At 44.6% G+C, this 144,179-nt stretch overlaps 1 long non-coding RNA gene across 1 annotated transcript; it reads right to left on the reverse strand.

The window, feature by feature from the left end:
* Positions 1-2,864: 2,864 nt before the first annotated feature.
* LOC143840500 (uncharacterized) lies at positions 2,865-106,521 on the reverse strand. Its single transcript, XR_013232228.1, has 3 exons — positions 106,344-106,521; positions 15,535-15,656; positions 2,865-5,088 (listed from the first exon to the last, which is right to left on the reverse strand). It is a non-coding gene; the product is annotated as an uncharacterized LOC143840500 (long non-coding RNA).
* Between the last annotated feature and the right edge of the window lie 37,658 nt (positions 106,522-144,179).

Genomic DNA, 144,179 nt, shown 5'->3' on the forward strand with positions numbered 1-144,179 from the left:
AGCTCCCCCTCACTGGCAGTCTTCAAGCAAAGGCTGGATACACACTTTTCTGGGATGCTTTAGGATGCTTTGGGCTGATCCTGTGTTGAGCAGGGGGTTGGACTAGATGGCTTGTATGGCCCCTTCCAACTCTATGATTCTATGATTCTATGATCAACAAATAGTGTGCTCTGAAATACTTGGGTGAGTAGCTGCCTTGGTCTGAAGCAACAGGTAGGACCAGGTATAAGAAGTGTACAAGTAAACTTTGTTAGTCATGAAGGTGCCGTTCAACTCAAACTTTGACCAGAAATACTCCAGCACTTTATTTCTCTTGCATGTTGCATGGGAAACAGTCCAGCCTCTCTTGAGGAGGACCTTGTTGACTTCTGTTTCTTTCACAGACAAGCCCCTGGTAAAACTGAAGAGAAGCCCTGGAAGTGTTCTCCTACAGATCCCTCGAGCATCTTATTCTGCCTGCTGCGGAGATTTCACACCCGTGCTGGATATAGGACCTGATCTTTCCCACTCAAGACACGACTGTCAGACCGCGGTTTTATGCAGGTACAGCAGTGTTGGTTCTTGACAATCTTAAAACTTCAGGAACGGGCAAGCCCATTGTATGGGGGACTCCATCTATAGAACACCGCAGGGACACATAAGCTTTAATAGAATGAATGTTCTCAGCAAGGGGAAAAAGCGGAGGGAATATTGCATGTGAAATCAGCTTCCTGTAGCTTAAAGGTATATGTTGAGAATTAGTGGGCAGCACCTTGAATACTTAAGGATCTAATCCATTGACAATGTCAAATTAAGAGTACTAATTTCAGCCGTTTAAGTGCTTCGACCACATACCTAACAGGCATTTTTGAATCCCTATTATAAAACCCCCAGCCTGTCAGCAGGTAACGTAATTCCATATTGGCCTATCATTAATAGCAGAACTCACAAAAGGAGTCTGAAATTATAATAAGACCAAAGCACTGGCAGGAATTAACAAAGGCAAAAGGAATTTGGAGCTATAACCAATACAAACCTCTCACTTATTATATTAGGTTCGGTTACGGTGTTTGAAGAACCCCCCCCCCCTAGTCGTCTCAGAAACTTCCTGCAATGAGACAAGAGAAGATTATGGAGGCAGCTTTTGACATTTTCTGAGTTTCTCCACCTTGCTTTTGTGCACTCTCCTTATCATAGAAGGTGAACATGCAAACAAAATTATAATGCTGAAAGAACGTTCCCCAGAGAGATTTTTAGCCTACCGTGAGGATAGCGTTCCTTCAATTTCTTAACTATCCTGTCTGAGTAATAATAGAAATGAGCGGTAACCACTACATTTGAAAATACCTCAGTGGCCCTAGTTGTGAACAATTATCCCGGACAATGGCTTCTTTCCTTCCCCTGATGTAGGCTGGTCTTCCCTTTCCCTTTCAGATTGCAGAAGTCTTCCCAGGCAGCCAGATAAGCTGTTTTCCTCAGTTGCTCTCTCCAAGAATCCCTCTTTCCCCTTTAGCTGGCCCAGCCTGGCTTTACAAGAGCTTTTCAGCTTATATTCAAACTAGGGGCAAAGCCCGTTGTCTCCAAGAATACAACGGGCGCTAGAGCTTGGCAGTGGGAAGAGGAAGGGGAGGAGTTGTCCAGTCTGTAAGGGCATGGGGTTGTCATGTGTGTTGTGTGGGAGGTTGTGGTGGCACGGTGGCAAATGAGGCCATGGGTGTGGAGATATGGGTGTAAAGAACCTGTGGTGTGGAATGTTCGTTGATTGTGGGAGAGGACTGACCTTTGGGAATTTTGGCATAGTGGTTACAGATGAGCTTTCCAGAGCCATGTCCTCAGATATGTGAAGGGAAAATCAGACTGGAGACTCTTCTTAGGGGAAGATTACATGGCAACCAATTCCCCCCAGTCCTGCGTCATTTCCCTTCTTGTGTGAATTAGGCCACAGACATCAAAATGCCCCTCTGCCCTAATACACATGGGGTAGTCACAGTACACAGGCGTCCACCCTGTTCCTTCTTCTCCATTTTTTCCCTGTTGATAAAATGTTATGTGCCCACATGCTTCTTTCATGGTTGCTCCTTAGAAGAACGGATTTTTGTACCCTATTGCTTACTACCTAAAAGCTGTAAATATTCATTTAGACCTTCCTGCACTTTCCAGACTCACAGGACTGATGTTGGTCTGCCTGTCTGTGCCCCAGAATATAAACAGTTGCTGGTAAGGGCTGGCCATAGCCCATGGGCCAGGAGGGACACTCCTGCACCACTCCCTACCAACTGCAGGCAAAAATGGCTCATTTGAAGGCTGGTCTCTGAGGCATTGTACGATTTTGAAGTCCCACCTCCAAACCTCCAGGAATATTTCCAACCCAGGAATAGCCAACCTACAGGTGGGGCCTGGAGAGCTCCTGGAATTACAGCTCACCTGCAGAGTATAAAGATCAGCTCCCCAGGCAGAAAGGGCTACTTTGGACAGGGTTGTGGTAGAGAAGAAACATTTAAGGCTTCCCACACAGGTTGTTGCTGAATTGAAAAACTTGAGGCCTACTGCACAGGGTTGTTGTGCAGATGAAACAGGAGACAAAAGAGCCAGTTTCCTCTGCAGAATAACGCTGTTCAGTGGGCTCAAATCTGCAGAGAGTTGCAAAGAAGAAAGACATATGGCTTGGCTGTGTCTAATCTCCGGCCAGAGCAGTATTTTAAGTGAGAAGGGGCTTTTCTGTGGCCTCCCTGTCAGGCAACTGTTTGGCAGAAGGGGAAAGTCCCCCCCCCCCAAAGGAAGGCCCTCAGGCTCCCCTGTGTTGCTCTTGGAAAGGCCTCCCTCCCCTCAGTCAGGGCCTGTCAGAGGCTCCTTCGCAGCAGGCTTGAAGGGAGGGAGGGGAGGGGGGGCACTCTCCAGCCTCCTGCCAGCTCTGTCAGGGTTCTGAGGCAATTTGCAGTTGGACATGACAGTTAGGACAGCCTTGGGGCGAAAAGGGCTGGCGCAGCCTCTGTTCTCATCCCCCTTGGCAGCCCTACTGACCTCCTCTCCCTGCGGTGGTCAGGAGCAGACTGGCAGCCAGACTGGGCTGGGTGAATGGAATTTTGGTCTGTCCTGGTGAGGGGCCAATAGGAAGGCACTTTGCGCGCCTCCCCATTGGCTGCTTGGCCCTGGATGGACACTCAGAGGGCCCAATCAGGAGCCGCTTTGCGGCTCCTGATTGGGCCCTCTGAGTTTTTATCCTGGACAGGGACCGCCCTAACTCCTCCCCAGGTGGCCTTACTCTTTTATTTAATAGGACCCTGTCCTATTTAAAGATGGGTAGCCATGTTGGTCTGAAGTAATACAATAGAATCAGAGAATCAGAATAACACCTTTAAGACCAACCAAGATTTATTCAGGGTGTGAGCTTTTGAGTGTAAGCACTCAGACTATGATCTCCTTACATGACAGGGAATCTCCTGTCAGGTTATAGTGAGTCTTTTCCAAAGCCAACCCATGAGCCTTTGCTCAACATGCAAATTTACCCCAGCTTATTTACATATCAGCATTCTCTCATCCTCATCCAACCTGAGGGTCTCTCTGAGTATCTGTGGTCAGCTCATCTTGCCTAGGCCCAGAATCGGTCCGAGGCCCCCCCCCCCCAAGGCCTTTTTCCGGGGCAGGCTTCTGTTTTCTGAGGAACAGCACAAACAGTGGGGGGTTTTGTGCCTGTCAACCAGATACCCACTCTTTTCTCTTTGCACCCACAGCATGTGGAGAGAAGTGGCCATTGTCACCTCCCTGCTTCCAGGCTTTAAGCATCACAACAAGCATTCAATCGATCTCTGAACCATGCACTGTTCTTTGTATGGATCTGGTAAAACAACACTGAATATTGACTATATGGATATTGACAATTTCACACAAAATGTGTCAAATGGATTTGGTAGCAATATCCAAATAATGGAACTCTAGTCTGGAAAAGGACAACTATACTGATATGTCTTGGGGCTGTTCATAATATTGGGGCTGTATTTGTTAATATTTAGTATTTTAGCGGCTGAATTATGCCAATAAAGGTATCTGATGGATTGACTGTATCAATGTCTAAAAAGTAAGAGATTAAAATAGATTAATCCATGTTTGGCATCCCGGTTGGCATGGTGGACTTTGGAAACTCAGCAGGATTGGTACTTGGATGGAAGTCATCAAGGAAGATCCTTCAGAGGAAAGAGATGACAAATCAGCTCTGCTTCTCACTGGCCTTGACATCCCCTTGCTGGGATTGCCATAAATTGGTTGTGACTTGATGGCACCAGTTTGGCGTTCACAAAATTCGCTTGAGATGGTCAGTGTTCATTTGTGGACCATTTATGGACCTCCACTAGAGTTACAGCTCTCCCCACACTCTGGCTGCCTAACTTTTATATCAAGGAGAAGGAAAGAAGAAGAGAATACACCATGTCAGCTGATCTGGAAAGTCTGCTAATGGATTTGCAGAGGAAAGTGAACCTTGTGGGAAATAGTTGATACAGAACTGGCGCTGGGCTCAGCTGGAGCAGCGGCCTAACCAGTGGAAGTCCAGCTTCTCACACAGCAGGTAGAGCTCAGGGCAAAATGTCTGAGTTATGTATTCATGAGATGCTGTTCATGGAAGCACAATCAAAAGCAGGACCCAGTTGTATGGTCTTACTCTATTTTTTATATTGTGAAATTGTATCTAAGCGGTGGATCACATGAAAAGTTAAGATTGAGAAATGCAGAGCATTAGACACATATTGTCAAACGCTGACGGTAACTTTGGGGAGGATCCAGGCAAGATTAAGTGTTTTTAACAGTGTGATCCTGTCCTTGAGTTAGGATCGGATTATTGCATCTTTTCAATGTTGAACCAACACCAATGTTGAACTTCGAATGGTGTAGGAAAATTATAATAATGTAACATGACAGCAGCTAAGTAGGAACAACCTCAAGGCCATTCTGGAGTTGTTTAGGGTCAGCTCAGATGTTGCCCACAAGTACAGGCGATCCCTGGAGCTTCATTGGAAGAGCTCAGATGTATCCGATAGTGGGGGGAGATGACTTGGGGGAAGATGACACAGGTTCCTTTTGCAGCTGTCTTCTCACCACCACATCTTGCATGACCACCTATAATTGTTAAAGAACACATTGTTAAAGGTGGGGAGGGATTTGACATTTTGAGATTAGATTTACAGGATGTTTTCAAATTGCCCGCTGTATGATACTATCAGCGCAGCTGATACTATTAGACCTGTCAGCAGTGTTTGACACAGTCGATCATGAGCTCCTAGCTCACCGCCTTGCAGACGTTGGGATACGGGGACAGCCCTAAAATGGCTGATCTCCTTCCTCCAGGGTTGCAGACAGAGGGTAGCAATAGGAGAGAGAGTATCTGGCCATCGCCAGCTCACATGTGGAGTCCCACAAGGAGCAGTCCTTTCTCCTATCCTATTAAATATCTTCAGTCCTGGCCCCCACCTGGTGGAATGAGCTCCCCGAAGAGATCAGAGCCCTGCCGGAACTTCCACAATTCCTCAGGGCCTGCAAAAAGGAGTTCTTCCACCAGGCATTTTGTGGGGCCGACTAACCCATAACATCTACAGCAGTGGTCCCCAACCTTTTTATCACTGGGGACCAGTCAACGCTTGACAATTTTACTGAGGCCCGGCAGGGGGGTAGTCTTTTGCCAAGGGACGTCTGCTGCCGCATGAGCCCCTACTCCACTTGCTTTCCCCCCGGCGCCCCTGACTTCCCGATGCCCGCTGGGGGGCGCTGCCAGCAGTAGCTGCGCAGTGCCGTGCTGAGGGGGACCCCCAGTCATGGCAGCCACTGGAGAGCACTAAAGGTGAGCCAGCAGCAGAGTGGCACTGCAGCCCCCAAGGCAGCAGCCAGGAAGGAGAACAAGGAGGAGCCGCGGCCCGATACCGATTGATCCACGGACCGGCACCGGTCCCTGGACCGGGGGGTTGGGGACCACTGATCTACAGGTCCCCCCCCAGACTGAGAGACTGAACCTGCTGAGAGAGTGTCAAAGTTATTGTTAAAATACTGTTCTAGTTGGTATGTTATTGTTACTGTTATATTGTTATATTGATTGATTTTGAGAATGTTCTATGTAAATCCTGAGCGTTCGGGGAGGGCGGTATATAAATCTAAATAAATAAATAAAAATAAATAAATAAAATGTTTCAAAATGTTTTATGTAAACCTCCCAGAGCTGTAAGGAAAGGCGGTATAAAATATAAATAAAATAAAAACAAAAATAAAATTACAAGTTAAATAAAAAAAAAACATAAAATTCCACAATAAGATGCAGTGGCATCAGAGATTACTCTGGTTCCATAGCCTCCCCTCCCAAACAGGCCCTGTGCTTTAACAGGACGATGGAGATGTATAGTGTTTGATAAGATTCAGACAGCAAGGGGAAAGGGGGGGGAGGGGACCCAAGATCTTCCAGCCTCAACCAAATGCCTGGCGGAAGAGCTCCATCTTGCAGGCCCTGTGGAACTGCAAGAGCACTGCCAGGGCCCTCGGCACTTCTGGGAGCTCATTCGACCAGGCTGGGTTGAGGCCAAGTATGCTTCACGTGGGATGGGGATTGCCAGCTGATTTGTACCTGCAGACTGAAGTGCCTTGCAGGGGGCATAGGGAGAAGAGCAACCCCTCAGGTATGCTGGGCCCAGACCGTGAAGGGCCTTAAAGATCCCGAACACCAGCACCAGCCAGTGCAGCTGCTTCAGCACTGGCTGAATGTGGGCCCTCCAGGATGTCTCAAAGAGGACTCTGGCAGCCTCATTTTGCACCAGTTTTAACTTCTGTGTCAGGGCCAAGGGTAGGCCCATGTAGAGCACGTTAGCCTAAGGTGACCAGATTTAACATTGGTAAAGGGGGACACCATTGACCGGTCGGGGTTCTTGATTAAAAATTTTGGTCTATATAGATCAACAAAAAGTTTCATAGAATGCAAAAATAGTATTGTAATATATATGAGTACCCAGCTTGCTGCGGGGAAAATGGTAATGACTGGGGAAGGCACAGGCAAACCACCCCGTATTGAGTCTGCCATGAAAACGCCGGAGGGCGTCACCCCAAGGGTCAGACATGACCCAGTGCTTGCACAGGGGATACCTTTACCTTTATATATATTTTTAAATTTCAACATAAGTACAATTTTCCAGGTACCCCCAGATGTCCCTTAATCTAGCTGGAAGGTGACCCTCACATGGATCAGTGTCTTCAAATGTTCCAGAGTCAGATAGGGTGCTAGTAACCTTGCTTAGCACAGATTGAAAAATGACGGTTGGTCTACTTTAGTGATCTGAGCCTCCATTGAGAGTGGCATCAAAGATCACCTCCAGATTTCTGGCTGAGGGTGAGAGCTTCAGTTGTATCCCGTCCAGGCAGGGGAAAAACACACTTCCTAATTGGGCCCCTTCCAGCCCAGCCACAGGCTCTCTGTCTTGGAGCGGTTGAGTATCCCCTCTAAACCCTCATCCAAATCATTTGTAAATGTGTTGTTGAACATATTTATAAATGATTTAGATGAGGGTTTAGAGGGGATAATTATTAAATCTGCATACGATACTAAACTGGGAGGGGTACCAAACACAACTGAAGACAGCAAAAGAATACAGGATGATCTTGATAGGCTCAAGAAGTGGGCTAAACTGAATAAAATGAAGTTCAATAGGGACAAATGTAAAGTTCTGCATTTAGGTAGGAAAAACCAAATGCACCAATATAAGATGGGGGAGACTTGTCTTAGCAGTAGGATGTGCGAAAAGGATCTAGGTGTCTTAGTAGACCATCCATTGAACATGAGTCAGCAGTGTGACTCAGTGGCTAAAAAGACAAATGGGATTTTGGGCTGTATCAAATGGAGTATCATGTCCAGATCACGGGATGTGATGGTACTGTTTTACTTTGGTCTAGTTCAGCCTCACTTGGAGTACTGTGTTCAGATTTGGGCACCCCAGTTGAAGAGGGATGTAGACAAACTGGAGCGTGTCCAGAGGACAGCAACAAAGATGGTGAGGGGTTTAAAGACCAAGACCTATGAAGAAAGGTTGGGGGAGCTTGGTCTGTTTAGCCTGGAGAGGATACGACTGAGAGGGGATTTGATAAACATCTTCAAATATTTAAAAGGGTGCGATATAGAGGATGGAGCAGAGTTGTTCTCTCTTGCCCTGGAGGGACGGACCAGAACCAATGGGATGAAATTAATTCAAAAGAAATTCTGTCAAAGAAGTTCCTGACAGAGCATTTTCTCAGTGGAATAGGCTTCCTCGGGAGGTGGTATGATTTCCATCTTTGGACATTTTTAAACAGAGGTTGGATAGCCATCTGACGGAGAGGCTGATTCTGTGGAGGCAAAGGAGTGGCAGGTGACAGTGGATGAGCGAGAGGGTTGTGAGTGTCCTGCATAGTGCAGGGGGTAGGACTAGATGACCCAGGAGGTCCCTTGCAACTCTATGATTCTATGATTCTATGATTCACTGCCTCCTTCAGTCCCCCAGGGAACTCTACAGAGGACAAGAAGCCAAGTTGGCTCCATGCGCAGTTGTCAAAAGATTTGAAAAATAAAAAAGAGTCATTTAGGAAATGGAAGGAAGGCCTTATTACCAAGGATGAGTATAAACAAATAACCAATAATTTTAGGAGGAGTGTTAGAAAAGCTAAAGCTCAATATGAGCTTAGGCTAACAAGAAATGCTAAACATAACAAAAAAGGCTTCTTATATTTCAAGCAAGAAAAAGAATAGGGACACCATAGGACCACTGCGAGAACAACAAAGTGAAATTATAACGATACGATATGATAACATTTATTGTATGTAGCCAAAGGCCGTTACCAAACACAATTAAAACAATATGGCTCAAATATAAATAAATAAAACAATATTTCTCCAATATTGTGTACCTAAAAATGTAAACATGGACTACTAAGTTACAATAAAAGGGATAAAAGGGTGTATCAAGGTGGAGGCTCCTGTTAAAATGCATTAGCTCGAATCTTCCTGGCAACCAGAGCAAAAAGTGCCACCCTATATGAGATGCCCCTGGGTTTGGAGTACAGGGGACAAGCCAAAACATAGTGGGGCAGGTCCTCCTCAGATGGATTTCCACATATACACAGGTGTTCAGCTGTGGGTATTTGGAGATATCGCCCAGAGAGCATGGCTGATGGCATCATTTCAAACTGCAAAGATGTTAGGGCCATTCTAAGATTGCGTGTTGTTATGTTTACTAAATATGATGCTCTAGAGTGGTCTTTTTAAATTGTTTTATACCATGGGGCTGATTGTGATAGCAGAATTGAAGAGTGATCAATCAATGAATCAGCTTTGAGCACCCAATCATGTAAATCAGAAATATTGGCTGATATATGCAGTAAGTCATCTGGTATGGTATAGCGTGAAAGAATGGAGCTAAAAAAATCAGACCGAGTCCTATCTTTGACTTTAAGAGCTTTAAACTTTGATGACTTAAAGAATCTAATTTAGTTGTGATGTCTTTCTTCCAAGATTTCAGAATAGCTAAGTGGGCACGGGCTTTGAGTGGGGGAAAACCAAGCTCTGCTCTCATCAGGGCTGCAGGAGACCCTTTTGGAAGAGCCAGGATACGTCTGAAGAAAAAGTTCTGAATGGGCTCCAAGCTATTGATTATTTGTTCTTTCCAGCCCCAGATGTCAATGCCATATAGTAGGTGAGGAATGACCTTGGCTGCAAAGAGCTTTAGAGCTGGGTTAACTAGAAACTCTCCCCTGGTGTAATAAAATCTCAGAATGGCTCCAATGATTTTTAGACCAGAGGGAAATTATAACAGATGATGAAGAGATGGTTGAACTGCTTAACTCCTATTTCTCCTCAGTCTTCTCTTGTGAGGGAAATAGTGAACAATTTGCAGCCTAGAAAAGACCCAGGCTAAATTTTTAAGATCCCTGCTCCATGTACCAACCAGCATTTCCAACGCTGCAATCTGGGTGGAAACAGGAATGTATTCTGTCCAGACCAGAATATGGATATGTACGTCCATGTACTGGTTAAAATTGCTTTTTACCACAAAGGGTTTGCTTTACCTAATGATGTCTGAATCATTGGTTGTGCCGTGGATATCCACTCTTGAGAAAAAACTATCCAAACAATTAATACTGTCTCTGGGTTTCAACCGAGCAAAGGAAACAATAAAACAAAGAATCCTAGATATCCATCGCCAACATGATTTCAATCAAGTAAAAAATCCACTTTTTCCAATGCCTCCACTTAATAATTTGAGGCCAGTACCTTATTTATCTAATCTTGTCTTCCCAGAACATAGGAGATCATTTACTCTCTTACGATATAACATGCTGCCATCCGCTTTTAGGGAAGGCTTATTAAAAAAAAAAATACCCATCTGTGATCGTTTATGCATCTGCCAGGATGGGAGCATTGAGACATCTGAACATGTATGACTCCAATGTAGGCTATACGATCAATTCAGGGGAGAACTTATATCTTCCCTAAAGAATAAGCCCAACTCAGAGGCAATCACAGACATGTTGTCAGACAAAAGCACAGAAATAACTTCTGTTGTGGCCAGATTTGCTTGGAGAGCAATCAAAACAAGGAATAGCTGGATAGATTCGGAGCAACTTAGGTAGAGATAGTCTCAATTGCTTGAGATAATGCTTTTGAGTTTTAAAACCAGAATGATTCTTATAGCTGGAATGTTTTTATATTTTATAATATTTTAGTTATCAATGATTCTTTTACCTTGTTAATGCCAGATGTTTTTATGTATCTTGTAATTTGACTACTGGTCTAGTACCATAATAATAAAGACTTGGACTTGGTGAACAATGTGGCAAAAACGTAACACAACACGGGGGACAGGAATGATGGCATCGGATCACTGTTGGAGCAGTCTACAAACACCTAGTTTTTTAAATGAAACAGTCTTCTGGGCCAGATGAACTGCATCCAAGGGTACTAAAAGAACTTGTAGATGTCATCTCTGAACCTCTGTCCATTATTTTTGACACTTCTTGGAGAACAGGTGAGGTGCCAGGTGATTGGAGGTGGACAAATGTTGCCCCCATCTTCAAGAAAGGGAAAAAGGAGGATCCGGGTAATTATCGACCCAGCAGCTTGTCATCTGTAGCTTGCAAAGTTTTGGAACAAATAATCAAACACTCGGTCCTTGAGCAGCTGGAACTGAGAGCTGTGATTTCTGAGACACAGCACGGGTTTCGCAAGAACAAGTCATGTCAGAGCAACCTTATCTCTTTTTTCAAGAAAGTGACTACCTTGCTGGATCAGGGGAATGCCGTGGACATAGTTTATCTGGATTTCAGTAAAGCTTTTGATAAGGTTCCACATGATATTCTTGTTCACAAGTTGGTAAAATGCGGTATGGATCCTAATTCTGTCAGGTGGATCAATAACTGGTTGACAGATCACACCCAGAGGGTACTTGTTAATGGTTCAGCATCTTCTTGGAACAGAGTGACAAGTGGAGTACCCCAAGGATCTGTCCTGGGGCCTGTGTTGTTCAACATATTTATAAGTGATTTGGATGAGGGATTAGGGGGGATACTTATTAAATTTGCATATGATACTAAACTGGGAGGGGTAGCAAACACAACCGAAGACAGCAACAGAATACAGGATGATCTTGATAGGCTCTAGAAGTTGGCTAAACTGAATAAAATGAAGTTCAATGCAGGGGGGTTGGACTAGATGACCCATGAGGCCCCTTTCAAATCTATTATTCTATGATTCTATGATTCTAAGAGGTTGACGTTCTCTCTAAGGGGGTCTTCTATCCAGTGGTCACCTAATCTAAGCAACCAAGACAGACAGGGATCCAAGGGGCAAGTGGTTGCCCTTACTGACCTAGCAACTTGTCCACTTTGGTTTTAGAGAGCCACCTGAAGCCATTAAGTGCTACCTTCCAAGATGGCCTCTTCTTTCTGTATCAACCGTAGCAGGGAGGTCATCGCAGAGAGTTGAGATTTTATCAGCAATAAAGTTCACTAATGCCTGATAGCTCAGATCCAATTGGCTAACATTTTGGTGCCCTTCTTCAAGGGTGGTAAGAGATCTCACTACCCTAAATAATTATGCCAGGCGAGAACTCACATACGCGATGGAGGATGTGAAAAACTCATGTCATCTCATGTGAAAACCACAATCTCATACACCCTCAAAAGTGTGCAATAAGATGTTCTTTAGGCTTCATTGTGAGTGTGTCTCCACACTCACTATAGCCTTCTCACTTCACTTGGAAGATGAGGAGATAATTGATCTCTACAGACTCTTTGAATGCCCTCTCTGCCCTCTTTCACTCTGTCATCAACTTCAGGCCTGCATCACCAATTTCCAACCAAATTCTGTGCAGTTAAAAATGTCATGGAACAGCCTGCCTGTGGGGAAGCATCCCGTGGACGATTACTGGAGCCTGCATGCTGTGAGGATTCAGCCACCTGTGGTTGAGGCCAGAAATATCACCAAAATTCTGCCCCCCCCCCGCCTGAGACATCTACCAGACTTTCACCATTTGACATTCATAATCCCAAGAAAATCTCCAGCAAACACATGGAGGTTGGCAACCTTCCAAACTGTAGCCTGTCTGGACCACTAACTGATCCAGATTCTCATCTTCCAGTTCCTAGACTTCTAGGCCCACAGATACCAGGCAAGGCCTGAAGCTTTCTGCAAACCAGCTTGTCCCCTGTCCCCTTTGTTCTCACCTATCAGGGAAGCTCTCCAGACTGTGGTGGTCAGGTCCAAGAAGCAGGGGCACCACTTGACTTTCTGGCTGAAACCAGTTGCTGCTTTGGAGCTTGCCTTGATGGACTGCCCAAAGCGGCATAGTCACCAAGACCCACGCTCCTGGAAAGTAAGTCATATTGACTTTTTGAAATGTCCCAAAGATTACAAAAGGCAGCTGCCATGAAATAAAACTTGAATCTCTCTTTAAATGCATTTAAAGTCAGCATTTGTAAGTCTCTGACAATTTCCTTTGGAAACTGTGAAGATTGCAGGGAGGTTGGCTCATCTAAAATTGTATATACAATTGAATGATTGTAATTTTTTGCATATGCCCTAGCCTTTTCCCTTTTAAAAAAAGTATTCAGCAGCCCTTTCAATGCTCACCCCCCCCCCCAAAAAAAAAGAAAATAAAAGTGAGCTCCCTGCCTAGCTTTCCTGGGCAATACCACACTCTCCCTTCTAGTTGGACATGACATACTCAAAAAGACGGAGCCTTACTCCTGTCTTCCATATTCTGAAGACCTGCGGGTGCTCGGGATGCCTGTGCCAAGATAAAGCATATCCGAGTTCTTCAAACATGGGATAAACAATCTCATCGGATCTCAGAAACTAAGCAGGGATGGGCCAGGTTGGGTGGGGGATCACCAAGGCAGTCCAGAGTTGCTACACAGAAGCAAATAGTGGCAAACATCCTCTGAATGTCTCTTGCCATGACCACTCTCGGGTGTTGCTTGAAGTCAACAGCAGCTTGGCGGCATTTTCTGCCTCCAAACTTAGGGTGGGGGTTGGAACAATAATAGTCAGCTGCTAGTAAGAAATCTGTGACCACATTTTTTTTTGAGGGGGATAGTTACACACCAAAATAATGGACTTATCCATTAAGATCAGTTGTTATGGACTGATCATATCAAGAGAACGGTTTTGTAGAGGTTTCCTTAATGGGATCTAGAGAGTTCCAAAGGAAAAGTGTTGGGAGTGATTTGGGATATATGAGCCTGTGACACGTGTGTTGGGCAGCCAGTCACCTTTAGAATTTGTCCTGAGTTAGTTAGGACTGGGCCATAAGGCACTGGTCCTGGGGAAGTCTTCTTGTACCATGGGACCAAATGTGAACCCACTGGAGTTGATAAGATGCCCAGTCTGGCAGTATGAAAACCTGAGTGTTTAAGATTAACTGGGACCAAGCCCTAGGAAGATAGGTTGAAGGACTTGGGAATGTTCAGCCTGGAGAAAAGGAGGTTGAGAGGGGACATGATAGCCTTCTTTAAGTATTTGAAAGGTTGTCACTTGGAGGAGGGCAGGATGCTGTTTCCGTTGGCTGCAGAGGAAAAGACACGCAGTAATGGGTTTAAACTACAAGTACAACGATATAGGCTAGATATCAGGAAAAAAATTCACAGTCAGAGTAGTTCAGCAGTGGAATAGGGTGCCTAAGGAGGTGGTGAACTCCCCCTCACTGGCAGTCTTCAAGCAAAGGTTGGATACACACTTTTCTTGGATGCTTTGGGCTGATCCTGCTTTGGGCTGATCCTGCGTTGAGTAGGGGGTTGGACTGGATGGCCTATATGGCCCCTTCCAACTCTATGGGCCATTCCGCACTCGTTCAAAATTGCACAATGGTTGCAAATTGAAATCGCTACTGATTTGCTGTTATGCACAACGTCGTTGACAATCTGCAACACTCCTGAAACCGATCCGCAAAAAGCGCTTCGTTGTAGCTCTTTCAGGGAAATCCCAAAAAGTGGATTCACCCTCCGGAAAGAGCTACACTCTTGCAACCAATCTGCAACACTAGCGGGAAAGTTCTGTGTGTTACCATTGTTGCAGTTTCTGCAAAGTCCCTCCCCCTGGCTCTCTCCTCTGATCTTCCGGCGAAGGAATTTTTTTTTCTCGGAGCAAGCGGAGATCAACGTACCAGCGAGCCTTCGTTTACCCAGCGAGGCTTCCCTGGTTGCAGTCCCTCCCCAGAGCTGTTTTAAGTCACCAAGCACCAAGCAACACACAGCCCCATTTGCTGGTTTATTTTCCCTTTATTTTTCACTCTATTTTCGGCCGAAAATCGCGCCCGTGTGGGGGGGGGTATTTTTTTTCCACTCGGGGGGAGCATGGCAATGATGAAACGGCAGCTCAAATACCACCTGCTAGATAGATGGGTCTCTCCGTGTTGATTCGTTGCAACGTGTGTGTGTGTTTTTTAACCTTCCTTAAAGGGAAAGGGGCTTTTTGGGAGCATGATAACGGCCGCCCATTGGCAGCTTGACGGCCAGGGGCGGGGCAAAGCTCGGCAATATCGCTTCCTGGCTAGCGATTTTTTGCCGAGACCGGAAACCTGTGGGAATCGATAGAAACGCAACTGTATTCCACTACAGGGGCAGGTATGCATAACAACAAATTCCACTATTTAAAATGGTGTTTTTTCGTTCCGCAACCAATTTGCTACATAGATCCTGGTGCGGAATGGCCCTATGACTCTATGATTCTATGATTCTAACTGCCATAATTTCCCCTAAATTTCTGAAATGAAAAAAAAATGCTGAAAAGATACGTAGAAGATGAGTGACCTTTACAATGCAGAACGAACCAGAAAGATATTTGTTTGTGTTGATTCTCAGAAAACAGTGTTTTCACTGGTATGTTGGGAGAACCAGTAAATAATCAGTATGTCACTTTTTGATTTTTGTCCCCCTTTTTTTGCCTCCGTTGCTTCAGGAAATCTCTTCAGTGACCTCCCATCTATTTCTGTGCACATTTTAATAACTTTTTTTCTTTTTAAGAAATCCATTCTTTGTAATGCAAATGGATTCCAGAACAAAAATTACCTCTCGACGTGTGCCACTGCCTCGTGTTCTCAAAGTCATTTTGACATTTCACATGCTGTTATTTATGGACAGATTCACCCATGTGAATACATCCCATCATGTCTTCTTTGTATCAAGGGTTTCTGGGGAGAAAAGACACACAAACAAGGGCATATATAAGAAAAACTGTTCCTATGCACCTGCCTGCTTGGAAAACAATAGAACGGCTTGTCTTTTTGACAAAAAAGCATCTCTATGGAGTTTCATGCACGATACATTCTTTCCCTTTCTTTCTCTCTCTCTCTGACACACATATAAAAATAACATCAGGCATTGTGTTTTAGGGAGACTTATACTCTTGAGATTCCCAAGAAAACACAGCCCTGGTGATTATGTATTTCAAATGCAGAATGCTCTATCCCATCCTGTCAGAGAATATCTGTTCTTGGAGAAAGGGTAAGCTTTGTTGGCATGTCTTTGAAAAGAAGTCCATGCAATTTTTTTTTTTTTTTGCTGGTGTCTACTTTGTGTATATATGCAGATACAGGGACTGGATCTGGTGTCCATGTGCAATTCAGTATCTGTATCCAGGCAGAATGCTGGGTTTGAATCCTCCAGTTTGAAGGTGATGCCCATTCTTGGATCAGGCATGAAGAGACAGGATTTCTGAACTTAGAAGGTCCATCCAGTCATCATGACCATATATGTATATACAAATGGGTAATAGAATTACTCACAGTCTAAACAGCACAACTTAGTCTGAGAACATCAGAGTTTGAATGCTAAGCAGGGTCAGCAATGGAAGATTGTGCTGCTCTGCAGAAGACGGCACCAGCAAATCAACTCTTATTGACACTTGCCTGGAATGCCCCATGTCACAGTAAAAAAAACAGTACAGTAAAAAAAAATATAGGATGACCAGTAGATTTGCCACCTTCCTTCCTCTTCAAATTCTCCCTTCTGAGCTTGGACTTGGGAATTTCTGAGACCATGTCACCTACCTTTGGTCTAAGGTTGCCAACCTCCAGGTGTGAGGTCGAGTTCTACCAGAATTACAACTGGCATCCAGTCTATAGCAATCTGTTCCCCTGGAGAAAATGGCTGTTTTGGATGGTGGACTCTGTGACTTCTCTTCCCTACTGAGCTCCCACCCCTGCCCAAACTCTAACAGATCAGACCAGTGACGGTCCATCTAATCCAGCATTCTATCTCACACAGTGGCCTAATAGTTCCTTTGGACAGCCAACAACAGGACACAGAGGTAGAGGCCTTCACAGGAACATCAGAAGAGCCCTGCTAGATCAGACCAATAAGGGTCCATCTGGTCCAGCATAGTGTCTCATACAGTGGCCTAATAGTTCCTCTGGACAGCCAACAACAGGGCATAGAGGCTAAGGCCTTCACAGGAACATCAGAACAGTCTTGCTGGGTCATACCAATGATGATCCATCTAGTCCAGCATCCTGCCTTACATGGTGGCCAACAAGTTCCTCTGGAAGTGGACAGCCATAATCCATGAAATGGCTTGCCAGTGGCCTCATCCCATGAACACTCAGGTTGCCAAACCCCAGCATCTTTTTCAATTATGTTAGAAAATAAACAGGCAGGGGACATCTGTCTTTTCTTCAGTAAGAGTCACTTCTGAATGACAAAACCAGAGCTCCCCGATTCCTTTCACAGACTGTTACTAAGTTTTGTTGTATCCTAGAAACAAAACATGGATTAGGAAAAACTCCAGAATTGCAGCTGCCATTTAAACAGCATACTAAAAAAAAAAATGACACAAAAGTTTATTTTAAAGTTTATTTTAAAAATTCCCAGAGCAGATTTTTTTGCAGTCTTTCCTTGGGTTTCCTAAGGCAGTGGTCCACAACCTTTTTAAGGCAGCAGACTGGCGGCGGTGGGGAGGGCAATAGCCCAGCCGTGCATGCGTGTTTGCACCATACGTGACCAAAAATGTGCATGCACTGCACTTCCGTGCATGCACGTTTTCGGCCATGCATGGCGCAAACGCGTATGCGCATTGTGCATGTGTGGCCCTGCTTCTCTCTCCCCCCTTCACACAAAAAGAAGCTTGCCAGGCCGCTTTTGCGGCCGATTTACTTGCGGCCTGGGAAGTTTCTTACTGCAGGGGGGGGCGGGGAGAGGGAGCCACAGCCCGGTGCCAGGGCCTTCGCCTCCTGGCACCAAGCCATGGCCCGGTGGCTGGGGACCACCGTCCTAAGGGACTCTTGAGTTACTCTGCAATAGCTGGTTATGTACAGGTAGTTCACAAGCTAACTGTTGGACACCCCTACTCTAAAGCATCTATAAAGAATATTGTGGATTCATACAAATAATGTTGCTCTTTTAGGGTGATTCCTATCTTTCAAAGCAGATTTTTATGGGATAACAGCAGTAGCTATTCTGGGCCTCTTCTGCATGATGGAAAAGCTGATGAAAACTCACTAAATACATCGTGGTTTTTCTGATCTCTGTGCAGGAGAGTGACTTTACTCCGCAAAACTGAGTTTGCTCTGCATGGTGAACTGCCTCTTCACTGCTTTAAGCATCTTTTAAGTGATGTTAAGTGATGTGAGGCTTTTCACCGATTATTTCTCTCCTGCCTGCTTCAGTCGTGCTATTAGTCATGCAGAGAAGCTCCTTGGATATGCAGATTAATGACTGTATTAGAGAACAAAGCATGTCACTGAGTGAGTTGGCAAAACTACAGAGGGCTGGGCTATGAATTGTTCCATGCAGAAAGCATTGGAGCATAGTTTTTCAATAGACTATATTCAATGCAGAAAAATGATTGTAGTATAATACAGCGGTCTAAATATTATGTCTACATATTTGCATCTTCTTGATGTCCCACCCCTGAGAAGAGCTTTTCTCCTGGCACGAATGAATGCTTTCCCCTCAAAGGTCTTAGAGGGAAGATTCCATCATATCCCATACCATGCAAGACTCTGTCCGTGTGGTTCGGGCTGCCCTGACTGTCTCACACATTTTGTTGGATTGCCCCTTATATGAGCAGTGCCAGGATGACAGCTTTGTTGCTTTGCTGGGAAACAAGCCTTCTGTAAGTAAATCTATGACCTTGCAATTTCTGCTCTCTGACAAAGACCCAGAGGTAACCATTTTAGTTGCCAGAGTTTTAACTAAGATGCTTTTATAGTATGCTGCCTACCTTGTATTTTATCTTTTATCATTTATTTAATCATTTTAAGATCTGTTTGGTTATATAACCCCATGGCCTATTTTATTATTTTGTTGAAATTTTAAACCCTATTTTGATATGTCTTATACATATTTTTGCCTGCCTCTGTGCCATGACTCCTAATATTCCTTAAAGTAATTACCACCCAAATCCTTGGAGGTGTCCCATTCAAACACTAGCCAGGGTTGGCCCTGCTTAGGTTCTGAAATCTGCTGGGATTGAGTTTGCCTGGGCCATCCAGATCAGGGGTGCTAGCAGCAAATATCTTGGAGAAGGACTGAGTAATGCATGGCAATAGACTGTGATACTCAGGCTGAACATTCGGTGAAACTGAATGGCCGTGATTTATCTGAATTACCTGGGCCAAAAAGGTCTGATACTTGTGGTGCTCACCAAACTTCTCTGGTGCCTTAAGTGATGGCAACCACTACCCATAAGTCCTATTGAAGTGCAAGTATATCTGATGCTCTTCCCACCCAGGGCTCAGATTGCACTGATCACATATGAGCTCCTTGCCACTCAGCCCTGCCTCCTCTGGCAGCATAATCTGGCAGCGGCAGCAACAGCGGTGTGGGTGGAGCAGGTGCAGATGTTCCCAGCGGGGCCAGCATGAGCACAGATGAGTTCTCCGGTGGTGGTGGAGGAGCTGTGTGCATGAATGAACTCCCAGGAGACCTGTGGTCTCTGCGGGAACTTTTGGCAATCTGCAGGGCCTGCAAAATTAAGCTCCTTCACCAGGTCAACGATTGAGGCTGGGGCAGTGAGGGAAGATTGATGATGGAGTCAAGCTGCTGCTCTGGTTACCTCGTCTCTCCTTCGTCATCCTTCTAGAGGTAGCGGTGGGGTGTGGATTCGAGGGTTCTGCCATGTTGTTGGGTTTATTTGGTTTACTGTACCTTATATCGTTCTATCCATTTTAATGGAGTTTAATTGGGTTTTAATGGGGCTTTTAACTGGACATCTGTAACCCACCCAAGAGGTGTGTAAATAAATTATGAAGAAGAATTAATAAATAAATAAACCTTCATGACTAACCATAACTAACCATTCCCAAACTAATCCTAACCCTACATTGTGAAATTACCATAAAATAAACCCCTGCATATTTTTTTCTGTAAAAAATGTTTAAAAATATTTATACACCCCATAGCCTTTCCCAACCAAGTCACGAAATCTTCTGCAGACATAACAGTTCAACTAAACTATAAAACTAGCCACCAAAACCATACATTGTTGAAAACTAACCCAAGGTTGAGAACGTGAAAAGATGAAAATTTTTTACATTAAAAATATTGTGGAAAAATATTTATACACCTCATGGCCTTTCCCAACAATATCACAACATCTTCTGCAGCCCTAATGGTTCAACAAAAGCAGTAAAATAGCAGCCCTGAACCGTAACTTGTGGAACCGTAACCATAAGTAGAGAATGTAAATCAATGAAAATCCCAAATTTTTTACCTTATATTTCACACGTAAAATAATACAAAAAAGTATTTATACAGGCCATGGCCTCTCCTAACTATGTCACAACATCTTCTGCAGCACTAACGGTTCAACTATGCCAAATACCAAGCCACTCTAAACCATAATTGCGTAATCCTAACCCAAAGTTAGGAGCCTCTTGTGGCGCAGAGTGGTAAGGCAGCAGTCTGAAAGCTCTGCCCATGAGGCTGGGAGTTCAATCCCAGCAGCTGGCTCAAGGTTGACTCAGCCTTCGATCCTTCCGAGGTCGGTAAAATGAGTACCCAGGTTGCTGGGGGGTAAACGGTAATGACTGGGAAAGGCACTGGCAAACCATCCCGTATTGAGTCTGCTATGAAAACGCTGGAGGGCATCACCCCAAGGGTCAGACATGACTCGGTGCTTGCACAGGGGATACCTTTACCTTTACCTTTAACCCAAAGTTGAAAACGTAAATGGATGAAAACTCAATATTTACCTTATTTTTACATGTTAAACAATGTGAAAAAATATATGAATACCTCATGACCATTCCCAACCATGTCACAACATCTTATACAAATCTTACATATAAAATTTAAACTAAACCAAAAAGACGGGCCAACCTAAACCATCATTTGCATAAACCTAACTCTAAACTGAGAAAATAAATAGAACAAAATCCCACTATTTAACTTTATTTTAAATGGAAAATAATGTGATAACATATTTATATACCCAATGGCCTTTCCCAACAGTGTCACAAATTCTGCAGCTCTGATGGTTGAAATAAACGAAAAAACTAGCCAACCTGAACCATAATTTGCATAACCCTAACCCTAAATTGAGAACATAAATAGACAAAAATCCAATTATTTTTACCTAATTATTTACAGGCAAAATAATGTGAAAAAATATTTATACCCTCCATTGCCTTTCCTAACCATGTCACAACTTCTGCAGCCCTGACAGTGGAAATAAATGCAAATACTAGCCTCCTTGAACCATAATATGTGCAACCCTAAACCTGAGTTGAAAATGAGAATGGCTGAAATCTCAATATTTCAACCTTATTTTTACAGGTAAAATAATTTGAAAAAATGTTTATATACCCCATGGCCTTACCCAACCATGGCACTGCAATTTACGCAGCTATAACTTTTCAACAAAACCAAAAAAACGAGCCTCCCTGAACCCTAACTTGCGTCACCCTAAACCAAACTTGAAAACGTAAATGGATGAAAACTCAATATTTTTACTTTATTTTTTACATGTAAAATAGCGTAAAAAATATTTCTACACCACATGGCTTTTCCCAACCAAGTCATTGCAACTTCCGCACCTCTAACATTTCAACTAAACCAAAAAAAAACTACACACCTCGTGCGACAACTTATATTATCCAAACCCTAAGTTGAAAACGTAAATGGATCAAAATACCAAAATTTTTACCTTATATTTCACATGTAAAATAATACAAAAGAAAATATTTATACAGGCCATGGACTCTCCTAACCATGTCACATCTTCTGCTGCCCAAACGGTTCAACCATTCGAAAAAACAAGTCACTATGAACCATAACTTGCGTAACCCTAACCCGAAGTTGACACTGTAAAAGGATGAAAATCTCAGTATTTTTAACTTATTTTTTACATGTAAAATAATGTAAAAAAATATCTATACACAACACGGCCTTTCCCAACAATGTCACAACATCTTCTGCAGTTCTAAACATTAAAGTAAACCAAAAACCTACCCACTCTGAAGCATAACTTGCGTAACCCTAACCCTAAATTGAGAACGAAACTTAGTGAAAAGTCCCATATTTTTGCTTTAATCTAATGTGAAAAAATATTTCTACAAATCACGGCTTTTCCCAACCATGTCACAACATCGTCGGCAGCCCCAAAAAAACCTAGCCACTCTGAAGCATACATTATGTAACCCTAACCCTAAATTGAGAACAAAAAGGATGAAAATCCCTATTTTTTGGGTTCATTTTTAACAAATAAAATAATTTGAAAAAAATATTTATATTTTTCTGCAGTTCTAAATTTTAAAGTAAACCAAAAACCTACCCACTCTGAAGCATAACTTGCGTAACCCTAACCCTAAAATATTTATACACCCCAGGGCCTTTCCCAACCATGTCACAACATCTTCTGCAAATCTAACCTTTAAAGTAAATCAAAAACCTAGCAACTCTGAAGCAAAACTTGCGTAACCCTAACCCTAGGTTGAGAACAAAAATGGATGAAAATCTCAATATTTCTGCTTTAATTTTAATATATAATATAATGTGAAAAACTATTTATATACCCCATGGCCTTTCCAACCATATCACAACATTTTTGGCAGCCCTAAACTTTAAAGTAACCCAAAAACTTAGCCACTCTGAAAGATACATTGTGTAATCCTAACCCTAAATTGAGAACAAAAAGGATGAAAATCCCTATTTTTATGCTTTATTTTTTACTAATAAAATAACATGAAAAAATATCTATCCACCCCACGGCCTTTCCCAACCATGTCACAATATCTTCTGCAGCCCTCAACTATAAACTAAACCAAAAACCTACCCTCTCTAAAACATACGTTGCATAACCCTAACCCTGAATTGAGAACAAAAATGGATGAAAATCCCAATATTGTTGCTTTAATTTTAATATACACTATAATGTGAAAAACTATTTATACACCCCATGACCTTTCCCAACCATATCGCAACATCTTCTTCAGCCCTAAACTTTAAGGTATATCAAAAACGTAGCCACTTTGAAGGATATGTTGCGTAACCCTAACCCTAAACTGAGATTTAATTTTAATAAGAAATATAATGTGAAAAAATATTTCTAATACACACGGCCTTTCCCAACAATGTGACAATATGGTCAGCAGCCCTAAACTTTACAGTAAACCAAAAACATAGCCACTCTTAAGGATACATTGCATAACCCTAACCCTAAGTTGAGAACAAAAAGGATGAATATCCCTATTTTTTTGGTTCATTTTTCACATATAAAATAATGTGAAAAAACATTTGTACACCCCATGGCCTTTCACAACCATGTCACAACATCTTAAAGGTAAAGGTATCCCCTGTGCAAATACCGGGTCATGTCTGACCTTTGGGGTGATGCCCTCTAGCGTTTTCATGGCAGACTCTATAAGGGGTGGACTCCGGGGAATGGTAGAGGACAGTGCCTTCCCCAGTCATTACCGTTTACCCCCAGCAAGCTGGGAACTCATTTTACTGACCTCGGAAGAATGGAAGGCTGAGTCAACCTTGAGCCAGCTGCTGGGATCGAACTCCCAACCTCATGGGCAGACAGCTTCAGACAGCATGTTGCTGCCTTACCACTCTGCACTACAAGAGGCTCACAACATCTTATGCATCACTAAACTTTAAGGCAGTGGTCCCCAACCTGCGGGAACGCGAAGGCCATGGCGCCGGGCCGCGGGTCCCTCTTCCCGCACCCCCGCAGTAAAAAACTTCCCGGGCCGCAAGCTTGCGGCCCGGGAAGCTTCTTACTGCGGGAGGGCGGGGAGAGGGAATCAAGGCTGGGCCGCGCATCGCGCATGCGTGGCCCGGTGCGCGGGCACGGCCCGATGTGCGGGCGCGGCCCGATGTGCGGGCGTGGCCCGATGTGTGGGCGCGGCCCGTGGGCGCTGCCCGATGGTGTGGGCGCAGCCCGATTCGTGGGCACGGCCCACGGGCACGGCCCGATGCACGGGCGCGGCCGGTCCGTGCGGGCGGGGCCCGATGCCCTGCCGGTCCCCAGCCTCGGAAAGGTTGGGGACCACTGCTTTAAAGTACATGAAGAACCTAGCCACTTTGAAACATATGTTGTGTAACCCAAACCCTAAGCTGAGATGAAATGGATGAAAATCCCTATATTTTGGCTTTAATTTTAATATATTATATAATGTGAAACAATATTTCTACAACACATGGCCTTTCCCAACCATATCACAACATCGTTGGCAGCTCTAAACTTGAAATTAAACCAAAAACCTAGCCACTCTTAAGCAAAACTTGCATAACCCTAACCCTAAATTGAGAACAAAAATGGAAGAAAATCCCAAAATTTTTCCTTTAATTTTAATGTAAAAAATAATGTTAAAAACTATTTATACACCCCATGGCCTTTCCCAACCATATCACAACATTGTCAGCAGCCCTAAACTTTAAAGTAAAGTAAAAACCTAGCCAATCTGAAGCATACATTGCGTAACCCTAACCTTAATTTGAGAACAAAAACGATGAAAATCCCTATTTGTAACAAATAACATAATTTGAAAAAATATTTATACACCCCATGGCCTTTCACAACAATGTCACAACATCTTCTGCTTTACAAAGCAGAACAAAAAGGATAAAAATCCCTATTTTTCTGCTTGATTTTTTACAAATAAAATAATGTAAAAAAATATCTATCCACCCCATGGCCTTTCCCAACCATGTCTCAACATCTTCTGGAGCCCTAAAATTTAAAGTAATCTAGCCACTCTGAAGCGTACATTATGTAACACTAACCCTAAACTGAGAACAAAAAGGATGAAAATCCGTCTTTTTTTGGGTCATTTATAACAAAAAAAATAATTTGAAAAAGTATTTATACACCCCACAGCCTTTCCCAACAATGTTAGAACATCTTCTGCAGCCCTAAACTTTAAACTAAACCAAAAACCTACCCACTCGGAAACATACGTTGCGTAACCCTAACCCTAAGTTGAGAACAAAAATGGATAAAAATAACAATATTTTTGCTTTAATATTAATATAAAAATAATGTGAAAAATTATTTATAAATCCCACGGAATTCCCAACCATATCACATGGGTAGTTGTTGTTATGTAAGCACTGACTTTTTAAGTTTGCTGTTGTTTTGTTTTTGTTTTTCTGTTTGGGCTACTCTGCAGCTTCCTTGCAAGAAAAGTAATAGGAAGATACTACAGTTGCTATAGATGTCCAATAATACGAATAGCAATATGATTAATTGTTCTGTTTCATCATTAAATTTTAGAGGTTTGGTGATCCTATAAAGAGAGCAAGAATTGGTACATATGTAAGAGAATTAAAATCATGGATTTTATTTTTACAGGAAACTCATAAAAATAAAAGCACAGATGTCTTAATACCAGGCTAGGAAATATGTGGCCCCTGGCTCCTCTAAGAGTCGGGGTGTTGCAATAGTACTTAACTCAGTAGTGGACTTTAAACCACAAAGGGTTCTAGGAGATCCTAATGGCAGATTCATCTTTGTTGAAGGTATTTTAGGGGGGTCTCAATTAGTGACACTGGTATCAGTATATGTCCCTAATAAAGGACAAATAGAGTTTGCTCATAAATTCTCTAGGAAATTGGGGAAATTTTCTTCATCTACAAGAATAATAGGGGGAGATTTAAATATTAATTTACAAAACATATCCGTAGGTTTGTTGCATAGGAGGAAAGGCTTAGATAAAAAAGCAAAGGGCAACTTTACATTTTCAGAACGTAAGGCATATACTTTGCTTAAAATAATTGAAAAATTTGGTTTATGTGATTTATGGTCTGAATTATACCCTTCAGATAAGTCATATACATTTTATTCAACAGTACATGGATCCTTCTCTAGGCTAGATGCGATTCTTATCTCAAAGGAAGCACTGCACTGGGTTGAGAAAATGTCAATTGGCATGATTAAGATACAGATCATGCTCCAATTACGGCTATTATAAATACAATCCAGACCAGCACTAACTATACCTGGAAGTTTAATCCTGTTCTTTTGACAGATAGTACAAGCAGACAAAACCTGAAAGTGACATTGGAACAGTACTTTCAAGAAAATGCAGACAGCTCAATATCAAACACATTAAGGTGGGAAGCTATGAAAGCTGTAATGAGGGGAGACTGTATTAAGAATTTATCAAGAATAAAGAAACAATAAAATAAACAAATTAAGGATATGGAAATTGAAGTTGGTAAGTTAATAGATATTTATAAAAGATCAGGATCCCCCGCAGATAAAGTTAAATTAGATAAGAAATTAGAAGAATTAAATATGTTACATATAAATAGAACAACTTTAAAATTATGGTATATGAAACAAAAATATGAATTTGAAGGAAAATGCTCGAGATTATTAGCAAACAAAGTGAAGTTAAATCAAACAAGGAAACGGATTACGGCAATAAATAACTCTGAGGGAAAATTGGTTAACAATCCTAAGAAAATATTAGAACCCTTCTTGGAATTCTATAACAATTTGTATGCAGCAAAGGAATCCCACTCTCAAAGGATTCATGAATACTGCCTTTCTGCGAAGATTCCTCAATTAGAGTTTGGAATGAGAGACATGTTAGATAGACAAATAACAGTAGAAGAAATTATAACAGCTATTATTTATTTATTTATTTATTTAATTATATTTTTTATTTTCATAAAGATAGAAATATAGAATAGAGACAATGTAAGTTATTAATACAGAAAATAGTAAAATATATTATTTGTTTGGAAATATAAGATCCCACATTAACTACACAATGGTATGAACTTTTGCCCAAAGCTTATAAACTTTTTCACGTTTCCACCACATTTAAAAAGAGAAACCCACTTTGTTACCACCTTTCCAACATTTGTTTACATAGTTTTTAACAATTTTAACAGTCATTTTTGGTGTCCCATAACACCTATAAAACAATTTATACTTAACACAATCTTAGAGCCATCCACATTTCCACCACATTTAAGAAAAGAGGCCTACTTAGTTGTACAGAAGAAAAATATATAAGTTGTTATGTAAGTATAACTTATATAAGTATAAGTTGTTAAATAGTAAAATAAAGTCTTTATTGGTTACATTTACACCTCCTCGATTAGGTGCCTCCTTTTAGTTATGCTTTAAGTTTAGACTGGGAGTCACTGCGGAGATATATTTAATAGTACAGATTCAGCTTACTTAGAAGATCTTAGACCCCACATTAACTTCTTGACCCTAGTAAACAAGAAGAGAAAGAAGGGAAAAAGCCCCACTTTTTCGTGACATTGCCTTGAAAATGTACAAGAGAATAACAAGAGGATTTCAGTCATTGCTTCTCCTTTCCCTTAATACAGATTCAGCTTACATAGGAAATCTGAGACCTTATGTTGACTACACAATGGTATAGACTTTTGCCCCAAACTTATAAGCTTTTTCACATTTCCGCCATATATAGGAAAAGAAGCCTACTTTGTTACCACATTTTGAATGTTTGTTAACATAATTTTTAGTAATTTTTACAGTCCCTTTTAGTGTCACATACATCTATAAAACCTTTCATACTTGACACATTCTAAGAGCCATCCTGACAGGTATATTTTCAGATTTGAATTAAATGCTTAACATTAAACATTTTTTGCAGAACAGCTTTGGCCCTATGGCAATACACTAATAAAGAAGAAATAAAAGGGGAGAAACCCCGTTTTATATTTCCGGCACTTACGATTATATTGCCTACGTGCCTACAGAAGAAAAGAAAAAGAAGAGAAAGAATTTCAACCACTGCTTCTCCTTTCCCTTCCCTGGTCTTCTTAAGGGGGTCTCATATCGAGGCTTGCTGCATCTTGTTGTTCCCGTAGACTTGTGTTCTGTCCAGTTGGCCTTTGGCGTAGAAAGTGCAGTTGTCCCCATTTCCATCTCCATAGTTTCACATTTCTCTTCTGCTGATGGTTTTCCACCTTGTTTAGAGCTATCATCAGCCACTGTTATTGATCCATCATTCCTGTTAGAGACTTCTTCCTTGCCGTCTTGGATCTCCTTGAAAATATTTTTAAGCAATCCTTCTGTAAATGCTTTCAAATCTTGGGTTTGTTTCTCTATTAGATGAGCCATTCTTTTTAACATAGACATGTTTTAGGCTTGCAAGTCAGCAACCAATCTCAGACAATTTTGCAAATAGCCAGTAGAGGTCCTACACAGTCCTAAACGAAACCAACAGTCTGTTTTGACCTCCGACGTTCCTGGCACTGGCATGTGACGTATTGAAGTCAGTAAGGCAGATATTCTCATAGGCCCATTATGCACGGCTGCCAAAACGCCGATTTCGGGTCATATGGAAAACGCGGAGGGGGAAGACGCGACGCACACCGGTTATGCACGGGGCGGGGCGTGACGGCGGCAAAACCCAGAGTAACTGATTATGCACGCGGCGATCCGGGCGCCGCTTCTGGTTGCGCCCCGGTCACCCGGAAACTGCGCTTTCTTCCGCGTTTCACTGACGCGGCTTTTTCGGCGGCATGCACCGAAGCTGCAGCTGGTTGCAGCTGGCTCCGTGCGTTATCGGTGATTTTAGTCGCCACCATTCCACCCCGAATGTGCGCTAAAACCCCCGTGCATAATGGGTCATACTGGAGCAGAATTCTCGCGAGATCCTCCCACCCACGGCTCTTATCTCTTATCTCCGAAAACCAAAACAATTGCAGTAAGATCTATTGCTAATTAATTTGAGTTGATTTAAGTCCTTCTTCTGCTTAGGAAAGAGAATTAGCCTGCTTCATAATGAGGTGGCTTCAGGCAGAGCAAAAGGGGGGGGGGGAAAGAGAAATGAAAAAATGGAGAAGTACTTGCCGTCTCTGTGCTTTAATTGATATCTTGATATCTTGGAATTTGGCAGATGACCTCCCCTCAGTTCACAGCGTTCATTTACAGTAGTGGAGGTTTAAAGCAGATTCTTTAGGAAAGAAAGGAAGAAAAGTCCAAGATAGAATATGGCGGTCGTCCTCTTGACCTGAAACGCTGACAGCCTGTAATCCAGGGAGATATACTCCCTAAAGGATTGGAGACGGCCCCAAGAATTCCCTAGGACTTCCTGGGTAGAAAGGTGATGTGGGGTTTGCGTACCCCTCCTCTTTTCTGCCAATTGCTTCCACAATTGACCCCTGTCAGGTTTCAGTGATTGCACTGCAATCCTCTCAGGATGACATCTTGGCCACACCCCCAAATTAAAACAGCTATTGACTCATTAAAAGTAGGAGCAGCACCTGGATTAGATGGATATACAGCAGTATTTTATAAACAATATAAAGACATTTTGATTCCCCACCTTTTTCAGCTATATAATGAAATTATGGATGGAGCTTCCTTTCCTCCTTTTTGGCTTGAAGCCATATTAATTTTAATTCCAAAAACAAATAAGGACCCTACATCTAGGGAGTCATATAGATCCATATCGTTAATGAACACAGATTACAAAAATTTTACTAAAATTTTGGTTTCTAGGTTTAAAAATTGCATTGGTAATTTAATTAGCATAGATCAATATGGCTTTGTTCCAAAATGTTACATTGCAGATGCAATTAGAAAAGTGATGGGGTTGTTAAATTTTTCAAAAAAGGAAAAAGCAGAATTCGCATTAATATCTTTAGACGTTTATAAAGCATTTGATTCAGATGATTGGAATTACAGAATTTACAGAATTACAGATTGGAATTACAGAATTACAGAAAAATTAATATGAAAAACTATTTATACACTCCATGGCCTTTCCCAACCACGTCACAACATCGTCGGCAGCCCTAACCTTTAAAGTAAACCAAAAACCTAGCCACTCTTGAGCAAAACTTGCGTAACCCGAACCCTAAACTGAGAACAAAAATTCATGAAAATCCCCAAAAATTTTGATTTAATTTTAAAATATAATATAATGTGAAAAAATATGTCTACAACCCATGGCCATTCACAACCATGCTACAATATCGTCGGCAGCCCTAAATGTCAAAGTAAACAAAAAACCTAGCCATTCTGAAGCATACATTGCATAACCCTAACCATAGGTTGAGAACAAAAAGGATGAAAATCCCATTTTTTATAAATAAAATAATGTGAAAAATTATTTATACACCCCACGGCCTTTTCCAACCATGTCACAACATCTTCTGCAGCCCGAAACTTTAAAGTAAACCTAAAACCTACCCACTCTGTAGCATACATTACGTAACCCTAACCCCAGGTTGAGAACAAAAATGCATGAATATCACAATATTTTGGCTTTAATTTTAATGTAAAAATTAATGTGAAAAAATATTTATAAACTCTACCATGTCACAACATCGTTGGCAGCCCTAACCTTTAAAGTAAACCAAAAACCTAGCCACTCTGGAGCAAAACTTGCGTAACCCTTACCCTAAGTTGAGAACAAAAATGGTTGAAAATCGCAATATTTTCGCTTAAGTTTTAATATATAATGTGAAAAAATAGTTCCACGGCATTTACCAACCAGGTCACAAAATCTTCGGCAGCCCGAAGGTTTAAAGTAAACCAAAAAACGAGCCACTCTGACCGATACATTTCATAACCCTAACCCTAAGTTGAGAAAAAAAGTATTTAAATCACTATTTTTCTGCTTTATTTTTTACAAATAAAATAATGTGGAAAAATATCCATGCACCCCACGGCCTTTTCCAACCAAGTCACAACATCTTCTGGAGCCCTAAACTTTAAAGTAAACCAAAAACCTAGCCACTCTGAAGCATACATTATGTAACCCTAACCATAAATTGAGAACAAAAAGGATGAAAATCCAATTTTTTTGGTTCATTTGTAACAAATAAAATCATTTGAAAAAATACTTATATACCCCATGGCTTGTCCCAACCATATCACAACATATTCTGCAGCCCTAAACTTTAAGGTACATGAAAAACGTAGCCACTTTGAAGCATACGTTGCATAACACTAACCTACGTTTAGAACAAAAATGTATACAAATCACAATATTTTTGCTTTAATATTAATATAAAAATAATGTGAAAAAATATTCATACAACCCACGGCATTTCCCAACCATGTCACAACATCTTCTGGAGCCCTAAACTTTAAAGTAAACCAAAAACCTAGCCACACTGATGCATACATTATGTAATCCTAACTCTAAATTGAGAACAAAAATGCATGCAAATCACAATATTTTTGCTTTAATATTAATTTAAAAATAATGTGAAAAAATATTTATACACCCCACGTCTTTCCCAACCATGTCACAACATCTTCTGCTGCCCTAAACTATAAAGTAAACCAAAAACCTTGCCACTCTGAAGCATACGTTGTGTTACACTAACCCTAAATTGAGAACAAAAATGCATGAAAATCCCAATATTTTGGCTTTAATTTTAATGTAAGAATTAAAGTGAAAAACTATTTATACACTCCTTGGCCTTTCCCAACCTTGTCAAAACATCTTCTGCAGCCCGAACTTTAAAGTAAACCAAAAACCTAGCCACTCTGAAGCAAACTTGCGTAACTCAAACCCTAAGTTGAGAACAAAAATGGATGAATACAACAATATTTTTGCTTTAATATTAATCTAAAAAATAATGTTAAAATTATTTATGAATCCCACGGAATTCCCAACCATGTCACAACATCTTCTGCAAATATAACCTTTAAAGTAAACCGAAAACCTAGGAACTCTGAAGCAAAACCTACGTAACTCTAACCCTAAGTTGAGAACATAAATGGACAAAATTCCCAATATTTTGGCTTTAATTTTAATGTAAAAATTTATGTAAAAAACTATTTCTACAACCCATGGTCTTTCACAACCACGTCACAACATAATATAATGGATGAAATAAAAAAATATAATAAATATATTGGATGGAACAAAAATGGATGAAAATCACAATATTTTTGCTTTAATTTTAAAATATACTACCCACGGCCATTCACAACCATGCCACAACATCGTTGGCAGCCCTAAATTTCAAAGTCATTGGGTCAATTATCCAATCCGCCACTGCTGTCAGTATTGCTACATGTAGATATAATTTTAAATTTGGGACGTCCTGTCCCCCTCTCTTCTTGTCATCTTGTAAGATTTTAAAGGCAATTCTTGACCTCTTATAGTTCCAGATGAACTTATTTATTTCAGACTGCCATTTATTCACCATGGAGTCATTTATATCTATTGGTAGTATATATTATATCTATTGGTAGCCGCCTCGAGCCTTCGGGGGGAGGCGGGGTATACATATAAATATAATAATAATAATAATAATAATAATAATAATAATAATAATAATAATAATAATAATAATAATAATAATAATAATAATATAATACTTGAAAAAGGAAGTTAAATTTCGGTAATATTGACATTTTCACTGTGGCCATTCTCGCTGACCACGAAAGGTTCAAACTGTTCTACTTCTTAAGGTCCTGTTGAATTTGTAACCAAAGCTCCCCGTAGTTGTTTGCAAACAGAGTCTCAGAGCGGTTTCCGATTTGGACTCCTAGGTATTTGACCTTCTTGGGGTTGATCTCACACCTTAATGTCTTTTTGATTGTCTCTGTATTCTGGTCAGACAAGCCAAATAACCCTAGTTTTAGAGAGATTTACCCTGTATACAGAATGTTTCCCAAAGGTATTTATCTCTTCAAACAGCAATTCTAAGGTGGAGACTGGGTTGGTTAATACACAGACAACATCATCAGCATAACTTTTAAGTTTAAATTAAATTCTTCTCCAGCAACCATAAGTCCCAAAAGCTTTGCATTCGCTCGAATTTTACAAGCTAGAGACTCCAATACCAGGTTGAATTGCGGGGGAAAGCAGACATCCTTGCCTAGTTCCCTTCCCAATTTGAATAGGGTCCTTAGTTAACATTCCATTAACCAAAATTCTTGCCTCCTGCTTAGAGTATACATGCTTAATTAGGTTCCAAAAATTATCCCCACATTTTAGTTGGGTGAGAGTGGCCAATAGAAACTTCCATTGCACCTTGTCAAATGCTTTTTCTGCGTCTAAGAACACAAAAGCCGCTTGGATTTCTCTAGTACGTACCACCTCCATTGCATTAAAGACAAATCTGATGTTGTTTTTCATATGCCTCTTGGGCATGAATCCTGTTTGGTCTGGATGAATGATTTCAGTGAGGCATTTCTTCAGTCTTTCTGCTGAGGCCTTAGCAAAAATTTTGTAATCCACGTTAAGCAGTGATATTGGTCTGTAAGCATGTGATGATGATGAGTTCATGCCTTCTTTGTATATGGGTGTTATCGACGCTTGCTGCCACGATTTGGGGAGTGATTTTCCAGAGTTGTCCACTACCTTATTCAACATCTGTGTCAGGACAGGTAATAATATATGATTTAATTTCTTATAATAGGTTGCAGAAAGGCCATCTGGGCCTGGAGCCTTGTTTAATTTCATAGCTGTTACAGCTTCGGGCAATTCCTGAACTGAGAATCTCTGATTTAATATCTTTCGTTGATCATCTGTAAAAGTTAAGGATGAGATGCCTTCAAGGTATTCCATACAGTCAGGTACGGTGCCTTCATCTGTTTGGTATAAATTTTGGAAAAAGTTTGAGAGACATTGTTGTATTTCCGGTTCTGTGCGAAAATTATTGTCTACACATTTGAGGCTGGATATGACACTTTTGTTATGATTTCCTTTTAATTTATATGCCAGCCATTTTCCCGGTTTGTCAGCATGTTCAAAGTTCTTTTGTTTTAGCCAATCCAATTTTTTCCTCTTATCTTCGCTTTCCAATGCATCTCTTTTTAGTCTTAGAAGAGTAGCTGTCTTCTTGGACGGATGGGCTTGATGTTGAAGTTCTAGCAACTCTGAAGTAAAACTTGCGTAACTCTAACCATAAACTGAGAACAAAAATGGATGAAAATTCCAAAATTTTTGGTTTAATTTTAATATATAATATAATATGAAAGATATTTCTACAACCCACGGTCTTCCCCAACCATGTCATAACATCTTCTGGAGCCCTGAACATTTAAGTAAACCAAAACCCTAGCCACTCTGAAGCATACATTATGTAACGCTAACCCTGAATTGAGAACAAAAAAGATGAAAATCCCTATTTTTTGGGTTCATTTTTAACAAATAAAATAATTTGAAAAATTATTTCTACATTCCATGGCCTTCCCCAACCATGTCACAACATCTTCTGCACATCTAACCTTTATAGTGATCCAAAAACCTAGCAACTCTGAAGCATACGTTGCGGAACACTGTTGAGAACAGAAATGGATGAAAATCCCAATATTTTTGCTTTAATTTTAAGATATAATATAATGTGAAAAAATATTTCTACAACCCCGGCCTTTCCCAAGCACATCACAATATCTTCTGCAGGCCTAAACTTTAAACTAAATCAAAAACCTACCCACACTGAAGCATACGTTGCGTAACCCTAATCCAAAAATAGAATAAAATCCCAATATATTTGCTTTAATTTTAATATATAATATGATGTGAAAAAATATTTATACAAACCGCGGCCTTTCCCAACCATGTCACAGCATCGTCGGCAGCCCTAAACTTTAAAGTAATCCAAAAACCTAGCCACTCTGAAGCATAAGTTGCTTAACCCTAACCTTAAATTGAGAATAAAAATGGTTGAAAATCCCAATATTTTGGCTTTAATTTTAATGTTAAAACTAATGTGAAAAAATATTTATACAACCTACGGCCTTTACCAACCATGTCACAAAATCTTCGGGAGCCCTAAACTTTAAAGTAAACCAAAAAACTAGCCACTCTGAAGCATACGTTGTGTAACCCTAACCCTAAGTTGAGAACAAAAAGGATGAATATCCCAGTATATATGCATTATTTTTTCATTATAAAATGTGAAAAAATATTCATAAATCCCACGGCCTTTCCCAACCATGTCACAAGATCTTCTGCAGCCCTAACTTTAAAGTAAAACAGAAATCAAGTCACTCTGAAGCATACAATGCGTAACCCTATAATTTTGCATTGTTTTTTAAATATTCCCAACAATGTCACAACATCTTCCTCAGTCCTAAACTTTAAAGTAAACCAAAAACCTAGCCACTCTGAAGCATATATTGCATAAACCTAACCCTAAGTTTAGGAGAAAAAGGATGAAAATCCCAATATATTTGCTTCATTTTTTACATATAAAATAATATTTATACACCCCACGGCCTTTCCCAACCATATCACAACATCTTCTGCAGCCCTAAACTTTAAAGTGAAACCAACAATCTAATCACGCTCAAACATACATTGTGTAACCCTAACCCTAAATTCCGTACAAAAAGGATGAAAATCCCAATATTTTTGCTTTAAATTTAACATATCATGTGAAAAAATATTTCTACAACCCACGGCCTTTCCCCACCATGTTACAACATCTTCTGGAGCCCTGAATATTAAAGTAAACCAAAACCCTAGCCACTCTGAAGCATACATTATATAACCCTAACCCAAAATTGAGAACAAAAAGGATGAACATCCATATTTTTGGGGTTTAACAAATAAAAAGATTTGAGAAATTATTTCTACATCTCATGGCCTTTCACAACCATGTCACAAGATCTTCTGCAGCCCTAAATTTTAAAGTAAACCAAACATCTAGCCACTCTGAAGCATACATTGCGTAACCCTAACCCTAACTTGAGAACAAAAAGGATGAAAATCCCTATGTTTTTGCTTTAGTTTTTACATATATAATAATTTGAAAAATATTTATAAACCTCATGGCCTTTCACAACCATGTCACAACATCTTCTGCAGCCCTAAACTTTAAAGTAAACCAAAAAGTTAGCAACTCTGAGACCGTTTATGCACTGGGAACTTCACTGCCCCAGCTCCTGTGAAGGAGCACAAATCAGGGGCGGACAATGTGCACCAGGCCAAATGCTCTCCCATGTGGGTGCAGGAAGAGGTGGGACAACCTGCCACAACTAAAACTCCAGCCTGCAGCCTGGCATGAAACCTCCAGTGCATAACCGGTCTGACGCATACATTGCATAACCCTAACCCTAAATTGAGAACATAAAGGATGAATATCCCAGTATCTTTGCATTATTTTTTACATATAAAATAATGTGAAAAATATTTATATACCACACTGCCTTTCCCAACCATGTCACAACATCTTCTACAACCCTAAATTTTAAAGTAAACCAAAAACATAGCAACTCTGAAGCATACATTGCGTAACTCAAACCCTATGTTGAGTACAAAAAGGATGAAAATCCCAATATTTTTGCATTATTTTTTAAATATAATATAATGTGAAAAAGTATTTATACACTCCACAGCCTTTCCGAACGATGTCAGAAGGCATTGTATGATTTTGAAGTCCCACCTCCAAACCTCCACGAATATTTCCAACCCAGGGGTAGCCAACCTACAGGTGTGGCCTGGAGAAAGGACTACTTTGGACAGGGTTGTGGTAGAGAAGAAACATTTAAGGCTTCCCACACAGGTTGTTGTTGAAGTGAAAGACTTGAGGCCTGATGCACAGGGTTGTTGTGCAGATGAAACAGGAGACAAAAGAGCCAGTTTCCCCTGCAGCATAACACTGTGCAGTGGCCTCAAATCTGCAGAGAGTTGCAAAGAAGAAAGACACATGGCTTGGCTGTGTCTAACCTCCAGGCAGAGCAGTATTTTAAGTGAGAAGTTGCAAAGAAGAAAGACACATGGCTTGGCTGTGTCTAACCTCCGGCCAGAGCAGTATTTTAAGTGAGAAGGGGCTTTTCTGTGGCCTCCCTGTCAGCCAACTGTTTGGCAGAAGGGGAAAGTTCCCCTCCCTCAAAAGGAAGGCCCTCCGGCTCCCCTGCGTTGCTCTTGGAAAGGCCTCCCTCCCCTCAGTCAGGGCCTGTCAGAGGCTCCTTTGCAGCAGGCCTGAAGGGAGGGGGGGAGCACTCTGCAGCCTTCTGCCAGCTCTGTCAGGGTTCTGAGGCAATTTGCAGTTGGACAAGGCAGTTAGGACAGCCTTGGGGCGAAAAGGGCTGGTGCAGCCTGTCCAAGCCTCTGTTCTCATCCCCCTTGGCAGCCCTACTGATCTCCTCTCCCTGTGGTGGTCAGGAGCAGACTGGCAGCCAGACTGGCCTGGGTGAATGGAAATTCGGTATGTCCTGGTGAGGGGCCAATAGGAAGGCACTTTGTGCGCCTCCCCATTGGCTGCTTGGCCCTGGATGGACACTCAGAGGGCCCAAACAGGAGCCGCTTTGTGGCTCCTGATTGGGCCCTCTGAGTTTTTATCCTGGACAGAGCCCACCCTAACTCCTCCCCAGGTGGCCTTACTCTTTTATTTAATAGGAGCGGTTAAAGATGTGAAAAATTATTTATACACCCCACGAACTTTCCCAACTATGTCACAACATCTTCTGCAGCCCTAAACTTTAAAGCAAACCGAAAACCTAGACACTCTGAAGCATACATTGCATAACCCTAACCCTATGTTGATAACCAAAAGGATGAAAATTCCAATATTTTTATGCATTATTTTTTACATTTCAAATAATGTTAAAAATATTTATAAACCTCACGGCATTTTCCAACCATATCACAAGATCTTCTGCTGCCCTAAACTTTAAAGTAAACCAAAAATCTAGCCACTCTGAAGCATATATTGCGTAAACCTAAAAAAGAACTTGTAGATGTCATCTCTGAACCTCTGTCCATTATTTTTGACACTTCTTGGAGAACAGGTGAGGTGCCAGACAATTGGAGGTGGGCCAAAGTTGTCCCCATCTTCAAGAAAGGGAAAAAGGAGGATCCGGTTAATTATCGACCCATCAGCTTGACATCTGTAGCTGGCAAAATTTTGGAACAAATAATCAAACACTCGGTCTTTGAGCGGCTGGAACTGAGAGCTGTGATTTCTAAGACTGAGCATGGCTTTCGCAAGAACAAGTCATGTGAGACCAAGTGACTACCTTTCTGGATCAGGGGAATGCCGAGGACATAGTTTATCTGAATTTCAGTAAAGCTTTTGATAAGGTTCCACATGATATTCTTGTTCACAAGTTGGTAAAATGCGGTATGGATTCTGTCAGGTGGATCAATAACTGGTTGACAAATCGTACCCAGAGGGTGCTTGTTAATGGTTCAGCATCTTCTTGGAAAAGAGTGACAAGTGGAGTACCCCAAGGATCTGTCCTGGGGCCTGTGTTGTTCAACATATTTATAAATGATTTGGATGAGAGATTAGTGGGGATACTTATTAAATTTGCAGATGATATTTAACTGGGAGGAGTAGCAAACACAACTGAAGAAAGCAACAGAATAGTTAGTTAGTTAGTTTTATTACAGTCATAGACCAGCATAAGATGATACAGAAACATCCATTAAAACCAGGAATTAAAACATCTTAATAGATAAGAATAGAGAATAGAATAAGGTAGATAAACACAGCTGTCCAGTTCACTTAAAACAGACCATTCTATTACGAATTTTGATTGCTGCTGCGCAGAACTTGGCATCTCTATAAGTTGTATTATTTTCTATATCTTCAAGCAGCAGAGAAATGTAAAATTCTCTTGAGCGCCCTGGGAATCTGCCTAGCAGCGGAAGAATTAGACTAGTTCGAATCTCATTATAGAATCGACATTGAAAGAGAACATGTTCCATGGTTTCTACATGTCCAGAGCCACAGGTACATTTCCTTTCGGTATAGGGTATTTTCCTATAACTTCCTTCTAATACTGCCGAAGGGAAGGCATCACAGCGTGCCAAAGTGAAGGCCCTCCTATGACTTCAAGCTTGGCCAGATATGTCATAGGGAAAGATTAATATCTATTGGGTTCACTAATAATGAAAGATGGGTTATTAGCTAGGTCCTGTTGGCATTCTATGTCGGTCAATCTCTGCTTAACAACTTCTTTGGCATGATCATATCCCATACTCAGTAGGAACTCAGGAGAGAACCCCAAGAGTGTGATTTTAGCTCTGATGTTTTGTTGCCATGACGATTGATAGCCATCCTCAGGTGTTAGTGGGGCAAGGCCACAAGGGAAAAAGGACAGTCTAAGCCAGTAATTTAAAGCAGTCAGCCATACTCTAGCCTCCATCTTCATGAAATCTCTCAAGTCTCAGAGTAACATTGGAGACATACTTTGGCACTTGAAGAGCAGATCTTAAAAATTTTGATTGAACCCTCTCTAAAGGGGCCAAGTTTGAGAGGGGGCCCAACTGTGTGCCATATAATAGTTGTGACACTGCCTTGGCTTCAAATAATTTGAGTGCTGCAGGTATATATTGTCCACCTTTTGATCTAAAAAACTTAAGAATGGCATTTGCACTTTTCTGTGCGTTGTTGGCCACATAGTCCCCATGGGCTTTCCAGATATCAGAGGTCTGAAAGACCACCCGTAAGTATTTGAAATGACAGACCTGTTCAATTCTGTGTCCATCAATGATCCAGGAATGTCTCTTAGGTTTTTTAGAAAATTACGTAATTTTGGAGCAACAGAATACAGGATGACCTTGATAGGCTCGAGAAGTGGGCTAAACTGAATAAAATGTGGTTCAATAGGGACAAATGTAAAGTTCTGCATTTAGGTAGGAAAAACCAAATGCACCAATATAAGATGGGGGAGACTTGTCTTGACAGTAGCATGTGCAAAAGGATCTAGATGTCTTAGTACATACATTGAACATGAGTCAGCAGTGTGACTCAGTGGCTAAAAGGGAAAATGGGATTTGGGCTGTATCAAACGGAGTATCGTGTCCAGGTCACGGGAGGTGATGGACCAAGACATTTGAAGAATGGTTGGGAGAGCTTGGTCTGCTTAGCCTGGAGTCTGTTAGTCTGTTTAGCCTAGAGAGGAGATGACTGAGAGGGGATCTGATAACCATCTTCCAGTGTTTAAAAAGGGTGACATATGGAGGATGGAGCAAAGAGGGACAGACCAGAATGAATGGGATGAAATTAATTAAAAAGAAATTCCATCTAAACATCCGGAAGAAGTTCCTGCCAGTTAGAGTGGTGTCTCAGTGGAACAGGCTTCCTCGGGAGGTGGTGGGTTCTCCATCTTTGGAAATTTTTAAACAGAGGCTAGAGAGCCATCTGACGGAGAGGCTGATTCTGTGAAGGCAAAGGGTGGCAGGTTACAGTAGATGAGCAATTGGGATGTGAGTGTCCTGCATAGTATTATTATTATTATTATTGTATGAGTATTAATAAAGACTGTTCCATGTATTGTTTAAATTTTTAATGTAAACCACCCTGAGCCTCCGGGGAGGGCAGTATAGATATAACAAACAAACAAACAAACAAACAAATAAATAAATAAATAGTGCAGGGGGTTGGACTAGATGACCCATGAGGTCCCTTCCAACTCTATTATTCTATGATTCTGTGATCCATTCTCTTGGTTAAAATGGCTGCTTTGGTGGGTGAACTCAGTGGTATTATATCTGGCTGAGGTTTCTCCCCAAATCCCACAGTGCCTAGGCTCCACCCCTTCCCCCACCCCTCCCAACCCTCAGCTGACAATCCTAACTGTACAACTTAAAAGAGTGAGTTCCATAAATCAATTCTATTCCATAAAGATTATTTTTCAGGCGTTGTTCTGCAGTTGTAACAATGCACCAATTTATCTCCATTGTGTTGACGAAAGAGTTGATTGAGTGGCTAATGAAGATAATTGCCTACCAAAGCCTCAATGAAATTGGTGGGTCTCTCTAGTAAACAGTCCTGATAGAATTTCCTGCCATCTGCAGACTTCAAAGTCCTTGGTGCTTTCAGGAGGCTTGGTGAGCGTTATGGGCATGATGTTTTCTTTCCCTTCTGATACGTAAATCTAACTGGAATTATGTGGCCAGAAATAACATGGATGCCATCAAACTTAGAAGCATGGGAATGGAATGGATCATGGCAGAGCTTAAGTAAGAAACAAGGTGGACAGGTGGTTTTTCATTGTCAAAGGTGCAATTTTCAAGAGTTCTAAAGGGGATCTGGCAGGTGGGAACCCTTCCATTAAACTGCCTGTGAGTGATAAACTTTGACAGTCTAATCCAGGGGTAGTCAAACTGTGGCCCTCCAGATGTCCATGGACTGCAATTCCCAGGAGGAGTTTGACTACCCCTGGTCTAATCACTTTTTCCTCCATTGCCTGATAAGCAGCAGACTGAGAATGTTCTTGCGACTGGGTGGTACTGATCTTGAGGTTGCATTGGTGCGGCCCACTTGATCCAGAGAACAGCCCAAAGACAGACAAGGGCAAAAGAGAGGAAATAAAAGATGTCAGAACCCTGGCAGCATCTGCAGTCACGAAAAATATTATTTTGTACCAGATGTCATTAGCGTTTTGTTTTAAATTAATGCAGTTTATCAGATCAGGAAGAGAACTCCTTTGGAATCCATGGCTGCTTTCCAGGCACAGCTCTTGGGCTGCTGATTACAATACATTCTGACACTGTTGACAGTTTTATAATTCTCTTCTGCACCTAGCTATGTTCTGTAGCGAGTCCCTGCTTTGCTGAGCATTTGCTCCTGGAGAATGGCACTAACATTTGGTGGGCAGAAAGGAAAATTTAGCAGTGGGGGTGGGGGACAGAAATCTTACCCAAGGCAAGCTTGTTGTTGGATTACATGAGATAATGGTTAATGTCAGCATTTTAAAAATTTAATGTTGCTTTTAAAAAAAAGAGTCTTGAGCAAGCCATCTGAATCTTTCTTCTCATCCTCCATTGTAATAACCCAACAGAAGGGAAACAGCTACAAAAAGAGCTTTGTGCCAAATTATTGTGGACTTGAGTTTTGGGAGCAACTTTTGTTATTCCACAGGTGTGAAAACATTCAAGAGCAACAATATGCCTACTACTTTTGTACACATTTTGAAGCCGGTTCTCAGACATTGCTCCCCACAACACTGTTGCTAAGGGGCTGCATGGGGATGTAGAACCCCATAATTTTGCTAAGGAAACTGGAATAAAGTGTCTTGCCTTCAGGACTGGAAGCAGAAATGAGTCTAGGCACATTGGGATTCTCTGATTTGCTTGCTTGAGGAAGAAGGTCATATTGAAATTTGTTTTTTACGGGGAGAAATGGTGGCATTCTCAAGTCAACCACCTTCTGGTGACCTTGTAGGATTTTCAAGACAAGAGAGAAACAGAAGTGGTTTGCTATTGTCTGCCTTTGCTTAGTAATCCTGAACTTCCTTGGTGGTCTCCTATTCAAATACTAACCTGGGCTGACTCTGCTTAGCTTCTGAGATCCTCGAAGAGTGAGCTGGATTGGGCAATCCACATCAGGGCAATGTAGAATATAAAAGAACTTTAATTTGACAAGAGAGGGCTAGTTTGGGCCAAGCTGGTCAGGGAGAAAAAATAAAAGGGAAATATTATAAAGAGACCTCCCACTGAGGTCCCTGTTCTCCCCAGGCTCCATCTACCAATCTTCAGCTATTTCCAAACCTGGATATGGCAATCCTAGTTCCAGAGCTTTGGTGCCATAACTGGAAAGGCTGTCTTCTGGGTTTCCACCCACCTAACTTCAGAAGATGGGGACACCTGAAGCAGACCCCAAGTGGCAGGAAGGCTCATAAGTGAGTAGGCTGCCTTCAGGTGTCACCGCACATGAACTGTGTCCAGGACCAACCTGAGAGAGAGTGTAGATAACCCAAAATAGAGATGATATGGTCCCAACAACCCGACCCAGTCACCTCCCAGGCTGCACATTCTGAAACAATCCCAAAACCTTCTCAAGAGCAGCCCCATGTAGAGTACATCACAGTAATCTAATCTAGGCATATCCTGCACATGTTGGCTAATGCTCTTTCAATATGCTTTAACAGCTGGGTTCTCCAGGGCATGCATCACAGAGGCCAGATCTTTTCTTCCCAGGAAAGGCCACAGCTGGCTAACCAATCACAGCTGGCCAAAGTCATCCTGTCCCCTGCTCATCCAGCAGTCTTTATCAAGGTTAATAGGCAGTAAAGAAAGACACACACGAGCGACAGAATTGAGACTTTTTGCCCAATTTGTATAAATATACTTTAGTTCTTAATGTTCAGCATTTCAGGTATCCAGGCATATTTTAAAGAGTTATCTCAGTATAGTTTTAAGACTTCACTCATTCACAAGCGAAAATTTCAGCCCCTTCTTGATACCTAAACTGCTTTGTATTTCTTATCACAAATGAAAAGTTGGGTTTCTACTCAATCAGCACTTCTTTCCTGTGCTCAAATATAGTTGTGTGTGTGTGTGTGTGACCTCTCAGGTACTTCAGGTAATTGCTGTTAGAAATTGAACAATCTGCCCAGTTCCACATTCACCTGTCAATAGGACTTGCCTGAATGTAGAGAGGTAGCCATTGATTTCGCTGTCCTTTGACTTGACCACATCAAACAAAATGACGCTTTGGGGATATAGGAATAGAAATAGCCAGAGGTTAATTTTATTCATCTAAGCAGCATTACTATGGGAAAAAAGGACATGGAAAAAATTAACAACGAATTGATCAAGTGAGGGAAGGACACATCGAATAAATTGTATCATGTGGTTCTGAGATAAATTGTCTTGCTGCAGGATGGGGGGCGGGGGGATACTGAGAAATTTTAGCCCAGTGGATTGTGGGTGCAATTGTATGGTCTGATTAGAAAAGGTCTGGATTCCCTTAAAATAGGGAGATTTAAGCATAGAATCTGACGATCTTCTCTAAAGGAATGCATTACCTACAACTAGAAGCATAAATACTGTATATACTCGAGTATAAGCTGACCCGAATATAAGCTGAGGCACCTATTTTACCGCAAAAACTGGGAAAACTTATTGACTCAAGTATAAGCCAAGGGCGGGAAATGCAGCAGGTATAAATAAAAATAGATACCAATAAAAATTACATTGATTGAGGCATCAGTAGGTAAAATGTTTTTGAATATTTATTTCAAAGAAAAATAGTAAGCTAGCTCTGTAAGTGCAAAAGAGGGCCAACAAGAACAATATGATATCAACAATAACTTTAAAAGTGCAAAAAGCTTAGCTCAATCAGCACACAAGCTAAACCACGAGAGTTAAAATTCTTCAAAACTGGATTCCTCATCATCATCTCTATGTCCAGACAGAGCTTCTGCTGTAGCTGGCGTGAGGCTATTAGCAGAGACATTGTCATCATCACTGTCCACCGTCATCACCAACAGTGTTCTATACAAAGCCCTGTCTTCACATAGCATCAGAACGCAAAGGAGGAGTATCCCATGGACACCTTCCTCCTCCTCGGCAGGATTATCACTTGAACCTTCCCTACTGTCCTCCACTGAAGGAGCTCAGGGTGGCCAAAGCTCTTAATCCATGCTCCATCATCCCAGGCTCTCCCATCCAGCCTCCCCCCCCCCCCAACAACAAATACAGAGGATGAATAGCTGCTGGTTTTTGTACTCCGCTTTTCACTAACTAAAGGAATATCAAAGTGGATTACAATCGCCTTCCCTTTCTCTCCTCATGCCAGATACCCTGAGAGAGCTCTGACAGAACTGCTCTGTGAGAACAACTCTGGCAGGAGAACCAAACAGGCTTTATCAGGAGGTGGTGGGTTCTCCTTCTTTGAAAGTTTTAAAGCAGAGCCTAGATAGTCATCTGACAGAATTGCTGATTTTATGAACTTAGGCAGATGGTGAGTGGGTGGGCAGGAGGGGATGTGCCAGGGTTTGTCTCTTGTGGCCCTTCCTTGCATACCCAGGGAATTCCTGATCGCCACCGTGGGATGGTAGGTGAATTTCCTCCAAGTCAGGTTGGATTATGGAGATTTTTTGGTGGAGGATCACTTGGGCATGAAATTGGGGTCACCGTGGGTAGGCAGGTAGTTGTGAGTTCCTGCATTCACAGGGGGTGGACTAGATGACCCTGGAGGTACCTTCCAACTCTGTGATTCTATAAACCCAATCTTTATGAAGCTTCACCCTCCTGACTCTCCAGGAAGGGTGGGGGAAGCTTCTTGGAGAGAAGAGCCAGTAGAGCAGCAGCTTGGTGTAGTGGTTAGGAGTGTGGACTTCTAATCTGGAGAGCTGGGTTTGATTCCATGCTTCCTCATATGCAACCAGCTGGATGACCTTGGGCTCACCATAGCACTGATAAAGCTGTTTTGACTGAGCAGTAATTTCAGGGCTCTCTCAGCCTCCCCTCCCTCACAGGGTGTCTGTTGTGGGGAGAGGAAAGGGAAGGTGATTGGAAGCTGCTTTGAGACGCCTTCTGGCAGAGAAAAGCAGCATATAAGAACCAACTCTTCTTCTTCTTCTGAAAGTGGAGGAAAGCACCAAAGTGGCTACCAAATGGAAGCCTTTCTGTGACCAAGACTTCTAGTCTATAAGTGACAGAAAGTTGCCCAATTTGTTACAAATTGGAGAGCTGTCGCTGGGCCTGTTGTTACCAACTTCCTGGTGGGACCTGAAGATCTCCCAGAATTACAAATAAACTCTGGATGACAGAGATCAGTTCCTCTGGAAGATAGATTCTATGCCATTAGCGCCTGTATAGATTCTCCTCCTCCCCAAATCCTTCCCTCCCCAGGATCCACCACCCAAATCTCCACGAATTTCCCAACATGGAGCTAAAAACCCACATCCATCTAAGTCCTGCCTGTTCATCATTATAGTTGTTAATTACTTAAGTTGTACTTCCCATTTAAATCTAGAATATACAAAATGTGGCTAAGTGTGATCCTATCATGTTCTGTGACAAATCTCCCCCGCCGCCCCCAAAGGCAAACTCAAAGTTCCGGCTAGAATCTCAGCAGTTTATTCAGAAGAGTCCCAATGGCACCACAAGACTCCTGTGTTGCTGAAGATTGAGGCAATCGGGGATGAAAATCAATTATAGAGGCAAATGATCCCCTCCCACACTGTATTCCATTCAGTTTCACACAGGACAGTTCTTATCTGAGCCTCCGGGGAGGGAGGCATATAAATAAACAAACAAACATAAAATCTTCGGACAGTACAGTTTAAAGCTAGCACCTCTAGGTGGGAAGGAAGCAGCCTAAACTTCTGAAAGTGTAGTAGAGGGCCAACTGGCCCAGAGCATGGGAACCACAGGGAGAGGGATGGGCAAAGTAATTTCAGGACAAGTCCCCTTGGGAAGTTCTGGAACGTTGGTCAGGCAAGTCATGGCAGGAGCCGGTGGCTACCTGACAGATCCTCTCATCTCAGAGTGACTGCTGATCTGTTTCTTCTCACAGATAATTGTGGACTGTGTGCATCACGTGAGGTTGGTTCTGTGGGCATGCATCTAAATGGAAAGGCCACCATATTCCTGCCAAATGGAGATACCACTCAAGTGTTTTGGACCTCATCAGCTACCTTGGGGAAGGATAAGATTCCCTTTATCACCCAATCAAGTAGTATAGCAAGTCTTTACAGATGCCTGCCTAACTTATGTGATCTTTCTACACTTGGGGAGCTTTATACTATTCTGCCATGTAGAAAGAAGAATTTTATCATTCCTTAGACATATAGCAGAATGTTTGGCAAATTGCCCAGTTGAGTCTATTTTACCCAACCTTTTCCTTATATGCCCTTATCCTTGATCCGGAAACTGCAGCTAATCCAGACCGCGGCTGCCAGAGTAATCACAGCAACACCTCAGAGGTCCCACATCCGGCCCATCCTCCAGCAGCTGCGCTGGCTCCCAGTTGAATTCCAGATCAGGCTTAAGGTGTTGGTTATAACCTTTAAGGCCATACGCGGTCTGGGCCCAGTATACCTGAGGGACTGCCCCTCCACCTACACTCTTCAAAGAGCCTCTACTACTTCCAACCTCCTGGTGGTCCCTGGCCCCAAGGAAGCCCGCTTGACCTCAACCAGGGCCAGAGCTTTCTCCATTCTGTCCCCCACCTGGTGGAACGAGTTCCCAGAGGAGATCAGGGCCCTGACAGAACCTAAACAGTTCCACAGGGCCTGCAAAAGGGAGCTCCTCCACCAGGCATTTGGTTGAGGTCGTCCCAAACCATTGCTTCAAATTGGCCCCCAAGCCTCCCCCCTCCCACTACGACTGACTCTAATCGACTTTACCCACTGGATCCCAGTAAGGGTTGAGCTGAGGCTCTTGCAATTTCTATTTTCTAATGTTATTGTTATGATCATGTTATTAGTGTTATCACCTGTTACCATATGTTATCTGTATCTTTTCCTGTTTCCTGCAAACTGCCCTGAGCCCTCAGGGAGGGTGGTATATAAACAAACAAACAAACAAGCAAACAAGCAAACAAGCAACAAACAAATAAAATATTGCAATACTGGGTGCTAATTCTGTGCAAAACATGTTTTGGGGAGGGTCCTGGCTCAGAGGCAGAGCATCTGGTTAGTATGCAGAAGGTCCAAGGTTCAGCCATCAGCATCTTCATTTCAAAGAACCAGATAGGACATGATATTAAAGATACCCACCTGAGACCCTGGAGAGCCAGTGGCAGTCTGAGTAGTCAACATTGACTTTGATGGACCATGGTCTGATTCTGCATAAGGCAGCTTCAAGGGTTCCTGGGGGCATCTCTTGCACTGTTCAGTATATAAAGGAGAGGTTCATGAGGTTATGAATGTAAACATAAATAAATATGAAATATTTGGGGCATGATCCTGCCAAAGGTCAATGCTTTGCCAACCTAGGAGTTTCATAGAACACTAGAGTTGGAAGGAGTCCTATAGGACATCTAGTCCAGCCCTCTGCTCAGTGCAGGATCAGCCTAAAGCACCCACAATAAGTATCTGTCCAGCTGATGCTTAAAGGTCACTAGGGAAAGGAAGCTCACCATTTATTATTATTATTATTATTATTATTATTATTATTATTATTATTATTATTGTTGTTGTTGTTGTTGTTGTTGTTGTTGTCGTCGTCGTCGTCGTTGCCGTTATTATTATTATTATTATTATTATTATTATTATTATTATTATTATTATTATTATTATTATTATTATTAGACTTATTGCCCGCCACTCTCATTTCTGGCTCGTGGCAAGTTACAAGCAAGTCCAAAATTAAAAACCAATTAAAAACCCTACCAGGCGTAACAATATACATATTGGCCTCCAACAATAAAAACAGAAATGGAGAAATCCCTCTAACTCCATCAAGAAGTAACATAGGAGCATGAGGAGGGACATAGATCCCGAATAAGTGTATGTTCTTAACACTGGGGTGGGAGCCTGTCAGATCTTCCTTGCCACACTGGTCTCAACCATAGACCTGGTGGAAGATCTCCATTTTGCAGGCCCTGTGAAAAGCTGGAAGCTCATTCCACCAGGTAGGGGCCAGGACTGAAAAGGCCCTGGCCCTGGTCAAGGCTAGGCATGCTTCTTGGGACTGGGAATGATCAGTAAATTGTCACCTGCAGAGTGTAAGGTCCTGCAGGAGGCATAGGGCAGGAGGCAATCCCTCAGGTAAATGGGTCCCAATCCACATGAGGTTAAAACCAAAACTTTGAACCATATCCAGACAGCAACTGGCAACCAGTGCAGTTGCCTCAGCATAGGCTGGATGAAGGCCCTCCACGGTGTTCCTGTGAGGACACTAGAAGCTGCGTTTTGTACCAGCTGGAGTCTCTGGGTCAAGGACAAGGGCAGCCCCACATAGAGTGAGTTACAGAAATCTATTCTGGAGGTGACTATTGCATGAATCACCATGGCCAGGTGTTTAGGGGACAGATAGTGCCCTAGTAGCCGAGCTTGGTGAGGTGAAGATGGAAAATGCCTGGCCAGCTACCTTCTTGACCTGAGCCTCCATAGTTAGCGAGGTATCAAAGGTCACACCCAAGTTCCTGGCCTGGGATGCAGTTGTAAGTTGTGTCCCTGCCAGGGTGGGTAGCTGCGCTTCCTGGCCCGCCCCCTACCTCCTAGCCACAGGACCAACTCCTATGATCTATGATTCTATGATTCTATCCCAGCACTGAAAAGCAAGTCAAGGGTGTGGCCAGCTTGGTGGGTAGGCCCAGCAACAAATTGCAAGGGCTCTAGCATCACCATGGACGATACCAAGGTCTGAGCCAAGTCCTGGTGATGGTGTGTCGCATGGACATTGAAGCCTCTGGAAATGCAACACCCAGGTGGATGCTGTCTCCAGCAGGCCCGGCAGGGCATCTGGTGGCGGGTTGGGTAGATGGAAATACCAACCAGATGGCCAAGCTCTTGACCGAATCCAACTTAGGCAGTTGATTCCACTGATGAACTACTCTGTGAAATTCCTCCCCCCCCCCGATATCTAGGCGACATCATTCTACACATAGTTTAAACCCATTACTGTGGGCCCTATCCTCTACTGCTAACAGGAACTAATCTCTGCCCTCCTCCAAGTGAGAACCTTTCAGATACTTAAGGAGAATAATCATGGCCTCTCTCAATCTCCTCTTCTCCAGGCTGAACATTCCCAGGTCTTCAGCCTTTCCTCACGGGGCTTGGCCCCCATTTCACACACTCATTTTACTCCTTGTTTCTTCTGTTTATATGGTGATCAATTGGATATCATGCATAGTTATGTCTGGCATATACCCCTGCAGATTTAAAGTGCAGAAGGAGGAAAACATGTGTGGAACAGTCACCCCCCTCCCCCAAAAGAAACATGAGCTTATCAGTGAGAAAAATGAGAATTCAGAAAATCCCCTAGACCCGTCTTGCCAGATTTTGGAAGCTAAAATAAGACAAAAGAAACAAAGGGAAGTTGGTCTACAAAATTCCAAAAGAAGAGACAAAACAACCTGAAACAGTGTCAAAATAAACGTCAAAGTCGATTGTCTCCAGTTATTGTTGCTTTATTGATCCTCAGTGTCTCAAGGTCAGGCGTGAATGTGATCCAGATAATAATCCCTTTTTTCTAAGCCCACACTTCCCCTCAGTGACTTGTCCCTTTGCATTATGCAACAATTCATAGTATAATCCCAAAGTATATACAACATATTGACAAAATATTAATAAATCAATCAATTGGTCTCCCACCTCAATATTCACTCATCAGACTTTTCAAATCAATGATTTTGTTTTGAACAGCATGAAGAATCTATAATATAAATACATTACTAAACCATATAGTTTCAGAATTGACAGGTCATGTATTATCTGATTGGCCCTCAGCTAGTAAAAACCTTTCCCTATAGCCAAGCCCTTATTGGGAGGCAGCCCTCAGCCAGGAAGGGCAAAAAGGAGTCAGCTCTCCGCCCCTAACTTCCTTCAGCCCTGGAAACGTGTTGGATGGAAATGGAAATGGCTCCAGTGTGTAGCTCAGGCATGGAGGGAGAGGAGAAGCAGCAGCACCTGTCCCAGTGAGTAGATCGGCACGGGAAGGGGAGGGAGAAGTACAGCCTGCCCCAGCAAGTTGCCCTGGTATAGATGTTGGGGGAGAAAGAACAGCCTGCCCTGGTCTAGAAGTTGGGGAGGGGAGCACAGCCTGCCCCAATGAGTTATCCTGGTGTAGAAGTTGGGGGAGGGGGGGAGAAGGATAGCCTGGAGATCAATTGTTATTCCTGAAGATCTCCAGGCCCCCACCTAGAGGTTGGCAACCCAGTTGGCTGCAGGTGGAGGAGGAACGGGGGATCAATCTTGAGATTAGAGTCTTCTCCTGTTTAATCACCTCCAATACACTGGATCTCAAGATTCAGCGGGGAACAGGATGGGGGGATGGTCAACACCCAGGAGAGCCACAGGTCAGGCATCTGTCTAGCGGCGGTTATATTCCAGGGTTCAATAGGCTTTGCCCCTAATTAAATCATATATATAGAGAGAGTTATACATATAATCTTAACTTAAATAGTAAGTAATAGACACATTGTTACCTATATCCTCCAAATTCTTAATATATTTTTGGCCAAAGGCTCTTCCCCTCCAATGAGGACCCTGAACTTAAGTTACGTTTGGATCCCAACTTACAAGCAAACAGAGACCAATATAGCACTGTCAGAGGAAAATTTGTAAAAGCTCTCCCTCTGAAGCAGCAGGCATGGCACATCAATATGTTGATGGGCGGCTGGCACTATATGTTCAATGGCAAAAAATGGAGGTCCTCTAGCTCAGGGGTAGTCAACCTGTGGTCCTCCGGATGTTCATGGGCTACAATTCCCATGAGCCCCTGCCAGCAAATGCCCATGAGAACTTCTCATGCTAGCAAATTCTGGCAGGGGCTCATGGGAATTGTAGCCCATGAACATCTGGAGGACCACAGGTTGACTACCCCTGCTCTAGCTTATGCTGTTTCATAACCCAAGATTTGTTAACGGAGCTTCTCTAACCTCATGGCGAAGGCAGGACAGATGCTCCATCATTCTAACTTTAAGAGGTCTTGAAGAGATTCCAATACACATCATAGAACACAGGCAAACTGCACAATAAACAATATCGAGATAATTCATGAAGGATCTGGGCTTTATAGAGTAACCGTAGATAGCCTGGATTTTACATGAGCAAGGTCCAACTTGACAGCGTTTTCCACCCCCCACCCCCCAAAAAAATGTTGGTTGTTTTAGGATTTCTATCATGTGTCTCTTTGTAATCTGCCTCAAGCAGTTTTTCTGGAGAGGCAGCAGAGATGGCATTGCCAAAGTCAAATAAATGCTTGCACGAGGGAACTTGAAGTGCAGACAGAGAGTAGGGTTGCGGAGTGTATGATAAATTTTAACATGCTCTTTTCTATTTGTTCCTCTATGTTCTTTATTTCGGATCATTAGATTCCTGTACAAGGCACCCTCTCTTTTTAATAGCTTTATAATTCCCTGCCACCCCTCTGAGCCCTTGTTATGGGGTAGGCTATACATCTAAACATGCACATGTGTTAGTATATACATTAATATAAGACTGGGGAAAGTATGAATCTCTATTAAATATTTAAAACTCCACAAGAGTTCATTTGTAATAAGTTTTATGCATGTTGAATAAATAGATGTTGCAGCAGGTAACGAAAAATAACACCATCGAGGAATAACCGTCAAGCAGTGCTGGGAAACCAAATGACTGCCCCGTCTCCTTCCCAACACTTAGGCAGTGCTCGCTACTAAATCACTTTATTAGAAATGTAACGGAGGCGCTCCATAGATGGCCGGCCCCAGTGGAAACATCGGTAACGAATGCAAGAGGAACTAAAGTGCTAATTCAGAACATATGGCATCCGATAAATCAGAGCAAAAACAAACAGAGCAAACTATGTGGATAAATGGAATGATAATGCAAAGAGCTAGAGAATAAATATGCTGCGTGGAAACCCATTTATCTGTTTGTATTTGTATTGGAGATCTGCAGCAGAGGATTTGTCTGGTTTGGTCAGATCAGGCTGTGGAATCCGATTCTTCAACTTCCTCTTCAGCTCTGTAGGGGGACGCAGGTGCCTGATTCTCTGCACCACAGGGGCACCAAGGGCTCTGGTGGACCATCCCAGGCTGCACTTCCATAGTGGCCCAGCAGATGGCTGGCTCACGCATGGTCCAGTAAATCAAAGAACCCATGAGAACTTCTGGACTGGATGATCTCCGATTTACTGCTTACTGGATTGATGAACCATGTTCTTTCCCCCCTTAGTTGTCTCTGCCTGGGATCTACCTGCTTAGCTGTAGACTGCCAGCTTTGAAATGCATGCTCCCAGATTCCATTGTCTGATACTTCACCCCATGTATTTTCCATAGAAGTTGTAAGTCTCCCCTTTCCCCAGAAATGATAGCAAAATTACAGAATCCTAGAGTGGGAAGGGGCCAGACAGGCCATCTAGTCCAACCCCTTCTCAGTGCAGGATCAGCCTCAAGCATCCAGGAGAAGGATCTGTCCAGCCGCTGCTTGAAGACCGCCAGTGAGGGGGAGCTCCCTACCTCTTTAGGCAGCCCATTCCACTGCTGAACTACTCTGATTATGGACATTTCCCCCTATGGTATCTAGCCAATATCATTCTGCACTTAACTTAAACTAATTAATGTGGGTCCTATCCTCTGCTGCCAACAGGAACCTTTCCCTGTCCTCCTCTGAGTGACCACCTTTCAAATACTTCAAAAACCTGTCCCCTCTCAACCTCCTCTTCTTCAGGCTGAACATTCCCAAGTCACTTAGCCTTTCCTCGTAGGGCTTGGTCCCCAGGGCCCGAATCATCCTTGTCGCTCTCCTCTGCACCCTCTCCATTTTGTCCATGTACTTGTTGATGTGAGTCCACCAGAACTGCGCACAGGACTCCAGGTCGGGCCAGAGTGATAGATTTCAAAACCATGTTCGCTGTTGTTGTCATAATGCCTGTTCATTGTTATTTACATTCTTTTGTCAGTTAAGAATGGTCTCATCTGTGGAGTTTAGTGTGGAGTTTAGTGCTCTCATGCCTTGCTCAGTCTTCTGTCCCTGTACTAGCCATCCTGCTTTAGATCTTAGGTGTGAATGCCCAAGCTTCCTGCCTCTCCACTTACCAGCAGGTGGCTACTTCAAGGACCTTGGATGCCTGGACTGTTCACACCGAAATCGTCATTACTGGATGCTTGCTTTCTGTCCCCAGTCTTAGCAAAAACCCCGTGAAGATTTGTTCATTTTCCTTTTGATAAAGTACTTTCTTTCTTAAATGGAGCCTGGTTATTGGGATGGGGATTCCTACAGTATACAGTGGGTCTTGTGGTTTAGATGTGATTCCTCTGTTGATGCAGCCCAAGACTGCATATACATTCTTTACTACTATGTCACACTGTCTGCTCATATTTAACTTACAGTCCACAAGTACCCGAAGAACACATTCACACACCCTGATACCCAGAAGTGTATCTCGCATCCAGTAGGCATGCTTATTGTTTTTGTGACCCAGATGTAGAGGTCTGCACATCTCCTTACTGAACTGCATCTTTTTCTCATTTGCCCACTTTTTCAGGATGTTCAGATCTCACTGAACTCCATCTCATGGGGTGTTCACTACTCTTCCCAATTTGATATCATCTACAGATTTGATTAGGGATAAATCATATCCCTAATGAATATACAGTAGAGGTGACAAATAGATTTAAGGAATTAGATCTGATAGACAGAGTGCCTGAAGAACTGTGGACGGAGATTCGCAACATTGTACAAGAGGTAGCAACTAAAACCATCCCAAAGAATAAGAAATGCAAGAAATCCAAATGGCTGTCTGAGGAAGCTTTACAAATAGCTGAGGAGAGAAGGGAAGTGAAAGGCAAGGGAGAAAGATACACCCATCTGAATTCTGAATTCCAGAAAATAGCTAGAAGAGATAAGAATGCCTGCTTAAATGAACAGTGCAAACAAATAGAAGAAAACAATGGGGCTTTTTGCACGCCTTCAAAATAGCACAATGGTTGCCAATTGAAAACGCTACTGATTTGCTGTTATGCACAACGTCGTCGACAATCTGCCACGCACCTGAAACCAATCTGCAAAAAGCGCTTCCTTGAAGTGCTTTCAGGGAAATCCCCAAAAGTGGATTCACCCTCCGCAAAGCGATACACTCCTGCAACCAATCTGCAACACTAGCGAAAAAGACCTGTGTGTTAACATTGTTGCGGTTTCTACAAAGTCCCTCCCCCTGGCTCTCTTCTCTGATCTTCCGGCGAAGCGATCGCCATTTATTTTTCTCCGAGCGAGCGGGGATAAACGCACCAGCGAGCCACTTTCAGTTTAGAGGCTTCCCCGGCTTCAGTCCCTCCCCTTCAGTCACTAAGCACAAAGAACAGAGAAGCCCGTTTGCTGATGTATTTTCCCTTTATTTTTTACACATTCATTCAGCCGAAAATCGGGCCCGTGAGAGGGGGGGGGATTTTTTTTTTTCACTCGGAGGGAGTGTGGCAACGATCAAACGACAGCTCAAACACACCAGGCAGCTGGATGGGTCTCTCCGTTGCAACGAATTAACACAGATTCGTTGCAATGGGTCTGTTTTTTTTTAAAAAAACCTTTCTTAAAGGGAAAGGGGCTGTTTGGGAGCATGCTAACGGCTGCCCATTGGCTGCGTGACGGCCAGGGGCGGGACGAGCTCGGCAATAGCGCTTCCTTTCTAGCGATTTCTGCCGAGACCGGAAGCCTGTGGGAAACGCTACAAAACGCAACTGGATTCCACTACAAAGTCAGGTATGCATAACGACGAATTCCACTATTTTAAATGGTGATTTTTCATTCAGTGACCAATTTGCTACAAAGATCCCGGTGCGTAAAGCCCCAATAGATTAGTGAAGATCAGAGATCTTTTCAAAAGAAATTGGAGATATGAAGAGAACATTTCATGCAAAAATGGGTGTGATAAAGGACCAAAATGGTAGGGACCTAACAGAAGCAGAAGAGATTTTTAAAAGGTGGCAGAATTATACAGAAGAACTATACAAGAGTGAGCTTAACATCCCTGATAACCATGAGGGGTAGTCACTGACCTGGAGCCAGACATCCTGGAATGTGAAGTCAAATGGGCCTTAGGAGGTCTGAGCAAAAATAAATTTAGTGGTGGTGACAGCATTCCAGTTGAACTATTCAAAATCTTAAAAGACGATGCAGTAAAAGTGCTACATTCAATATGCCAGCAAATTTGGAAAACTCAACAGTGGCTACAGGATTGGAAAAGGTCAGTTTACATTCCAATCCCAAAGTAGGGCAATGCCAAAGAATGTTCAAACTACCGCACCATTGCACTCATTTCTCATGCTAGCAAAGTTATGCTCAAAATTCTACAAGCTAGGCTCCAGCAATATGTGGACCGAGAATTTCCAGAAGTACAGGCAGGATTTCGAAGAGGCAGAGGAACTAGAGATCAAATTGCCAACATACGCTGGATCATGGAGAAAGCTAGGGAGTTCCAGAAGAACATCTACTTCTGCTTCATTGACTATGCTAAAGCCTTTGATTGTGTGGAGCACAACAAATTGTGGCAAGTTCTTAAAGAGATGGGAATACGAGAGCATCTTATATGTCTCTTGAGAAACTTATATGCAGGTCAAGAAGCAACAGTGAGAACTGAACATGGAATCACTGACTGGTTCAAAATTGAGAAAGGAGTTCGGCAAGGCTGTATACTGTCACCTTGCCTATTTAACTTGTATGCGGATCATGAGAAAGGTGGGGCTAGATGAGTCACAAATTGGGATCAAGATTGCAGGGAGAAATATCAACAACCTCAGATATGCAGATGATACCACTCTAATGGCAGAAAGCGAAGAGGAACTAAAGAGCCTTTTGATACGGGTGAAGGAGGAGAGTGCAAAAGTTGGCTTGAAACTCAACATCAAGAAAACAAGGATCATGGCATCCGGCCCTCTTAATTCCTGGCAAATAGATGGGGAAGAAATGGGGGTAGTGACAGATTTTATTTTCCTGGGCTCCAAGATCACTGCAGATGGGGACTGCAGCAAAGAAATTAAAAGACGCTTGCTCCTGGGGAGGAAAGCTATGGCAAATCTAGACAGCATCCTAAAAAGCAGAGACATCACCCTGCCAACAAAAGTGCGTCTAGTTAAGGCTATGGTCTTCCTAGTTGCAATGTATGGCTGTGAAAGTTGGACCATAAGGAAGGCCGAGCATCAAAGAATTGAGGCTTTTGAACTCTGGTGCTGGAGAAGAATCTTGCGAGTACCTTGGACTGCAAGGCGAACAACTCGGTCAGTCCTAGAGGAGATCAGCCCTGACTGCTCCTTAGAAGGTCAGATCCTGAAGATGAAACTCAAATACTTTGGCCACCTCATGAGAAGGAAGGACTCCCTGGAGAAGAGCATAATGCTGGGAGCGATCGAGGGCAAAAGAAGAAGGGGACGACAGAGAATGAGGAGGCTGGATGGAGTCACTGAAGCAGTTTGTGCAAACTTAAATGGACTTCGAGGAATGGAGGCCTGGAGGATCATTGTCCATGGGGTCACGATAGGTCGGACACGACTTCGTACCTAACAACAAGAGATTTGATGAGGAGTCCCTCTACCCCTTGTCCAGATCATTGATAAAAATGTTGAATAGTACTGGACCCAGTACCAAGCCCTGTCGCACCCTGCTGCTCACCTCCCTCCAAAGAGGCTCATTGAGAACCAGACGGCGGGAAAGCCCAAGGACTGAACAGGCAGAGTATGGCAAATGCAAACTGTCCCTTCTACTTGGCCCTGTGGAACAGCTGCTGGCATTGCCAATTTTAGTTATGTATTAGTTAAAAGGCAGCATTAATCATACATATGCTAGAACCAAGGCCTTTATCGTGACAAGGACATGGAAAATAAGTGACGGGATGAATGAAATGTTGCAAAAATAAATTAGAAATGTAGGCGTGCACAAGTCACAAGGACAGAGCATGTGGAGGGTCACAGCTATTTATAGAGGGTTTCCAAAGGAAGCAACCAAGAGGCGTATAAATAGAGATGCTGTAAATTGCCACCTCAACAGAGAAGAGCACTGCATGAATCTCTGCAGCAGCCTTGCTCATGCAAGTTGGTGGATCCTGTCATTTCTTCACACCTGAAAGTCAAAAGGGAATTTGAGAGTTCCTTCTCAGGCAAAAAGCTCTGAGAAATATTCAAGGGAAATGGACAGGTGGAGTAAGACTAGCAAAAACGGTCAGTGTTTTTCTACACATGTCCAAGTTTACCACCGGTTTTCACCTGGAATGAGGGTGACCAGGAGACATTCTCCTAGCTGGATGGGATCCCTTTGGGAGGAAATGACACACGACAGAATCTTGCAAACTGGGTCATTGAAATGGTCTCCCTGCCACTTATTTGCTGATAAATAGCTCCTAGGAAACATCCACAAGATGCTGATCAGTAACGCACCCACCTTTTTTCCCGGGACACCCAAGGCTCACTCATTCGCTTCCTCCCAGAAATGGAAGGAACACACTTGTGCTAGGCATGAATTAGAATGTAGATCAGGATTCCCCAACATGCCCCAACATGATGCCCCATGGATTTTCCAGTATTACCCTTGGTGTTTATTGAGACTTTACCAAAATGGCAACGCTTGTAAGGAAGTGGCTGCCTTCCTTCAAATGAGAGGATGTTCCCCTGGAAGAATGGGGATACTGGTAAGCACCTGGGCTTTCTTTAGTCAGTGTTTAATTCCATCCCGCCTTCAGGCTTTCCTTCTTCCCAAGTGTTAGTATTCCCAAGCTATTGGTATTCCTTCTTCCCAAGCTATTGGTATTCCATTTGGCTCCACCTCCAGTAATGAAGAAGAAGAAGAAGAGTTGGTTCTTATATGCCGCTTTTCCCTACCCGAAGGAGGCTCAAAGCGGCTTCCCTTTCCTCTCCCCACAACAGACACCCTGTGAGGTGGGTGAGGCTGAGAGAGCCCTGATATCACTACTCGGTCAGAACAGCTTTATCAGTGCCGTGGTGAGCCCAAGGTCACCCAGCTGGTTGCATGTGGGGGAGCGCAGAATCGAACCCGGCATGCCAGATTAGAACTCTGTATTCCTAACCACTACACCAATGGCCATTTTGTTCTGCCTCTGCCCCCGGTGGCAGCCTTTTTGGGCTGGTGCTCACTGTCCCATCTCAAAGGTTCACAAAGGTTATGGACCCCGGAGGTAGATTACCAAGAAATCCCATAGTCACCTTACCTTTCTTCCATGTAATGAGCCATAAGATTAAAAACATGACTGCTAAGAAGACCTGTAGCAATGAATTATTCTCCTGAATAAGCTGCACACATAAACTGTTTTGGTTCAGAAAGACGGGCAGATCCATTTAGCACTGGCAAAGCACAAAGGCATTGAAATCAAGGGCCTTTTCGCACGGGGATCTTTGTTGCAAATTGTTTGCGGAAGGAAAAATCGCCATTTAAAATAGTGGAATTCGTCGTTTTGCACACCTGGCTTTGTAGTGGATTCAGTTGCGTTTTTTAGCGTTTCCCACAGGCTTCCGGTCTCGGCAGAAATCGCTAGAAAGGAAGCGCTATTGCCAAGCTCGTCCCGCCCCTGGCCGTCAAGCAGCCAATGGGCAGCCGTTAGCATGCTCCCAAACAGCCCCTTTCCCTTTAAGAAAGGTTTTTTAAAAAAAAAACAGACCCATAGCAACGAATCTGTGTAGATTCTTTGCTATGGAGAGACCCATCCAGCTGCCTAATGTGAGCTGTCGTTTGATTGTATGATCGTTTGCACGCTGGCTCGAGTGATAAAAAAAAATTCCCCCCCCCCCTTCTCACGGGCTCGATTTTCGGCTGAATTTATGTGTAAAAAATAAAGGGACTTTATTCCAGCAAACGGGCTTTTAAGTGGTTTGTGCTTAGTGACTAAAGGTGAAGGAATGAAGCCAGGGAAGCCTCTAAACAGAAAGAGGCTCGCCGGTGCGTTTATCCCCGCTCGCTCCGAGAAAAAAAAATGGCGATCGCTTCGCCGGAAGTTTGGAGGAGAGAGCCAGGGGGAGGGGCTTTGAAGAACCAGCAACAATGGTAACGCACAGGTCTTTAGCGCTAGTGTTGCAGATTGGTTGCAGGAGTGTATCGCTATCCGGAGGGTGAATCCACTTTTCTGGATTTCCCTGAAAGCGCTAAAACGAAGCGCTTATTGCTGATCGGTTTCAGGAGTGTTGCAGATTGTCTACGACGTCGTGGGTAATGCCAAATTAGTAGCGTTTTCAATTAGCAACCATTGTGCTATTTTTAAGCCGTGGGAAATGGCCCCAAGTTTTTGGTGTGAAACAGAATGAAAGCTTGCTTCTTAAACATCTACCCCAACACTTGCTTACATGGCCATTGCAGTAAGAGGCAGCTAGCATTAAATTTGTTCCCATCGTCTGCAGTATTTTAAACTCTGAAAAGATTTGGAAGAAGACATATGTTTTGCCTCCGTGTTTTGACATAAAGATAGTAGCAAGTTAATGAATTACAAGCGCATATTTGTTGTGGAGAAAAAGTTGTGCTGCTAAATTAAAAACCTAAGACCTTTATCGTGTCAATCATAATGAGATTTGTGTGCAGAAATAATTTGAAATGTTAGGTTCACTGACTATTAAAACATGTTGCTGGTATGGTGGATTAAAATGTTTACACTAATGCTGGAGCTCTCTGGTTTTCTAGGTTCCACCAGGCCAACTGAACTTGGGGAGATTGCTCCGGGGTAAATTGTTCAAAGATTGCAGTCTCTTTCAAATTTCCATTAAGCAGGGTGAATGAATAAAGATAATTCCATTGCCGACAGTATTTAAATAAAGCATGAGAGTTATCAGTATATAAAAATGCCCTATAAGTTTCTATATAGTCCTATTGGTTGGCTTTAGCTGTCCTGTCCCAAGTTTAACTGGGAATGCCGCTCTCAGAATCCATTGCACATTGGTATTAATATAAGGAGGGTGGAAAATATCCCCTCGAATACAAACCGAAGGGGAATTTGCAACTTTTCCTGACCTATCAGAGCCTGTGTAGTATAGTGGTTAAAGGACCTGACTAGAATCCAGGTAACTCAGGCTTAAATCCTGAGTTTGCCATGGCAGTTTGCTGGCTGACTTTGGACAAGTCACATCCTCTCAGCCTCTCCTATCTCACAGGGGTGTTGTGTAGGTAAAATGGAGGACAAGACAACCACAGGGGCCACTTTGAGTCTCCACAGGGGAGAAAAGCAGGGCATGCTCTTTGTTACTAACCTGAAGTTGGCTGCAACTTTCAAACAAGAATGACTGCTCTGACTGTTCCTTCTCCTGGACCTCCTGAAACTCCTTTGGTATGAGGCAGAATGGCTCATTTGGTGTGATTTCTACAAGGACACCTTTGTTCTTTGCCTTCCCCTTCATAGAAGTCCTAAACCAAAAGGAGGATTAAATCATATTAATTAATTTAGGAAGGAAAGAGCATTCCTGTTGGTCTGTGCTCAGTAGGGTTGCCAACCTCTAAGTGGGGCCTGGAAATCTCTCCAGACTCCAGAGATCAATTCCAGTGGGCAAAATGGCGACTGTGGAGGGTGATCTCTATGGCATTCTACTCGGTTTGAGTCCTTCCTCTCCCCAAATTGAACCTTCCCATGGTTCCACCCCCAACATTTCCAGAAAGTTTCCCAACATGGAGTTGATAACTCTAGTCTTTACCCTCTCTTGTTTGACCTGTGAAGAAGAAGAGTTGGTTTGTACTGTGCTTTTCTCCATGGACTATCAAAGTGTCTGACAATTGCCCTCCCTTCCTCTTTCCACAACAGGTACCTTGTGAGGCAGGTGGGGCTGAGACAGTTCCAAAACAGAGATCAGGGGCTGGCCCAAAGACACCCAGCGGGCTTCATGTGATGGAATTGGGTGGGAATCCGTCCGGGCTGTCCAGATTACTGTCCACAGTAGGGTTGTGCAATTCGATTTGGATTGATCATAAATATCTGAATCAGACTTTATTTGGGCACAAGTCTGCCAAATCCAGTCTGAATCACCATTCCCCAATAGGTTTGAATGGCAGAATCAATCTTGTTCAAATTGCCAAATCACAATTCAATTCGGACAAGCACCCATTTAAACCTTAAAGTGAAAGAGCCTGTTTTCTCTTTTCTGGGCTCTGGAGTGGGGATGGGAGTTTGAGGTAGTGGCACCAAACTTGCAGCATATCTGCAGGAGCCTGTCCTCAAAAGAACTGCCAAGGTGCCAAAACATTGGGCTGGGGCTCCAATTCTAGAGACATCCAAAGAGGGTGGCAGGTGACAGTGGATGAGCGATAGGGTTGTGAATGTCCTGCATAGTGCACGAGGTTGGACTAGATGACCCAGGAGGTCCCTTCCAACTCTGGAAGTCCACCACCAGAAGCCCATTTTGTTTGCCTTCTAAAAATGTGAGAGTCTTCTAATTGCAGCTGCAATTCAAATAGCAGTCTCTCTCTCTCTCTCTCTCTCTCTCTCTCTCTCTCAGGCAGGCTTCACAGTTCCTACCAGAAGAGCTGGCAAGCACACATACTTGTTGACAGTTCCTTCTGTGCCTAATCATTGTAAACTTGCCCCTTGCAAGGTTTTGGGGTCGGGCGGCTGATTCATTCGTATCTGGGATGTCTGGGGCTGCCCGTGGTTCTGTCTAGTATTATCCAAGCATCTGGGCGACCTCCTCTTGATCTGTAGGGGTGGCAGCTGTCAGGTTGGATCAGTCTGATCTGCTCGGGACAGGACTTTGTGAGGACAGAGTGTAAAAGGAGGCCCTTTTTATATCTCTGTGTGTTAATTGTTGGGGATGGGTTTTTTTTTGTTTCACCTGGGCGATTTAACATGTATGCGTTGCTTCAGGCAGTTTGCTTTAAAAATAAAAGAAAGTCCTCATCCCTGGGAGAAGGGAGAGGGAGGCAGGTGTGAGGAAGGGCACTGGAGGTGGCGATAGCACTGCCTCAGCTCTGCACATGTCCTTGGCGTGTGGCATTCTGGGTGCTCTCCTCTCGCTCGTGCTAAATAGTTGGGGGAATCCACTTTTTGAGATTCCCAACCTAACATTTTAAAATGGAGGATGTAGCTGCTGGTTTGCTGCTTGGATGCTGGATGTTGGCGACGTCATGCAAAATGCCAAAAAACACAGCGTCTGCATAAGGTGAGCGTTTCACTTTTTAAATCGGGTGCAGAATGGCTCTTGGAATGAGACTGCATTAGTTGTCAACAACTATTTTGCAATAACAGCTTAGCAGTGGAATTAAAACAAAATGTGGTTGAGTTTCCAGGCAGGTAGGTGGTATGAATCAGAGCTTTATTCAAATGTTCTGTCCTGTTCTCCATAATGACATAGTGGTGCTGACTGCTGCAAAGTGCCCCTCAGATGAAATCTCGGTCGAAGGGAAGCAAAATGAAAAAACAAACAAACTACTCAGCTAATGTATCAAACATGCATTTATCATTGTCTGCTTTTCTTCCTCTTTCTTTCTCCCCCCCCCTCTCCCCACCTACAAAGTTCTGTCAACAAATTAATTTTGTCTGGGTTGTTTTTGATGCCCCCCCCAAAGCAAACACGCAAAATGGATTGGAGGGATGTTCTTGTTAACTCAGTGAACCACGCAGTTCCCAGACTGCCAAAAGCAGCTTTTTCCAAAGGCTACACGCCAGTTGCTTCGCTGATTTGTTTTGCTGTGTCTCTTCCCTGCATTGCTTTTCATTATGAACAGATATAATTAATATAATTATCAGCCTCCCTGAGCCCCGGGAAGCCAATCATGGGGACTGTGTTCCCATCCTGAGCTTTTGAAACTGATCACGACACACTTATTACATCTTAGATCAGGGGTAGTCAAACTGCGGCCCTCCAGATGCCCATGGACTACAATTCCCAGGAGCCCCCTGCCAGCATTCGCTGGCAGGGGGCTCCTGGGAATTGTAGTCCATGGACATCTGGAGGGCCACAGTTTGACTACCCCTGTCTTAGATGAAGGGTGGCCAAGAGGTGCCACGAGGGGTGAATGATAAACCTGCACAGTCTGAACCAACAGCCAATGTTGCATGGGGGCAACTTGGGGAGTGGGGCGGGGAGCAGCCTTTCTTGCTTACGGACAGCCTGCTAACCTAAAACAACTCACCTGCAAATGTAACTACTTAAGGAGGACCTTTATGACCAACAAAGTTTTATTCTAAGTGTGAGCTTTCGTGTGCAAGTACGCTTCCTCAAGAGACTGGAAGTCCACCACCAGAAGCCCATTTTGTTTGCCTTCTAAAAATCTGAGGAAGTGTGCATGCACAGGAAGGCTTGCACCAAGGATAAGACTTTGTTGTTCTTAAAGGTGCCGTTGGACATAACATTTGTTCTGCAAATGCAGATCAACACGGCTACGCACCTGACAGACTCTGTTAAAAGTATAGCCAAGGCTGGGCTCAGGCTTTGTTCTATTATCCACAAGTCCTACCAAATGTGTTAATCAAATCTTAGCTATATTGCTCAGTTACTTATGCATCTTGACTCTAACTAGCTCTTCCTGGCAACTAACTACCCCCTGCCCCTCTCCCCTCTCTGTTAGACTGCAGGAAGTCTCTATTAAGGTATCTGAAGAAATGTGCATGCACACAGAATCTTAAAACCAAGTATCAGTGTGTGTAGGTCAAGTTTTGAGAATTTAAGAAGCAGCTTTTCCCCTGACCTGAAACACTGTCTGCTGACTGTTCTTTTGTTGTGTTGATTACTTGGTGTAGTGGTTAGGAGTGCGGACTCCTAGCCTGGCTAGCCAGATTTGATTCCCCATTCCTTCCCCACATACAACCAGCTGGGTTCCTTGGGCTCATCATAGCACTGTTCTGACCGAGCAGGAATATCAGGGCTCTCTCATCCTCACCCACCTCACAGAGTGTCTGTTGTGGGGAGAGGAAAGGGAAGGAGATTGTAAGCTACTTTGTCCCATTATGCATGGTGGCAGCTGCTCCACAGTGCCGCTGTGCCATTGCGGCGGGGCAAAAAGCCCCAACGTCCCCCTTGCACACAGGGGGTGGAGCTCCGCCAGCTTTTCCGGTGCAACGGCCCCACAACGCAGGGTCGGAAGCGTCTGGAGTGCAGCTAAGCAGCAGCAACGGCTGGGGGAGGAGGGGGGAGGGGGGGCAGGGGGCCCTCACTGCAGGATAATGGGGAGCAGCATGCTGCTTTCCCACCATGGCGGGGGCAGGGGGTTGCCCCTGTTGGCTCTGCGGAGCCGGCAGAGGTGGGAGGCGAGAGGCGTCCTTGCAGGGACGCCGTAGGTCGGGGAAGGAGCCGGGCCAAAAGCCTGGCTCCTCCAATTATAGAATCATAGAATCATAGAAATATAGAGTTGGAAGGGGCCATACAGGCCATCTAGTCCAACCCCCTACTCAACACAGGTTCAGCCCAAAGCATCCTAAAGCATCCAAGAAAAGTCCCTCAACCTATCTTCACAGGGCTTGGTCCCTTGGCCCCAGATCATCCTCATCACTCTCCTCTCTACCCTTTTAATTTTATCGACGTCCTTCTTGAAGTGAGGCCTCCAGAACTGCACACAGTACTCCAGGTGTGGTCTGACCAGTGCTGTATACAATGGGACTATGACTTCTTGTGATTTTGATGTGATGCCCCTGTTGATACAGCCCAAAATAGCATTCGCCTTTTTTACTGCTGCATCACACTGCCTGCTCATGTTTAGCTTACAATCTACAAGTACCCCAAGGTCTCGTTCACACACTGTGTTACCTAGAAATGTATACCCCATCCAGTTGGCATGCTTTTCATTTTTCTGACCCAGATGCAGAACTTTACACTTAATTGCATCTTGTTCTCATTTGCCCATTTTTCAGTTGTGTTCAGATCTCATTGAACTCTGTCTCTATCTTCTGGATTATTTGCCAGTCCTTCCAATTTGGTGTCATCTGCAAACTTGATGAGTAGTCCTTCCACCCCCTCATCTAGATCATTAATAAATATATTAAAAAGTACCAGACTGAGCACCGAGCCCTGAGGTACCCCGCTACTCACCTCCCTCCAGTCTGATGAAACACCATTGACAACTCTTTGAGTGCGGTTCTCTAACCAGTTCCCTATCCACCTAAATATCTGAAAATCCAGATTGCAGTCCTTCAACTTATCCATCAGAACATCCTGGGGAACCTTATTAAAAGCTTTACTAAAATCCAAGTAAACGACATCAACCGAATTTCCACGATCCAGCAAACCTGTTACTTGGTCAAAAAAGGAAACCAGGTTGGTCTGGCAGGACCTTTTGGAGACAAATCCATGCTGACTTCCTTGGATCACGAAATTGCCCTCCAGATGTTTTCAGATCACTCCCTTTAATATCTGCTCCATCATCTTACCCACAAAAGAGGTCAGACTCACTGGTCTGTAGTTTCCCGGGTCATCCTTCCTCCCTTTTTATGCACAGGGCTTGGTTGCCTGGCCTTCGCCTGTGCCCTCAGGAGTCTTGGGACCCCAGAAGAACCTGCATTTCATTAACGCGGGTCTTTCAAGGGCCTGGACTGGGACACGCCCATGCTGGCAGCGTGCATTATCAGGGATCTTCCCCAATGCCCTGCTGCCGCCAGCGCAGGTGTTCTGGCCCATGCATAATGGGTCTTTGAGACTCCTTTGGGTAGTGCAAGGCGGGACATAAGAACCAACTCTTCTTCTTCTTCTTCTTCTTCTTCTTCTTCTTCTTCTTCTTCTTCTTCTTCTTCTTCTTCTTCTTCTTCTTCTTCTTCTTCTCCAATGATATCAGGGCTCTCTCAGCCTCCCCTCCCTCACAGGTTGCCTGTTGTGGGGAGAGGAAAGCTAAGACAATTTAAAGCCTTTTTGAGACTCCTTCAGGTACAGAAAAGTGGCATATAAGAACCAAATCTTCTTCTTCTACTCAAAATATGGTTGCTTTTTCATCAATGGATCTTAACAGTTAGAAGGGGATCCCTTTGTAGCATATACTTCCTCCTAAGACTGGAATAGGGGACTCACATGCAGCCCCCGGAAAGAATGAAATCAAAATTCAGCCACAAGGGACACATACAATCCTTTGGGAAAGAACTAAATGCTAAACATGTTGGCAAAAATGACAAGCATAAAACATGACAAAATGCACACAATTTGACAACAATCCAATGAAGCAGCCAAATTTAGACATTAAAAAAAGGCAGAAAGAATTTGGACTCTTTGAATACAGACAACTGGTATTTTTATTATTATTATTTTTTTTGCAGATTTGTGCATTCTTAGGAAACACTTCTTTGGCAATTGTGCATTTCCCCCTCCTGTCAGATGGTTTGGGCTGATGGCAGATGGGGCCTAGAATAGCTGTCGGAAAGCTGTGCAAGAACACACCTGTGAAAAACATTTGGAATGCAAGTGAAAACTCTTCCAAGTGCTCAGGATGAAAACAATATTTCAAGTGCCCAAGGATAATTTCTATGCTATTTGCAAATCTGAACTGTGGAATGCTCACCTGTCACTGGTGTGGTCCTTTTGAGTTGAATAGAATTACTATTAGTAATTCTCCCTATACTTCATTCCAATGTGAGTTCCCCATGTATTTCTTTCAGACCTCTTTCCTTGGTTCCATTATAGGGTTTTCTTGGGGGGGGGGGTTGTTGGTGCTGCAAAATTATACAAGAAGCCTAATGGAGCAAGTGACATTCATCTGTCTCCCCAGTTTCCTTCAGTTGTGATACCTTTATCCTCTTCTGCTGTACTACAAAATATATATTGCTAGAGAGTGAGTACTATGGCCTAGCAATGTCTGGGGGAAGACTGAACTTCTTCACCCAAGAGTAATTACCATGTGGAATTCACTGCTGCAGGAAGTGGTGGTGACCACAAGCATAGACAGCTTCAAGAGGGGACTGGAGGAGTACATGGATCAGAGGTCCATGTGTGGCTCTTAGCCGTAAGGAATAGATGGAACACTCTGTATGGGGTACTGATGCTCTGTGTTCTTGGTGCTTGGTGGGCACCAGTGGGAAGACTTCTGGAGTTCTGGCCCTGTTGGTAGACCTCCTGATGGGCACCTGTGTTTTGGCCATTATGTGACACAGCATGTTGCACTGGATGAGCCATTGGCCTGATCCAACATGGCTTCCCTAATGTTCTCTTATATTCTTCTGTACTAGAAGCTGTACTGGTAACTGTAGCCCTTGCAGTAATCTGGGGAACTTTGATCTCATGGAGGTGATGTTGGAGAAAGGGAGAGGAGACTCAAGGCAGATAAATAGAATCATAGAATCATAGAATCATAGAGTTGGAAGGGGCCATACAGGCCATCTAGTCCAACCCCCTGCTCAACGCAGGATCAGCCCTAAGCATCCTAAAGCATCCAAGAAAAGTGTGTATCCAACCTTTGCTTGAAGACTGCCAGTGAGGGGGAGCTCACCACCTCCTTAGGCAGCCTATTCCACTGCTGAACTACTCTGACTGTGATTTTTTTTCCCTGATATCTAGCCTATTTCGTTGTACTTGTAGTTTAAACCCATTACTGTGTGTCCTCTCCTCTGCAGCCAACGGAAACAGCATCCTGCCCTCCTTCAAGTGACAACCTTTCAAATACTTAAAGAGGGCTATCATGTCCCCTCTCAACCTCCTTTTCTCCAGGCTGAACATTCCCAAGTCCCTCAACCTATCTTCATAGGGCTTGGTCCCTTGGCCCCAGATCATCCTTGTTGCTCTCCTCTGTACCCTTTCAATTTTATCCACATCCTTCTTGAAGTGAGGCCTCCAGAACTTCACACTCCAGGTGTAGTCTGACCAGTACCGTATACAATGGGACTATGACATCTTGTGATTTTGATGTGATGCCCCTGTTGATACAGCCCTGTTGATAACCTCTTCATAATTTTTCTTCCATGCTACTACGGTGTCAACTGCCAAGAATGTAGCAGATGGCAGCAAAAACGACCAGACTTTCATCATGAGATGGGGAAGAAAATGTCAGTAGTTCAGATTCAGATACCTTTATTGGCATAAGATCTGATATACATAAAACGAAATTTAAAACAGAAACGAATTCCGGACATAGACACTTGGACAACAGTAACAAGGCCTTATGCCGTATAGCCAATCTGCAGCAGAGATAGATTAGTTCTCGAGATAGTTGACAGGATTTTTACACTCAGCAACATCTTCACTAGATGTTTCTCATTGATGCACAGATATTTCCGTTTTCCCATAAAACCCACCAGATAATGATGGAACATCTGAAATTTGGGGCAGTTGAATAATATGTGGCTAAGGGAATCTGGTACATTGTACCCGTGCAGACAGCTTCTCTCATTTCAGGGGATTTGAAGGAAGTATCCTCTTGATAGGCTTGAAGGGAAGATGTTTAGGCGCACAAGGAGAAAGGCCCTTTCAAGGGAATAGTCATCTAACACTTGAAGATATAGGGGCATTGATTTATAAGATCAGGGGATGTCCCAATAGCCTGGTGAACAGATCCTGTGTCAGTAGTTCAGAGAGGTCCCAAATTGTAGCTTTGAGGGCTTAACAAATTGCAATTAAGGTGCAGATAGGCAATGAGTCACTTTTTTAGTAATGAATATAAGTGGGTAGGGTGGGAGTAGAGTGTTATTGAGTTGTACTCTGCTCTGGTTCAGTCTCACTTGGAGTCTGGTGTTCAGTTTTGGGTGCCAGAGTTGAAGAGGGATGTAGACAAACTGGAGCATGTCCAGAGGAGGGCAACGAAGATGGTGAGGGGTTTGGAGACCAAGACGTTTGAGGAAAGGTTGGGGGAGCTTGGTCTGTTTAGCCTAGAGAGGAGATGACTGTGAGGGGATCTGCTAACCAGAGTTGGAATAGAGTTGTTCTCTCTTGCCCTGGATTGATGGAGCAGAACCAATGGGATGAAATTAATTCAAAAGAAATTCCGTCTCAACATCTGGAAGAAGTTCCTGGCAGTTAGAGCGGTTTCTCAGCTGAACAGGCTTCCTTGGGAGGTGGTGTGTTCTCCATCTTTGGAAATTTTTAAACAGAGACTGGATAGCCATCTGATGGAGAGGTTGATTCTGTGAAGGCTCAAGAGGGTGGCAGGTGACAGTGGATGAGCAAGAGGGTTGGGAGTGTCCTGCATAGTGCGGGCAGTTGGACTAGATCAGTGGTCCTCAACCTTTTTATCACCAGGGACCACTCAACGCTTGACAATTTTACTGAGGCCTGGTGGGGGGGTAGTTTACTCCTCTACTCTCAACCACTAACCTAACGCTCTCTGATCGCTATGGTAATGTTTAAACATCCCTTCAAAATAAGATACAGACACGCCACAACAATGAACATAAGGAACATTTTATTTTCATGGGAATTTTAACTCATGACAATGACAAATCAATGGGAACCCTGAGCTTGTTTCTCTGCAATGAGATAGTCCCATCTGGGAGTGATGGGAGACAATGACACCCGAAGTGTGTTGTAAAGGGCCGGGGGGGATGAAATAAAGGGCCGGGGGGGGGGAGAAGGCGTCCTTTGCGGCCCACCTCCAATTAGTTGACGGACCACATGTGGTCCGTGGCCCATAGGTTGGGGATCGCTAGGCTAGATGACCCTGGAGGACCCTTCCAACTCTATGATTCTATGATTCTATGTAAGAAATAAAAATATTCTGCCCTTCGAGGCCACATTCCTTCAGACCAGCCATGCAATATACAGAACAAAAGTGCTCCCGTACTGTGAAGTCCTGATGATGAGATGGCGCCAACTTTATTAGAGGACTTGATGAGGCCCCTGCCAATGCCCAATTGCTGTTTCCCCCCCGCCATTATTTTGGAAGCAGCTTTTTGTAAGCAGAGAAGGTTACAGAGGACTGTGAGTGTTACTTATTTCAAATCAAGTGTGTCAGGCTTGAATTGTAAAGAGTCAGGAAGTGAACCACCAGAAGCACATTTTGCTTGCTTTCTAAAAGCTGCACATTCATAGAATCATAGAATCATAGAATCATAGAGTTGGAAGGGGCCATACAGGCCATCTAGTCCAACCCCCTACTCAACGCAGGATCAGCCCTAAGCATCCTAAAGCATCCAAGAAAAGTGTATATCCAACCTTTGCTTGAAGACTTCCAGTGAGGGGGCGCTCACCACCTCCTTAGGCAGCCTATTCCACTGCTGAACTACTCTGACTGTGAAAAACTTTTTCCTGATATCTAGCCTATATCGTTGTACTTGAAGTTTAAACCCATTACTGCGTGTCCTCTCCTCTGCAGCCAGCAGAAACAGCATCCTGCCCTCCTCCAAGTGACAACCTTTCAAATACTTAAAGAGGGCTATCATGTCCCCTCTCAACCTCCTTTTCTCCAGGCTGAACATTCCCAAGTCCCTCAACCTATCTTCATAGGGCTTGGTCCCTTGGCCCCAGATCATCTTCGTCGCTCTCCTCTGTACCCTTTCAATTTTATCAACGTCCTTCTTGAAGTGAGGCCTCCAGAACTGCACACAGTACTCCAGGTGTGGTCTGACCAGTGCCGTATACAATGGGACTATGACATCTTGTGATTTTGATGTGATGCCTCTGTTGATACAGCCCAAAATGGCATTTGCCTTTTTTACCGCTGCATCACACTGCCTGCTCATGTTTAGTTTACAATCCACAAGTACCCCAAGGTCTCGTTCACACACAGTGCTACCTAGAAGCGTATCCCCCATCCAGTAGGCATGCTTTTCATTTTTCTGACCCAGATGCAGAACTTTACACTTATCTTTATTAAATTGCATCTTGTTCTCATTTGCCCATTTTTCCATTGTGTTCAGATCTCGTTGAACTCTGTCTCTATCTTCCAGAGTATTTGCCAGTCCTCCCAATTTGGTGTCATCTGCAAACTTGATGAGTAGTCCCCCCACCCCCTCATCTAGATCATTAATAAATATGTTAAAAAGTACCGGGCCGAGCACCGAACCCTGAGGTACCCCGCTACTCACCTCTCTCCAGTCTGATGATACACCATTGACAACAACTCTTTGAGTGCGGTTCTCTAACCAATTCCCTATCCACCTAATGATCTGAAAATCCAGATTGCAGTCCTTCAACTTATCCATCAGAACATCATGGGGAACCTTGTCAAAAGCTTTACTAAAATCCAAGTAAATGACATCAACCAAATTTCCCCGATCCAGCAAACCTGTTACTTGGTCAAAAAAGGAAACTAAGTTGGTCTGGCAGGACCTGTTGGAGACAAATCCATGCTGACTTCCTTGGATCACCAAATTGTCCTCCAGATGTTTGCAGATCGCTCCCTTTAATATCTGCTCCATTATCTTCCCCACAACAGAGGTCAGACTCACTGGTCTGTAGTTTCCCGGGTCATCCTTCCTCCCTTTTTTGAAGATCGGAATAACGTTTGCTCTTTTCCAGTCCTCCGGGACATCTCCAGTCCTTAAAGAGGTTCTGAAGATGATGGACAAGGGCTGTGCAAGTTCTCTGGAAAGTTCTTTGAGTACTCTCGGGTGTATTTCATCTGGACCAGGGGATTTGAACTCATCCAGTGCAGCTAAATGCCTCTCGACAACCTCTCTATCCATGTTAACCTGCCACCCAGACACTATCCTTTGGCTACAGCCATCTCTAGATGTGCCTAAACACTTTGACCTGTGGGAAAAAACAGATGTAAAATAGGCACTAAGCCTTTCTGCTTTCTCTGCATCTTTCGTTAGAGTTTGTCCATCCGCACCCAACAGCGGGCCTATTGCCTCCTTTACTTTACGTTTGCTCCTCACGTAACTGAAAAATCTTTTCTTGTTACAATGGGCTTCCCTGGCCAATCTTAGCTCACTCTCAGCTTTGGCCTTTCTGATGATCGATCTACAGTGCCTAGTAACCTGTAGGTACTCTTCTTTAGAGCTCTGTCCTTCCCTGCATTTCCTGAACATTTTCCTTTTCTTTCTTAGTTCCTCTTGAAGTTCTCTGTTCATCCAAATAGGCTTCTTAGAGCTCCTGCAGTGTTTTCGTATTTCTGGCATTCCCCCATTCCCCTGGGCAGGAGCCGTGATGTTCTGCCTTGAGGGTAACTGGAATCTTTTCATACACTTGGGAAACTTAATGCATAGGAGGCCAGAAGAATTTGCCTATCTGGTCTGCCCACCTGATTTACGCATCTGATGTAATTATGTAGAAACGGTGTATCTTTTCTGCCAGGTCTTTGGTTGAGGCCAGGGTGGAGAAGATCTGGTCCCCTCCCTGTGCTAGCCAGGTCACCAGCCCACCTGAAGTGTGTTCCCCCTGAGGCAACTGTGTGAAATCTGTGAGCAGGGATGTTGGGGGGCAGGTTGTTGCTGTCAAGGGTGAGTTTTAATGGGGGTTTTATTATTGTTTTAGGGGTTACTGTGGAGGTTGCTGTTACCCGCCACAAGCCATTATGTGGGAGTGGTGGTTTAAAAGTTGATATAGAAATAAATAAATGTTAGCATGTTTGGGGAATGCCATCAAATTGTCTCTGACTCATGTTTACCCAATGAGTTAATAAACCTCTCAAAGGTCCTCTTAGCAGCCATCCTCAGGTCTTGCAAACAGAGGGGCCACATGGCTTCCTTGATTGAATCAATGTGGCGCAGGTTGAGTCTTCTTCTTCTCCTGCTGTCTTTTTGGCAATCCATGCTATCTTAAAACTTTCCTCCAACACTGCGATTTAAATCAAGGGACTGTCCTCTTTCATTGTCCATCTTCCCCATTTATACCTACCTACTCATGGAGAATATTATAGTATGAATTGTCTTGATCTTGCTGGCCAGCAACACCCTTCTGGATGTGCACTAGCGCCTTCTCAGTCTGCTAAGCCATCCGAATGAAACATCATAGCAGTTACTAAATGGAGTGGTCTAGGGATGGCTGTACCTTGACCTGGATTGCCCAGACTAACCTAATATTGCCGCTTTCTTCCTTAACTGTTGTGATCAACCCCAAGAGAGCAATGAAAGGATTTCAGCCTTGACAGGATCTTTGCCTTTTGTCTCAGTTTGCATCTGCTTTAAACAAGACAGTGGTTTGCCTACAAGTGTTTTTGCACATCCTGCTGGACTGTTTCAAGTGCGGCTAGGAGAAAGGTACCACCTAGATCGCATCTGGCATCCCTTTCTTCGCAAGACTCCCTCTGGCATCTAGCTAATCTTTAAGTGTTATCTGATCCTGGCACGAGTCAGCAAGTCTAGACTCATTAGAAAGTTCATTTCGGAAAGGGAGAGCTCGGCTCCTTGTCTATCAAGTAAATAACTACAAGCAGTACAGCTAATCAGTCAGTCAGATCTTGAGCATCTCGGAAAAGCCATGCGCTTCTGGAAACACTCTTCTGTTTTAAATAAGCTGAATGAGCTATGAGAACAGTGCCGAGATGCTGTTGCTGATACTTGGGATTCCTCCAAACAGCTGGACTTGCCTTTAGAAGATGTTAGCGTGTTCATGTTTTGTGCCTTTGTCAACTCCCTGAGGCCAAATGTCCTGTTTATGTATGTCTGTAGATACTTTGATGCTGGTCAATGACCGTAATAAATAAATAAGATAAGAAAGCGTTGTCTTCACCCCAGTGCCCCAATGATGCCGGGTTGGGTAGCTTTTGCTGGAAGTTTCCTACAGATTTGCTGTATTTGCTTATCAAATTGGTACATCAGTGGTTTTTTTTTTTTTTTGCTAATTTCCAAAATATTCTGTATATTTTTTTCTGGTTGTCAAGTCACAGCTGGCTTAAGGTGAATGCAGGGGGGGGGGTGAGCGAGGTGGTGTCAAGGCAAGAGATGAGCAGAGGTGGTTGCCCATTCCCTGCCTCCCCACAGTAATCCTGGACTTCCGAGGTGGTCGCCCATCAAAGTACTAACCAGGGCTGACCCTATATGAATGGAAGGCATGAAGAGGTGACCTTCCAGTCCAGGGTTCCCCAGCACGGTGTCCTCTGATATTTTTACTGGCACCTTCCAAGGGTTTTGAGGGAATGGGTTAAGGCGACTTGAGCTTTCCCCAGCAGGGATTCTGACCAGCTGTGCAGATTTTTAAGAAGCGGTTTCAGTAGCAGCTGCTACCAGTAGGGGCAGTTTTTCTCTTAGTATTTTTTATTTCAGGTTTATTGCACCCCCCAGAATTTCAAGATCCCACTCGTGAAACCCAGATCCCCATACTGATAAAGTATTTGGATCTGAGATTTTTCAGAAATCCTGATTTATTTATTTATTGTCTACTGGACCTGAACAAAAAAATACACAGAGAGAAAAAGCAGTGGAAAAGCTGGACAAAAACCCAAAACAGCTGATAGGTAATATGAGGTTCTAATGGACAGAAAGCAGCTGAGCACTTGAAACTGAAATGCCCAAGAAAACCCCGCTGTTGTTGTTAGGTGCGAAGTCGTGTCCGACCCATCACGGCCCCATGAACAATGATCCTCCAGGGCTTCCTGTCCTCTACCATTCCCCGGAGTCCATTAAGTTTGCACCGACTGCTTCAGTGACTCCATCCAGCCACCTCATTCTCTGTCTTCCTCTTCTTCTTTTGCCCTCGATCGCTCCCAGGATTAGGCTCTTCTCCAGGGAGTCCTTCCTTCTCATGAGGTAGCCAAAGTATTTGAGTTTCATCTTCAGGATCTGGCCTTCTAAGGAGCAGTCCGGGCTGATCTCCTCTAGGACTGACCGGTTTGTTCGCCTTGCAGTCCAAGGGACTCGCAAGAGTCTTCTCCAGCACCAGAGTTCAAAAGCCTCAATTCTTTGACGCTCGGCCTTCCTTATGGTCCAACTTTTGCAGCCATACATTGCAACTGGGAATACCATAGCCTTGACTAAACGCACTTCTGTTGGCAGGGTGATGTCTCTGCTTTTTAGGATGCTGTCTAGATTTGCCATAGCTTTCCTCCCCAGGAGCAAGCGTCTTTTAATTTCTTTGCTGCAGTCCCCAACTGTGGTGATCTTGGAGCCCAGGAAAATAAAATCTGTCACTATCTCCATTTCTTCCCCATCTATTTGCCAACAAATGAGAGGGCCGGATGCCATGATCTTTGTTTTCTTGATGTTAAGTTTCAAGCCAACTTTTGCACTCTCCTCCTTCACCCACATCAACAGGCTCTTTAGTTCCCCTTCACTTTCTGCCATTAGAGTGGTATCATCTGCATATCTGAGGTTGTTGATATTTCTCCCTGCAATCTTGATCCCAATTTGTGACTCCTCTAATCCCGCCTTTCTCATTATGTGCTCCGCATATAAGTTAAATAGGCAAGGTGACAGTATACACCCTTGCCGAACTCCTTTCTCAATTTTGAGTTCTCACTGTTGCTTCTTGACCTGCATATAAATTTCTCAAGAGACAAATAAGATGCTCTGGCATCCCCATCTCTTTTAAGAACTTGCCACAATTTGTTGTGCTCCACACAATCAAAGGCTTTAGCATAGTCAATGAAGCAGAAGTAGATGTTCTTCTGGAACTACCTAGCTTTCTCCATGATCCAGCATATGTTGGCAATTTGATCTCTAGTTCCTCTGCCTCTTCGAAATCCTGCCTGTACTTCTGGAAATTCTCGGTCCACATATTGCTGGAGCCTAGCTTGTAGGATTTTGAGCATAACTTTGCTAGCATGAGAAATGATTGCAATGGTGCGGTAGTTTGAACATTTTTTAGCATTGCCCTTCTTTGAGATTGGAATGTAAACTGACCTTTTCCAATCCTGTGGCCATTGTTGAGTTTTCCAAATTTGCTGGCATATTGAGTGTAGCACTTTTACTACATCGTCCTTTATGATTTTGAATAGTTCAACTGGAATGCTGTCACCATCACTAAATTTATTGTTGCTCAGACTTCCTAAGGCCCATTTGACTTCACATTCTAGGATGTCTGGCTCCAGGTCAGTAACTACCCCACTGTGGCCATCAGGGATGTTAAGCTCGCTCTTGTATAGTTCTTCTGTATAATTTTGCCACCTTTTTATTTATTTATTTTTTATTCAAAGTTTTTTATTTTATTTTCCAAGATTAAAGATAGTACAATGCAAGTAATCTACATTATTGATACAGAAAGAAAAAGATTATGCTCTTCGTTTGATAGACTTGATACCCTGTTTCAATCCCCTTTTAACTTATTTTCTTAGGTAAATCAGATAAGATAAGATAAGAAAAAAAAAGCGGGAGCCCCTAACGGTTATAAATTAAAGCGGGAATATAGCAACATAGAAAGAGAAGGGGAGGGGAATAACCAAAGAGCAATAATAAGGCAGGTTCGAGAAAGGAATGAAAACGTGTGTGTGTGGGGGGGAGGATCTGCCCAAAAACAAAGAAGAGAGAAAAGCTGCCTAACAACAAGGAAGAGGGAACAGAAAGACTGGAAAAGATAGAAAAGAGAGAGAAAGTGTGAACCAACCTAACAACAAAGCAAGGGAAGGGAATGGAAGGGAGTAAGCTGATAACTGATTTAACTATTTAATTATAAATTATTTAATTGATCTGTGCCCAGAGGGGGGAGACTGCCCACGAACGATTGGGGGTCCTGGGAGGGAATAGCATCTCGATTGCGTGGGGGAGGGAGAGGGACACAGGCGGACGCTGCTCACACCAGAGGGGGGAAGGGATACCAAACAAACGTCGAGAAAATTGAGTGGGAAGCAAATTAGGTGGGGGGAGGGAGAGGATCCTAAAGGGCGAAAACCCCACCCAAGAAGGGGGAAGGGACATTAAACAACTGTCAGAAATTGAGCGGGAACAAATAGGGCGGGAAGATAATCAAGCGGGGAGGGGGAAACTGCAAACAGAAAACAGAGGGGGGGAAGGAAGGGGAGAGGACAGAGAGAGCAAAAAAGAAGACGCCGGCCAAACCACCAAGAACAGCGAAAGAATTAGGCGGGAACATTGTGTTATGCACAGAAAAGAGGGGAGGGGGGAAAGACAGGGAAAAAAGGGGGGAGAGGGGAGGGGAAAGAAGGGAAAAGGAAGGGAAGAGGGGAAGAAGGACCAAAAAAGGAGGGGAGGGGGGAAGAAGGAGAAAACGAGGAAAGAGGGGGGGAAAGAAGAGAAAAACAAGGGGGGAGGGGGAAAAAGAAAGAGGGAAGAGAGAGATAGGAGAGAAATAAGAAGAGTTCCCTTACCAACCCACACCGAACAGACTCCAAATCAAATTAACTTCTCCTCCCACCCCACCCATCTACCCAACCAAACCAAATTAATCAACACCCCACCCAGCCAAAACAACAAATTGCCACCAACAGATCTACCCAAACCAATACAATCAACTAATCCTGATTGATTTCGCACTAAATTAACACCTGCCCATCCACCCACCATATACAATCAACTACTATCAATTAATCTACACCAACCCAATACCGAACCCCCCCCCAAAAAAAACCTAACCCCACCCAACAATCTAAACTCTACCCCAACCCACCCAAAACAATTAAACTCCAAAAAATCAAGTTACTTAAACCCAGCCGAAGTAATTAATCCAACCAACCCATCAACTTACCCTCCACTCACCAAACAACCCAAACTGCCAACCCAATCCACAACTTCCAATCACAATCCAACATGAAATAACACTCAGGCCACTCATACATCACACACCCCTGGACTGGGCAACCCTGAGGTGCCACAACAGGCGATCGGGACCACCCCTCCAGGCACCCACAACGACACACACCCTACACCCAGCACATAACTACACACAAGTGGAACTGGAAAGCCCTGAGAGGCTGTAATTAGCGATCAGGGCCAACCTCCCACAGATACACGAACTCACACACACAAAGACAGAACCGGGGTTCAACAATCAACCCCAGCCAAACCATAGAACTAAGAATTGAACCAACAGTGTCCATAGAGCTCATAATGCCTAACAAAACTGAGGAAGGAGAAAAAGCAGGGGCCTTGATAGGGTCAGGGATCCCAATAATAAGGGGCAAAGGCAGGGACAGCGGATGGTGGAGATACATCAAACTAAGGGGGCCTAAAACCAACCATACTCGAGCCCCCTCCAGACTCCGCCCCATCCCTCGTGACACTAGGGTGGAGGCAAAGGTAAACAACCCGCCTCTGACACTGGTGCTGTGCAACGCCAGGTCAATAAACAACAAAACCTCTACGCTGCAAAACTACTTTGCAGAGCAAAGAGCGGACCTGGCGTGCGTGACAGAAACCTGGACCAGGGAGGGGGAAACAGTTGCCCTCAAAGATCTAGACCCTGCTGGGTTTTCTGTCCTCCACCAGTCCCAGACAGCGGGGCGGGGAGGAGGGGTGGCAATCCTAACCCGAGAGGCTTTCTCCTTTAGAACCCTTGCTGCGCCGTCAATACCAGGCATTGAATGTGTTGGCCTCGGATGGGGATCAACCGAGAGCGTGGCCATCTGGCTAGTATACCGCGCGCCCACTGCACCGCCAGATGCCCTGCCTGCCCTACTAGAGGCGGTGGTGGCCTGGACGCTACAATTCTCCAGTCTATTAGTCCTGGGGGACTTTAACGTCCATGCTGAGCTGCTGTCCTCTAGAACTGGACAGGACCTGGTGTCATCCATGGCAACACTAGGGCTCTCGCAATTTGTTGTTGGCCCCACCCATCAAGCAGGTCACACCCTGGATCTTATTTTCGGCGCAGGTTTGGATGTGGATCTGGTCACAACAACAGCCGTGCCATGGTCAGACCACTATGCTCTAAAGGCTCGGCTAAGGCTCCCACCACCTCCTCAGTTGGGCGCCGAGCAAATTTTAGCTCGCCCGCGGAGACTTATGGATCCAATAGGATTCCTGAATGCTCTGCGGGAACCAATGCCTCCCGGCACTTCTCTCAATGGCCTGGTCAATGACTGGCATAACAGACTGCTGACTGCCATTGATGAGATAGCTCCCCGACGCCCTCTCCGGCCCCATCTCAAGCGAGCCCCCTGGTACACCGAGGAGCTTCGCGACAAGAAACGGGAACTGAGACGGCTAGAGCGAGTTTGGAGGAAGACTCGTGACGAAGCCTCGAGAACATCTTATAGAATGCAGATGAAAGCCTATGAGATGGCGGTGAAGTCAGTAAAACGCAATTTTTACTCGGCTACCATCGCATCCGCAGACTCATGCCCAGCTCAATTGTTTAAGGTAGTTCGATCCCTCACTGCCCTGATTGAAGGGCAACAAAACAGTAGCCAATTGGACATCAGCTGTGAGGCATTTGCGAGTCATTTTGCGGACAAAATCTCAACACTCCGCCACGACCTCCCTCCAACGTTAGATACAAAAAGTGAACTAGAGGCCCCTTGGCCGTCTTTGGAGAAAACTATGAGGCCCAGATCACAAAGGTAGCACGGCTGGCATTCTACCATCTCCGCCAAGCCAAACTACTAGCGCCCTACCTGGCCCCGGAACACCTAGCCACAGTGATCCATGCAACGGTCACCTCTAGACTGGACTTTTGTAACTCGCTCTACGCAGGCCTGCCCTTAGCCCTGACCCGGAAACTACAACTAGTTCAAAATGCAGCAGCCAGGATCCTCACAGCAACACCGTGGAGGTCTCATATCCGGCCTATTCTCCATCAGCTGCAATGGTTACCAGTTGAATTCCGGATCAGACTAAAGGTTCTGGTAATTACCTTCAAGGCCATTCGCGGTCAGGGCCCAGTGTACCTGAGGGACCACCTCCCCGCCTATGCCCCCAAAAGAGCTCTGCGCTCTACTGCCTCCAATCAGCTAAGGATCCCTGGCCCTAAAGAAGTCCGCCTGGTCTCGACCAGGGCCAGAGCATTCTCTGTTCTGGCCCCCACCTGGTGGAATGAGCTCCCAGAGGAGATCAGGGCCCTGACGGAGCTTAAACAGTTCCGCAGGGCCTGCAAAAAGGAGCTCCTCCACCAGGCATTTGGCCGAGACCAGACGTAATCAATCAGCGACCAAGGGCCCCTGCTCCCCCCCCTCAGAATCCCATCAATAAGCCCTGGACCTGTTTGTATTACTATATTGTTTACTGTTATACTGTGTTGTTATTTGGTTACAATTATTAGTTATCAGTTATACATGTTCTACAGACTGTTTTATGTATTGTTTTCTGTTATAATGTAAACCGCCCTGAGCCTCCGGGGAGGGCGGTATAGAAGTATGATAAATAAATAAATAAATAAATAAATAAATAAATAAATAAATAAATAAATAAATAAATAAATAAATAAATAAATAAGGGCCCCATTGTTCTTGAAAAGCCTCTTCTCTTCATTTAAGAATATAAGACTCCTCATGGCTACAATATTATGGACTTTTACCCAAAGCTTATAAACTTTTTCACGTTTCCACCACATTTAAAAAGAGAAGTCTACTTTGTTACCATCGTTTCAACATTTGTTTGCATAGTTTTAAACAATTTTAGCAGTCATAAACAATTTATACTTAACGCAATCTTAGAGCCATCCATATTTCCACTAGGGAAAGAAAAAGAAAAAAAAAGCCTACTTAGTTGTACGGAAAGGAAAAATATATATATATATAGGTTGTTAAGGTTGTTAAGTTATACAAGTGTAAGTTATTAATACAAAAAATGGTAAAATAGAGTCTTCATTAGTTACTTAGTTGTACAGAGGAAAAATATATGAGTTGTTACATTTACACCTCCTCAATTAGGTGCCTCCTTTTAGTTATGCTTTAAGTTTAAACTGAGATTCACTACAGAGATATGCTAAATAATTCAAATTCAGCTAACATAGGAAATCTAAGACCCCACACTTACATGATAGTATAGACTTACAATGAACAGTAAAGTATAGTCTTCAACTGTTATTCTTAAACCCATTCCATTAGGTGTCTTTTAATTAAGCTTTAATTTTGGACTGGGAGACACTGCGAAATAATACAGATTCAGCTTACTTAGAAGATCTTAGACCCCAGATTAACTTCTTAACTAATTATATTGCCTATGTGGCTACAGAAAAGAAGGAAAAGGAGGAAAAGAATTTCAACCAATTTCCGTTCCCCAGACTTCTTAAGGGGGTCTCATATTGAGGCTTGTTGCATCTTGTTGTTCCCGTTGACTTATGTTCTGTCCAGTTGGCCTTTGGCTTAGAAAGTGCAGTTGTAGTCTTTCCCTCGGAGTATACATCGGTGAATCTTGAAGCAGTTGTACCTCCTGGGCTCCAATATCAGTACAGTTTTTTTTCCAAGAAGCTCATTTAAATCGATTACTTTCACAGCAGATCCATATATCTTTTGATTGATTCTTGTGTACTGTTGCTTTGGAGTGGCTGTATGACTTTTTGGGAAGGGTGTCCTTGTCTAGGCTGCAAAGCTCCGACATCCCCTTTTCCATCTCCATAGTTTCAAATTTCTCTTCTGCTGGTAATTTTCCACCTTGTTTAGAGCTATAATCAGCCACTGTTATTGATTCATCATTCCTGTGAGAGACTTCTTCCTTGCCGCCTTTGATCTCCTTGAGCATATTTTTAAGCAAGCCATCTGTAAATGCTTTCAGATGTTGAGTTTGTTTCTCTATTAGATGAGCAACTCTTTTTAGAATAGACATGTTTTAGGCTTAGAAATTTGTTAATCTTAGGCAATTTTGCAAATAACCAGTATAGGTCCTACAGAGTCCTAACGAAAGCAACAGTCTGTTTTGATCTCCGACATTATTGACGCTGCCAAGTGACGTATTGAAGTCAGTAAAGCAATGTCTCGTACTGGAACAGAATTCTCACGAGATCTTCCCACCCACGGCTCTTATCTCTTATCTCTGAAAACCAAAACAAATGCAGTAAGAGCTATTACTAATTAGTTTGAGTTGATTTAAGTCCTTCTTCTACTTAGAAAAGAGAATTAGCCTGCCTCATATCGAGGTGGCTTCAAGCAGAGCCAGAAACGGGGGGAAAAGGAGAAACGGAGAAATACTTGCGTCTCTGTGCGTTGATTGATGTCTTGATATCTTGGAATTTAGCAGATGTCCTCCCCTCAGTTCACAGCATTCGTTTGCAGTAAATCGTAGTAGAGGGTCAAAGTAGATTCTTGAAAGAAGAAAAGAAAGAAAGGAAAGAAAAGTCCAGAATATGGCCGGCGTCCTCTTGGCCCCGAAACGCTGACAGCCTGTAATCCAGGGAGCTATACTCCCTAAAGGATTGGAGACGGCCCCAGGAGTTCCCTAGAACTTCCTGGGTAAAAAGGTGAGGTGGGGTTTGCATACCCCTCCTCTTTTCTGCTAATTGCTTCTGCAATTAACCCCTGTCAGGCTTCAGAGAGATTGCTCTGCAATCCCCTCAGGACGCCATCTTAAGCCACACCCGAATCTTCCTATGCTCGATACCTTTTTTAAATCTCTTCTGCTTCTGTGAGGTCCCTACCATTTTGGTCCCTTATCATACCCATCTTTGCATGAAACGTTCTCTTCATATCTCCAATTTTCTTGAAAAGATCTCTGGCCCTCCCCATTCTATTGTTTTCTTCTATTTGTTTGCACTGTTCATTTAAGAAATCATTCTTATCTCTTCTAGCTTTTCTCTGGAATTCTGCATTCAGTTGGGTGTATCTTTCTCTTTCTCCCTTGCCTTTCACTTCCCTTCTCTCCTTAGCTATTTGTAAAGCTTCCTCAGACAGCCATTTTGATTTCTTGCATTTCTTTTTCTTTGGGATGGTTTTAGTTGCTACCTCTTATACAATGTCGCAAACCTCCGTCCATAGTTCTTCAGGCACTCTGTCTATCAGATCTAATTCCTTAAATCTATTTGTCATCTCTACTCTATATTCATCAGGGATATGATTTAGTTCATACCTGAGTGGCCTAGTGCTTTTCCCTACTTTCTTCAATTTAAGCCTAAATTTTGCAACAAGAAGCTAATGATCTGAACCACAATCAGCTCCTGGTCTTGTTTTTATTGACTGTATAGAAGTCCTCCATTTTTGGCTGCAGAACACATAGTCAATCTGATTTCTGTGTTGACCGTGTGGTGATGTCCATGTGTAGAGTTGTTCTCTTGGGTTGTTGGAAAAGAGTGTTTGCTATGACCATTGTATTCTCTTGACAAAATTCTACTAGCCTGTGCCCTGCTTCATTTTGTACTCCAAGACCAAACTTGCCTGTTATCCCGGTTATATTTTGGTTTCCTACTTTAGCATTCCAATCCCCCATGATGATAAGCACATCATTTTTTGGCGTTGCTTCTAGAAGGTGTTGTAGGGCTTCATAGAACTGATCAACTTCATCCTCTTCAGCAGCAGTGGTTGGGGCATAGACCTGGATCACTGTGATGTTGAATGATTTGCCTTGAACTGAGATCATTCTGTCATTTTGGGGATTGTATCCCAAGACTGCTTTTCCTACTCTCTTATTGATTATGAAGGCTACTCCATTTCTTCTGTGAGATTCTTGTCCACAGTAGTATACCTGATGGTCATCTGAATTAAATTCACCCATTCCTGTTCATTTTAGTTCACTGATTCCTAAAATGTCGATGTTCAGTCTTGTCATTTCTTGTTTAACCACGTCCAGCTTGCCTTCATTCATGGATCTGATATTCCAGGTTCCTATGGAATAAAAATCTTTACAGCATCGGACTGTCTTTTCGCCACCAGTTACTTCCACAACTGAGTGTCCTTTCGACTTTGGCCCAGTTGCTTCATTCATTCTGGCGCTACTCGTACTAGCCGTCTGCTCATCCCCAGTAGCATATTGGACACCTTCTGACCTGAGGGGCTCATCTTCCGGCGTCATATAGTTTTGCCTTTTGGAACTGTCCATAGAGTTTTCATGACAAAGATACTGGAGTGGTTTGCCATTTCCTTCTCCAGTGGACCACCTTTTGTCAGAGCTCTCAGCTATGACCTGTCCGACTTGGGTGGCCCTGCACGGCATAGCTCATAGCTTCACTGAACTATGCAAGCCCCCTTGCCACAACAAGGCAGCGATCCTTGAAGGGGGGGAAATCCTGCTAAGCTTGCAGAATGAGTGCCCCTCCCACTCAGCTGTTTTGCAGGGTATTTAAAGGGACTGCAGAAGAATCCCCAGAACAGCTGAGAAATGGGAGCAATCTTCTCCAGTCCAGCCCCTCAGTTGTTTCTCACAGTGTGCTGGTAATCCTGCAATACAGCCAAGATATTTCCAGGAATTGTTTTGCTTCTCCCAAAAAATCCTGGATACATTTGTGACCTGAAAAAGGATCATTGCTGTATGACTGAAGGCAAGCTGTGCAAGAAAGTCTTATTTAAAATATGTACATTTGAGTCTGTGGGCATCTTTGGAATGGAGACACTGGATGGTGGGCCCAACATGGCTGTCACATGAGGCGGAGCCAACCACAAAATATCACAAGAATAGTAACTCTTCAGTATATCAAGCTGAAGCTCTTTTTAACAGGATACCTTTTAAGAGTTACTATTATTCCATATTATTCAAATATTTTGGCCACCTCATGAGAAGGAAGGACTCCCTGGAGAAGAGCCTAATGCTGGGAGAGATCGAGGGCAAAAGAAGAAGGGGACGACAGAGAATGAGGTGGATGGATGGAGTCACTGAAGCAGTAGGTGCAAACTTAAATGGACTCCGGGGAATGGTAGAGGACAGGAAGGCCTGGAGGATCATTGTCCATGGGGTCGCGATGGGTCGGACACGACTTCGCACATAACAACAACAAATAACAACAATTATTCCATGATATTTTGTTGTTGGCTCCACCTCTTGTGGCAGCCATGTTGTGCTTGGGTCCACCATCCAGTGTCTGCATTCTAAGGGTGCCCATATATTCAAAAGTTTGGGAATTGTTGTTCTGGTCCAATTTATTCCTATCATCTTGTATTGGTCTGGAGCTACTCCTCTGAAGCCCAAGAAGATATCAAAGAACAGTTGTTCAGGTTTCCCTTTAGAAGGTTTGTGCTAACCCTGCTTTAATGAAACACAGCTTGCGGATCTGAGTTGAAATATGATGTTGCATTTGCAACAGATGCCTCTAAATCCACGCTAATGTCTCCTCACTGTTAAAAGCCATTGATTAGAGGTAAGGATTAGTTCTGGTATACTTTCTTCCAATTTATCTTTGTTCTAATTGCCAACATACTGCATTGTAACCGTTTGATGGCGAGCGCTTAAGCAGAGGATGTTTCTGGGCTCTATCGTGTGATTCACAGGTAAGCACCAGCACTGCAGGGAGCCTGTGATGGGCAGCCACGTTCATTTTCAACTCCAGGTGGGTCTGGGAGACCCTCAGAATTGTGGCTCTTCTTCAGGCTAGAGATCCGTTCCTCTGGAGCAGGGGTAGTCAAACTGCGGCCCTCCAGATGTCCATGGACTACAATTCCCAGGAGCCCCCTGCCAGCAAACACTGGCAGGGGGCTCCTGGGAATTGTAGTCCATGGACATCTGGAGGGCCGCAGTTTGACTACCCCTGCTCTGGAGAATTGGATGCTTTGATGGCTGGCCTCTGTGGGATTGTACCCCACTGAGGTCCCTGTCCCCCACAGGGCCCACCCTCAATTCTCCAGGAGTTTCCCAACCTGGACTTGGCAACCACTTTTGATGGGACAATTCTGAATTCTGCTCACAGATGGCAGCAGGAACACAAACCCCAATGTGTGGCCTGGAGACCACCCAGAATGACAATAGATTTCCAGCCAACAGAGGAAATGGAGGCTCTGGAAGGTGATCCTGAGAGCACCAACCCCCTCTGAGCTCCCCCCCAAGCCCTGTTCCCCTTAGGCTCCAACCAACCCCAAGCTGAAGGAATTTCCCAATCCAGAGTGGACAACATGGCAGCTCTAGGAATGGGCAAACCTCCCAAATTCCATTTAGACAGAGCTTGTTAAATAATTAGCAGTATCAGAGAATTATTGGAAAGGATTCTTTCCCTCTCTCTCAAAAATTCTAAAAATGTGCTATTCTGTCCACATTAGGAGGTTTCTCTCTCTTTCCATCCCTTCCTCTTCCTTCTACTCCTTGGGCCTGTGATCATGCTGGCAGAGAAGGAGGGGAGGCAAGGTGGGAATGGGTCCTCTTGAAACCCCTTATTAAAGAATGAGTCTTCTTGAAATCTTTGATGGCCCCAAATGCTCCTCATGTGCCACAGATTGGTGTCAGGATGCCTTGGAAATGCAAGGGCTGTATGATCTCCAAATGCTCCCTCCTCCCCAGTTTAGTCCTCAGTCACCAAGGATTTAGATGACATCTGTTCTCTCACCACTGCCAGGATGCTTTCTAACTGCCTGCAGGGCATGTTTTCCCAGTTTCCCACATCGACCAATAACACTCAGTGTAGGTAACATTTCATGAGGTGTATCTGTAAGGGAATCCAGGGGCTGGGCTCATTGGGTATTTCAGTTATAGGTCTCATATGAAAGCATTGCAGGCACATGAGGGCCCCCCAAAAAGCACCTAACCTGGGGTTCCCAGTATTTTTGAGCCTGATATCACCTTTGGAATCCTAACACAGTGGGGTGAGTGGAGCCCCAAAATGGCCGTGGCAGAGTTAGCCATAAATTGGTGGACACAAGTTATCTTCAGTCATACAGTGAAGACCCACGAGATGTGATGTTAGCTGCTGCCAAAACCAAATTTCAAAGATCTGCACAGCCAATCCAGTGGCCAGTCCAGTGAGGATTGCCCCGTAAACACGACAAGGACTCGTGATTTGTAGAAATCAGAAGTCTTTGATGGGAAACATCGAAACAACAGCATACCCGGTTCTTGCTTGAACTCAGGAGATACCCCCAGTTCAGGTCTTAAGTACCTTTTGGGCAGTCTACTTCCCACAAGGTAACATATTGCCTGGGATTGCAGGTGGTTGGCATGGCAACGGTGGGCCTGGTCGCTCTCAGTAGGAAGTAGCCCTGGTGAATATGAATTACAAAAGGTGTCTGGGAGGATGTGGAGGACATGCAGAAGACTAGAGAATATGAATGACATGTGGGGTGTGAGTAGCATGTGGCTTACAAAACCAGATCATGTGGCTTAATGGCTGCTGGCTTGCAAAACCAAATCAAAACAGAAATACAGAATATGGCAAATAACACAGGGTTTTGACAAATCAAATGCTCAGCAAAAGCCCCACCTTGTCCTGCTCATTGGTGGGTGCCAGGAGAAGCGTCAGTGAGTGCCATGTGCCCAGGGTATGTCTTCTGAGAATCCTGGCCTAGATGAATAGTCTCATGTTTTCCTCTTGGATTCACAGAAACTGGGACTTGTATTTCTGCTTCTGGCACATTAGAAACAAACCTCCTCTTCAGCTACATAACATTTTTAAAAAATCGCATGATTTTAAGGGCACAGTTCTTGAACCTCTCAACCAGCACAAGTCTCTTCGTTTCCAAGAAATCTGCACTGGCAAAGCCCCATCCAGAGAGTGCCTCAACAATTTGTTGTCGTTAAGCTGTCGGCTGAAGCCTGCTCAATGAGCCACGCTTTCAGGCTCCTTTGAAGAACAAGAGACTTTCCCAAAAAGCTGGGCATTTTGGAATTATTTCTGAATAGATGTCTCAGACATGGGAATAAGTTAAATCCCACCCAAAAAATTGGAAGGAGTACGATGGATATCACTCATCTTTCAGTTAATCCAACTAATATATCATTGACTTTATTTGCAAGAAATCTGCATGTGGCTTAAATGCAGATCCCCTCCAATCAGTATATTGTCAGTCGTCATGGGGAAGTATGACATTTCAAGTGAATCTTTGAATATGGCTCCAAAACTCATCTTCAAGTCAACATTTGGTCCAGATATGATAAGATGACAGTTATGAAAAGATTAATTGGTTGCCTGTCCCATAATACAGACATGGTAATTATACTCATTGAGTCCAACAGTCTAGTTCGTCTGCAATCCAGTGCTTGAATTTGAAACAGCAAAATTCCATCAAGTTAATTGGATGAAATATTACATTAAAGTGCTGTTCCTGTTTGCAGTATTATAATGTCCTGACTGAAGTTAGCCTGATCACATCAGGAGCTAAGCAGGGTTTGCTCTGGCTAGTATTTGGATGGGGGACCACCAAGGAAGACTAAGGGGCTTTTTGCACGCCTTCAAAATCGCACAATGGTTGCCAATTGGAAACGCTATTGATTTGCCATAACGCACGACGTCGTAGACAATCTGCCACACACCTGAAACCAATCTGCAAAAAGCGCTTCCTTGTAGCGCTTTCAGGGGAATCCCCAAAAGTGGATTCACCCTCCGGAAAGCGATACACTCCTGCAACCAATCTGCAACACTAGCGAAAAAGACCTGTGCGTTAACATTGTTGCGGTTTCTACAAAGTCCCTCCTCCTGAGCCTGTCCTCCAAACTTCCGGCGAAGCGATCGCCATTTTTTTTTCTCCGAGCGAGCGGGGATAAACGCACCAGCGAGCCTCTTTCTGTTTAGAGGCTTCCCTGGCTTCAGTCCTTCACCTTTAGTCACTAAGCACAAACCACAGAAAAGCCCGTTTGCTGATGTATTTTCCCATTAATTTTTACACATTCATTCAGCCGGAAATCGGGCCCGTGAGAGGGGGGGGGGATTTTTTTTTTCACTCGAGGCAGCGTGGCAACGATCATACAATCAAACGACAGCTCAAACACATTAGGCAGCTGGATGGGTCTCTCCGTTGCAACGAATCTACACAGATTCGTTACAATGGGTCTGTTTTTTTTTTAAAAAAAGGGAAAGGGGCTGTTTGGGAGCATGCTAACGGCTGCCCATTGGCTGCTTGACGGCCAGGGGCGGGACGAGCTTGGCAATAGCGCTTCCTTTCTAGCGATTTCTGCCGAGACCGGAAGCTGTGGGAAACGCTACAAAATGCAACTGGATTCCACTACAAAGGCAGGTATGCATAACGACGAATTCCACTATTTTAAATGGCGATTTTTCATTCAGTGACCAATTTGCAACAAAGATCCCGGTGCGTAAAGCCCCTAAGATTGTGATGCAGGGACAGGCTATAGCAAAACATTTCAGAAGGTTCTTGCCTTAGAAACCCTGTGGGGTCACCACAAGTCAACGGTGACTGGATAGCAAAACAAACAAACAAAAAACAGGCATCATGATTTATGCCCCTCCAAATCACAAAGTAGCAATGTAATTCCTTCAGAATCAACTTGGATTGGTACTGAATTAATCCCCCCTGGCCCTGGCCTGGAGTTATAAACTGACTTGCAATTGCTGGTCCCTGTCCGTGAAATCCCTAATCCCCTCCATGCCGAGCCTTGGGACTGCCCCTGTAGAATCTCGGGCCTCTTTCTGCCCTATCAGGGCTGCTATGGTGAGAAGAGAAGCCACTAGCAGCCAAGTCAGCAAGCAAGAAGGCGGAGAGACAATTAAAATCCAAGCTGGAAGAGATCTCAGGACAACATTCGTTCGTTCGTTCATTTGTTCGTTCATTTTTGTTTTTATTTCTTGACCACCACTCCTGTACCAGGCCAGCTCATGGCAGTTTACATTTAAAACCCTAATACAACAATAGATAAAACAACAGTGCGATCGCTTGTCAGCATAAACCCTCCCAATTTACCAGTCCAGAGTACCCCCCCCCCAACAACAAAAAAAAAACTGCCTAAAAGGCACATAAAAGGTAAAGGTAAAGGTACCCCCTGTGCAAGCACCGGGTCATGTCTGACCCTTGGGGTGACGCCCTCCAGCGTTTTCATGGCAGACTCAATATGGGGTGGTTTGCCAGTGCCTTCCCCAGTCGTTACCGTTTACCCCCCAGCAAGCTGGGTACTCATTTTACCGACCTCGTAAGGATGGAAGGCTGAGTCAACCTTGAGCCGGCTGCTGGGATTGAACTCCCAGCCTTATGAGCAAAGCTTTCAGACGGCTGCCTTACCACTCTGCGCCACAAGAGGCTCAAAAGGCACATATGCCTAAACAAAAACAACAAAAAACTGCCTAAAAGGCACTTGGTGTTCTGTGGAATTCTGAGGAGAAACCAAAGATCTTCCACAGCCCAGCCTCAACCAAATGCCTGGTGGAAGAGCTCCACCTTGCAGGTTCACAGGAACTATGATCCTCAGCTTTTCCGGGAACTCATTCTACCAGGTTGGGGTCAGGACAACCAGGGACCAGGGACCACCAAAAGTATAGTCATCGGTCAGTCTTAGATATTGCTCTTGAAGGGCACATTTCTGTGGTTCAGCATCCGACAGGTTGTTACCAAGACAGGCCAAGGTCATTGGGAGATTTGACCCCACTCTGCATGGGCCCATTGCTTCCAGATACGCAAAGGCCTTGCTACATTTTTTTATCCCTTTTCTCCATCTCATTTGTATTTAGGCTACCATGCAGCCTCAAAAGGACCCTGTGGGGTGGGCCATGATATTTTCTGTCAAGGGCCTACCGTTGTGGGTGTAAAGGAAAACAGTGAGGCAATTAATAATATCAAGCTGTAACCAAAGAATGTATGGGGGTGCTTAAATGATCATTTTGAATATGTCTAAAATCAGCGTGTACACCTAAACAAAACAAAAAAACATTCTAATAAATTCATTTCTCCATGTAGCTGCTTGAGTACAGTAATGATTTTAAATTAGGAAAGTGGCACTCCCAGAGTCAGCTGTTCATTTGACATGTTTTAGGCTCTGTCAATAAGGTCTCTTTTAGAAGGAAACAACCCATTTATTTTGATAAAGGGAAACTCCCTTAGTGAAATGCACTTTTAGCTGATGCTGTTGGAGAGGTTGTGTCTTGTTCAGAGGGCAATGAATTCTCATGCAGGGTCGAACATTTGAGAAGCCTGTAACAATACCAAAGGATCAGCAGATATCAATGTCATTTGTAGACAGCTTGTTCAGGAGGGAAACAGAAATCTGATCCTTGGTTCCCCAGGCATTGCTTTACAATCTAATCGTTGTTTCCAAAGATCAGATTGATCAATGAACTTGATTGATTAGGTAATTCGGCAATTACTAAAAATGCAAAGCTTAGACAAACAGAGTGATTGCTTTGAAGAAGAAACTTCATGAATGTGTCGGGTAAGCATCAGAGAGATTAATTTTGAGATTGGGTGTTATTTTATTATTATTATTATTAATATTATTATTATTTAATTTGTTACCTACCACTCCCAGCTTGTGGCGGGTTACCCTCTGGGTCCAGTTATGGAGAAAGGAGCATATCCAGCTCAGAGCTGTGCCCCGTATCCCCATCCTGGCAAGCCAGAGAGCCAGCAGTTCATGGTCTACCATGTCAAACGCAGTCAACAGATTGAACAGAACTAGCACGGCTGACCCGCCTTGATCCATCTGGTAATGGATATCACCCAACAAGGCGACCAACATCATCTCCACCACGTGGCCAGGATGAAATCCAGACTGATATGGATCGAGCGCTGATCCATTTGTTCTTTTGCATAATTTTCTACCACAATTCACACCGTGGATCTCCACAAATTTAGTCAATTCACGAATTATGTCCTCCCCCCATAGATACATGAGATCTTGGTTACCCCTGATTGACTTATTCCAGGAAGTCTGCTGAGCTGGGGGTGGAAGGGAGATTTTGCCACAAGGAGGTGGTTGTAACTTGATTTTTTTAATGAATTTAACTGGGGGATTTTATTATTGTTATGTGATTTTATTGTGGGAAAACTTTCTTGGAAACCCCCATGAGCCATTTTGGGAGTGGTGGTATAAATATTGAAATATAAAACAGAAATATCTGCAGGGTTGCATAAATTGACTACAACTGGACAGCAAATGGAAATAAATTAGTGACAGCCCAGCTCCCGCAAGGTATGTGGAACACATACATGCTCTGGGACTCCTTGGTCCCTCCCCCTCCCTCAGTCACACACACACACAGACAAAAACTCCTTCCCACTATTCCCCCTGCCCTCAACCCCCTCCCTTACCTCTCACTTCCCTGACTTCCTCCCTGGTCCCTCCCCTCCCTCAGAAACCCCATGTATTTCTGCCATGATTATACTATGCTGTAATTTAGAATGTTTAGCATGCTTTACCTTTGTGCCATGATGTCATCCAGATGCCTTAACTTGACACCCCAAGGTTGATTTCCTGCCGCTATATTTAATGCTTATCATCCTCCCCAGACATTCCTCACCCCCCTCTACCTTAGTGCCCTGGAGTTTCCTACACCTTTCCATACCTTGATGCCCAAATGGTTATCTCTTTATTTTGACTCCTTTGAACTGTGCCTGGTTCAAGTTCCCAAGGGAGGGGGAAGTTTCTGTATTGCTTACCCTATGGTTTGTGAATCAGTTCTAACTATATCTCCAATGTGTTAGGTTCTTGCAATTCTCTAATAAAGAAACTTTCTTCAAAAGGTTTACTTATTTAGAATTTGAAGTCTGTCACAGACACACACCCAGACTCCCTCCTCACTCCCAATGCCCCCTCTCTTTACCTCTTGTAGCAGCGCTGGCCTAGCCTGCTGCAGGGCATCCTCTGATTGTCCTGGCCTCTTCTGGCATGCTCCTGGGGTGGGACTATGGATATCACATCTGTACCCATTTCCAGCCCTGAAGGCACACCAGATTAAAAAAGACCAGCTAGGCCAAAACAATTGGATTCATGGTTATTTCCATGAATTTTGAAAGGTGTTTCCCCATGATGTTTAACAATCATATTGTTTGGATGAAAAAAATATGGAGGAAATTTCAAAATGATACATGATTAGTGTCCTCCTAAGCACAGATCCAGCTTCCTAAGTATATTTATGTCAGTGGGTATGTATATAATGGTATAACTCTCTTTAGGGTTGCACTTTATGTGGATTAAATTTAGCTGTAAAACTATCTGTTTGCACCTACTAATGCAATTCTAAACAGTGTAATGTAATTCAATTAGATGTTTGTTGGTGGCAAGCAAATGAGGAGGAATAAATCATAGAAAAATTAATGAATCTAAACCATCATAAATATTTTGGAGCAAGTTAAAGATACTTGGAGTCAGGAAGAATTTCAGATGTAATGGATTTGAAGCATGTTGTCTTACTGATGTACCAGCTTTACGATACTTGAAATGTGATCTGATTGTAGTGATGGTTCCGGAATTGCAAACCAAAGAGAGAGACTCTAAGAGTCGGGATACTGATGCAGTTTCAAGCAAAGCAGAATTGCAAGTGAACATCAGGAAGACAAAACCTATGACCGGGGGAACTGCACAAGTTTAAGGGTTGCAGAAATGGAAATTGTTTGAGATTTTCTGTTCCTTAACTCCCTTATCAAAAAGACCAAGATGAAGCTAATTCAGGCCACTACATTCCCCATCACTGCCTATGGTTGGGACAGCAGGATAACGGAGACAACTGCCGGGAAGAAAGCAGGATGCTTTGAAATCTGGTGTTGGAGGAAAATTTTGAAGATAAATTTTAAGATAATTAAGTGGGGCCTGGACCAAACCAAGCTTGAATGCTCCTTGGACTCTAAAATCACCCAACTTGCCCAACTGAGTCTCTTGTACTTCGGTCACATTGTGAGAAGACAGGAGTTACCAGAAAAGGCAACAATGAAAAAAAAATTGAAGGCAGCAGGGAAAGAGGACTGCTCATCATGAGATGGATGGACTCTCTCACAGAAGCCCTGAGGAGCTGAGTAGGGCTGAGAGAGGGCATCTAATGGCCCAAATAAATCACCCCAATCCTTAAATTTTTAAAGTATCTGACTGCTAACGTCTAAATATTAAGCCAATCAGTTATTTACTGATAATTCAGGAAATGGACAAAAATTGTAAATCCCCAGAAAAATTCCAAACACTCTATAAACATCAATTACTGGGATAGGGGCTGTCAATGCTGTCCTTAACATACCCTTTCCCAGCAGAACTTTGATTGCTTCCTAGATCACACCATGATCTTTGCAGTAAGCCAGAGAGAGGACACTAATCTCAGCTCCGTAGCCCCAATGAGGAGGTTTGCAGGGGGCAGACGGAGGAGTGGGGAATTGGAGCCGGTTCTCCAGATCAGAGGCCTCCACTCCTCACCACGACAGCAAACTTTCTCTTTTGTCATAAGACTGTCAGAAGAGTTCTACTTCATAAGGCCAGTGAGTCTCACACATGTAAGGCCTATGTGAGAGATTTCTTGATCCATCACTTGGTGCTGGGCGATTTAGTGTGCTGGCCAGCCTGTTCAAAACCAGGTATCTGGCAACCTTAGCCACTGCAATGGTGTCCAACCTGCGCAGACAGGGGCTGCATGCTCCCTTGAGAGACAAGTTCTCTGCTTGAGGTTGTGGCGAGGTGCATCTCCTCCTAGGAAAGCTCAAAGTACTTCTGCAGGCTTTTGTATTGGGACTTGTATCTGCTTAGGTGGCTCATTCAGCGTTACAGATTTGAGCTGCAGGAGCAGCCAACAGGTCAGATTTTTAGTACATTCAAAATACAGCAGCCAAGCTGTTGTCAGGGACTTGACATATTTAAAATTTGGACTAGGAAAATGGTTTTCTGCATGGTGATTGAAAAACCCTCTTTTTCCTGAGACAGTTGAATAGTGCCAACTTTGCTCACTTTTAGGTACTGGAACAACAATTTTTTATCATCACAAGCATTAAGTAGACAATACTTCTTACTGTTCTGTAACTCTTTCATTTGTATCCCTGTTTGTTTTGTTTTATTGCAATTTTAAAATATGTTCTTGCTCTGGTTTTTATCACATGAACAAACCTGAAGCTGATCTATCAGCGTTTATCACATGAACAAACCTGAAGCTGGAATCAGACTATATTGGTTCATCAAGATCTGCTTCCTCAGACTGGCTCACCAAAGCAGAGTCTGCACTTACTTTCTTTATTCCATTGTCAATCCTGTTGAATTCAGATCGCTTTGAACTCGGGTCTTCCTCTCCCCCCCCCCTCCCCATTAAAACAGGAAAGTCTTCTGCACGTGGTTAGGGTAGTTCAGAAGGGGGGGGGAGCCAAGCCTCTTTCTTTCTTTTTTTGAAGGGGGGGGGGAGAGGAGCCAGGCAGGGAGCTTCTTTCTTTTCTTGGAAAGGGGGGGGGGGGAGAAGATCAAAAAGGCAGAGGAGGGAGGAAAAATCCAGGACCGACAGAAGTTGAGATAAATTAGGGGCTTCTCCTTTAAGGCAAGCTTGTCACATGACCAGGTGTGGCCTATCAGAGGTTCTCTACCACGGAGCTTTCTTTCCCAATCCGGATTTTAAAATATATTGAGCATTAAAAGCACTCTAAGATCGCAGAATAAAGGTAGGGTCACTCCGGATCAATCCTTCTTGCTGCAGAAGAAAAATTTAAATCACCCCAAATCAAAATGGAAATCGCATTCTGTGTAGAGGGCAGGGACTGAATCGATCTGGGGTTGGAATAAAGGCTCCATGCTGTTTACATCCAGGTTTCGGGATAAGGTCTTCATATCTCCTACTGCTTGGTCCTTTTGACCAGGAGATGCCAAGGATTGAACCAGAGACCTTCTGAATGCCATTTTGGGCTGTATCAACAGGGGCATCACATCAAAATCACGTTGAGCAGGGGGTTGGACTAGATGGCCCGAATGGCCCCTTCCAACTCTATGATTCTGTGATTCTGTGAGGATTGAACCAGAGACCTTCTGAATGCCAAGCAGATATTTTTCTCCTGAGACATGTCTCCTCCCCAAAACATGAAGACACATGAAGCAGATTCATAGTGGATCAGTTCATCAGTCCAGTTCATTGTTAGCCTGCGTTTGAATGTTTTGATGTTCTTTTGCCTTGACCACTCTAAGCTGGGCAGAAAGGAGGAAGAAATAAATAAAGGTATGGTCAAGAATGTGCAGGTCAAAAAATAGAATATAAACAAAATTACAAATAAGTTATATTTGAGGGATCCATTTTCCCAACTGCATTTTAAAGAAACTGGGCAGAAAAGCCAGGAAAATGTTGCAAAAATCTTCCCATTTTATATGTTAAGGCTTGTCGGTGTATTTTAAGACATGTATCATGGCTTTGATAAGACTTTTCATGCAGCTCAGTGCACAAAAGAAATGGAAGTAAGATGGATTGAAAGAGTGTGTCTCCCATGCACTGGGTAGCTCTCTGATTGCAAGTTCAAACATGGGAAGTAATTATGAGTGGCTCCATGTCAAGTGGGAAGGAGTGCCGTGGGAGTTCCCCAAGAGAGTGTTTTGTCATGAGTGTGGGCTCGGGTAATGCTTTCTTTGGTTGGAAGACTTCTTAATAACTTAGGGAACACAATAGCCAGTCTCTAATGAGATCTCCAAAAGGTAGGGAGGAGTACAGAAGGAAAGCCTACAGTTGGGTGATTCTGCTGAACCGCTGTGGAGCGTTGAAAGGAAATCACAGGCTGAGCATTCAATGGGTTGAGGGTGGATTCATCCAGTGGCAGAACTAGGCTGTTGAGCAGACATGGTGGATGGGAGGTGGTGGTTGGAGCTAACCTCATCGTTGCTTCCACTGGTGGTTTGTTCCATTGCGTTGTGAGTTTGGCTGGTGTTGCAAACTGCCTCTGATGAAGGGAATGGATGAAGGCTTCACCTAGAAAATCTTGTGCTGAGGCATCCTCCCGGTTTCCTTCCCCATGGGAAAGTGGGGCTTCTCCCCTTTTCCCAGACCCAGGAAGTCCTGAGCCTAGATAAAAGGTGCGTACATCAAGTGCAGAACGTTCTGCCAGGCTGTTAGCAATTGCTGCGATCATTCTAGGATGCGAAACTGAGCCCCGTGGAGCCTTCTTATCCTCCATGGATTTCCATGGGGCCTTCTGTTCAGTGGCAGAACCCTGGTTTAGCTACACCAACAAGCCAACTACAACTGCCAGGCTTTAGCTGGGAATCTCTGGGAGCAATCTCCGGAAGCACTGAGGGTGTGATTTCGGTCACGAACCTAGGGTTCTGCTCCTTGGAAGAAGTCCCTCATTAGACAAAAGTCCAACATGATTCCATAGAATATGAAGGCATTCAGTCTTTATTGAAAGGATCCACAAGGCATAACAGAAATCTCAAAGAACAGAACAGGAAGCAATTGACAGAGACAAAGAACCATGATCTATCCATCCTTATATAGGTCTGGGTATTCAGGCGGGAATAGTGCTTCACACGGGAGAGGCCTTTCATCTTTAAATGTGAACCTAGGAGACACCTAGGTGCAAACTGCACAGAGCTTTTATTCCAATCCCAGGTCGATTCAGTCCCTGCCCTCTTCACAGAATGCGATTTCCGTTTGGATTTTGGGTGATTTAAATTTTCCTTCTGCAGCAAGAAGGATTGATGTGGAGTGACCCTACCTTTATTGTGCGATATCTTAGAGGGCTTTTAACCTTCAATATTTTTCAAATCCAGATTGGGAAAGCAAGCTCCGTGGTAGAGAACCTCTGATAGGCCACACCTGGCCATGTGACAAGCTTGCCTTAAAGGAGAAGCCCCTAATTTCTCTCAACTTCTGTCGGTCCTGGGTTTTTCCTCCCTCCTCTGCCTTTTTCGATCCTCTCCCCCCCTTCCAAGAAAAGAAAGAGGCTCCCTGCTTGGCTCCTCTCCCTCCCCCCTTCAAGAAAAGAAAGAAAGAGGTTTGGCTCCTCCCCCCCTTCTGAACTACCCTAACCACGTACAGAAGACTTTCCTGTTTCAATGGGGAGGGGGGGGAGAGGAAGACTCGAGTTCAAATCGATCTGAATTCAACAGGATTGACAATGGAATAAACAAAGTAAGTGCAGACTCTGCCCTAGGCTGAATCTGCATTGAGGTTTTATTCCAATCCCAGGTCGTTTCAATCCCTGCTGTCTCCACTGAATGAGATTTCCATTTTGATTCTGTCCAATTTAAAGTTTCCCTCTGCAACAAGCATGATTGATCCAGAATGACCCTACCTTTTTCCCGCAATATCCTAGAGTCGATATAACTCTCAGTATTTTAAAAATCAGCATGAGAAAGCATGTAGCTCCTAACTTGCTGCTGAGCCTCCATGGTAGAGAAGCCATGATTGGCCAAGGCTTCAGTTCAAAGGCTTCCTCATTCCCAGGCTGCAAGCTTGCCTTAAAGGGGAAGTCCTAACTTCTCTCAGTAGAGATTTGCCTCATGGTTTTTTCTCCTCCTCTGCTGTCTCCAATCATGAAAAGAAAGAAAGAGGCTCCTGCTGCGCTTGGCTTCCCCCTCCCCTTCTGAGCTTCCCTAACCACGTGCACTTTTCTGTTTCAATGGTGGTGGGGGGAGGATAGAGGAAGACCCGAGTTCAAATCGATCTGGATTCAGCAGGATACACAATGCAATAAACAAAGTAAGTGCAGATCAGTCCTAGTCTCTTTCCCCGGATGCTGGGATGCTCACAACTGACCAATTTGTCACTCCCCTGTTTTGATTCCTGAAAGCTTATACTCCCAAAATCTTGTTGGTGTTTTAAGTTGCTTTCTGGTTTGTTGTTGTCAAGCTGCTAAACTGCTAAATTGTACCTATGTGCTCACTAGTGACACCAAATGGTGACGGGTGAGATTGCAGCCATGAGGAGTGGAATTTTTCAAGCACAAGTTTGTTTATGGTGGGCCATCACCCACTTCCTCCTTTTCCAGGAAGAGAAGGATCCTCTGCATGCAAGGAGGAGGAAGAAGAAGTCTTGGTTCTTATCTGCCAGCTTTTTCTACCCAAAGGATTCTCAAAGTGGCTTACATTCACCTTCCCTTTCCTCTCCCCACAACAGACACCCTGTGAGGTAGGTGACAGAGCCCTGATATTACTGCTCGGTCAGAACAGCTTTATCAGTGCTGGGGTGAGCCCAAGGTCGCACAGCTGATTGCATGCGGGTGAGTGTGGAATCAAACCCATCTCGCCAGATCAGAAGTTTGCACTCCTAACTTACTGCACCAATCGTCCATTAAACTCTCAGCTCTCTCCATCTGCTGCTGTGTGGGCATGTAGTCCTGGCTGCAGCCTACTCATAGGGGCTTGCAACGTGTTACTTCTGTAGCTACTCTGTAAGTTTTTGATGAATATGATATATATTCATGTGTAATCTTTCTGATAAAGATTATTCCTTTTAAACCTCAAAGTGCTGTGAGTTTGGATCCTTGCCTAATCCATAAAATGTATCCAAAAACTGCAAATGCTCTGTCACTCTGCAGGTCTATTTTTCTGGCAGGACCTAGGGCTGAGCATAGTCCAGAGGTCCCAACTGTCCTATTGAATTTGAATCAAGCTGTTTTACCACAGACCAAAATGGCTACCCCATTGTCTTCACATGCCATGTTTTAATTCGGTTCTTTTTCTTTTCCTCTAGCCTCAAATCTTTGCATTCTAATCTCTTTTCACCTTCTTTTGTTAGTTCCTTCTTGGGGCAGTCGTGTCTGTTCACCACGGCTGGAATTCTGTCAGGGATCTGCAACCGAGGCAATTTGGCTTGTCAGTTTACTTCACCGTTTCAGCAAAACACTTCAAATGCTGGGATCAAGTGACATTTACCTCTGAATTGTTCATCTTCATGACAGACCGAGCTATAGTACAGTTACGCACTGCTATTTTCTTCTTAGGTGACATCCTGCAACACAGTCAAAGAATAAATGGCAACCTCTTAGGCCGTTCTTTCAGCTAGGAGTAGCAAGCTGTACCAAAGGCTTCTTCTTTTCATTTCTTTTTAAAAACAACTGTGGATTTATAATCAGACCCCAGCCATAGTTTGGATCTGTTCGCATGTAAATTGGCATCTTCTGGACTGGAGGATATATTTTTCTTCACTTACAGATGCCACCCGAATTTTGCACAAAACAAAACTTAGATGGAAACAGCAATGGCTCTGAGAAGCTTTAGGTCACTATGAGATAGTTGCAACCAGTTGGCACTTTCCGGAACCACCAAAGAATGTGGTGGGGAACATATTGGTATGAAGTCCAAGTCCTTGTTAAGATACGGATGGGAGGGTGCAAAAGCCATTAACTTTAACCTGAGAGATTGTCTTTCTGCCTTTAACCTAAAAAGAACATTGACTGTTCTGCGTGAAAGAAGAGGTTTACCGCCCAGTGCCTGGGAAAGAGAACAGTCACTATCCAGTAGGGCAGTGGTCCCCAACCTTTTTATCACTGGGGACCGATCAACGCTTGACAATTTTACTGAGGCCTGGAGGGGCTAGTCTTTTGCCGAGGGACGATGCCATCACTGCCTGAGCCCCTGCTCCAATTGTTTTCCCACCAGGACCCTGACTTCCCGCCGCCCACTGGGGGGAGCCCCAGCCATGGCAGCCGCCGGAGAGCACCAAAGGTGAGCCAGCAGCAGAGTGGCAGGGCAGCCCCTGAGGCAGCAGCCAGGGAGGAGGAGGACGAGGAGGAGCCGTGGCCCGGTACCGACTGATCCACGGACTGGTACCGCTCTGGACTGGGGGGTTGGGGACCACTGTAGTAGGGGTTGTAAGTCACTGATAATGCGTTGTACTGTCTTGAGTTGAGAGCTATATGTAACCACTAGTGGTGTTCTGTTGTTTTATCTTTTGGACACAACACTCAATACTTTGACATACCCTGGACTCAACAAGGACAAAGGTTTTTTTTTTTTATCTCACTATGCATGCTAACCTGATGTAACTTGTGTATCCACATTCCTCACAATTTATTTTAATTGGGATTATGTGAGTGTTAGTAATATATATAATATAATTTTGAATTCTGCTTTCTGGTCCCAGGACAAGATAGCTGCCAGCTTAGCTTCTACTTGTAAGAAAGTTTCACACTGGAATGGAGACAGATGGGGCCAGCAGTAAATAGTAGGGTGTGAGCCATGGATCACAGTTTTGTGACAGTTTGACAGTTTTATTTCTAATATATGTCTTTGCGAACTACAAATGGGTTTGAGGGGTCTGATTGGCTGGTTTGGCAGGGAATTATCACTGTGTGTGGATGCCGTGACACAGTTTACTAATGTAACAGGATTAACTTTTGCTTATATATTCCTACTCTTATGATGGTCAGTTCTTAGTCTGATGAAGAGTGTTTTCCCTTGAAAGCTCATGCCTTGAATAAATCTTTGTTGGTCTTAAAGGTGCTCCTGGACTCTGATTTTATTGTGCTACTTCAGACCAACACGGATACCCATTTGAATCTATCTTTAGCATTGGTAAACCATTCCAGCCCCTCACATCTGAAGTGTTGGAAGCCCCCAACAGGAGCCTCATATGGGGCTGCACATCTCATCGCTTGGTTCTTACATCTAGGATCCTTTTCCAGACTGTTTCCATTTGGTTCTAGCTGCAGGAATGTTCCCTGTGCCTGGAAAACATTATCTGGGAACCAGGTCATGTTCATGGCACTCGGAGATGATATTGTGCTGCCGACATAACAAATGTGACATCTTTGCATACAAGACACATTCATCCTCCTTCAGAAATGGTCCATGCTTGAGAGAGGTCCTGTTCTATACTTCTTATCCTGCCAAGGGGCCATTCAATTGACCCCAAGTAATTTCCTCAGTATGTCTGGCTTCAGCAAGTTCAGGCAGCTTCTCGCTTTCAATGTATTTCCATGATATTTGTTCATTCCAAGCAGCACTACTGATGCATGTTAAGTTATGCTGGATGACAAGACCTCTGGCCCTTGCGCCTTGGGAGCAAAGCCAATCAAGTGCCTGCAATCCTCTCTCCACGCCACCATTTAATACAATCAGCAGGAAAGTATTAAGTATTGGTGGTATCATACACACATCCTCATCTATTCATGGGTGTTCTTTTAATTAATTGATTCTTTTATCTAACACAGTCCCAAGAGACCTATTAACATCTGCTATTCTATATGCTAGAGCCTCTTGTGGCGCAGAGTGGTAAGGCAGCAGACATGCAGTCTGAAAGCTCTGCCCATGAGGCTGGGAGTTCAATCCCAGCAGCCAGCTCAAGGTTGACTCAGCCTTCCATCCTTCCGAGGTTGGTAAAATGAGTACCCAGCTTGCTGGGGGGTAAACGGTAATGACTGGGGAAGGCACTGGCAAACCACCCCATATTGAGTCTGCCATGAAAACGCTGGAGGGCGTCACCCCAAGGGTCAGACATGACCCGGTGCTTGCACAGGGGATACCTTTACCTTTATTCTATACTAGGGGCAAAGCCCGTTGTCTCCAAGAATACAACGGGTGCTAGAGCTTGGCAGTGGGAAGAGGAAGGGGAGGAGTTGTCCAGTCTGTAAGTGCATGGGATTGTCATGTGTGTTGTGTGGGAGGTTGTGGTGGCATGGTGGCAAATGAGGCCATGGGTGTGGAGATATGGGTGTCAAGAACCTGTGGTGTGGAATGTTCGTTGATTGTGGGAGAGGACTGACCTTTGGGAATTGGCATAGTGGTTACAGATGAGCTTTCCAGAGCCATGTCCTCAGATATGTGAAGGGGAAATCAGACTGGAGACACTTCTTAGGGGAAGATTACATGGCAACCAATTCCCCCCAGTTCTGCGTCATTTCCCTTCTTGTGTGAATTAGGCCACATTCACCGAAATGCCCCTCTGCCCTAATACACATAGGGTAGTCACAGCACACAGGTGTCCACCCTGTTCCTTCTGTCTCCCATATTTCACTGTTGGTAAAATGTTATGTGCCCCCATGCTTCTTTCATGGTTGCTCCTTAGAAGAACGGATTTTTGTACCCTATTGCTTACTACCCAAAGGAGTCTCAAAGCGGTTTACAAACACCTTTTCCATTTGTCTCTCCACAATAGTCAACCTGTGAGGTATGTAGGATTGTGAGAGATCTGAGAGAACTGGGAATGGGCCGCAGTGACCCAGCAGGCCTCAGGTGTCTCAAAGCATTTTCCAATCATCTTCCCCTTCTCTCCCCATAGCAGACTCCCCATGAGGGAGATGGGGTAGAGAGCCTCACAGGGAAGCTGGCAACCCTAAGAGGAAGACTGTCTGTGCACAGCAGTCTTGACCTTAGTAAGGTTTTTAATACTGTTTTTTTATTTGCCAGGCCAAGGTTATTTGCCAGTTACTATTTCAGTTACGATGTGTCTCCAGACATTTACTTGTTCTCTATTTAGTTTCAGGCTGTAAATATTTATTTAGATCTTCCTGCACTTTCCAGACTCACAGGACTGATGCTGGTCTGCAATACAGAATACAAACAGTTGCTGATAAGGGCTGCCCATAACCCATAGGCCAGGGGGGATACTCCTGCACCACTCCCTACCAACTGCAGGCAAAAATGGCTCATTTGAAGGCTGGACTCTGAGGCATTGTACGATTTTGAAGTCCTACCTCCAAACCTCTAGGAATATTTCCAACCCAGGGGTAGCCAACCTACAGGTGTGGCCTGGAGAGCTCCTGGAATTACAGCTCACCTGCAGAGTATAAAGATCAGCTCCCCAGGCAGAAAGAGCTACTTTGGACAGGGTTGTGGTAGAGAAGAAACATTTAAGGCTTCCCACACAGGTTGTTGTTGAATTGAAAGACTTGAGGCCTACTGCACAGGGTTGTTGTGCAGATGAAACAGGAGACAAAAGAGCCAGCTTCCTCTGCAGAATAACGCTGTGCAGTGGCCTCAAATCTGCAGAGAGTTGCAAAGAAGAAAGACACATGGCTTGGCTGTGTCTAACCCCCGGCCAGAGCAGTATTTTAAGTGAGAAGGGGCTTTTCTGTGTCTTCCCTGTCAGCCAACTGTTTGGCAGAAGGGGACAATCTCCCCCCCCCCAAAAGGAAGGCCCCCAGGCTCCCCTGGTTGCTCTTGGAAAGGCCTCCCTCCCCTCAGTCAGGGGCTGTCAGAGGCTCCTTCGCAGCAGGCCTGAAGGGGGGGGGGACCTCCTGCCAGCTCTGTCAGGGTTCTGAGGCAATTTGCAGTTGGACATGACAGTTAGGACAGCCTTGGGGCAAAAAGGGCTGGCACAGCCTCTGTTCTCATCCCCCTTGGCAGCCCTACTGACCTCATCTCCCTTTGGTGGTCAGGAGCAGACTGGCAGCCAGACTGGGCTGGGTGAATGGAATTTTGGTCTGTCCTGGTGAGGGGCCAAAAGGGAGGCACTTTGTGCGCCTCCCCATTGGCTGCTTGGCCCTGGATGGACACTCGGAGGGCCCAATCAGGAGCCGCTTTGCGGCTCCTGATTGGGCCCTCTGAGTTTTTATCCTGGACAGGGCCCGCCCTAACTCCTCCCCAGGTGGCCTTACTCTTTTATTTAATAGGACCCTGTCCTATTTAAAGATGGTGTAGCATAAAGTGGACAAATAGGATCCCAGGGATTTAGAGAAGATACATTTGACATTTTTGCCCTGATCTGGGTGGACCACACTAGCCTGAGCTCCTCATCTCTTGGAAGCTAAGTGTCATGAGTCTCTTCCTCTGAGAATGTGGAGATGGAGCAATCAGGATCTGCACCAGAAGAATGCCTGTCGAGCAGGTGGACTTAGAGGCAGACCCATCCAAAAAAAAAAAAATCCTCAGGGGACAAGGGCTGCTTATTCTGGCAAGGGACAGTTTGCTTCTCACCTCTGGGATCTCCTGAGTTGGTAGAGCATCAAAGATGGAAGCTTGGATTGATAAGAGAGGAGGAGTGCTAGGTTAGCATGGCATCTGTCAGCCTTAGCTCCTGATACTGAGTTCATGCAGAACCAAGGACTCAGTGAGTCAGAATGCCTGGGGTTCAGTCCTGAATCAGCTAATTGGTCTCATAAAAGGGAGACACAGAAGACAAGTCCATGTGGGAGTAACCTTTTACTCACACCACTCTGTAATCTGCATACAATAGATAATGCACTAGTCTGCATACAATAGATAATGCACTTTCAATGTGCTTTCGCGGCTGGATTTTCCTGTGCGGAACAGGAAAATCTACTTCTAAAGTGCATTGAAAGTGCATTATCTCTTGTGTGCAGACTAGGTCCAGGTCTCTTGGTAAAGTTGGGCTTGTGCTTTACATAGTAACTTTGTATTTGCTTTTGAATGGAACCTGCATTCCAATTCCCTGCCTTGCCTGTAGACCTCACACCATGGACCTCCTTGTTTCCTTGAGCTTGGCTGGAACACCTGGCTCCTAGACACGGTGGACTGGTTTGCTAAGTCTGCTTTATTTATTGCTTTAATACGTCTCCTGAAATCTCCTGAGAAGAAGAGAAACATCAGGCCCTGATCTGTACATGATGCTAAGCCTGGCTAAGTTTAAATGGCCCTACCTAACCTAGAGCAGGAAAAAATGAGGGAAGAACCTTTTAGAAGTTTAAAGTTTGTTAGGCTAACTGTGAGGAGGACTAGCTAGGAGGAAGGCCACAGCAGAATTGCGCAGCAGATCCCCACCTGATCTACTAAGAACCCCGGAACCTGGCGGCCTTTAAATCAAGTCCTGTCTCTACCAGGGAAGCTGGCCTTCAATGGAGAAAAGGCACAGCCCCTGCAGCTGGTTTTAAACTATTAAGCTACTCTTAAGCCTAGTTCCCACTTGCCTTTTCTTTTATGAATAGTACAGACCCACTGGAAACCATTATGGCAATAAAAAATATCCAAATTGGACTTATATAGAGTCGTCTCTCTTCAGTTTCAGTTATTTTTTTATTCTTATTTCATACAAGTCCCGACGCGTTTCGCCTACAGCTTTTTCAAGGGATGGTTTTTATATTTAAGGACCAACTTCAGCTTATTAAGAAATCTCTTGACAGAGTATAAGGTCATATAATAGATAAACTTTGCTTGTGGCGCTTCATGTCTGTACTATTCTATATTTGTCTCTTCACTGGGGCCCACCCCTCCCAGTTCATACATTTTTTTAGTTTTATGAATGCAGTCCTGAACTGGCTACTTAGGAAAGAAACTGTATCTATTCTAAAAAATTAATAGCACTGTATAATAACTATGGATTTTAGTGCCTATTTAGAAGGCCAGTCCTAATTGGGCACCCCAAGAAGAACCCAGCAATCCCCCAGGAAACAGTCTCTGGAAAACCAGCCACCCAGGGAGCTAACCCCAAAGGTGACAACAGAGCAAAACAGGCCCTGCAAGGCCATAAACCCTAACCTATCAGCAAAAATAAAATCATAACAAGTCCAATACCCCCCAAACTCAACCACCCCCCAAAAAGCCAGCAACAACAAACAACCCACAAACTTCAATAATTCAACAAAGAACCCTGTGAACTTTAAAAACCAACTAAAACCAGCCAGCCAAAGGTGGCAACCAAGCAAAACAGGCCCTGCAAGTCCCTAAGCCCTCAACTAACAGCCAAAAACAAATCTCAAACAGTCAAATAACCCCCTGAAACAACCAGCAACAACAAAAACAGACACCCCACAAACTTTTCAAACACAACAGTAAATATCAATTTTTAAACCCCCAACACAACAACAAAATACCCCAAAACTACAGCCAGAATGGATCCCCCAGCCCCCTCCCCCAGCAAACCACCCACCCAGAGAAACCCAAAGGCACAAAACTGTTTTTTTTTTGGGGGGGGGGGGAAGGAGAGTTATAAGAGGGAAAAGATGAAGGCAAAAAGAGAAATATAGGAGAGAACGGGGGGGAAACCTTGGATCAAACTGTGAGATGTCTTCTCCAGTGATGGGCGATGATCTTCCTCCTCCTTAGTGCAGCAGTGAGCCAAGGTCCAGCAGGCAGCCTGGGAGTCAGACTTATGAGTCTGCCTCTACCTGCACCCTGTCATATGGCCTCATGACCACACAAAGCAAAGGTTTCAAAGGTTTCTGTGAGCGGCCAGGAGAAGTTTACTAAAAAGTAAACGTACTTCCTATTGACTACTCCAGCCCTCCTCCACTTACCTTTTTTTTCTTTTTGCAAGCAGCTGCTGCTGCATGCAATTGCACAATGCCTCAGTTGAGCAAGCAAAGGTGTGTGATTGGCCACCCACTCCCCATCTCCCCTTTGCCCTTTTCAACCCAAGGAAAAAAACGCAGGAGCAGCAGGAAAGTGGGAAAAAGAAGCAGGAGGCAACAAGAGGAAGAAAGGGGGAAGCCAACGGATGCCTCCGAAGTGCCCGATTTGGTATCTGATTAGGATGATTCGGATGTTGTGTGACTTTGATTCGGACCGTTTTGGTGTCTGAATCGCTCAAATTGATATCGATTTGGCCGATTCGTGCGATTCCGAATCCGAATCGCACATCCCTAGTTGGAATAAGCAAGATCCGTGGTGTGCATGATTTAGCAGCATCAGAAGAATATCTTACAGGGAGCAGCCGAGGAGGTATGTGGGTAGTGTGGTTAGATCAGTAACTTCCAGGGTTTGTTTGTTTATATATTTATTTATTACATTTATATACCAGCCTCCCTGAGACTCAGGGCAGTTCCAAATAATCTCCTGACTGGCTCAACTGGAGACTTCCTGCTCCTTTGAGCACATTTCCTGTTTGCCTTCAAATCTAGAGAACAGTTAGTCAATTAGATTGCTAGGCCTCTCTCCCCCCCCCCCTCTATATTTATGAAGTCGTCTCAGTTCTCAATAAAGCTTGTAGTGGTGAAGAACACATCTCTGAACTTCTCTGAACACATCCCAACTTGCCAATATCCTTCTTGAACCTCCTTGTCTGCAGGACGCACCCTGAGCCTGGACCACTCTCTGTTTTGAAGAGAACTAGCCACATATGGACATCCTAGCAGCTCCCCTCCATTAACAGCCACTTTTGGAAGCACCACCATACTGGGGCAAAAAAGAACCTATATTCATTTATAGTCTGGGCTTTCTTTAAAGGGCGTGTTAAGTGTTGTAAGTGGTGTATTCCAACTCAGAAGAGGAAGGCCGTGAAGATGCACAAAATCCCCCAAAACCTGCCTAATAAGTAGGGTGGTCAACCACCAGTTGGGCTGTGAGGTTCCTCTGGCATTACAATTGATTGCTGTGAAGATAGTTTCCAAGGGCTGCCATTTTAGTCTACACTAGAGCAGCCAAGTTCTCTCACAAATGACTCCAGGAATGCTGTAGAGACCAAGAAGATTTTAAAGTACCCTAAATGCTTGAAAGGAAGGCAGGTGTGGGTCATAGAGCTGCAGTTTTGCGTTTCTGCTGGCCTCTGTGTATTAGAATTGATTTCACTTTCTGGTTTTACTTTTGTTTTGCTTTCCCCTCCTGCCTTTACATTAATTCCCTTTTAACCTGACAACATCTTATCCATTGTTTTAAAAAGAAAATAATCACCAGAGTTGGGTTTGAAGTTGGACCTCCCTTGGAACTGGCAGTGCCTGAAGTGGCATCTGTGGCATTGCCCCTATAGAATTCCCAACAGATGCCGCACCCATCCATCCTTACATCTGTCTTGTTCTGTCTTCCTGATTTATGGTCCCGCTTTCATGTTATAGGTGCCGTGGTCCTTTAAATCCCACCTCGCCTGGATGCCGTTTAAAGATTGCTTGCGAGCCTACTTGTCATATGCCATGGCCTCTGCATCCCCAGAAAGTGCTTTGGCCTCCAAAACATTAACCAAGTGATACCCCAAGTGCCAATTTCTTTCTGGGTAACCATCAGCAACAAGGCGTAGAAATACTGCATAACCCTTTTACCAGTTAGTGAAGGACTGATCATTTTGTGCTGCTGTAAAGCCTTTTGTTTAAAGTCTTTTTTGGACCCTGTTTTGGGAACATCTCCATCTGGTCACACCATGTTGTATATGTCAACATAATACCCATCAAGGGTGCTCTTGATTTTCCTAGTGAATACCAGGCGGGTTTCCCCCAGTTTCATAACCCAAACGGGGGGGGGGGGGGTTTACATGGACTAACCTGCCCCCGCCTTGTCTTATAATATGTATCCACAGAATCCTGCCACTTCATATTCCAGGTCAGGATACCTTGAACCAAAGAACCCTGAAGCCAAGAGGTCCCATCCCATTGGCCTTCAGAGGTTTTGACCTCAGATGAGGATGACTCACCCAAAGGTCGTGACAGCCTGCTGGGCCCTGAAGCACTTCCCTCCTTGCATCTTTTTACTCTGATGCCCAGTCATCCCTTGTTGCTCCGTTCCTCCCTGTTGAACATTCCTGGAGGAGCTAGGAACACCAACCGCACCTGCACTTGCCTGTCCCTGATGTGCTGCTATAGCAGTTTCCGTAGGAGGAATGCCCACATGCACAGTCTGCGTACCCTGATGCAGAGACAGCAAACACTGTCTGCTTCCACAACTGCTGTACCACCCAGCCATCATAGGGCCAGATTGCTGCCAGCTACACCCGGGCAGTGCCTCCTGACCACATGGCCACAGTGATACCTGCGGCTATGCAGTAGCAGAATTCCCGCTCCTCATCCCTGCCTTGCAGTCACACAGCTTAACCCCAAGCCTGACAGTTAGCCAAACATTGGCCCTAAGGCCCTGCAGACAAAGTCTGGTGGGCCCCTGGCCACAGAGCAGGTTGTTGGTATCCTGGACCTCATGGAGCCACAGGGGAGCAAGATGAGGAACTGCCATTTCCACAGAGGCTGGACACACGTGAGCCTGAAAACCACCTCTGATGGGCTAGGTTGTGCAAACCCTCTCAGAAAAAACCCTTTTCCCATGGATGTTCCCTTCCCCATGGCTGCTGTTCCAGATGATTCCTGCCACCAAAAACCTGCCCCAGTCCTGCCCCGATTGTAGAACTGCAGCCAGGATCCACCACACATTGAATCATAGAATCATGCCTCTGGTGAGCAAGAGCCAGAGTCAGCCCCAGGCAAAACTGCCAACTAATGCATATCAGCTGATCTGATTAGCTGCAGTTCCCCACCACCCAGGCAAGGTAAAGACAAAAAAACCCCAAAATCCCACAACTCAAATAGCCCCCACTCTCCTGCAACCTATATATCCACCCATACTGCCCTCATACAATGTAAGAAAGAAAGCAACTCTCACCAGTAACTCCCGAGCTGGCACTTTCTCCCTGCCCAGCTGTTTGTTCACATGGGAGAAGGCAATCCTTAAGGAAGTGGTCCCCAACCCCTGGTCTGGAGACTGGTACCGGTCCATGGATCATAGAATCATAGAATCATAGAGTTGGAAGGGGCCATACAGGCCATCTAGTCCAACCCCCTGCTCAACACAGGATCAGCCCTAAGCATCCTAAAGCATCCAAGAAAAGTGTGTATCCAACCTTTGCTTGAAGACTGCCAGTGAGGGGGAGCTCACCACTTCCTTAGGCAGCCTGTTCCACTGCTGAACTACTCTGACCATGAACATTTTTTCCTGATATCTAGTCTATATCGTTGTACTTGAAGTTTAAACCCATTACTGCCAAATGATGTGCCCGAAAGTTGCAGAGTAAAACCACCCACCTGCATAATTGTTGGACCCTGCAGGGTGTGTGTGTGTGTGTGGGGGGGGGGTGACAGAAGCCTCATCTCCCCCACCTAGACCCCCCACTTCCTCTGTCAAGGAGGATGATCCCACTGCCACACATCTTAATGCCCCCAGCACCCCATGAATCGCAGAGGGGCCTGCTGCCGCTGCATCATGCAATGAGCCTGTCCCATCCCTTGCTCCCAAGGCAGCTGCCAGCACAGTTCAAGGGCCATTGGGGCTTCACTGCCACAGCCTGCCCTGACACAGCCTGCCCTGACTCTCTCTCTCTCTCTCACGCTCCTGCCAAAACAATGCCTCGCAGGGTGCCTAGCGTCCCTTCTACCTCAAAAAGTAAAATAAAGTAAAATCACTGGGCTTCCCTGACATCATGAGCCGGTTGGGCCAGGAAACCGGCTCCTCCCACCAAGCAGGGCGCAAAGTGGCCGAGCAATGTCAGGCCATCCATCCAATTGATGCCTAGCTCAGCCACGCCCCCTGCTGCCATGCCAACACACACCCTGCCCAGAGAATACCAGGGCTGGAATTCCCTCCCACCAGCCAGGTCCCTGTTGGCGTTCCTCCCCACAGTGGCAATGGATCCTTTATATAAGTCTTGGGGGCTTTTTTTCACAGAATGCTTCTGGATAACAGAACAGATAACATTTTCCCGGCCCTAGGGAAGCGTGCCTAGCCTCGACCAGGGCCAGGGCCTTTTCGGTCCTGGCCCCCACCTGGTGAAATGAGCTCCCAGGAGAGCTGTGCGCCCTGTGGGACCTTTCAGCGTTCCGCAGGGCCTGCAAGACGGAGCTCTTCTGCCAGGTCTATGGTTGAGGCTGGGGCTGCCGGGGTACATCGACTGCTCTCCCCCGGGCTTTTTCTTGAACATTGTTGACCTCCTTCTCCTCCACCCCCCCCTTTTTTTAGGAATGGGGGTAGGAAGGGGATCTTATTATTGTGCTGCCATGTTGTGACATTGTAAAGTCTTTTAATGGGAGTTTTAATGGTTTTTTTAAGACATTGTAACCCGCCGCGAGCCATTTGGGAGTGGCGGGAAATAAATAGAAATAATAATAATAATAATAATAATAATAATAATAATAATAATAATGTACACACACACACACACACATAATATCAGAGTCCAGTAGCACCTTTAAGACCAACAAAGATTTATTCAGGGCGTAAGCTTTTGACTGCATGCACTCTTCGTTAGACTATGATCTTCTTACATGACAGGAAATATCTCTATCTCTCTATCTCTCTCTATAGCTATAGCTATATATTCCCTGTCATGTAAGGAGATCATAGTCTGAGGAAGAGTGCTTGCACTCGAAAGCTCACGCCCTGAATAAATCTTTGTGGGTCTTCAAGGTGCTACTGGACTCTGATTTTATTGTGCTACTTCAGACCAACACAGCTACCCATTTGAATCTATACACACACACACACACACACACACACACACAAGGAATCCCTCATTCCCTTAATTTGCTTCTTGCAAAAAATAAAAACATCAACATTGATATTACTCATCATTATATCAAATAGGATAACAATCATCACAAAACTGTGTGCTAACATTCAAAAGAACTTAACAAGGAGAAAAAAGAAACTGCATACTAATGTGATGCATATTATGATTCTATTATTTTGTTGGACTTGACTGTAAAGAATAAATAACCCGAAAGATGATGAAGAAGTAGATTTGGTTCTTATATGCCACTTTTCTTCACCCGAAGGAGTCTCAAAGCGTCTTACAGTCACCTTTCCTTTCCTCTCTCCACAACAGACGCCCTGTGAGAGAGGTGAGACTGAAGGAGCCCTGATATTACTGAAGAAGAAGAAGATTTGGTTCTTATATGCCGCTTTTCTCTATCGGAAAGAGGCTCAAAACAGCTTACCCGAAGGAATCTCAAAGCGGCTTACAGTCACCTTCCCTTTCCTCTCCCCACAACAGACACCCTGTGGGGTGGGTGAGGCTGAGAGAGCCCTGATATCACTGCCCGGTCAGAACAGTTTTATCAATGCCGTGGCGAGCCCAAGGTCACCCAGCTGGCTGCATGTGGGGGAGGGCAGAATCAAACCCGGCTTGCAAGATTAGAAATCCACACTCCTAACCACTACACCAAGTTGTTTGTAGAATGGCCAGCCTTTAGAAACATTTGGGGTTTGAGAAGGTTTGAGCCCCCATGTTGGTCCATCCCTGTAATCTCTTCAGAAATCATCGAAGTCTTAGGAAACCAGATGATTACTGGCATATTCAGTAGGGGATACTCTCAGGAGAGCTGAAGAGAAAAAACAGCAGCCCCAACACCACCACCAATCCAGTCAGAGGACTTGAATGAGATACTGCTAGACCAAATTACACAATTTTCAAAAAAGGGGGAAACAGTTGTCATAGGTGACTTCAATTACCAGATATCTGTTGGAAGACCAACTCTGCTAAAAATGCAAATTCTGTTATTCCTTAACTTGTCTTGCCGACAGCTTCATTTCCCAGAAAGTAGAGAGGGGAACCAGGGGCTCTGCTATTTATGGCTTGATTCTCATCAATAGGGAAGAACTGGTAGATGAGGTGGAAGTAGTGGGCACACTACTGGTAGCAGTGACCATGTGCTTTTGGAATTTTCAATTGTGGGAAATGTAGACTGGACTTCAGGAAAGCTGATTTTCACAGATTTAAAGGTATGTTGTGTAGAGTCCCGTGGTCAGAAAGACTTAAAGAGATGGGAGTCCAAGAGGGCTGGGAGTTTCTTAAAAGTTAAATACTGAAGGCTCAATCACAAACAATTCCCTTGAGAAGAAAAGGTGGAAAGAGCCTAAGGACGCTAAGTGGCTCCATAAGCAGTTGTCAAAAGATTTGAGGAAATATATAGAGTCATTTAGGAAATGCAAGGAAGGCCTTATTACCAAGGATGAGTATAAACAAATAATCAATAATTGTAGGGGGAGTGTTAGAAAAGCTAAAACTTAGTATGAGCTTAGGCTAGCAAGAAATGCGAAACGTAACAAAAAAGGTTCTTTTATATTTGAAGCAAGAAAAAGAATAGGGATACCATAGGACCACTGCGAGGACAAGAAAGTGAAAAGACAGGGCTGAACTGCTTAACTCCTGTTTCTCCTCAGTCTTCCCTTGTGAGGGAAATAGTGATCAATGTGGCAAAAATGTAACACAACACGGGGGATGGGAATGGTGGCCTAGGATCATTGTTGGAGCAGTCAAAAAAACCCCTAGTTTCTTTAAATGAAATAAAGTCTTCTGGGCCAGATGAACTGCATCCAAGGACTTGCAGATGTCATCTCTGAACCTCTGTCCATTATTTTTGACACTTCTTGGAGAACAGGTGAGGTGCCAAACGATTGGAGGCGGATGAATGTTTTCCCCATCTTCAAGAAAGGGGAAAAGGAGGATATGGGTAATTATTGACACGTCAGCTTGACATCTGTAGCTGGCAAGATTTTGGAACAAATAATCAAACACTTGGTCCTTGAGCAGCTGGAACTGAGAGCTGTGATTTCTAAGACTCAGCACGGGTTTCGCAAGAACAAGTCATGTCAGACCAACCTTATCTCTTTTGAGAAAGTGACTACCTTTCTGGATCAGGGGAATGCCGTGGACATAGTTTATCTGGATTTCAGTAAAGCTTTTGATAAGGTTCCACATGATATTCTTGTTCACAAGTTGGTAAAATGCAGTATGGATCCTAATTCTGTCAGGTGGATCAATAACTGGTTGACAAATCGTACCCAGAGAGTACTTGTTAATGGTTCAGCACCTTCTTGGAAAAGAGTGACAAGTGGAGTACCCCAAGGATCTGTCCTGGGGACTGTGTTGTTCAACATATTTATAAATGATTTGGATGAGGGATTAGGGGATACTTATTAAATTTGCAGATGATACTAAGCTGGGAGGGGTAGCAAACACAACTGAAGACAGCAACAATACAGGATGATCTTGATAGGCTCGAGAAGTGGGCTAAACTGAATAAAATGAAGTCCAATGAGGACAAATATAAAGTTCTGCATTTAGGTAGGGAAAACCAAATACACCAATATAAGATGGGGGAGACTTGTCTTGGCAGTAGCATGTGCGAAAAGGATCTAGGAGTCTTAGTAGACCATCCATTGAACATGAGTCAGCAGTGTGACTCAGTGGCTAAAAAGGCAAATGGGATTTTGGGCTATATCAAACGGAGCATCGTGTCCAGTTCACGGGAGGTGATGGTCTTTACTCTGCTCTGGTTCGGCCTCACTTGGAGTACTGTGTTCAGTTTTGGGCACCCCAGTTGAAGAGGGATGTTGACAAACTGGAACTTGTCCAGAGGAGGGCAACAAATATTGTGAGGGGTTTGGAGACCCAGACATATGAAGAAAGGTTGAGGGAGCTTGGTCTGTTTAGCCTAGATAGGAGACAACTGAGTGGGGATCTGATAACCATCTTCCAGTATTTGGGTAATTTTCAGTGTGAGGCTATCATTAATAAGGTCTAAATTGATATTTATTACTACTGACATTCCATTTTGGAGAAAGAGAAAAATAATTTAAGGGTATGTTATTACAACAGCCATTTTAGTGAGTGGCACAAAGCATGGTTGAGACAGCTTGATATAGTAATAGAAGAAGAAGAGTTGGTTCTTATATGCCTCTTTCCTCTACCCAAAGGAGTCTCAAAGTGGCTTCCATTCGCCTTCCCGTTCCTCTCCCCACAACAGACACCCTGTGAGGGAGGTCAGGCTGGGAGAGTCCTGATATTACTGAAGAAGAAGAGTTGGTTCTTAGATGCCACTTTTCTCTACCTAAAGGAGTCTCAAAGCGGCTTCCAATCACCTTCCCTTTCTTCTCCCACCAACTTGTGCAGGGGGAGCACGGAATCAAATCCAGCTCGCCAGATTAGAAGTCTGCACTCTGAACCTCTGTGATGGTTCTTGGGCCATGAACCATCAGAGGCTTTTTGGTGCAAGTGAACCAGTTCAGTTCATGAGGCTCATGATGCTGTAGAATGACCCCCAGCCTGTTAGAGGCACCAGACTGACAGAGGTCTCTGGTTGATTCTCCTCTGCCTATTAAACAAATTTAGTTTATGAGGCCCAAGTTATGGCCTCCTAAAAGAGGTGACTCAGGAAATGATAGGGGCAGATTCAGATAGTTCGTACTGGTCGACCTGCCAAAGACTTCAGTCTATGAACCACAAGCCAGCCAAAGTTGATGACAAACTTTCGTTCAAGAGCTGCTTCAGGCTGGATGGAGTCACTGAACCAGTCGGTGCAAGCTTAAATGGACTCCGGGGAATGGTAGAGGACAGGAAGGCCTGGAGGATCATTGTCCATGGGGTCGCGATGGGTCGGACACGACTTCGCACCTAACAACAGCAACTCCTGGCTCTCCCGTGCTCATTTGGGGGGCAGAAGGGAAGGGCCTTTTCAGTGGCAGCCTTGCGATTCTGGAACCGCCTCCCCAGCCAGCTGTGCTGAGTGTCAATTTGAATCGTTAGGAGGCTGCCGGAAATGCTTTTCTTTAAGGCTGCATTTGGTTATGTTTCGTCACAATCCTGAGTTGTGTTTTTAACCTTTTGCTTATTTATTTCAATGTATTGTATTTGATGTGTCTTATCTATGAGTGTAAGCCATCTTGAGCTCAGAAAGGATGAAAGGTAGCTAAGAAACTTTTAAAATTCAGAAAGATCTAGTGGAGAGAAGAGCTTGTATCGTTAGTGCTCCTGCCTGGGCTACTCTGCTTCTATTAATACTCTTTCCAAAATGGCTTCACACACCCCAGGCAATGCTTAAGCCGCTCTTTCCAACACAGAACCAGAAGACACAGAGTGTATTGTTGTTCTCCTTTGCCAAAAATGCTAAGAAATATATAAAGAGCATGTATTCTCATGCAACTGTCATATTAATAACTAGGACAGGAATAAGAATCTTTGGAAGCATCGCAACTTTACCAGATGCTGTTCTCTTTTGTTGTGAAGATGGTAGGATTGCCATTCCAAGCCTTCATTAGTTCGCCATCATTCATTTAGCTCTTCCTCCTTAAAGGGCTTATTTAAAACACTCCTGCGCGATGTAATGTCATCCATCAGTTAGAATGATTGCTTTTATTAGACTTAGAATCTGAACATCAATTAAAATCTGAGAAGACTGATGAAAACATCATTCTTTGTGGCTATTAATGAAAGAAGATCCTATTGGATGAGGCCCACAGAGGGAGAGCAGGAGGAATCCATGCCATCACAGGTGGATCAGATCTGGTTGAGAAGGGCCTCTCCAGGGATCCTTTCCATCTCGTGCCATTTATGTTGCATGTGTTTGTCTTTGGGCTAATTTCTGTGAGCCACTTCTGCTACTAGTCATGACCAAAGAGTGGGGTAAAGGGGGATTTACAAGACATAATAAAATATAGGGGAAAATAAAATGCAGATAGGGTACTTTCAGAACAAGGGTACTATTCAAGCCACTTACGTTTAACCATCAACTGATGATGCACAAAGTGAAACTGTTCAAGATTTTCTATGCCTTGGCTCCATCATCAACCAAAAAAAATCAGAAGGAGACTGAGGCTGGGAAGGGTAGCCACGAAGGAGCTAGAAAACATCCGGAAGATAAAGGATGTGTCTCTGGAGATCAAAGTTGTGGTCACCCATGATATGGGTCTTTGTCCTAATCTCACTGGCATTCAAAAGTTATTGATATGGGAGGTGATTTCCTATTTTAAAAATATCTAGCCATTTAGTTCTCTTTTCTTCCCTATGGAGGGAAGAAAAGAGGGTCAAGGGAAAATAAAATGCAGATAGGGTACTTTCAGAACAAGGGTACTATTCAAGCCACTTACGTTTAACCATCAACTGATGATGCACAAAGTGAAACTGTTCAAGATTTTCTATGCCTTGGCTCCATCATCAACCAAAAAAAATCAGAAGGAGACTGAGGCTGGGAAGGGTAGCCACGAAGGAGCTAGAAAACATCCGGAAGATAAGGGATGTGTCTCTGTAGATCAAAGTTGTGGTCACCCATGATATGGGTTTTTGTCCTAATCTCACTGGCATTCAAAAGTTATTGATATGGGAGGTGATTTCCTATTTTAAAAATATCTAGCTATTGAGTTCTCAAATTCTCTTTGTGTTGGAAAATAATTTTTCAAAAGACAGAAGCCCACAGCTGCCTGCTTAACTATCCTTGAAAGTTAAGGGTCTGTTTGTCTCATCCTTGAGGGTTGACCTTCAGGATCAAGTGTGGTAGGTACTGCTACCTTGGAAGATAATTTTTAAATCTTACAATCCAAAATGCTGCATGGAAACAAAGGTGGTGGTGGGTATGTGTGTCTGATCTGATTTGCAATCAGGCTCCAAATTCATAGGAAGTAGAAACGGCGCCTGTTAGATCCTAAGGGAAAATGGAGTAAAGAGGAATTTCTCCTCATCATACTACCTCTGACTCAAGCATCCACCAAGCAGCTTAACGTCTGTGGTGGTGGGTTTTCCTTCTTTCATCCTTGTGCCTCTTTGAATCTGCATAGTAAGTAAATGGATATTCCTTGAGGTTGCTAAACTCCAGCTGGAACATGGAAGCCTGCCAACATTCCAACTGATCTCCTTTGACAAGATGGGTTCTTTGGAGTCTGGTCTGTAAGTGAGGCATTATACCCTACAGAGGCCGCTCCCCAAACCCCAGCTTCCACTGGCTCCGTCCCTAAAATCTCCAGGTATTTTCCAACCCAGAGCTGGTAACCCATCCCTTTGGGTCACGTATATCAAAATGCTAACAAGGGAACAAGAGCTTCCGCAAGGCTATGCAAGAAAGCCCCCATGCCTGCGCACAACGGCCTCTGTGACTTTCTAATTACATGGAAAGGAGTAATTCTGCTTAGAGTGGCGCTCTCCTTCTCTCCGTTAACCTTGCTTCACAAACATTGTCAAATGCACGTGGTTGGGAAACCACTCTGGACGGAAGGGCTGAGAGGCAGCAGGGACAGCTAATCTGCTTATCTTGTGCACAATCAACGAAGTCCATCGGAGTCCTTCATGTATGCCGTTGAAATGAGTGAAGCTGCAGGAGAACACCACCATTCAAAGTTGTCATGGTTACTCCAGGAGGCAGTCAACCCTTGTGCTGTGCTTGCTAGTCCTCTGTGCATGGCTACTCTTTCCCATCTTCTTCTCCCTTATCAGCTGCACTGAATAATTTCATTTTGGCCACTGTGCCTGAGGGTCTTTTCCTGAGTGATGCTTAAAGCACCCATTCTGTTACATACAGAGAGAGAAGAAGAGGACGAGTAGGCTTCTATACCCAGCTTCGCTCTTCTTAAGGAGTCCCAAAGTGGCTCTCAGTCACAGGCATGGAGGAAAAAAATGGTAGCCCGGTCCTCCAGTTCCAGAATGTCAAATTGCTGGGGCATTGGAGAGGGGTGGAACCTGGGGATGATAGTGACCTCAGTGGGGTACAAGGCCACACATAGAGTCTGCCCTCCAAAACGTCTTTTTCCTGCAGGGAAACTGATCTCCACAGCTTCAAAATGGAGGCTGGCATCCCTATGGGGAAATGGTGACTGGCCCAAGATCCCCCAGCAGGATTCATATTATTATTGTTATTGTTACTGTTATTAAATTTAGTTACAGATGTCCAATAAAAATCCCATTAAAACCCCATTAAGATGGACAACAAATCACAATAACAGATAACATGGCAGAACACCTCCAACTCCCCGACTCCCCCCCCCATCCCTACCTCTGGAGGGAAGAAAAGAGGGTCAAGATAACAACTCAGTTGCTGCTGAACTCTGGGGGGGGGCATCAATCTTCTTCACTGCCCCTGGCCTCAACCATAGACCTGGCAGAATAGCTCTGTTTTGCAGGCCCTGCAGACTGCTGAAGGCTCCCGCAGGGCCCACAGTTCACTTGGGACAAGGGCAGAATCAAGCCAGGTTCTCCAGCTGGCATTCCAGTCATGGGACTCCTCTGTAAATGCCTACTAAATCATGTCTCTGTGTCGGTATGAGAAGCTCGAGCTCTTCCTTCATATTGCCCATGCGTTGGGCATTGGTATGTAGGCACCTGAGGCCTCTTATCCTTGGTTCCCTTTGACCCGGCCTTCCCAAGCAGGCCACTACTATTTGCTCTCCTACTTTAGAATCCAGCATCTCCCTCCTCCTGAGGCTTCAGTCTAAAGCTTTCCTGATGAATCTCTCCAGGTTCCATCCAAACACAGGGCCTTTTTGCACGGGGATCTTTGTTGCAAATTGTTTGCGGAATGAAAAATCGCCATTTAAAATAGTGGAATTCGTCGTTATGCATACCTGCCTTTGTAGTGGAATCAGTTGCGTTTTTTAGCGTTTCCCACAGGCTTCCGGTCTCGGCAGAAATCGCTAGAAAGGAAGCGCTATTTCCAAGCTCGTCCCGCCCCTGGCCGTCAAGCAGCCAATGGGCAGCCGTTAGCATGCTCCCAAACAACCCCTTTCCCTTTAAGGAAGGTTTAAAAAAAAAAAAAAACAGACCTATTGTAACGAATCTGGGTAGATTCGTTGCAACGGAGAGACCCATCCAGCTGCCTGGGGTGTTTGAGCTGTCATTTGATCGGTTGATCGTTAACATGCTGCCTCAGAGTGAAAAAAAAAAAATCCCCCCCCCTCACGGGCCCGATTTTCGGCTGAATGGAATGTGTGAAATGTGTGTGTGAAATGTGTGTGTGAAATGTGTGTGCTTAGTGACTGAAGGGGAGGGACTGAAGCCAGGAAGCTTCTGTTTGAGCTGTCATTTGATCGTGGCCACGCTGCCTCGGAGTGGAAAAAAAAATCCCCCCTCCCCCCCCCCTCACGGGCGCGATTTTCAGCCGAAACAGTGTGAAAAATAAAGGGAAAATACATCAGCAAACGGGCTTCTGCGGGCTTCTTGTGACTGTAAACAGCTCTGAGGAGGGACTGCAGCCTGGGAAGCCTCACTGGCTAAACGGAGGCTCGCCGGTGCGTTGATCTCCACTCGCTCGGGGAAAAAAAAATGGCGATCGCTTCGCCAGAAGTTTGGAGGACAGGCTCAGGAGGAGGGACTTTGAAGAAACCGCAACAATGGGAACGCACAGGTCTTTTTCGCTACTGTTGCAGATTGGTTGCAGGAGTGTATCGCTTTCCGGAGGGTGAATCCACTTTTTGGGATTCCCCTAAAAGCGCTACAATGAAGCGCTTTTTGCTGATTGGTTTCAGGAGTGTTGCAGATTGTCTACGACGTCGTGCGTTAAGGCAAATTAGTAGCATTTTCAATTAGCAACCATTCTGCTACTTTGAAGCCGTGCAAAAAGCCCCACATTTTCCCCCAACTTGGATAAGTGAAGCCCATCCTGTGCTAGCAGGCCAGCTTCTAGAAAACCTACCCCGTGGTCCCAGAATCCCAATCCCACCTGCCAGAACCACCAATGCAACCAGAGGTTCACCACCATGATATTCAGCTCCTGACTCATTCCTTTTCCCCTGGCAGGCAGAATTGAAGAGAAAGCCACTCATGCCCCCAGGGAGAGGGTATGATGCCCCAACCAGTTGCCTTCCTCTGGAATCTGCTGAGAGTCTAGCCATCTCCTCTCTGATGAGCACAACAGTTTTAATACTCCATACCCTCCCTGTGGACCCATCCCCTTCACCATGTCTATGAACTCCTTGCCGTGCCACACCATTGGAGCTTCTTCCTGCCTCCAGTTGAACCTCCTTTCATGATGGTTGTTACGAGCCTGGCCTCCCTACAGCTGTGCATGAGGCGGGGCTAGCTCCATAGCAATGCTGTGTCTATGGTACTACACCCCCTTCAGCTTGGCTTGGGTGTCAAAGCAGGTTGTCTCTACTTTGTGGCTGAGGGTCCGTGCTGCCTGTTAGCACCAAGCTGATGGATAAACAAGCTCCCCCCCTCCTTGGAGACAGGTCAAGGGTCGGAGGTGTTCATGCTGAAGTGGAAGAAGGATAGGGGGAAACGGGCAGCTGGAGAGCGGTATTGGGAGAATCATTCTGGTGGATCTGGTAGATTTGGGACTGAGCCCAGGCCGTGGGAACATGCAGTCCAGACACAAGGAAACACAAACCATTCAAACAATTTAAACCAAGCTAACATACAGTACAATAAAATACGCATACTTAAAACAGAGAAAGGAGGAGGGATCACTGAGGGATTACAAAACAAACAAGCCAAAAGGTTTCACCTGCTGGGGGAAGATGGCCATGTAAAGGGACAGGCGAGTCTCTCTGGGGAGAGATTTCCAGAGTTTTGGGGCCATGACAGGAAAGGCGCTCTCCCTGGTTGCCACCATTGTACCTGCAAAAGGAACTTATATATACACACACACACATATATATACATGTACACCCATTAAGATGCTTTACAGCTGAAAAACAAAGCTATGGAATTCATTGAAAATCACCTTCAAATGCATCCTGTCCCTCGTGGTAGCTAACCAGGTCCTCTGAACAGCCAACAGCAGAACAGAGGCCTTCCCCTGATGCTGCCTCCTGGCTCTTGGATTGAGAGGCTTAGTATCTCTGAATGCAGAGGTTCCCCTCAGTCAACATGGCTGATAGCTCCTTTCAGGCCTCTCCTCCCTGAGTCTGTCTAATCCTTTTAAAAAGCTGTTTATTTCCTTTTGTCTGTCCTGAATCTACTGCCCATTGGATGCCCTTGGGTTCTAGTATTTGGGGAAAGGGAGAAAAAGTTCTCTGTGTCAACTCTCTCTACCCCAAGCATAATTTTATAAACTGCTCTCATGCCCTGCCTGAGTCAACTCTTTTCTCAACTGAAAAGCCTCTTCAGCGTTTCCTCCTGGGGAAAGGGCTCTGACTCCCGCACCACCTTGGCTGCCCATGTCTCATCCACATACTTCATCAGAGAACCCAGATTAGCTGTAGCTCCCCATTTAGTATGTTCATGATGACAGATACCAGATTGTATATGGCTTGACTGTGTGCCTTATGTATGGCCATGAGAATGGGATTGAGGGGGTGAGGGATATTCAGGGTTAACTGCCTCATTGACTGGATATTCATATTTATTTTGAGGATGGGGGGAAGGACAGAAATCAATGACAGAAACATTGAGATATATAGTTGAGTGTTTTATTTTTGGAAAAGATAATTAACAGCACTATTTGCAAATCCTGTTGAATACCCATCACATTTTATTGACGTAGCTTAAGCAAATAGCCATGCTGTATGATTCTTGCGTTAGAGACGCAGTCTAAGAAGAATTAATAGATCCTCTTCTCTTTCATCTGACCTTTCAAAGTTTCTTGGGAAATCAGAGGAGCATCAATTCTAATTCTTTCCAAAAATGTGCCCTTTCCACATAGGCAGTGTAATTTTCCAGCTACCATTCAAAGACCATAAAGCTCCTCATTTATTATTTTCTGATTCCCTTCAGGATCTGTTATCCCGGATGATAACTTTATGGAGATGCTGATGAAAAAGGCCATTTTCCCATGGTTAGAAGTTTCTGATCTCAAGCAGGAAATACAAATGATCAAGTGATCCTTCACCACCAGAACCAATATTTTAATAACTAGTTTTGAAGTTCCAATGAACCATTTTGGTAGTTTTCACTGATTCTGTTTGCTTCTCCTTAGATTTCTTGGGATGGTGGCCTAGGCCCATTCTGCACATGTTGGATAATGCACTTTCAAAGTAGATTATCCTGTTCTGCACAAGAAAATCCAGATGAAAAAGCACTTTGAAAGTGCCTTATCCAATGTGTGCAGAACAGGCCCTAGAGTTGGATTGGAAAGAAGCTCTCTGAGACTTTTTCATGTTTTCCCTTGAAACTACATCCATGTTTCAGCCAAGGAAGAACCTCCTGATTCACTTCAAAGTTTCATTTGGTGTGGAATCATCAGGGCAATCAAATATTTACAAAGATAAGCTAGAAAAGCTATGAACATAAGAAGAGCCCTGCTAAATCAGACTAGTGGTCTATCCAGTCCAGCATCCTCTCTTATACAGTGGCCACCCAGTTCCTAGGCACAGAACAGGCTATTTCAACCAGGGTTTCATGAAACTCTGGGGTTTCTTGAAGGCCCTGGAAGGGTTTCCCAGATGGATGGGAGTTAATTGTTTATATACTTTAAATATTTGTTAAACATTGATTAGGTGATATGGTCATGTCAACCTAAGCCCCTCCCAAAATGGCCAATGATGGATCTGGAACGGGTGGGTTGCTTTCAAACCAAAGGTTGATGTCTACTTCAGATATTCCTCCTGCCTGCCCTGCTTCTCATAGGCAAGAAAAGAGGAGAGCCCATGTCTGAGTTCATGTTGAGCCCCACCACACACACTCATTGCAGGTGACATAATTTTTCTCATTGTTACACAAAATTTCAGATTTCAAGAGGAAAAAGAAAGGTGCAGAGTACATCCACTACCATCAAATTAAAGCCGTACTGGTCCAAATTCGGTAAAACGTGGGAGTAAGCTCTGCAGTGCGCATGCAGAAAAGGCCTGGAGCTCTTTTCACAGGATTTTAGTTCACAGGGAATGACAAAACCACCTCCTAACATCTCTTGCCTTGAATGCTGCATTCATAAGTTTGATGCTATAAGAATGCTCTATTACCATAAGTTTGCTTTGACCATCTGGAAATACCAATCCAAGTTTATTGCACTAGGCCGCAGGCCATTGCAAGATCAGATATCAATAAAATAGTTCAAAAAAAACCCCCACAGATTAACCAGAATAAAAATTACACTTAGCATCCGGCAATATAAGGTGAGCTTTTAAATTTTTCCACTGACTGGAACAGTACAACTGAAATCAAAAGAGAACCAGAACACTCTGTTCTGGCTGGATTGTGTCCCTTGTCACTTTTAGCTGAGCAAAATGTTTAGCATCCCCAGACTGAGACCTCAAAACAAGCATTTGCCGATTCTAGAATATTTCCTGGTCTTCCGAACATTAATACAGCACGGCAGCCAGACGTCAAGAATTCTAGCTGTCAGGAGGGTTTTCCTAATAGAAGTTTTCACGACTGCTGGAGTCCACAGCAGGGACTGTACTCCTGCACTAAAATTGCCGTCCTTCCATTTTATGTCGTCTCCAGGTGATCAACATGAAAAGCAGCCATGCAGCTTCACGTGAAGCGCCTTATTAAACTATCACACACTGTTTGTATGATGGAAGCTGGTTTTTATTTTGGTATCTATTTTCCTGCTCTAAGCCACCTTTTCTCTGTATTCAGAGTGGAAAATCAACGAGGAGGGGGGGAGTATACATTCAGATGATTTTCATCATGTTTAGAACTTAATCCAATTAAATGAAACCTGCTTGCTTCTGCCTTGGTATTTTGAAAACTGCGCAGAAAACAGGGTTCATGGCTGAAATCATGAATAACCTGCACTGAGAAATGGATGTTTTGTAAATTTAATGCAAAAACAAAGTTTAAAAACTTGAGTTATTCTCCGCAGGCCCCACCCCCAAATACCCAATAATGTTGTCATTTGCATATGGTACTCCTAGGCTCAGCCAGGGTAAAGGAGGCAGCGGTACCAGAGCATACAGATGCACAAATGTGAACACCCCCCCCCCCCGATTTCAGTATGACTAAAATGGGGTTCCAGGAATCCCTACTCAGTCTGAATGAAGGTGCTGCCCAGCATGATGAAAAAGAACCTGTGATTTTAAGCCCCTTTTGAAAGCTCTTTTGGGGGCATAGGCAGAGAGAGGGTCTCTCAGGTACACTGGACCCAGACCGTGTATAGCCTTGAGGGTAAGAACCAAAACCTTAAGCCTGATCTGGAATTCAATTGGGAGCCAGCTGAGTTGTTGAAGAGTAGGCTGGATGTGGGATCTCCACGGTGTATTGGTGAGAATCCTGGCCACAACATTCTGAACTAGTTGTAGTTTCCGGATCGAGGATAGGGGTAGTCCTGCGTACAACAAGTTGCAGATGTCCACTCTAGAGGTGACCATCGCACGCATCACTGGGACTAGGTGTTCTGGAGCCAAGTAGGGAGCTAGTTGCTTGGCTTGGCGTAGGTAGTAGAAGGTCTGCTGTGCTATTCTCGTGACCTAGGCCTCCATGGAGAGGGAGGCACTGAGGATCACCCCCAGGTTTCTGGCAGAGTAGGCTACTGCTAGATGCACTCTGTCCAGGTTGGGTAGGCGCACTTCCTCGCTTGGTCCCTTCCTACCAGCCACAGGACCTCAGTCTTTGAAGGGTTGAGCTTCAGACGACTCTGCTTGAGCCATTTCGTTGACTGTGCTTGAGCCACTTAGTTGACCGCGAAGGCCCTGGCACCATGCTGCGGTTGGTGCATGCGCATCCCTGTTTCCCTCCCCACCCCCCCCGCAGTAAGAAACTTCCCAGGCCGCAAGCAAATCAGCTGCAAAAGCGGCCAATTAGCTTGCGGCCCAGCAAGCTTCTTTTTGTGTGTGGGGGGGAGGGAAACAGGGATGCGCATGCACGGCCGCAAACATGCATGCGTGGCAGTTTCGTGCATGCATGTTAAAAAGGTTGTGGACCACTGCTCTAACCAATTCCCTATCCACCTAACTATCTGAAAATCCAGATTGCAGTCCTTCTATTTATCCATCATAACATCATGGGGAACCTTATCAAAACCTTTACTAAAATCCAAGTAACCGATATCAACCGAATTCCCACAATCCAGCAAACCTGTTACTCGGTCAAAAAAGGAAACCAGGTTGGTCTGACAGGACCTGTTGGAGACAAATCCAAGATCATTCCGCACACCTTAAATTCTAGTGGAATATTGAAGTCTCAGTAGCAGTCTAGTTCATTCCCCACAGGTTTCCGGTCTTGCCGGAATCACAACAAAGGAGGCGATATTTTTCCGTGCTTCTTCCCACCCCTGGCTGTCAATCAAACAGAACAGCCAATGAACTGTTGTGTTCGTGCTCCTGAAAAGCCCCTTTCCTTTTAAAAACCGTTTTTAAAAAACCCGAAAACACCACTAGCAACAAGTATGTTCATTCAATGTCTCAAGACCCTTTTCACTGGCATAGGAGCTGGTGCTTAATTGTTTACACACTCTTCGAGTAAAAAAAAAAATCCCCCCCCCCATGGGTGCAATTACTAGCCGAAATTACAGGAAGTGTCAAACAGGGGGCTGTATTGTGCTCGGGAACTTTAAAGACAATTGCGGAAGGGAGCTTTGTTTTACTGTTAAGCACTTCTGAATTGCTTGTGGAGGGACTTCAGCCGGAGAAGCCTCGCTTATTCGTTGCTTTCGCCGGTTTAAGGGGGAAAAATGGCAATCACGTCTCCATTCTCCATTCTTTCTACCACTATTTTGAGAACGCACATGTCTTTCACTGATGTGTTGTGGCTTTTGCCCCACTTTTCTGGATTTCCCCCTAAGCGCTATAAAATTCCCATTGTTGCTGGAGTTTGGCGGGAGTTTGGCGGTTTGTTTACGACATCATGCGGAACGTTAAATTAAGGCAGTGTGATGCAGCAGTAAAAAAGGCAAATGCCATTTTGGGCTGTATCAACAGAGGCATCACATCAAAATCACAAGATGTCATAGTCCCATTGTATACGGCACTGGTCAGACCACACCTGGAGTACTGTGTGCAGTTCTGGAGGCCTCACTTCAAGAAGGACGTCGATAAAATTGAAAGGGTACAGAGGAGAGCGACGAAGATGATCTGGGGCCAAGGGACCAAGCCCTATGAAGATAGGTTGAGGGACTTGGGAATGTTCAGCCGGGAGAAAAGGAGGTTGAGAGGGGACATGATAGCCCTCTTTAAGTATTTGAAAGGTTGTCACTTGGAGGAGGGCAGGATGCTGTTTCTGCTGGCTGCAGAGGAGAGGGCACGCAGTAATGGGTTTAAACTTCAAGTTCAACAATATAGGCTAGATATCAGGAAAATGTTTTTCACAGTCAGAGTAGTTCAGCAGTGGAATAGGCTGCCTAAGGAGGTGGTGAGCTCCCCCTCACTGGAAGTCTTCAAGCAAAGGTTGGATACACACTTTTCTTGGATGCTTTAGGATGCTTTGGGCTGATCCTGCGTTGAGCAGGGGGTTGGACTAGATGGCCTGTATGGCCCCTTCCAACTCTATGATTCTATGATTCTATGAATAGCGTTTACAAAAGGTAAGACTTCGGCTACATTTAAGTTGTGCAGAATGGACCCATGTATTACCCCTGCAATGTTGTATGCCAACTGCCCTTAGCTGTATGGGAGGGTGGTATAGAAATCTAATAATAAATAAATATTTCCAGTGGCCAGTCAGAAGCCCCACCTTGTCCCATCCATGTTCTAACAACACTTGCTGGGTTCCAGGAAAGGATCTGGCAGGCCCCCATGGGCCCTATGTTGGGGGCTCCTGGGCTGAACATCCTATAAAGCCAGGCTAATCAGCACGTTTCTCTTCAGCATCCAGAACTGTACCCAAGAGGGCTGCCAGCCTCTAGGTGGCTTTGGAGTTCTCAAAATGAGAACTGATCAGAACTCCAGAGATATGTTCCCCTGGAGAAAACAACAATCATAGAATCCGAGCTGGAAGGGCCCACACAGCCCATCTAGACCAACCTCCCTGCTCAATGCCATATCAACCCCAAGCATCCAAGTTCCCTTGCTTCTCCTACTCTCCCCAAACTCTGCCCCAAAATCTCCAGGAATTGGCAACCCTATAGGTTGCAGCTGACGTATCTGCTGAATTGCTCCCTCCATGTTCCCCCCCCTCTTCCTTCTGGTTTTCTTGACGTGTAAGCCAGACAGCGAAGTGTCAGAACATCGGCAAGAGCCAAATGTTTTCTAAGATGACTAAACATCATTAATTTTCCAAGCTGGATTTGTTATAGCGAAAAAGGGCATATTCTGCTCAGATTGTAATTAGCTCCCTTTCTGTCGGAACATCCCGAATTTGCACGACTTTCCATCAGCCTCTGCTTGGCTCTGACAGCAAATTCTGAGCTGGTGTAACATGCCCAGAAAAAAACAGTCATTTCAAAATATTTTTAATAAGAAAGCTGTGCCCAATGCTGATTAATTTTTTCTTTGCCAACCGATTAGGTCATAGCATTGACATAAATAATGAACACAAGTCACTCATACAACACAGCTTGTTAGCAACATAAAAGAGCCAGTTTGTGTCGTGGTTAGGAGTGAAGACTTCTAATCTGGCATGCTGGGTTTGATTCTGGGCTCCCCCACATGCAGCCAGCTGGGTGACCTTGGGCTCGCCACGGCACTGATAAAACTGTTTTGACCGGGCAGTGATATCAGCGCTCTCTCAGCCTCACCTCCCTCGCAGGGTGTCTGTTGTGGGGAGAGGAAAGGGAAGGAGAATGTAAGCCCTTCGGGTAGAGAGAAGTGGCATAGAAGAACCAACTCTTCTTCTTCAGTAATCACAGGGCTCTCTCAGCCTCCCCTCCCTCACAGGGTGTCTTTTGTGGGGAGAGGAAAGGGAAGGCGACTGGAAGCTGCTTTGAGCCTCCTTCAAGTAAAGAAAAGCGGCATATAAGAACCAATTCTTCTTCTTCTAATAAGAAAGCCAGGCTGTTATGACTAGGAATCTTTCCAGTGTGCAGCACTCGCGTCCACAGTTTTTCTTCTCCCTGCTTTTTGCCATCCCAAAGACAGCAGTGGCTCTTTCTCAATCACATCAGTATTCCACTTAGCAGGTATTTAATCTCTCTGTGAACTGAGTTTTCCTTACACTGCATTCCTAACTCAGATCGAGTGTCCTGATCTGGACAGCCCAAGCTAGCCATACCAAGCTAAGCTAGTCCTGGTGAATTTTTGAATTGGAGAGATCTAAGGAATTCCAGGGTCATGTGACATGCTGGCAGCAATGTCCGATCCCCTGTGAACATCTCTTGCCTTGAAGACCGCATGGGACCTCAGAGGGACACAACGCTCTCTGGGTGAACATGGGCCTGTCACACCCTCTCAGCCAAGACTACCTCACAGTGTCTTTGTGAGAACTAAACAGAGAAGGGGATAATTTTGGAACCCCCTTATGTCCCTGCTGGAGAGAAAAGTGGGGTATAAATGCAGGAAATAAAATTGTAAAAAACGGTTATATTCTCAAATGCTAGAAATTGGTGACTTGAAAGTAGTATTTGTTGTTGAAAGTGATTATTATTACAAATGCAAAATATAGTCATGACTTTCCCTCCAATGTTGGCTTAGACCTTCTGGCAAGCAGAGATTCCTGTTATGCAATTTGCATGGAACTGCCTTTGAAACCATTCTGGATACTCCAGCTTGTCCAACCTGTAGTAGGCAGGCAATCATCAGGGGTAGGAAACATGGACCGTATTACCCCAGGACTGAAAGATCTGCTATTGGCAGCCCATGGTTTTCAGGCTCCCTTCAAAATCCAGCTTCTTACTCATCCTGGCTTGGGAGGCAGGACAGCCACTTCCCTTATTTTCTAGACCTCTAGTTAAGATCTGCCCCAAGCCTTGCTGTCTGTGCCCCCACCTTCAGAGGTGAGGCTGGGGAGTTAATCAAAGACAGGTTTTTGTGTGTAGCAGCACCTTGCTGGTGGAATGCCCTTTCCCTTGATGAGACACCTACTTTGCTTTCTTTTACACACTAGACCAAAATGTTTCTGTGAATTAATAGTGGGTTTGTCAAGTCCTTGATGGCATCTGGCAGACAATGGAGGAGCACTTATCAGGAGCAAGAGAAAGGACCAGGCCATGTTGCCAGTATCACGCAGGAAGTGATGTAATCTCTCCAAGGACTTCTGGAAAATGCATTGGTATTTGGGCAAAGCTCTATGGTAAAATGTGCTGCAGTGGTTAAGAGCAATGGCCTCAAATCAGGGGAACTGGGCTTGATTCCCCACTCCTCGACATGCAGCCAGCCAGGTGACCCTGAGTCCATTTTTTTAGTGCTCTCTCAACCCCACTACCTCACACAGTGTCTGTGGTGGGGAGAGGAAAAGAAGATGATTGTAAAGTGCTTTGTTACTCCTTTGAGTAGTGAAAAGTAGAATATAAAACCAGCTCTTCTTCTAAAACCTGCTTCTACCATAGTTTTTGCCTAAATACCAGTGTGTCACCTGGAAGGTGGTGGCATGAGGACACCACTTCCTGCACAACACTGACCTAGTGGTCTAGGCCTTCTCCTTCTCCTTCTCCTGGTGTCTTCCCAAGTGGACAGCTGATTGGCAGCTGGGGTACGGCCTGGTGGTGGGGCAGTTCCATCTCCACAGAGGTGTGTGGCAACCCTAAGTAAGAGGCTGGTATTTTAAACACTGTTTTAGCCTGGAAACAGTTATTTCAAGCTATCTGTCATTCGTTTTTAGTGAGCTGTATTTTACACTGAGGTGGAGCTTCTAGAATGCTGGTTTTACTTTATATGTTTCAATTGTTAACATTATTTTTATTTGATAAGCTGTTTTGAGCTTGTGTTTTGTAAGGCACCAGAGCGGGGGGATAAAAATGTTCTAAATAGGTAAGGTAAATTGCAAGATTTTCATGGCAAAACATCTCTAGAAGCCATGTTTTACAGCTCTGACCACAGCCCCTATTTGTCCCGGGTCTCCTGTGGAAGAAACATGGAGTAACTTTGCCTGTTCTGCTTCTTCAGGAGAAAGCTGAGCAACTGAAAGGCTTCTGTGTGTGTTGGCACTTGTCCTAGTTCTCAACAGCACCCTCCTTTACTCCTCTCCTTTGTGACACAGGCCTCCCGCCATGGCTTTGCCCCCGTTGTTTTTTCAAAATTGCCTTTGCAAGATCATTTCAGCTTATGGCATCTGGAAACCCTTCAAATCTGGGGATTAAAATAAAGTTGATGACATGATCAAAAGGCAGGGAGCAAAAAGCTAGTTATGAGTCCCCATGTTGTTGACTACAATAGCTGAGGGTGCAAATTAGAAGATGTTGTCATGAAAAAGGTAGAGACGGGAAATAGCGTGGATCATCATGAAACCTAAATGGAGAGAAAAGAGAGACGAACGATGAAGAGCTTAATCAAAGGCAGACTCAAGTGGGTTGCTGTGTTGGTCTGAAGTAGCACATCTGAAGTAGCACATAGACTCCAATAGCACCTTTAAGATAAAGTAACAATTTTCCAACCGAAAGGCAGGATGCGATGTGGCAGCGGCCCCCCCGTCCCCTCCCCAGTGAGTTCTGCAGTGGCGGCGGGCCCCCCCCCCCCGCTCCCGAGGTTACCTCTGACGCAGGTCTACCGCGCAAGGAGCCCAATGGTGGCGCCGTGCAAGCCCTGTTCTGGAGCCCGGGTGCCTGCATGGGGGCCTCCTTTAAAACTTTTATTCCATATTGCTTGCAAATTGATTGGGTCAGAGACTTCATACCTCTATATCTGCCTATCTGGAATTAATGGAAGCACAGCCTGAACACAGGGGAGTTTTCGGATGGGGGGAGGAAGAGGCTAAAACAAGGGAATCCAGATGGTGGCAAATGGATCTTCTCCACCAAGCGGCTGGCATTTACCCCCAGCCCCCTCTCCCCTATTCACTGCTGGCAGTGGCGGCGGGGAGGAAGGTGACAGGGCCCACCTGCTGGCGGGGGCAGTGCAGGGGTGGAGAGGGGCCGACCGGGGACTGGCCGCTTGAGCCGGGCAGGAGCCGCAGCTCCACCATGCCGTCCTGGAGAGCCCCCGGACTGGGCAAGGGGTGCGCACACTGGCTTTAGGAGGCTGTGCAGAGGTGCATGTGTCCAGCAAGAGTCGTTGTGGTTCTCAAGCCCTACGCTGGAATGCGGGAGCCCCCGACCATGGCTGTTCCAGGGAGGCATGTCATAAAGGTTCTGTTTATCTCCCCGGAAGCTGAAACACTTTCCTAACTGGCTAGATTTACTGAATTCTTGAGGAGGGCCAGTTGTTCCTGCCCTTTCCCCGGAAAATTGTCCTGTCACCCAAGTCTGTGAATTATCACCAGCGTGGGGGCCTCCTGAGCCCAGGCTGCATGTTGGGCTCCCGCGCACCACACAGCCCCCAAAAAAATTAAACTTAAAAAAATATATAATTAATAAACTGGGACAATTGGGGGATGGCCCGGGTCCCGCAAAAGGTGTCACATCTGGTCACCTTACTTGTAGACCAACAAAGATTTATTCAAGTTGTGAGCTTTCGAGTGCATGCACTTGAAAGCTCACAACTTGAATCAATCTTTGTTGGTCTTAAAGGTGCTATTGGACTCTATGTTTGTTTAATCAAAGGTAGATTTAGAAACACACACACACACACAAAGTAAAAACACATGCAATCCATTATTGTATTGGAATGGAATATGCAAGATATGCAGTGTTCATGAATCAACATACTATGAAGATTATCCTATGGGGGCATTGGAGGAGCTGTGTAGTAAGCATATGTAGATCAAGAACTTCCTGCTGGTATTTAAAGTAAGTGATCTGCAAACATCTGGAGGACAATTTGGTGATCCAAGGAAGTCAGCATGGATTTCTCTTCAACAGGTCCTGTCAGACCAACCTGGTTTCCTTTTTTGACCAAGTAACAGGTTTGCTGGATCGTGGAAATTCGGTTGATGTCGTTTACTTGGATTTTAGTAAAGCTTTTGATAAGGTTCCCCATGATGTTCTGATGGATAAGTTGAAGGACTGCAATCTGGATTTTCAGATAGTTAGGTGGATAGGGAATTGGTTAAAGAACCACACTCAAAAAGTTGTTGTCAATGGTGTTTCATCAGACTGGAGGGAGGTGAGTAGCGGGGTATCTCAGGGCTCGGTGCTCGGTCCGGTACTTTTTAACATATTTATTAATGATCTCAATGAGGGGGTGGAGGGACTACTCATCAAGTTTGCAGATGACACCAGATTGGGAGGACTGGCAAATACTCGAGTTCAACGAGATCTGAACACAGTGGAAAATGGGCAAATGAGAACAAGATGCAATTTAATAAAGATAAGTGTACAGTTCTGCATCTGGGTCAGAAAAATGAAAAGCATACCTACTGGATGGGGGATACGCTTCTAGGTAAAACTGTGTGTGAACGAGACCTTGGGGTACTTGTGGATTGTAAACTAAACATGAGCAGGCAGTGTGATGCAGCGGTAAAAAAGGCAAATGCCATTTTGGGCTGTATCAACAGGGGCATCACATCAAAATCACAAGATGTCATAGTACCATTGTATACAGCACTGGTCAGACCACACCTGGAGTACTGTGTGCAGTTCTGGAGGCCTCACTTCAAGAAGGACGTAGATAAAATCGAAAGGGTACAAAGGAGAGCGATGAGGATGATCTGGGGCCAAGGGACCAAGCCCTATGAAGATAGGTTGAGGGACTTGGGAATGTTCAGCCTGGAGAAAAGGAGGTTGAGAGGGGACATGATAGCCCTCTTTAAGTATTTGAAAGGTTGTCATTTGGAGGAGGGCAGGATGCTGTTTCCTTTGGCTGCAGAGGAAATGACATGCAGTAATGGGTTTAAACTACAAGTACAATGATATAGGCTAGATATCAGGAAAAAACTTTTCACAGTCAGAGTAGTTCAGCAGTGGAATAGGCTGCCTAAGGAGGTGGTGAGCTCCCCCTCACTGGCAGTCTTCAAGCAAAGGTTGGATACACACTTTTCTTGGATGCTTTAGGATGCTTAGGGCTGATCCCGCGTTGAGCAGGGGGTTGGACTAGATGGCCTGTATGGCCCCTTCCAACTCTATGATTCTATGATTCTATTTTTCAAATAATCTCCTCCTGTCTCCTGATTGGCTTAGCAGGAGACTTCCTGTTCCTTTGAGCACACTTCCCCCCCTGCTTGCCCTGAGATAAAGAAGAACAATCAGACTCTCTCTCCCTTCCTCCCCTCTTTTTCTTTACAAAGTTTTTTCAATTCTCAATAGAGCTATTTTTTTCTATAAGCAGCTGGTGTTTTACTTATTTGCTTATTTAAACTCTGCCAATAGGGTACTCCGCCCAGAGTGAGTATTCAGGTTGCAAAATACACAAAAAGGTTGTTTGGATAGGCAAAGAGAAACAGAAAATGGCAGTTTCCTGCAAAATTCAGCATAACTTCCTACTGGATAGGTTTCCTGAAGGCAGCTATCTAATTCGGAGGGAGGGAGTCTCAGGTACGTTTGCCAGATTGTAACATAATCTGGGATTCTAATGGAGCTCCAGGTGACAGTCAGTTCATGTGAAGAAAATTACTGCTTTAGAAGGCTATGAGGCATTAGACCCCATTGATGTTCCTCCCCTCCCCTCCCCAAATCTCACCATCCCCAAATTTCCAGGAGTCCCCCAAAGTTAGTCATAGAATCATAGAATATTAGCGTTGGAAGGTACTTCATGGGTCATCTAGTCCAACCCCCTGCATTATGCCGGACACTCACATCCCAATCGCTCATCTACTGTAAACTGCCACCCCCTTGAGCTTTCACAGAATCAGCCTCTCCGTCAGATGGCTCTCCAGCCTCTGTTTAAAAATTTCCAAAGATGGAGAACCCACCACCTCCCGAGGAAGCCTGTTCCACTGAGAAACCGCTCTAACTGTCAGGAACTTCTTCCGGATGTTTAGATGGAATTTCTTTTGAATTAATTTCATCCCACTCATTCTGGTCTGTCCCTCTTTGCTCCATCCTCCATATGTCACCCTTTTTAAATACTGGAAGATGGTTATCAGATCCCCTCTCAGTCGTCTCCTTTCCAGGCTAAACATACCAACATATGTTGCCATATTCCATTTCCCTGGTGTCTCAGGAAGGTTGGCTTAGGGCTTAGTTGGGTCAGCTTGACCCCTGCTTCAACCCCCCTCCCCACCTTTGCACTCTTGGTCCCTTTCATCTGTAATTTACAACAAGCTAACATATATGCCTATTCTCCCCCACCAAGAAGCCGGTCTTATCTATCAGTGTCCTTGGTTCACAGAGGGGGCACAAAACAGCCAGCAGTGGACTATTCACCATCTGGGGAAGGAGACTAGATATCTCAAGAGCTTGTGCCTAAAAGATCAAAGCCCTCCCCTGTGTGAACCCCTGTTCCCATCTGAACCCCCAGACCTATATAAGACTGGGGGGGATCATAGTTCTTTGTCTCTGTCAATGACTCCTGTTCCTATCTCTGTATGTTCTGCTCTGCTTTGTGGATCATCTTAATAAAGACTGCTATTCCTTTACACTCCATGGATTCATGGTGGATTTTCGTCTGAGAGAGGGGCTCTTCACCAGAATCCTTGGTTTGTGACAGGTGTCCTGGAATGACAAGGTACCTCCAGACAACAGAGATCAGTTTCCCTGGAGAAAACGGATGCTTTGGAGGGGGGACTCCATGGCATTATTCCCTTCTGAGGACCAGCTTCTTCCCAAACACCATCCTCCCCAGGCCCTATCTTTACATTGCCACCCCCACAACCTCTTTGCCAAAGGAGCAAATGAGGATCTAAACCAGGGGTAGTCAAACTGCGGCCCTCCAGATGTCCATGAACTACAATTCCCAGAAGCCCCTGCCAGCATTCGCTGGCAGGGGCTTCTGGGAATTGTAGTCCATGGACATCTGGAGGGCTGCAGTTTGACCACCCCTGACCTAAACCCAGGGTAGCCAAACCCCTGACCTAAACCCAGGGTAGCTCTTCAAATAACCATGGACTCATGGTAATTGTAGTCCATGGACATATTTTGTCCCCTCCTGATCTAAGCCTATGTCTCAGCTATGCCCCTCTAGGCAGCAAGTGAAGGAGGCTGTGTTCTGGATGGTCTTCCTCTTATGCATCCAGAGGATGTCCTGTCGTGCTTTGTTCAAGGATTCATTTTTGGATGGGGGATGATGCAATCACATGAGTGCTCCTGGCCCCAATCTGAAATATTGCACCCTGGTAACTGAATTACCTCCTTGTCTGCTGCTTTGGAGAAGGAGAGCGAAGATCGCATTGAGCCCTGATTTCTTAGATGTGCTATCTGTGGCATCTCAATGTGAGCCGCATTTAGAGTTCATTGCCACTTTCAACGCAAAGGTTTTCTTTGGTTCTTTGTGGAAAGTTCAAAGCGAGATCTCAGTGGCACACTGTGTTTAAAGATGGAAATATACAGTACAGCAGACCTATAGCTATGAATAACTAACCGGGTTTCATTTGCATGTTTCTTCCCAGGCATACAAAAGCCCCCTCTTAAGTCAAACGCACTTCTCCTTCCCGTTTTGAGGGGTGTTAATTCTTAACTAGGCAAGTGCTTCCCTGTGGAGCCATCTGGATTGCCAGATGGCCTCCTATCTGATGACTCTCCCATACTCCACGGTTTCTCCAAGTGTCGCAATGCTGTGTAATCAGGCGTGTTACCCTCCAGTTCCTGCTCTCAAGTACCTCAAAGATTATTGGTACTTTCCAGCTCTGTTTGTCAAGCGTGAACCTAGACCCTTCTGTCTTGTACTTGTGCCAGTAACAGATTTCTTGGGGAAAAGATGAATGGGAGGTAATGGTTGTTGACCACACAGAATAGCAACCAGCACTCAAGCCGTGGTAGAAAAAGTGTGATAAGGAGCTACCAAAATGCATCAAGGAATGTTGTAACTTTGGCTTCCAAAGATTCTTGAGTTAGTACAGATTTTGTTTTGCTGAAAGTTCTTTGCTGCAGCAGAAGCAATGCAATAGCTTCCACCCTTCAAGGCAGCCATTGTCTCCAGGGGAACTGATCTCTTGTCTGGAGAATGTTTGTAACTCCAGGAGATCTCTTGAAGGCCGGTAACCCTACTTCCTACCACTGTCTTCAGTTCACTGCCCTTCCATTTAGCTCCTGTGTTATTGAGGTCTTTGCTTGGCAATAAGTTATCTTGGGCCAGAGAGTTCCATCAGGGTGCACAGCTCTTTTGGGAGCTCATTCTACCAGGTAGGGGCCAGGAATGAAAAAGCCCTGGCTCTGATCTTGGGGCGAGAGGTTTGGAGCTTGCTGGGAACAAGTGGCAGCTCCTCTTTCCCTGCCAGGTTCGATTCTGCGCTCCCCCACATGCAGCCAGCTGGGTGAACTTGGGCTCGCCACGGCACTGATAAAACTGTTCTGACCGGGCAGTGATATCAGCGCTCTCTCAGCCTCACCCACCCCACAGGGTGTCTGTTGTGGGGAGAGGAAAGGGAAGGCGACTGTAAGCCGCTTTGAGCCTCCTTCAGGTAGGGAAAAGCGGCATATAAGAACCAACTCTTCTTCTTCTTCTTCTTCTTCTTCTTCTTCTTCTTCTTCTTCTTCTTCTTCTTCTTCTTCTTCTTCTTCTTCTTCTGCATGGCAACTATGAGCAAGTGGGTGCTGGGAGGCAGCAGTGTCCCATGCTCCTTGTCCCATGGAGCGGCAGGAAGGCAGGCTGGCTGCATGGAGGCCTAGTCCCCTTTTCTCCAGGGGAACCGGCCTTTCCCGTCTGATGAAGAACTGTCCTTCTGGGGGATGTCCATGTTCCCCCTGGAGGCTGGCATCCCTGGACCTCTGTGAGGCACAAGGCTGCAGTCCCCCTTCCTAGGCAGCCCTTTTCTCCAGGGGAACTGACCTCTGCAATCTGATGAAGAGCTGTCATATCAAAATTTATCCTCCAAACACCCATTTCTCCCCCGGAAGCTAATCTCTATAGTCTGTAAATCAACTCCAATTCCAGGAGGTCTCCTGGCCACACATGGAGGTTAGTGACCCCTGGGTTAGGAATGTTCCTGGAAGTTTGGAGGTGGGGCCTCAGGAGTCTGGGGATGGGTGGGTGGGAGAAGGAGTAAAGGCTGCCCACCAGTCCCATGGGACCCAGCATGGCCTCTGTTCTTTCTCCTTCCCTCCTAGCTATCTTCTCCAGAAGAACTAGATATCAGTTGTTATTCCTGAAGATCTCCAAGCCCCCATCTTGAGGTTGGCAACCCAGCTGGCTGCACATGGAGGAGGAGTGGGCGATCAATCTGGGATTCTGAGATTAGAGTCTCCTTTTGTTTAATCACCTCCAACATGCTGGATCTCAAGATCCAGCAGGGAACGCGGCAGGGGAAGGTCAGCATCTAGGAAAGCTACAGGGCAGGCACGTGTACTAGCACCTGTTGTATTTCTGGGTACAACGGTCTTTGCTCCAGTAAAAAAATTAAATGTGGAATTTCCTGCCAGAGGAGGTAGTGATGGCCACAGAATAAGCAGCTTGAAAAGATGACTAGATAGAAAAGGGATTCCCAACCAGGGGTCTGTGGACCCTAAGGGGTCCACGGGAGTTCTGGAGGGTATCTGTGACAATTCCTCTCCTGCCTTCTTGGACTCAGCCACAAGCTAGGTAACTGGCCACTTCTATTGCTCCCTTCCCCCGAGCATGAGTTCTGTCATGGCTTCTGCTCCTAGGAGGGGGCGGAGCCCGCATGCTTACTTCCTGCTTATACCACCTCCGGTCTCTTCCCCCTCTCAGTCCTCCTTGAGTCTGTCTGTTAACATGGGTGGTGATGTCACTTCCAGTGACATGTCACTTTTGGGTCTAGGGGCATGACATCATTCCCAGGGCTCTTCAAAGCCTGAAAAATTATTTCACGGGCTCCCCTATGGTCAAATGTTCAAAAAGGCTGAGATAGATTCATGGAGAATAAAACTATCAATAACTACTAGCCATGGTAACTGAGGGGAACCTTCCCATTTAGAAGCACTAATCTTCTGAATCCCAGGGGTGGGTGGCAATGTCAGGGGAAGGCCTCAGCCTCAGTGCCCTATTGGTAGCACTCCGGAGGAACTGGTTGGTCATTGTGTGATACAGGATGCTGGACTAGATGGACCATTGGTCTGATGCAGCAGGGCTCGCCTGATGTTCTTAGGAAGGCCTCGGCCTTTCTGCGCTGTTGTTGGCCACCCAGAGGAACTGGTTGGCCACTGTGTGAGGCGGGAGGCTGGACTACATGGATCCTCACTAGTCTGACACAGCAGGGCTCTTCTGATGGATGGTCTTATGAAATTCAGGGGCTTTTTGCACGCCTTCAAAATCGCACAATGGTTGCTAATTGAAAGCGCTATTGATTTGCCATAACGCACGACATCGTCGACAATCTGCCACACACCTGAAACCAATCTGCAAAAAGCGCTTCCTTGTAGCGCTTTCAGGGAAATCCCCAAAAGTGGATTCACCCTCCGGAAAGCGATACACTCCTGCAACCAATCTGCAACACTAGCGAAAAAGACCTGTGCGTTAACATTGTTGCTGTTTCTACAAAGTCCCTCCCCCTGGCTCTCTTCTCTGATCTTCCGGCGAAGCGATCGCCATTTTTTTTTCTCTGAGCGAGCGGGGATAAACGCACCAGCGAGCCTCTTTCTGTTTAGAGGCTTCCCTGGCTTCAGTCCTTCCCCTTTAGTCACTAAGCACAAACCACAGAAAAGCCTGTTTGCTGATGTATTTTCCCATTAATTTTTACACATTTATTCAGCCGAAAATCGGGCCCATGAGGGGGGGGGGATTTTTTTTTTCACTCGGAGGCAACGTGGCAACGATCAAACGACAGCTCAAACACACCAGGCAGCTGGATGGGTCTCTCCGTTGCAACGAATCTACCCAGATTCGTTGCTATGGGTCTGTTTTTTTTTTAAAAAAACCTTTCTTAAAGGGAAAGGGGCTGTTTGGGAGCATGCTAACGGCTGCCCATTGGCTGCTTGACGGCCAGGGGCGGGACAGCTCGGCAATAGCGCTTCCTTTCTAGCGATTTCTGCCGAGACCGGAAGCCTGTGGGAAACGCTACAAAACGCAACTGGATTCCACCACAAAGGCAGGTATGCATAACGACGAATTCCACTACTTTAAATGTCGATTTATCATTCAGTGACCAATTTGCAACAAAGATCCCGGTGCGTAAAGCCCCTCACTTTTGGACCCTGGGGTCAATCCTTCTTCCTCAGCCTAACTGTGTCCCTTAGTGAAAGTAAAACGTGGGGCAGGAAAATGATGTCCATTGCCCTGAACTTGTTGGAGGAAGGGCACAGTAAAAATGTCTGAAATGATCACTGCTGCCACCATGAAGATGAAAGTTGCATGGGACAGACATGGGCCTTGCCTCTTGTGTCTGCGCATGGAACCTGGAGGAAGCACCTGAATAGCAAAAGGCTGCACCCTGCTTCCCTCCCACCTGTTCCGTCACCATTGCCCTGCCCTCACAGCCAGTGTTGCTGAATGTGCTGGACTGTCTACAATTCCTGACTAGATGCAATCAAGGCCATTGTGCAATCACATTCTACCCTCCCCCCAATTGCTTTTTTAAAGGAAACTATTCCTTCGCGAACATACAGTATTTCAAAAGACTCCGGACGAGAGACTGTTACAGAAGTCGGAAAAAACTTCCACTACTATATGGGGGAGGGGCATCAGAGAATGTTTTTTATGTGCAGGATATTGGGCTTTTACCTAAGGTTGTCAACTCCAAGTTAAAAATTCCTGGGAATTTGAGAGTGGAGTATATGGTACCTTAGAGTTCCCTCCCTTCCCTTAAAAGCACCAACATTTTCTCCCCTGTAGTCTGGAGATGAACTGTAATTCCAGGAGATCTCCAGGCCCCACCTAGAGGTTGGCAACCGTATTTTCCAGTTGGAAGCATGTTCCTGGGGAACAGACTTGCCCCAAGAGAATTTCAAGGATTTGGGTGATGGAGATAGCTTAAGATGTTAATTTGTCTGTTAGCAGCAGAGAAGAGCTGGAGTTTAGGAGCACCTTCCAGACTGTTTCTGCACTGGGGTTCTGCCGTGGATTTGTGCTGCTGCATGGGAGCCAGGTCAACAAAGTTACCAGTGTGGGATTGTGACAGGGGAAGAGCTTTCGTGAGCTACTGCTCAAGTATTCAGCTGGCCATGTGAGGCTGTCTGTAGAGTAGGAAAGAGCCAGAGTCCAGGAGCACCTCCAAGAGCTGCGAAATATGTGGCAGGGAAGGAGCCTTGGTGAGCCCTTGCTCTCTGCTTCCAATTGTCTTTGTCAATGGGCTTTGTCTAAAGGCTGAAGTTGCCTCCAGGCTGAAGAGAGCTCTGCTGGCATAGAAAAGACTGAGAAAAACTTCTCTGAGGAGACAACTGGAGGGGAAAAAATCTTCAAGGGCTTGAGAACATCTCAGCTGCTGTGAGGGGCTTGAGGGAAAGGCACTTGCCATCTCATTTATCACACGGCCCTTGGGAGCCTCCTGTCTGTCAACGGTTTTGAACGGAGAACTCCTTTTCAGGCAAAGTCTCTGTGCTTGTCTTGTGTCGCTGCATTTTTCAGCAGGTGTGCTTCAGGGCAGGAGGCTTCATGCCGGCAACAGAGAAATCGGTGTCATTTTCCTTGCCCTTTTGCAGCACTTGAGTCCAGTGAATGAGCAGACTTGAGGTCCCTTGCAGGTCTTGCATCTTCACCTTGAGGACACAGGGATGAGAGAGGCGGAAAGGCAAGGTAAGCTGTCCTGATGGAACCCACCTCCAAATTTGACCTCAGATCTTTTGGTCAATACTGAGTCCCACTGCTAAGCACTGGACTATCTTGGATAGTTTTAACTCACAAAATAAGAACAGCCACTGGAACTAGGGTTGCCACTCTCCAGGCGTCACCTGGAGATCTTCCACTATTACTGATCTCTAGATGACCAAGGTCAGTTCCCCCTGGAGAAAATGGCTGCTTAGGTGTGTGGCCTCTGTAGCTCTATACTCCTTCCCTAAACTCACCCTCCCCAGGCTCCACTCCCAAATTCTCCAGAGATTTCCTAACACAGAGCTGGCCACCCTAACTGTAACATTTTACTCTTCTGAGATATCCTAAGCGTCTAACACTTGTAAAGGCCCCTCTCTGCAGTATGCCAAGATGACAAGTCTTATGCTGGCCGTTTCATCATCACCCACATGCTGCCTCATGAGCAAAACTAGTCTCACTGACACCCACAGGTAGGTGCTGTGATTAGACTTGAGGCAGCAAAAGACAGTCAATGAGAGGGTCCCTTTCTTACATCCAGAGGGAGAGAAGACGGTGATTGATTGGACAAACCACACAGAGAGATAAAAAAGGTTAAACATTCTCCACCAGATCACAGCCCAGGATTAACCTGGACCTTGCTGTTCTTCTCTTGCCCTTTGAAAAACAATGCAAGTAACCCATCACCCAGGGGGTTAGACCCACTTTCTTTCTTTCTTTCTTTCTTTCTTTCTTTCTTTCTTTCTTTCTTTCTTTCTTTCTTTCTTTCTTTCTTTCTTTCTTTCTTCCTTCCTTCCTTCCTTCCTTCCTTCCTTCCTTCCTTCCTTCCTTCCTTCCTTCCTTCCTTCCTTCCTTTCCCGCCCGCCCGCCTCCTTCCTTCCTTCCCTCCTTCCTTCCACCCTCTCTTCAGTGTGTGTGGGGAATATGTTGAGAGGGACAAGATTGATGTCTTTTAAGTATTTGAAAGGTTGTCACTGGGAGGAGGGCAGGGAGCTGTTCCTGTTGGCTGCAGAGACAGGACCTCCAGTAATGGGTTTAAACTACATATAGAACAGTTCTGGCTAAATAATGGGGGTGGGAAGGTAGGATTCATAGAACAGTTCAGCAGTGGAATGGGGTGCCTAAGGAGGTGGGGAGCTCCCCCCCACTGGCGGTCTTCCAGCAGCGGCTGGATAAATCCTTCTCCTGGATGCTTGAGGCTGATCCTGCATTGAGCAGGGGGTGGGACTAGATGGTCTGCATGGCCCCTTCCCACTCTAGGATTCTATGGGTCTAGTTCAGCAGTGGAATGGGCTGCCTAAGGAGGGGTGGAGCTCCCCCCCACTGGCGGTCTTTCAGCAGCGGCTGGACAGATCCTTCTCCTGGATGCTTGAGGCTGATCCTGCACTGAGCAGGGGGTGGACTAGATGGCCTCCATGGCCCCTTCCCACTCTAGGATTCTATGGAGGTTCTTCGTTGTTGCTTTTGTTAGGTGCGAAATTGTGTCCGACCCATCACGACCCCATGGACAATGATCCTCCAGGGCTTCCTGTCCTCGACCATTCCCCGGAGTCCATTTAAGTTTGCAATGGAGGTGCTATGCTGATGTAAATGTCTGTTGTCTAGTTGTTATTTCCTCTGTGATATGTGTAGGGAGGCCAGTTTTGCTGGTAATTTTGCTGCTTTGTTAAGTTTTTGGTAACTTTTGCTGCTTTGTTTGGTTATTCATGGGGTTTGAGTACTATGTTTTAATTGGGGGGAAGGGTGTTTTAGTGTTTTTATTGCATGAACCGAATATGGAGAAGCAAAGATATCAGCCTTAATACAAAGTGCCAGCTAGTCAACGCCATTGTCTTCCCAAAACAAGCCATGGATGCGAAAGCTGGATCCTAAAGAAGGAAGTCAGGAGGAAAATAGATGCTTTCGAATTATGGTGCTGGAGACAAATGCTGCAAATATTATGGACAGCCAAAGTTACCAACAAGATAGTTTTAGAGAGGAGCAAACCAACTATGTTATTAGAAGGCAAGATATTATGGCTGAAGCTCACTTACTTTGGACACATCATTCGATCAAACTCGATAGAAAAATAATTAATGCTCCGCATGGTCAGCAGCAAAAGGAAACGTTGTTGCCAAAGGATCCACTGGCTCGTCACGATCAAAGCCGATACAGGGAAGACCATGTGTGGTCACACCCCAGTTCCCCAAGGCCAAGTCCACAGACCTTAGAGAACAGGGTGGCCCACGAGAAGTCAAAACAGTTACAAAAACCAAGAAGGTAGATAATCCAACCTCCTAAAGGCTGCTTGACTTATTTGTAAGCCGCCCCAAGTCAAACTTTTCGTGAGGCGTCAAATTTAATAATAACAAAATTAAAAAAAAATAATCTGTAGGCCTCAACCTTAAGGATGGAGAATGCCACATCTAACTCCTGAATAGTTCCTTTCTTCCATGCAACCACCAAAGGGCCTTCAGGGGAGCAATGTGCAGAGGATGTGCCTGCATGCATAGTCTCTCAACATTCCCAAAGCAGCAACTCAGAGGGCAGAGAATGGGGTATGCAAAAGCAGGGGTAGTCAACCTGTGATCATCCAGATGTTCATGGACTACAGGGAGGGAGGGAGGGAGGGAGAGGGTGGGGCTGGCCCTCTTCTGCCTGCTGTACCTCCTCACGCTCTTGTGGCCATGAATTCTGTTAGCATAACTGAATGGAGTCAGAATGTCTTCTTGTTTTGAGTGACCATAGAAGCTGCTGCTTTCGAGAGAGTTGCTCCACAGCTCAACTGCACAACGCAGAGCTCATTGCACAGACTTTGGCCCTTTGAGACTGACACTCAGTGCGTAAAGCCTTATCTCAGTGGTATGGGTCTGCAAA

Source organism: Paroedura picta, chromosome 6, assembly GCF_049243985.1.
Source record: "Paroedura picta isolate Pp20150507F chromosome 6, Ppicta_v3.0, whole genome shotgun sequence".
Taxonomy (NCBI): Eukaryota; Metazoa; Chordata; class Lepidosauria; order Squamata; family Gekkonidae; genus Paroedura; species Paroedura picta.